General features: G+C 42.8%; 2 protein-coding genes and 1 pseudogene across 3 annotated transcripts; 2 read left to right on the forward strand and 1 right to left on the reverse strand.

The window, feature by feature from the left end:
• Positions 1–45,929: 45,929 nt before the first annotated feature.
• On the forward strand, positions 45,930–79,701 carry Elf5 (E74 like ETS transcription factor 5). Of its 2 annotated transcripts, XM_070032611.1 has the most exons (8): positions 45,930–46,061; positions 48,499–48,645; positions 56,853–56,977; positions 67,105–67,338; positions 71,624–71,674; positions 76,109–76,177; positions 77,496–77,691; positions 78,349–79,701. In XM_070032611.1, exons 3-8 carry the CDS (start codon positions 56,857–56,859, stop codon positions 78,443–78,445), a joined length of 768 nt encoding a protein of 255 aa, XP_069888712.1. In that variant the 5' UTR covers positions 45,930–46,061; positions 48,499–48,645; positions 56,853–56,856; the 3' UTR covers positions 78,446–79,701. The 2 variants fall into 2 exon arrangements, with proteins under 2 accessions (XP_069888712.1, XP_069888713.1); XM_070032612.1 differs by lacking the exon at positions 48,499–48,645.
• A 3,510-nt stretch (positions 79,702–83,211) lies between these two features.
• Cat (catalase) lies at positions 83,212–120,721 on the reverse strand. The gene is made up of 13 exons (XM_070032613.1): positions 120,582–120,721; positions 108,355–108,526; positions 106,253–106,363; positions 104,922–105,052; positions 104,033–104,137; positions 103,296–103,421; positions 101,739–101,930; positions 100,128–100,280; positions 96,566–96,704; positions 92,714–92,844; positions 86,696–86,803; positions 84,742–84,825; positions 83,212–83,893 (listed from the first exon to the last, which is right to left on the reverse strand). The coding sequence occupies exons 1-13, from the start codon at positions 120,645–120,647 to the stop codon at positions 83,828–83,830; spliced, it is 1,584 nt and encodes a 527-aa protein (XP_069888714.1). The 5' UTR covers positions 120,648–120,721; the 3' UTR covers positions 83,212–83,827.
• LOC138834100 (transmembrane protein 205 pseudogene) lies at positions 101,091–101,669 on the forward strand (annotated as a pseudogene).
• Positions 120,722–124,382: the final 3,661 nt, after the last annotated feature.

Genomic DNA, 124,382 nt, shown 5'->3' on the forward strand with positions numbered 1-124,382 from the left:
AGACCATGTGTCCAACTGATGCTCAGAACCGGGAAGTGCCTGTCACATGCTCACCGAATGTAAGATTGTGAAAGACATGCTTGAAATGAAATCTAATGATTGGTATTCACTCTTATGTCCTGGTTTATAAAATGCACCGACCTCATAAAGAGCACCCATGGGCCAACCTGTTAAGTACCTAGAGCTTGTGTTTCAGTGCAAACAATCTTTGTTCCTCACATCTCTCCACTAATGATGCCCTGCATGACCTCGAGCCCCTGGGTTAAACTTCTTGTGCCTTATTTTCTCCATCTGTAAAAGGGAGATAATAATACTAGCCACTGGACTGTGCTGGCAACGTGCTTGGGGATTCTCAGATCAAAGATACCCTGCCTGGACCAAGCAGGATGACGGGGGTGTTTTAGCATCATTAGTGTTGTTATTATTGTTGTTGTTGTTGTTGTTTTCTGGCTGCTATGTTGCAGCCAGAAAAATAGGCATGATCTCCAGGGCTGAATCAGCACCAAGGAAGAGGAGCAACACAAATGAAGAGGCATTTTTTTTCCTTGTAGTCAGAGGCTATTGAAATAGAGACCACTCCTTTCACTGACATCATAAACTGGCACATTCCTGGTCTCCCATTTAGCATTGGACCATGCCTCAAGCATCTCTAAGATGTAAAGAGTAGTCTTAGGGAGAAGGAGGCCAGGAGGAAGACCCCCCATCATTTTCCTTGCTATGCCCCTCCTCCCAACATCACACAGCCAAGTAATAAGCCCTGGGATCATAGCCAGGAAGCTTCAGATTCAAGTCCCAGCTCCACAACCTTGTGACCTCTGAGCAATCATTGCTCAAGATCAACATTTCCTGGTTATAAAATAAAGATGCTGTTTTCATGATCACCAAATAATGATCACTAAGGTGATCTCGGCTGTCCTCCTGGTGATAATTATAGCTACCCTAAAAGTTCCATGTGTCTGGATGTGGTAGTGCATGCCTGTAATCACAGCACTCAGAAGCCTGAGGTTGGAGGATTGTTAGTTTCAGGCCAGCTGAGGCTACACAGGAAGGCTTTGCCTAAAAAAAAGAAAAGAAAGAAAAGAACAGAAAGAAAGCCACTCACAGGGATTCTGTGCATCCCTGGTCTTGCCTGATCCATTCTCCACAGTCGAATGGCAATGCCTGCCACTCCTCTCCCACATTTAAGCAACAATGTCCTCAGTCTGGGACAAGGGAACATACTGAACTTGTTTTGGAATTTATCAGCAAACTGGGCACTCAAAATAGAAAGCCAGAAGATTCCATGTACTGGTAACACTTACTGTGGTTCCCAAGTGTGCTCATGCATGGCCATCACCTGCCTTTATATGACCTATATACAAAAGGTCATCCATGCAGGTAGATGAATTTGAATGAAGCCGTGGCTACTCAGTGGCTTGAAAGCAGACTGTACTGGTCCTCTGCCAGAGCCCGAGTCTTGATAAGTGGAACCTGGGCTGGATTTCAACATCCAAGGGGGTCCTTGGCCCACAGTGTGCAATTGTATGCACAGTGTGCACATTACACAACCACGCATGGCAACCTGGATCTTCTAATTCCTAGGGGTTCCTTGAATCCCCCTTGTTTACCCCTGCACTCCCACTAACTGGTTTTCACTTGTTTAACATAATATTGGCTATTCTTTAAATTGTTTGCTTGAATAGAATGGGACTTTATTTATTAACCGCCCTGCATATGTATAGCATACAATTAAATGAAAGGTACATATGTGGGGAAAGGTGTAAAATTTCAAATCTGGAAAACCTATTTTCCTAGGTACAATTAATCTTTCAAGTGGAGTAAGTCAACATCTTTGCTTTTCAGTCACAGTTTCTGGAGAGAGAGACAGAGACAGAGACAAAGACAGAGAGACAGAGAATTAGAGAGAGAGAGAGAGACAGACAGACAGACAGATACACAGATCCAGACTGAGAAGGAGAGAAGAGAGTGTGGACAGGTATTCATGTACAATGGAAGAATTTCTTCCTCTGATTTGGTCAGAAGCCTACTGGCCTCTGTAACACAACCTCCCTAGTCTTTCTCTGTGACCTGTTCAGGCAGGTTGGGATGTTCGTCTTCTTCAGACACCTGAAGTGTGGTCCATTACCCTATATCCTACCTTGTCATCCAGCCTCTTGCAGGCCTTCCTGAGCTGGGTTTCCTTCTTCCCCGACGTCTTCTCCTTTCCTACTCATCAGATCCATGCTACAGGACATCCAGATGTCTATGGCTAAGCATTTGGAGGCCTTAGGAAGCCTGGAAGGCTGTCTCAGTGCCTTTTCCTCCTACAACACACCACATCCCATTTTTACTCCAGGGGAACTTCCATGATGTGTTGAGAACTTACCCATCTTCACCCTGGCAAGCCAGGCCTGGCTTTTCTAACTGAAGGCAGATCCTACTGTGGCTCCCTGGCCAAGTTGCATCACAGGGTTAGGGCAGGGTGAGGGGGAAGGTCACTTATGTGACCCTCTTCCTCATGATTGACCTCTCATGTTTGACCCTCTTCCTTTATACATCTCCAGCTCTCTTCTTCTTCAGGTCAGAGGTCACTGGAATGAAAGAACCTGCCTGACCACAACTGCCTCCTAAACAGTGCTTCACATCAAGGCCTTGGGAGCACTGAACTTAAAACAAAACACTCGCCACCTATGTTTAGAAGTTACACTGAGTCATGAATGGATGGATGGGAGCAAATGAAATATGCCCATTCAAATGTCAAGTGTCATCCTGCCACAAGCCAGCAGGAATGGACAGAGGAGCAGAGAGCAGAGGGAAGAGTAGAGGTGGGACACTATTGGTGATCTATGAATGGGATCACTTTGGAGCCAAACGAGTGCTACACATTGGAACTAGGGTTAAAAGCAGAATGGGAAGTAAAAATATGTATCAAAGGTTCTTTTTTCAAAAAATGCATGTCCCCTACAGCCTAGCTATTCCACTGCTAACAGGTTATCTTAAGATAATCAGTCAAGTGCGCAATGGATATCTACAAAGAAGTTGTTCTGTTCAGAATTGCTTACAGTGGAAATAATTGGAAATAATCTCCATTTTCTACAAGAAGGAAGAGAGATGTAAATAGCTCAACTCTTCCCATGGAATTTTATGTAACCATTAAAGAGAGATCACCTAAAACTCTATTTCTTGGAATGGAATGATATTAAGGTATCCAGTTAAGATAAAAGCATGTCACCAAACTGAAAATCAAGCATAATCACATTTTTATTATATAAATGTAGGAAATACCATGTTTGCATGTGATTGTATGGAGAGTCATCCCTCATTATCTGTAGGATATTGGTCCCAGGCCTTTCCATACCAAAATCTATGGCTGCTCAAGTCCCTTATATAATTTGACAGCCTTTGTATATCATCTTATACAATATAAATATTAAGTAAATAGCTGTTTAACCGTGTTGTTTAGAAAGCGACATAGGGGAAAAGTCTGCACATTTGTTTCAAATATCTTAAACCTATGATAAGTTAAATCCACAGATATGGAACCTTCAGGTAATAAGAAACAGTTGTAGATGATATACTATTCATACATATACATTTGTACATTATGTGTGCATTATATGGGATGTATACTGTATATATATACATATATGAATGTATATATGTATATGTATATATATATATATATATATATACATTATACAGGATTGTGTGCACATTATATGGGATCCTCTCTGTTTTCTTTATCTGTGTGCAATACATATACTGCAAAGAACAACTATTGCTTTTGTGGCTTAAAAAGGTAATGAGAGCCAGGTAATGAAAACTGATGGCTCATTCCTGTAATCCTAGCTACTCAGAAGACTCATATATAAGGATCACAGTTCAAAGGCAGCCCAGGCAGGAAAGTTTGTGAAACTCTTATGTCTGATAAAACTACCAAAAAGCCAGAAATGAAACTGTGGCTCAAGTGGTAGAGCACTAACCTTGAGCAAAAGAAGCTCAGGGACAGTGCCTAGGCCCTGAGTTCAAGATCAGTCCAAAAAACAGTAAAGAGAAACATTTTGGTTGTATTCAGAAGATACACTGTGTAGTTTGGAGAAAGTAGAAGGAAATTATTTCTACCCAAAGCAGAGAACTATCATTTTTGGGAATTTTTGGACAAGTCCAGCTTCTGAACACAGCTCTTCTCTGACTCTGTGCTTCAAAAAAGGGATGTGGTGGGAATTGATCTTCTTTGTTGTATTCAATAGTTTCAGCAGAGAAGGATCTTAAAGATACCAGTACTTTAGCTCTTGGGAAGATTTGAGTAGATGAACTTCTTTGCTATCTCTCCCAGTAAGTACATCAAAACCCCACAGGCATTAAGTACAATACAATCATATGATTGTAAGCTTAGCTACTTGGGAAGTGGAGCCAAGAGATCATGGTTCAAAGCCAGTATGGGGGAAAAAGACTATTTCAAAGAAAAGGACAGGGAAGGTGGTCCAAGTTGTAATTCCAACTACAGACAGGAGTCCCTTCCTCTCTCTCTCTTTCTTCTCCTGTATACCAAATCCATGCTACCGGGCAGTCAAATTCCTATGGCTGGGCATTCAGTATTCTTAGGAAGTCTGGAAGGCTTGGTCCTTGACCAGTCTACACAAAACAAGTGTTAGATCCTATCTGAAAAAAAATAACTGAAGCAAAAGGGGAGGACTTGGAAGAGGGGTCTTAGGGACATGGATCATGAATACTTACTTAGCAAGTAGAAGGCACCAAATTCAAATCTCAATTAAAAAATAAAAAGTGAATTGGCTCAACAGAAGATTTCAAGGGAAGAAAGTATCAACAGACTTGAATACATAAATATATAAATGACCCAGCCTGAATAATCAGAGATAATAGGCTAGATTTTAAAAATCACAAAACTTCAAGAACCTGAGGAAAGAAGTATAACAACAACAAAAACCCTGACATTTGTCTCACTAGAGTTCCAGAAGAGGAGAAAGAGCGAAGGTCTGAAAAAATATGTAAATAATTAATGTCTGAAAAATTCTCAAACTTGCAAAAGACAAGTAGCTTAGCTGGGTGCCAGTGGATCACACCTGTAAACCTAATGACTCAAGAGGCTGAGATCTGAGGATCAAGGTTCAAAGCAAGGTCAGGCAAAAAAAAAAAACTCCAAGACTCCTCTCTCCAATTAATCAATCAGCAGCAAAATGATGGAAGTGGAGGTGTGGTTCTAATGGTAGAGCACCAGCTTTGAGTACACAGAGAGAGAAAGAGAGAGAGAGAGAGACAGAGAGAGAGAGAGAGAGACAGAGAGAGAGAGAGAGAGAAGAGAGAGAGAGAGAGAGAGAAGAGAGAGAGAGAGAGAGCTGAGCAGCAAACCTCTAACAAGATAAACCCAAAGAAAGTAATGCCAAGGCATATAAGAGTCACTTTCATAAGAAGACAAAAAGTTTTTCATGCAACCCTGGAGAAACAACAGTGTAACCTGAAAGCAATTTGAGTGACAGTAGATTTCTCATTAGAAACTATGAAGGCCAAAGAAAGTAGCACAAGAATTGTTAAAAAAAAAAAAAAATCTGTCAATTCAGACTCCAATATCGACAAAGTGGCCTTCAGAACTAAATGGGAAATCATGACATTCTGATATGACAATAACTAAGAGAATTTATCACCAGCAAACCTGCGCTAAGGCTGAATAAAGAAAGTTCTCTAAACAGAAAGAAAATAACAAAAGAAGGAATCTTAGAGCATTAGGAAATAATAATAACACAGCAAGAGAAAAACTGAGTAAAAATAATAGTCTCTTTCTCATGCTAAGGTTTCTAAATTGTGTTTGACAGTTGAAGCAAATATTTTAACATTGGTACAATTCTTGATCTTAGTCAGAAAACCAGGAAGTGATATGATTTTAATGTATTTGGATGGTATATTAAAAGTAATTGTACATGTACAGGTACATTAACAAGGGAAGCTTCACTGGGCACTGGGGGCTCATACCTGTAATCCTAGCCACTCAGGAGATTCAGATCTGAGAATCATGGCTCAAAGCCAGCCCAGGCAGGAAAGTCTGTAAGACTCTTTTCTCCAATTAACCACCAGAAAACCAGAAGTGGCACTATGGTTCAAAGTGTTAGAGCTCTAGCCTTGAGCAAAAGTGCTCAGGGACAGTGCCCAGGCCCCAAGGTCAACCCTCCCAAACAACACACAAAAAAGGAAGCTTCTATACTTGAACTGGTAGGTCAATACTACTATACTGTGACAAGATTTGAACAGAGGTAATATACACAGCAACCAGGAAAAGAGCCATCAGAGATTCAGGCAAAACAAGATAACTCAAATCATGAAAAAAAATTCTAATAACTCCTAAGAAGTCAGATAAATAAACAGAAGCCCAAGCACAAAACTGAGAATGAATAAAAATAAAATAAAATGGCATATGTAAGTTGTGTTGCCATGCAGAGATGAAGTCAAAAGATGCCAGAACAGATGTAAAAATATAACTCCTCTGCACACTGTCATCTTAAGCCTGTTGACATGGGTAGTCTGGAAGTTAAAAAAAAAAAAAAGGATAGAATAGATGTGTCCCACATACTTGAAAAGAAAGTAATGTAGCAAAATGACTATCAGACAAAGTAAATTGCACAGCAGAGACAAATAACAGAGGCAAGAAGAGTATTGTGTAATGATTAAAATTAGTCAACCCACATAGAAAACATAGCAATCTCGAACAAGTATGCACCAAGCAATGGAGCTTCAACATAAGTGAGAAGCAAAAACCAATAGAACTGGAAAGCAGGAACAGAGAAAGCCATAATTAAGGTTGGAGATGATGCTCCCCCTCCTCCAACAAATTATGTAACACTCAACAGAATATGAATAGGAACATAGAAGAACTTGACAATCTTCACCCAACACAATTTCACTAGCATTTAATCAACTCCTCCCAGCTCAGAACAGTGTCCAAGCATTGATAGAACAATCCCAAGATGGACTAGGCCATTGAGCAAACCTCGACAAATTTAAAACCTACTGGATAACTCACAAATCTCCATGAGGTCAGTGAGTGGGACATAGAAAATTCACCACTGCTATGGCTTGGATGTGGTCTGTCCCCAAGAGTTCCTGTGATGAAAACCTGGTCCTCAGTAAGGTTGTACAGAGGTGGTGGGGCCTACTGAAGGATGGTTGACTTATTGGGAGTACTGCTCTAAGAAGATATTAATGTAGTTCTCCTGGGATTCTGGTCGCTTTTATCAAGAGGGTCATTATCAAATAACATGATCCCATCCACTATGATTTGATGTAGATAGAGAACCCTCACCAGAGCCAGTATCATGGTGTTTAGACTATCTGCCTCCAAAACTGTGAGGTCTGAGCTTCTTTATAGGTTTCTTTATAGGTTTCTCAGTTGAAGGCATTTCATTATAGCAACAGATTGCTACTACAGCCACCAAGAATACTATCTAGTCCCCATCTGCTTTTCAAAGAGGCAATGGCCACCACCACTAAAAAGCCACAAGACCTTGACTATGTCACTTCGGGAAATTAATCCCTTGCAGGGCCAGCTACTTCATAATGTTCCCTTCACAACCAAAGTTAGCATTAAGGTATCTAATTGGAAAAACCTTACTCTTACAACGTCATTTAGCTGTAAAGGGGGCTGAGAGTCTGTCTCTTCCGCTTGTAAAGCAAAACCCAGAACAGATTATTTGTTCTTTGGATGTTTCGTTTCTCAAGTTCTTCATATATTCTTTGGGTGTTTAATTTCCTGAGTTCTTCATGAATTCTGGATCTTAAACAATTGAATAAATATTGACAAAGATTTCTTTTTGTTCTGTAGGCTGTGTCTCCACTGCCAGTGGAGTCCTATTCAGAAAGTTGTTGCCTTTGCCTGTATCTTGAGGTATTTTCCTTGTTTTCTTCTAGTAGTTTCAAAGTCTTTGATTCAATTTGAATTGATAAGAATCCAATAGAAGAAGCAATACAAATGGCCAATAATATATGTCAAAAAGGCCAACATTTTAGCCATTGGGAAATAAAAATTAAAACTACACTGAGATTAGCCAGGTGTCAGTGGCTCATGCTTGTAATCCTAGCTACTCAGGAAACTAAGATCTCAGGATTGCAGTGTGAAGCCAGCCTGAATAGTAAAATCTGGGAGACTCTTATCTCCAATTAACCATCCAAAACCTAGAAGTGAAACGGTGGCTCAAGTAGTAAAGTACTAACCTTGAGAACAAAAGCTCAGGGACAGCATCCAGGCCCTGAGTTCAAGCCCCAGGACAAGCACCAAAAAAAAAAATCTGGAGTCAGATTAAATCTGACCTCAGCCAGAATGGTTATCATCAAGAAAACAACAAATGCTGGTAAAGGAGGGAGATGCACATTTAAACAGGGTTGGTCAGAATGTAAATTAGTTAAATCACTATGAAAACCAATATAGAAGTTTCTCAAACCAGGGCTGGGAAGTTGGCTCAGTGGTAGAGCGCTTGCCTTGCATGCCTGAGGCCCTGGGTTCGATTCCTCAGCACCACATAAGCAAAAAGAAAAAAGCCGGAAGTGGCACTGTGGCTCAAGTGGTAGAGTGCTAGCCTTGAGCTGAAGAGCTGAGGGACAGCGCCCAAGCCCAGAGTTCAGGCCCCACGACCGGACCCAAAAAAAAAAAAAAAAAGAAGTTTCTCAAACCAATAAAAATAGGACTATGCATGATCCTACTGGATACACACCATCAATATACACCAGGAGGAATCCAAGTCATCATGCCACAGAGACACCTGTACACCCATGTCTACAGCAGCATTATTCACATTGCCGAATCAGAGAATCAACCTAGGTGCCAATCAATGGATGAATAAATTAAGAAACCATGAATTTATGTACACACACACACACATATATTACCCAGCCATAAAGAAAAGCAAAATCATGTCATTTGCAAGAATGGTTGGAACTGGAGATCATCACGTTAAATGAAATAAACCACACTCTGAAAGACAAACACAACTTGATTTCTCTCATATGCAGAATTTAGTTTTTTTTTAAATGACATGGGACTGGAAGGGGAACTAGTTGGGAAAAGACAGAGGGCCAGTGGGAGACAGAACAAGTGAGAGTAATTGGGGGGTTAGGGGTGAATAGAATTGAAATATATTATACATGTGTATGAAAATATCATAATGAAATCTATTATTGTGTGCAACTAATACATGTTGAGTTTCTTAAGACTTAGAATTCAGAAATAACCCTAAGAAGGGCATCCTGAAGCAGCATGGGCATTCACTACAGAATTAATGGCCCTGGAGCATGTACTAGCAGTCCCTACTCTTCCACCCTCTGCAAGTGGCTCAGCCACTAGGCTCATCAACATTTGCAGTAAGGAGACCGAGGCTCCCCCTAAAAACTTCAGCTGTTTTCTCAGCTTCCCCTGTGGCCCACCCCAGCCTGGGACTTACTTCTCACACCTGAGAACCCTTGGGTAGAATAAGTCACCAGTTAACATGAACTGGTTGAAGGCTCTGTATTATCTCACCCTCCAATCTTGCAGGAGTGAATTCTTATCTTCACGTTGGGGTGTTTTTTTTACTAGAAATAAATCAAAGTCAGGCACAGGACCAGCTATCTCTCAGGAGGAACAAGTAAGGCAGATGGAACACACGTGTACATGCACACTCACCATGGTCCAGTCATGCTGGGAGAAGATGAATCACTTATTTACATTCTGCCCCAAATCATTGTGCAAGATCCCCCATGGTCTCAGACTTAAGGGATGGCAGGGCACCCTCTGTTTGGGCACAGAGAAAGTAGGCACTAGAATAGCTGCCCTTCTCAACCAAATGGCTCAAGTCCCTCCCACCTACAAGACACTGGGCCTCAGGATGAAAGGAAAGAAAAGTAGAATGTGACACGGGAAAATGGTTGCAAATTTTGGTCTCAGACCAGTCTGGCTCTTACTCCTAGCTTGGCCACTTGTTATTGTGAACCTTTGTTCGAGTGCTCTCTCCATGGGGTGTGTTCAACCATAAAAATGGGATAACAAAGCCTGAGGCTCCAGAGGGTTCTACAGTCACCCACTCCAGGGTTGGATTCGGCCCTCAGACCCAAAACCCATGGCCTCAGGGTCAGCCAGCGGGGCTGGCATCAGAACCAGACCAAGAAACAGAGGACTACTTTATAGAAGGGAATCCCCTTATTAAAGGAGAATGAGACTTCTATCCTGGGCTCTCAGAGGATGGGGAAGGCCTCCTGGATAGACCTCATAGCCTAGCTGAGTGAGCAGTCAGAGCCAGGTGAGAGCCAAGTTAAACAGCCATCAAGTCCACAGACACCTAAGGTCTTCTCAGATTCACTCTGAGACCCACACACACCAGAAAGAAGCACTGGAAAGGAGACCATTCTCTGCCAACGCCCTTCCCCCAACCCCTCACTGGAGCTCCTCTCATGGTAGCCACCACCAACATGATGACAGGTGAGGACACACAAACATCCCAGCCTCTGCTTCCTGCAAGCTCCACCAGCTTACAGCCTGGGTCACATCTCAGCTTCACTATGATGAGCGTTGTGGCCTTAGGCAAGTTGCTGAATGGATCTGGGTTACACTGTTCCCCTGTGCAGACTCGGGGTCAGTAACAATCTCAACTGAAAAGCAGCACTGTGGGAATAAATGAGGTAAAAAGCTTTCGAGTTCTTACAACAATGCCCTGAACACAGCATTCAGAACATGGGGTTCACTCAATGTTGGCTATAATTATTGTTGTATTAGTAACATTAATATCAGTACCATTCCACTCCGAACCTGGCTGCCAAGGAGAAAATCGACAATGTGCCCTGTGTGATTTGTCTACACTTGGACAGTAGGGATGAAACCATCAGAAAGTGAAGAATTGAATGGAAACATCTAAGTGATTTCATTCCTCAAGGAAAAGCCCAAGTCAAAAGGCAGGTGCTCCTTATACCAAACAAACCGAGGTTCAAATCCCAGCTTCAACACCACTCCAGAATACTTCCCTGAGTGTCTACACCACAGTTTCCAGCACAGGGAATGAAACTTTACTGGCAAATTTATTCCTCAGGATTAAAATAATACATGGAAAAGAGGATTTTCAACTGCCTAGCACACAGTTAACCCTGATTATTCATTTCATCCCTACACCCACTAGAAAAATTCATTTCTTACTTAAATATTCTCTTTCTAAGCCAAGCACACTGATGGCTCATACCTATAATCCTAGCTACTCAGGAGGCTGAGATCTGAGGATCCAGTTTTGAAGCCAGCTCAGGCAGAAAACTCTGAGTTTCTTATCCCCAATTAACTAACTAAAAGTAGGAAATAGGGGTGTGGTTCAAGTGGTAGATTACCAACCTTGAGCATAAAAATGCTAAGCAAGAGCATGAGGCCCTGAGTTCAAGTCCCAGTACCGACACAAAATATCCATATATCTCCCGGTTCTGTATGCCTCAAAAGTAGTGAAACCTGTGGTTTGTACCCCATGCCACCTTTTCCCCCTTCTCACAATGCCTGACCAATTACGATCACGAGCACAGAGTTGACTTCTCACCTTGGAAAGCCTGGGCTAGAAGTCCTGCTTCTAACACTGTGGATGCATTATGTCTGTATCTGCCCTTCAATAGCCTCACGTACAAGGCATCCCAATCTCGTTTGGTTAAATTACAGCTTATATATAAAAACAGCCTTACCTTAGTACTTGGTATATAAGGTGTAGTCTGTGTTTGCATACATTATGTCACTTAAGCCTTCTAATCCTACATTCCCCAGTCTTTCTGGTTGAAACTAGAGCTCAGAGAGGTTACTCCATCAGCGCAGTGCCTCCCAGCTAATGGTGGCATTCTGAGCTTTGGCAGAGGTCAGCCACTCAGAGCAGAGGCTCTGGCGGGGCCAATGGATGGAGAGTAACTCCTTAAAGCTCTGGACAGAGTGAGGGCCTTAGGTAAGCTCTACCTCTGCCGGTGTCCCAGGGGCCTTTGGCTTTCAGGGAGCCCCACACAGTGTGGGGCTGATGTTGCTCCAGGTGTCAGTGCCCATAGTTCACTTTCAGAGCCCAGAGCATGGCAGTTTCACAAGGAGATTGTTGGCAGGCCCGTGGTCTCTGTTACTAGAGACTGACTAGCCAATGAAAGAGGCCCATTGTGTACCTCTGAATGAAGAATACTCACTGGAAAAAGAATTCACCTGTTTCTCACAGAGAAAGACAGCTGCAGAGAAGAGAGAACAAAGCAGATCATTCAGGGGAGTTTTTCTTCATATCAAAGACTGGTGACCAACCAGGTGAAGGGTCACAGGGCACAGAGTAGTTACAGAAAGAGGAACTTTGCCTGAGGAGTCCAGACAGAGTCTCCAGAACCATCCTCTCCACAATCCACCTAAACCAACTTCATTCAGTCCCTCCATAGTCTAGCTCAACTCACTTAAGTTCTGGGCCCTCTCTAAAAAAATAAGGAGAGGTTTAAGATTCAACCATTTGGAATCAATTGAAATCATCTGCACTCGTTTGTTTGTTGGCATTACTAAGTTTGAACCCAGGGTCTTTAGCTACCACTTGAGCCACACTTCTAACCCCTTGTTTGTTGCTTTCAATTTTTTTCCCCCAGAAAACCATGATCCTCCTATCTATGCCTCGTATGTGGCTAGGATTATAAGATGAGCTACCATGAAGGACTTGTTTGTGGAGTTGGAGTCTCTCTGTTTACCCAAGTTGATGACCTCGAATTACAACCTTACCCTTCTCAAACTCACAACCCTCTGCAAGTATCTGGGATGGCAGATGTGAGCCATTGAAGCCAACCCAAGCTTTTTTTTTTTTTTTCAAATAAAGCAGCACACAAATTGGCTGAGCAGTTGGGAGAAACGTTGATACTTGGGGGTCTTGCTGACAGCAACTGTGACATCATGCCTATGGCCTGCAGCCTAGATACTGGCGGGGGGGGGGGGGCGGGGGGAGGTTTTACAAAGCTATCAGGTGATTTCAAGCTACAGCCAAGATTGAAAGTCATTGAACCCAGGGGCAAAGATTGTGTTTTGTTCATAGCTCCATCCAGAGCTGGGCACAGGGTTTCGTATGTATTTGGTGCCAATAAATGTTTGAAATGAGGAAGAGAACATGGCCTACTCCAAAGAGATTACAAGAACCCACAGTCACAGCTGTTGCGAAGGTAGCCCTGTGTTTAGCACTGTTACCTATTGAAATTGGACATGAGGCTTAGGATGGGTTTTCTTTTTTAAAGAGTTGTCTCCTTTAAACACTTTTTTTTTAGGGGGGGGGTCTGGTCGTGGGGCCTGAACTCTGGGCCTGGGCGCTGTCCTTCAGTTCTTCAGCTCAAGGCTAGCATCTACCACCTGAGCCACAGCACCACTTCCAGCTTTTTTTTTCTGCTTAGGTGGTGCTGAGGAATCAAACCTAGGACCTCATGCATGCAAGGCAAGCGCTCTACCACTGAGCCAACTTCCCAGCCCTAAACACTTTTTTTTAATCCACCAAACCATACAATCTCTAAGATTCTTTCCAACTCAGCACACTGATTCCAAGGCCTTCTTGCCCTTTGAGAGCAGTAATGTTTTCCAGATAAACTGTCAGGGCGGATGAATCCTGGGAAGGAGGCCTCTGAAGCACTCAAAGTCTTATCTGGTCAACCAAGGCTTTCCTCAAAGAAAGGTGGTGGCCTGAACCTCCTCCTGTCTCCTGCAGACCCCTTCCTGGACCTACCCATGCTCCTTTCATGGCCCCTTCTCCTGACACTTGGCATGGTGTTTTCTGAGCCAGCGTTGCACTTGGCTACCTGGGTCATCCACTACCTGCTGTCTCTTCACCTCGTGTCCCTAGGGCACTTCACTTTGAACCAGTCCCAGTCCCAGAACCATTACCTCTCCCCACCCAAACCTGCTCCTGCTCCTTCCGCCTTCTCTATCTTGATGAATGTATCCCATCCACCCAGTTGCCCAAGTGAGGAAACTCTAGAATCATCTTTGACCTCTCCCTCGCAGCGCCTGCTACCCCACCCTCAGAGATTTCTCTGGAAAGCAGCTGTTGAGTTCTTCTTTCTCTCTTCCTCTGATTCCTCCACAGAGCTGCCAGAGAATCTTCTCAAAGATGCTGAAAAAATGCCACAAGGAAGCAAGGCAGACAAGATAAACAGTCCATTCTGTAGCACTACCCGCTTCTCCCCGTTTCCTGTCACCATTCTTGCCCTTCATTCTCACCAGATTGGTAGCAAGGGACATGTGTGTGCCGTGTCTCCTGTAGCTATCATATGCTAGCTCCTGTCCAGGTGTCTGTACATATGGATCTTTTACCCTCTTCACTTTCCAAGTAGAACATCGGGTTTCTCACTATCTACTGAGCACCTGTTATTTCTTCTGAATTCAGACAGACCAGTTTCTAAGTCATGACCTCAATCCTGCAGGCCATGCTTGATGGAGCAACTTCTCAGATAATAAATTCTACTTTTCTAGCCAGACACTGGTGGCTCACACCTGCAATACTAGTTACTCAGGAGATCTGAGGATCAAGGTTCAAAGCTAGCCTGGGAAGGAAAGTCTGTGAGGCTTTTATCTGCAGTTTACCAGCTAAAATCTGGAAATGGAAGTGTCGCTCGAGTGGTAGAGAACCAGCCATTAGTAAAAAGCTTTAAGAGAGTGCAAGGCTCTGAGTAGAAGCTCCACTACTAGCACTAAAAGAAAAAAAATGGTTGAGGTATAGTTCCTGCTTCTAGGAATTATGCTTACAAAGATAACTACACCTAAATAATAATGCCAATAATGATATCACTGTGGTTACAAACTTTATGACAGTTGAAGCTACAAGGCCCAGGTAAATCCTTAACACATAAAATCCTTAACACATAAAACTTAGCAGTCAAGTGCAGAGGGAGGGAGCAGGAGAAAACCCATTGAGTCTGGGAGCTCCAAAAAGCTTAGGCTGAGGATGAGGGGGTGGAAGGGACTTAGAGATGACAGCTAAATCTAAAAAGAAAGCTGGATAAATTGCCCAAAATATTTGAAGAAAAGATCATGTAAAATTTCCAGTGTAGTTTAATAATTAACCTTATCACACACATGGATAGTCAATGAGCCAAGGCAACCTGCTGCAGAAGGGGGGGAAAGCAAAAGAAATAATTAGGATTATGTAATTTCCATTTGCCAAGCTCTGCTGTCAACACTCATGTAGGTCGTCTCACTTAATGATCCTGAAAGCCCTCCAAGCTGGGAACAGGTGTAACTTTGCTGAGAATCACAGTAAGAATGTGGCAGACTAAGTCCAGAGGCAAGGGGACCTTACACTGGTGACAGCGTGAAGAAGCTAAGGAGATGGGAGGAGGTAAGACGGAGCAGGGTCAATGAGAGAGAGGAAGAGAAAAGTGCAGGGGTAGAAATCACAAAGCAAAGACAGTGCGTGCCCTTGCTTTTGTAGGTGATGCCCTCTCCTGAAATCTAAGGGTGGAGGCCTCACCACCCAGACAAGCCTGTGGCCTAGCCAAAGGAGAGTGACCAAGCCCAGGATTCCCATGAGCAGAAAGGACAAACCACATAAATGAGGGAGGAAGGGGAACCAACCACCCAAAGATAGCCTGGGACCAAGACAAGTACAGGGGCAAGCTATCCATCTCTGCGCTCAGAGACACAAAGGAAATGAGACCACACAGCTCTAGGATGGAAGAGCTCCAGACAGCAATCACCCCAGACTCCTGATCTTATGGACGATGTAACTGAGAGATACTACATGATTGTCCACAGGCACCCAACATCAGTGTTAGTGTTTTCTCACCTGGCTTGAAATGGAATCATTGGTGTAAGAAAAAGTAAGCTTAAATAATCTAGCTACTCAGGAGGAGATAGGAGGATCCCAAGGATGCCTGGGAAAAAAACTCAAGGCTCCAAAGGAGGGGAGGGACTAAAAGACAAAAGGACTGGGAGCATGAATCAAGTGGTACAAGTACAAAGCCATGAGTTCAATCCCAGTACCACAATAAACAAATAAATAAGATGGGGGGGGGTGAGCTGTTCTGATTGGCTGCAATCCAAATATGAGTCTTTCTCTCTTCCTTCCCATAGGGCAACTGCTCAGCCAAGGTCTAGAGCCTAGAAGTCTAGAGACTCACTGGAAAAGCCACTCATCAAAAGACCAAGGGAAGCCGGGTGCCATAGTTATAATCCTAGCTTCTCAGGAGGCTGATATCTGAGGATCACAGTTCAAAGCCAGCCCAGGCAGGCTGGCTTATCTCTTATCTCAAATTAACCACCAGAAAACCTGAAGTGGCTCTATGGATCAAGTGGTAGAGCACTTGCCTTGAGCTGAAGAGCTCAGGGACAGTGCCCAGGCCCAGAGTTCAAGCCCCACCACTAACCAAAACAAACAAACAAAAAAAGACCAAAGGATCAAGTGTAGGATGGATCAGGGTTCTGTTTAGCAGTAAACTTCCACAAGTTCCTAGGAAACCAACAGGTGGTTACTCTCCATAAAGTGAAAAATGTACCCTAATTCTTTCTGGTCTGTTTCTTAAATCATTTGACTTCTATTGATTGAGCAAGGGGAAGAGAGTTTTAAAAAATGGCAAAAGGTTAGAAGCCAGAAGAGAACTGATTGTAAAGAAATCCTTTGAGGGGCTCCCGAATCCTGCACTCCGAAGAATAAATACTTTAATACTCAGACACTTGGTCTACTATTGCCTTGCTGGCTCTTAAAAGTTTTGTTTTGAAAGAAATTCTGTTCCTCACTGATCCTTCCCTCCCTGATACCCATCTCTGGAGCCCTGGGACTGCCACACCAGCTAGCAATTAAAGGTTGCTGATCTAGCAGAGAAACTTCCAGAATCACCAGGGCAAGTTCTGATGGATTAATACCTATGCAAGTGCAATTTTGTTAAATTTCACACTTGCTTAGGAAAAATTCAGTTGTCCAGTTTGACAACATTATGTGAAATTAATGCTATAATTACTATATAGTCTTTCTAACAACTCTGAAAATATCCATTGAGAATTCAAAGTCTTATCTCAAAGTATGGCTCTTTTCAGGGTTCTACGCTCATCTCTATACCATCCCTTGGTCAAACAAGGAGACCTACTAGAGAAAGTATTCACCATGGCTCTTGACTAGACATGCAGCAGTTCCTCTCTGGGGGTTCTGGAAGTGGGAGAAGAATCTTAAGTTGTGGTGCTCATTAGAGAACGGGACTGGGTTTTAGCAGGAATGCAATGGACTGTCTCATGAAGAGAAGAAGCATTCTCCTCAATTCAATAACAATAATTGGACAAAATGTTCTGCATATTCAACCACTACCTGGCAGAGTTTTATATGATGTTTGCCATGGGACAATTGGACAGTACGTAGGTGTTGGGGGAGGAGATCTAAGAATGGAAAAGGCAAAAGAGAATTTGACAGGGGAAAGTCTGTTCACAGAATCTTACCTCCTAGTCAAAGTGGGGCACATCACCAGGTGCTTATCCAAGTACTATTTGTTAAATATTTTTAGTTTCACACCTGCTTATGGAAAATTTTATAGTCCAGTTTGACAACATTATGTGAAATTAATAATATAATTACTGCATAGGGATGTGTGTGTGTGTGTGTGTGTGTGTGTGTGTGTGTGTGTGTGTGTGTGTGTGTGTGTGTGTGCCAGTCCTGGGGCTTGAACTCAAGACCTGGGCACTGTCCTTTAGCTTTCTTGCTTAGAGTTAGTACTCTACCACTTGGGTTCTACCATTTCCAGCTTTTTGCTGTTTAATTGGAGATAGATTCTCAAAGACTTTCCTGCCCAGACTGGCTTTGAACTGTAATCCTTGGGCTTCAGTTTCTGAGTAGCTAGGATTACAGAAGTGAACCACCCATACCCAGCCTATATTGTTTTCTGGCAATGCAGTGGAAATGTCTATTGAGAATCCATAAGGGTCAAGTCGTGTCCTAAAGTATGGGTCTCCTGGGTCTTCCTGTCTCCCCTACCTATGGACAGAAAAAGGGCTCTACATCCTGAACACAGTTATCTGTGGATGCATCCCTTCCCCACATAAAAACCTGCTTCCCGCCCACCATAGTAATGCTAGCCTCAGACTAGAGACTGTGAATACTGAACTCCAGTCCAGTCCATAAGGAGTTAATTCCAGTTACGTGCTCCTGTTTTTGTTGTTGTGTGTTTTTAAAATGTGCAATGCACCCCCTCTAATCCTTGTAGTTTCATTCCTTACCAGGCAGAAAGTATTGTCTGAACCCTTAGACTTCTCTCTTAAGTTTCCTTTACATTTCCCCCTGGTTCAGAAATAGCAGAGCCAGGAGTATTATGCTCACCTTTCACATTCTCTTGAAGAGAAGCAAATGATCTCTTGTACCAGACCACAGGACTGGGAGCTGGCAAAGTAAATTTGAGTGAACAACAACAACAACAAAAAAAACAGTCTAGAAGGGTAATCCATCCTTCAGCCAAAAACCATAAAGTATTTTCTCAGCGTTAATCCAGATTCCCACAACAGGACTGGGGAGCTTAAGAATTGTTGGCATAGAGTAAACAGGTACTGGGTATCTGAAGTAAATGCCTATGACAATGAAGCAATGTCTGCTGGAGAGAGGTAAGGATTGGAGGCTGTCTCCAGTGGCCAAGAGATAAAGTCCAGTAAGGCTCAGAGGTAAAACACTAAAACTCTGCCTCTATGTCTCCAACTAAAAGTTCAATAGCCTGGGAGAGAATGAGGAAAGGGGTAACAGTGTCCAAAAATAAATGTACTCTTAACCTGACTTATGTAACTGTAGACCCTCTATATATTACCTTTATAATAAGTTTTTTTAATTAAAAAAAGTTTAATAGCTTTGACCAGTTCATAATAACAATTGCTACTAATTGCTGGTGCATTGCACTCTCTCTCTCTCTCTCTCTCTCTCTCTCTCTCTCTCTCTCTCTCTCTCTCTCTCTCTCTCTCTCTCTCTCTCTCTCTCTCTCTCTCTCTCTGTATGCCTGCATACACTCTGGCTTTTTCACTTAAGATTGGTGCTCTGCCACTTGAGCCACACCTCCACTTCTGGACTTCTTGTTGGTTAATTGAAGATAAGAGTATTAGAGATTTTTCTGCCAGACTGGCTTCAAACCTCAATCCTCAGATCTTAGACTCCTCAGCAGCTAGGATGACAAACGTGAGCCACCAGTACCCTGGTTTGGTGAATTGTTCTTATGGGCCAGTACTTTATATCATGCAAACCAGTAGAAGTCATCTTCAGTCTCGTTGTACATATAAGGAAACTGAAGTAAGAAAAAGTTGAACTACCTGGCCCACATCACATACCTGAAAAAGTGATGGAACAGGTTTCCAGTCCTTATTGCTTATCTCCAGAGGTGAGCCCTCTGCCCTCCAGGTGAGTTCCAGACTCCTCACTAGCTAGAACCCACAAGATTCCAATGTCCCATTCACCAGCCTTAGGAGCTGTCCCAGAGTTCTGGGAACTGAAGCTGCTTCGGAATCCAGAAGCATCACCACCAGGACTTTGGGAGCGTTGTGCCAGACATTGTGTTCCAAACTCATCCACCAAAGGAAAAATAGACTCTCAGAAACTCCAAGGTTATAAGTACCACAAGAGTCTGAATGGAGCCAGTGATAGGTTCCAGAAGAAAGTGGCCTTTGGTAGCTCTAAGAGGAAAATGCATTTTGAAGTGAGGAGAAGCACATAAGAAAGAGCATTCCAGATAGAGAGAGGAAGGGTGGGCCAATATAGTCAAAATATTCAATGTACACATGTAAAAATGGAACCAGGTAACCTAAAGGAATGGGTGGGGTTGGGAGAAGTTGGGGAGAATGATGGAAGAAGTAACATTAATCAAGATGCACTGTACACATAAACTGACATGTTAAACTGAAATCCCTTTGTACAACCACCTAAAGATAATGGAAAGAAGGAAGGAAGGAAGGAAGGAAGGAAAGAAGGAGGGAAGGAAGGAAGGAAGGAAGGAAGGAAGGAAGGAGGAAGGAAGGCAGGGAAGGAGGGAGGGAGGAAAGAAGAAAGAAAGAGAAAGAAAGAGAGAAAGAAAGAATGAAAGAAAGAAAGAAAAAAAGAAAGAAAGAAAGGAAGGAAGGAAGGAAAGAGGGAGGGAAGGAGGAAGGAAGAAGGAAGGAAGGCAGGCAAGAAGGGAGGAAGGAAAGAAGAAAGAGAAAGAAAGAAAGAAAGAAAGAAAGAAAGAAAGAAAGAAAGAAAGAAAGAAAGAAAGAAAGAGAGAGAGAGAGAGAGAGAGAGAGAGAAAGAAAGAAAGAAAGAAAGAAAGAAAGAAAGAAAGAAAGAAAGAAAGAAAGAAAGAAAGAAAGAAAGAAAGAAAGGGAAAAGAAAGGAGGGAGGGAGGAAGGAAGGAAGGAAGGAAGGAAGGAAGGAAGGAAGGAAGGAAGGAAGGAAGGAAGGAAGGAAGGAAGGGAGAGAAAGAGAGAGGAAGGGAGGGAAGGAGGAAGGAAGGAAAGGAAGGAGAGAAAGGGAGGGAGGAAGAGAGGGAGGGAGGACAAAAAAGGGAGTGACAAAGGAAGGGAAGAAAGAATAAAGGAAAGAATTCCTTTGTACTAGTACTTTAAGATAATTTTTTTAATTAAAAAAAGAACATTCCAGTAAGCATGTTCTAAAGCCTAGCCTCCAACATGTCTACCTCCTGCTAAAACAAAGGCAAGGAAAGAATCACCTAGAAGGCAGAAATTCATTCCTCTGCCCCTTCACACTTCCTCCTAAGGCCCAGAGGCTCAGTACATTAAGATTGACCAACACCACACCAAACCACCAGAGGAATTTTTACAAAGGCATTTCCAGAGTGCTAGGAAAGAGCCTGGGGCAGGCCACCGAGGTGTGAGGACTTCAGATCATTCTAGAAACCCAAGGGCCCAGAGCAGTGTTCACAGGTGCCCCATCAAGCCAGCCTCCCTCCCTCTTGCTCCTTTGGATTTAGTCAGAAGCGTACACATCTCTTGAGAGGTTCAGCTTTCACGAGAGCCTTTAATCACCCCAAGTTGGCACTGAGTCCCAATTATTTTATTCAGGCAAATTCTAGAGTTTCTCACACAATAGCTCCCCCAAAGTCCTTCAGGGAAACCTAGGGCTCTGTTTTGAGATGAGTCACTAAAAACCCCTGGGTTGGGCCAGGCCAAGGGATGCTGGGAGCAGTATGGGATGATGCAGTCAGGAAACCTTAAGGGTCAAAGAGGGAAGAGGGCGGAAGTGCCTTGCAGGGCGCTGGGAGCATCAAAAGGCTGGCGCACTGGATATGCTCATTAGTAGTAATTGGTAGACAAGGCTCCTCAAGGATATTGTTAATGAAGTCGGATCCTTGTTTCTTTTTTTTTGGGGGGGGGAGGAGGGAGTCGGTCGTGGGGCCTGAACGGGGCCTGGGTGCTGTCCCTCAGCAATTCAGCTCAAGGCTAGTGCCCTACCACTTGAGACACAGCACCACTTCCGGTTTTTTCTGCTTATATGGTGCTGAGGAATCGAACCCAGGGCCTCACTGAGCCAACTTCCCAGCCACAAGTTCCTTGTTTCTTTGTAGAGCTGAAGTGTTTCAGAAAGGAAGTTTATAGACACAACTGTCAAGGTGGCGATCCATTATCTCGTTCATGACTTTTCTGATACAAGTCATCAAGATCCAATTCAAACTACCCTGCCGCCCCCACAAAAAAGATGGTTGGAAGAAGGATTACTGACTCAACTAACTGAAGTCTTTAAGAAGAATTCAGGCATGACTGGTTCAAGGGTCTCTCAGTTACCTGCTTCCCTGAATGTAGGTCTCACTTTTGAATGCTTTTCTATCAGATGATGCATCTCCAGCAGCTCTGGGTTTATACACAGAGCTTCAAATCCAACAGAAAAGCAAATTCTTGCCCATCACTTCATTGCTCCGAGAAAGGTCCTCAAATCAAGTGCCTTGAGAGCCTGGTAAACTGAAATCCAAAATCAAACAATGTCATTTCCACATCAATCACCATTTCCTACTCAGATTCAATCAGAGTCAGAGAAGACAGATTCCAGATCCTGATGGGGGCCATGTCACCATTACATTATAAAAGAGTCCCCCCTGGGTCCACACAAGCTGTTACTTCCTTATTTGGGAAACAGGATGTGCAGGTGGCTCACACTAAGTCAAGTTTGAGAAGCCCTGACCTGCTTGTTGGGTAAGTTGCTTTCCAAAAGCCCTAATATGTCTAAGCAAACACACAGAGAAGACACAGAGAATTTCTATGGCTAGTGCTTCCTCTGGGAGTAGAAAGGGACATGAGGGTCCCAGGATTTGGGAAGGTTTAGCCTAACATGGCAGACCATTTCCGTGGAGTAACTGCCACTATAATGAACACAATGACCAAGAAAAGGAAGGGGCTGTGGAATCAAAAAACAAGGTCTCTCACCCAGTCCACTGGTTCAGGAAGGGTCTGAAGGTTAGGGGGTACCAGCTGATCTCATTTGAATTTGCAACACCAGGCTCTACCCACCAACATACCCTTTCCACCCACCCCACCCCCTTCCTGGTTTTATTTTTCTCTATTGCTCTTTTCTTCATCTGATATGACATATATTTTACACACAAATTTCTTCATTATCTGTCTGCCCCTACAAGGCAGTTAGCTCCTTGGGGCTGAAATTTGTCTCCATCACCTATGCAAGTGCCTCACACATAATTAGCACTCTATAAATGTTTGTTAGATAGATACAGGGTGTGCTGGGGAGGAAATTCACATGTGCAAAGAACCTGAGGAAAAAGAGTTATGGAGAATTTCAGGAACTAAATGAAGTCTATGAAAGCTGGAATACTAACGGAGAAGAACAATAGAGCCCACTAGAAATCATATTACCCAACTATTACTCCCCAACTATTGAGTGTCCATGATGTGATAGACACGATTTTAGGAGTAAATAGCTTCCATTTTGAGAACTCAGTAAAAGGAGAGAGTGCATCAGAAGTTCTCAATCAGTAACTACATTTTGCATGCTCATAGTCAAAACCAATCTGTACAGATACTATTCTAGTTATTGCTATAAATGTACAAATACTCAGTATGTAACCACTAGATTTAACTTGTGCACCCCATTGTGAAAGTATTCAGACTTGGGATTTGAAGTATTAGGTTTAGAGGAGATGGTATGGATGGGGCCTTCACAATAGGATTAGTGCTCTTGTAAATACAGACCAGAGAGAGAACATTTTGCATACATACTCCTTCTCACTTTATATTCATCTCTAGCACTTCGCACATTAGTCTTTTTCCTTCACCCCATAGATGGTTTCTTCCATGTAATCAGGCAAACTGTCCCTAAAATGATCAGTCAGTACCCTGACTATTTCTTATTCCAGAAAAAGAGGGAACCTCCTGTTCTCAAGATTCATAGCTATACCAGCACAACTATGTTTATTGCAGCATTATTTACCATAGCTAAGATATGGAACCAACCCAGATGCCCCTCAGTAGATGAATGGATCAAGAAAATGTGGTATATATACACAATGGAATTCTATGCCTCCATCAGAAAGAATGGCATTGCCCCATTTGTTAGGAAATGGAAAGGCTTGGAAAAAGTTATATTAAGTGAAGTAAGCCAGGCCCAAAGAAACATAGGTCCCATGGTTTCCCTTATTTGCAATAACTAGTATATGCCTGAGTCAAGCAGAAAAGGTCAAAAGCTACATATGACCAAATAAGATGATGTTAAGCAAAATGAATCCCAAGATAGGGGCACAAGTAGTTTTTTTTTTCTTTCTTGCTGTTGTTCCTAACCTATTTGTAATGCACCATGTGATTTTTTTTTGTTTCTTTGTATGTTCCTAGCCCACGGTATAACTCCTGCATCTTGTATATACACTTCTCTAGCTTGGGGAGGGGAAGGGAAAAAACAAAATGCTTAAATAGGGATACAGGTTGACCCATTGCAACAATGAGATGTACAAGACACTATGCTGAAAAACAAACTTTACAATTTAGGCTGGGGGGGGGGCGGAGTTTAGTTGTGGAGGTGGGAGGGAAGGGATGGTAGGGCAAAAACAAAGGAAGAGGTAACAATGCTTGATAAGAAATGTACTCATTACCTTGCTTATGTAACTGTAACCCCTCTGTACAGTATTTTTACAATAAAAATTATATTTAAAAAAAGAAAAAAAAAGATTCATAGCTATACCCCACTGAAAAGTTGGGTTGCCATATTTGAGACATATCTCCCCCGCTCCCGTGAACCCATCAAGGGGACCACAGGCTGCAAAACTCCCAAAGCAAGGGGAAACTCATCCATAAAGAAAAAGTGAATGGCTGTTTCTGGAAGCTAAAAGGAATACTAGCCATCAAAAATAGCAAGGATCTCATGTTCCTTATTTTTTAATAAAATTCATAGTGTTAAAAAAAAAGTGGTATCTTGAGCAGAAAAAGCCAAACGAGAGTGAGATGTCCTGAGTTCAAGCCCCAGTATTAGTACACAGAGAGAGAGAGAGAGAGAGAGAGAGAGAGAGAGAGAGAGAGAGAGAGAGAAATAGAGAGAGAGAGATTCGATCATGGATTTGCTTTAAGATACAACAAGGAAGAGACAGAAAAGGGGATCATGAAGAAGCTCATCTAGATAACTGATGGAAGAAAGAGTGAGAGGAACAATGCACAGGCTTAGGAACAATTTTTTTAAGTGATCTCCCACATTACCAATGACCATCTGCCTTGAGCCAAAAGGGACTAAGTTCCAGTCCATGGTGTCAGTCAAATGACACTGCCATAAGTTCCTATTCCTCTGCCTTATTCCAAATCCACCCCTTCCCCCAACCTTCAAACTCCAATACAAATGCTACCACTTCTGCAAGACCCTGTTGATTCCCTCCGCCCAAGAATGGTCAACCTGCTTGCCATTATTAAGCATTTACTGTAGGCTGAGAACAGAACTATTATGGCTTCTAACTCCTTGGTTAGTTTTCTAAGGCAATTCTAAAGTCTGAAGTTCAAGGTCAAGGACCAAGATGTCAGCCTGGTTGGTTCCTTCTGAAAGCTGCAAAGGAGAATCTAATCCATGCCAAAGCTTCTGGCAGCTATAGGTATCCTTGGCTTATATGTAGACTGCTATCTTCTACCTGTCTTCAGATCATTTATCTCTATGAATGCCTTCTGAGTTCAAGTCTCTATTTTTAATAAGGACACCTTATTGGATTAGGACCTATCTTATTAATCGCATCTTACCTTGATCATCTGCAATGACCTTGTTTTCAAATAGTCCCACATTCATAGGTAGAGCAGGTAAGAATTTCAGCATCTCAATCTATAACATCTCCACTTATTTTCCTCACAGGAAGAGATTGAATTGTAGGGACTTTTTGTAACCTGCCAAGACCACACAGCCATTGAGCAGCCTAGATGCTCAGGCTTGGGGGTCTTAACACCTCTACTCAGTTTCTGTCCTTGTGCTTCTCCAGAAAATTCCTCTCTCTCTCAACACAAGATAAGATCTTGTTCATGGGATTTGTATCATTTTGGGGAGGGGGGAGTCCGGTCGTAGGGCCTGAACTCTAGGCCTAGGCGCTGTCCCTCAGCTCTTCAGCTCAAGGCTAGCGCTCTACCACTTGAGCTACAGCACCACTTCCGGGTTTTTTCTTTTTGCTTATGTGGCGCTGAGGAATTGAACCCAGGGCCTCAGGCATGCAAGGCAAGTGCTCTACCACTGAGCCACCTTCCCAGCCCCTTGTATGTCATTTTGTATCACCCTTCTAAACCATTATCTCCTCAAAAGCAAAGTTGATTGTACTTATTTGTTTCTCCAGCAAAAGCACAGCCCAAAGTTCTCAAATGAATAGATACAAACATCAAAGTCAGGAGAAAAACTAATCCAGTGTTCTTCAGGGATAATCTAATTTATGCACCCTGAAGAGTTAATAGAAACCTTACCTCTGCGTCTTTAGTTTATTCATACATTCTTAGAATGAATACGTAATGTGTCCTTTCTATGAGTTGAACACCGTGCTAGGCACTGAGGATACAAAGATAAATAGGATCCATACGCTCCTGTCTTGTAACCTGGTAGCCAAAACAGGATAGTCAATAAAGCATTGTGCTGCAGTATCTCAGTGAACACACTTCTTGGGTGAAATTGATTGAGTGTCCGGAGGTCTCCAAATATAATGAAGATAGACATTATACAACTTGACAAGCTTAAGACATCAGGAAAGACACTTCCACAAGCCATGAGCTATCTTAAAACAGTGACTATAAACATAATATATAGATACCCTAAATAACACCAGGAAAAGTCTCTTTTCCTGATGCTGCTGAGAGTCAGAGTGAAAATGAATATACTTGAGATATCTTGAGTTCCTAGCCACAGCACCTTACATAGGTTTTAAGTCCAAGCAAACCTGAGTTCAAGGTCCACCACCCATTCACTGTGAGTAAATCTCTTAACCTCTAAGTCTTTGTTTCTTTGTCTGTCAAATGGGATAACGACCATTGGAAGCCACTGTTGTGTGGCCTGGTAGATACAATTAGGCAAAACCCATTCTGTAGTAGAAGAGACCCTGGAAATATAATCAAAGCACTCTAGACACATCTAACCTATGTCTGGATTTCAGTTTGGCTTAGAAGCCACCTTATGAAGCTGCTTCACCTCACTAAATTTAGTTTCCTCCTTGTAATGTGGGCAAACTAATCTCAGAGTTGTTGTGAGATTGATAAAGGTATGTATTAAAGCATTGAGCATAGTCCTGGTACCTAAATGTGAATAGTTGCTCTATTCTTCCTACCTACAGGGCCCTCTACGCTTCACTTTGATCCCCTATTCCTTTCCCATCTTCTTACCCTAGATGAATTCCTAGATGAGCAATAACCAGTTCTTTGCCTTTTTACTTTGGTAAGATATATGGAAAATAAAACTTCTGACCAGGCACAGGTAGCTCATGCCTATTATCCTAGCTACTCAGGAAGCTCAGATCTGAAGATAATGGTTCAAAATCAGTTTGGACAGAAAAGTTTGTGAGATTCCTATTTCCAACTAACCAGCAAAGAGCCAGAAGTGGAGATCAAGTGGTAGATCACCAGCTTTGAATGAAAAAGCCAAGTGAGAGATGAAGACCTTGAATTCAAGCCCTAGAAGCAGCACACACAAAAAAATTAAACATAAAAACATATCACTGTTACCACTTTTAGGCATATAGTTCAGCAATATTAATATATTCAAATTGCTATACAACTGTCATCCACCATGTACCTCTCTGAAATTTTTCATCTTCCCAAAAGAAACTCAGTGCTTATTAAAGTCCCCAACACCTTTGCCCTAAACCTTAGCAATTCTGCCTCTGTTTCTACAAGTATGACCATCTGGGGTATCTCAAAAAAGTGGAATCATGCAACATTTGTCCCTTTGTGACTGCCTTATTTCATTCAGCATTCTGTTTTCAAGGTTGTAGCATGTGTTAAAATTTCAACAACTGACCATTGAAGTTTAAGTTCATTTTCTTGTTCCTTCCTCCAAAGGTGGGTCACCTTTTCCCACCAAATAGAAGTATGGTGACATGGTAACACACAATGAATATATACAATCCCCTGGACAAAGCAAACTGGCTTTTTCCTGGTTGCGAAAGTAGATGCTGGAAATGCACTCAAAGCACTTTGGGCACATTTGGCCTATGTCTGGATTTCAGTTCAGCCTAGAAGTCAACTTATGAAGGGACATTTGGTGTCAGCTCACTCTTCCTCTGCAAAGCCACATAGCCACCCAGGGTCCCTAGAAGAGGGTTGTGTTTCAAACAAAAAATGTCCACATTTGCAGCCCATAGGATGGGGCAGGCAGGGCTGAGACAATGACTACCTGACAACTGGGAGCTTATAACCAGTGATGTTATGGCACAGCCATGAATCTACATTTCCAGTGTCTCCTGCCTTTCTCTGGACTCAAACTTGAAAACACCCTACTCTTCTCAGCTAGGACATAAATCTTTCTCTAATCTCCTTCATTAATAAAAACAACAACAATACCAACACAAGTGTTGTGGGTTTTGAAGCTACTCCCTCATGCTAACAAGCTTGGCCTGGCCTGCCCTCCTCCTACCCTCCCTCAGGGACTCATCATGGTGCACTGGCTTGGCTTTGGGAAGCTCACTCTGTGCTCTGGGCACAATGCCCACCCCAGGAGCTACCAGCCAAAAAATCATGCGATGTTGTTTGTAAAACTAGAAAGAACCAAAACATCCAGCATAAAGAAAATAGTCAAATAAATCACAGCACATGAATAAGACAAGATAGAGTCTTTTATAATTGTAGAAAGGAACAAATAGGCGATGAAAAGTGTTCGGATAATCAAATGCCAAATGAGAAAGGTGACTTTCCTTCCTTGGACTTATCTGCCTTCTCTACAAAGATGTATTTATGTATGTGTGAGATTCCTAGGCTACTATAACAAATTGTCACAAATGTGTTGGCTTGCAACAGAAGCTTGTTGTCTCATAGGAAGCCAATGGTTGTAAATCAAGAGCTCAGATAGCCAAGCTCCCTTCCAAAGATTGGAAGCTTTGTCCTGGCCTCTTCCAGGTTCCAGTAGCCGCCATCAATCTTTGACTTGTGTGCACAGCTCTCCACTCCACACACCTTTTCCTGACCTTCTCTTCTGTGTGTCTGTCTCTCTAGCCCTTCTGCCTATCTTATAAAGATGCATGTCACAGTGTTTAGGGGCCACCTAGACAATCCAGAGTAAAGTCTGTCTTAAGATCCTTTCTTAGATACATGTGGTGGTGTATGCTTCTAATCCCAACTATGGAGGAGGTGGAGATAGGAAAATCATGGTTTGGAACTGGCCTGGGCAAAGTTACTGGAAGACCCTATCTGAAAAGCAAACTGAAAACATAAAGACCACAGGCAAATTGAGTCTATCTGATGTGATATTCAGAGCCTCTCTGAAATTGGTACTTGGACCTATCTTTGGAGGAGCTACCTTTCAGCCTACTACACATGGTAATGAACTACAAAAAGTCCTGCATTTCCCTTTCAAGTACTCACAATTGTGAATGTTATTGTAACCTTAGTGCCCAGTAGTGCATGGATCGTGATGAACTTAAAGTAAATATTTGTTGATGGGATGAATAACTTATTCAAAGAAGACACTGTGCTCACAGTAGAAAATAGTTGACTTCTTAACTTTTTATCTGTTTTCTTTGTTTTATTACTTCTTATTTCAGGTGCTATTCAAAGGCTTTTTATTTTTATTTATTTTAAAATCAATGCTCAAATATTTGCCCCTGAAAATAAGAAAGCAAAAACCTTCCCCTAGTCCACTGTTACAGGAAAGAAGCAGTTGAAAGGCTTCCTGGCTTGGTCTCCATCCTAGGAAGCTGGCCGAGTGAACAATTTCTACTCTCTGTGCTCCTGGCCAGTCTTTCCTGCAATCCCTTCCCCCTCCCTCATCCTCAACCCACACAAAGCATTGAGAAATGTTAGACATTAAGAAAGGCTTGCAAAACAAGCCAGACCCAAAGAAACAGGCTGCATGATTCCCCTCATTTGTAATAACTAGAATATGTCTATGATATTCTTAGCTGAGGATCACAATAGCTCAATAACTGCATGCATATGACCATATAAAATGAAGCTTATTGAAATGAACTCCAAGAAATGGAAACAAGAGGTTTTGATAATGTACAATTTGCAGTTACTCTTTTGGTATATGCCGTATTGTCACTGTTGTTTATTTCTGTACCTTTGTCTTGTATATTAGTTTAGCTGATTGGCAGAAGGGAAGAGGGATCACAGAAACAGCAGGAGAAGGGGTGAACCAATGCAACAGTGATACTCACTAGACATTATGAAAATGAACTTTACAATTTAGAGCAGCCGGGAGTGGGGGAGGGGGTAGGAGAAAATGAGGGAGAGGATAACACTGTTCAAAGAGAAATATACTAGTTACCTTACTTAGGTAACCGTAACCCCTCTGTACATTAACTTTACAACAAAAAATGTCTTGTTTTGTTTTTCTGGGTTTTTTGGGGGGGGTGGGGGGTCTGGTCGTGGGGCCTGAACTTTGGGCCTGGGCGCTGTCCCTCAGCTCTTCAGCTCAAGGCTAGCACTCTACCACTTGAGCTACAGCACCACTTCCGGCTTTTTTCTTTTTGCTTATGTGGTGCTGAGGAATCGAACCCAGGGCCTCAGGCATACAAGGCAAGCGTTCTACCACTGAGCCACCTTCTCTGCCATTCTGTCCTCTCTCTTCTAGCACCAGGAACATAGATAAGAACCACACCCAGGGGCTGGGCCCCTGCTACATTACCTTGTTTCCTACTTGAAACTCTTTTTCCTCCACACACCACTTGATCCCATTTAAGTGAATAACATTTTAACCTCCCTCTCTCTCTCTCCAAGGTCTAGCTTATGAACAGCAAATACATGTCCCTGGGCTCTGCCTGCCACACGTACTAACACAGAAACATTGCTAATGGGTTGTGGCACTGTGACCACACACAGCTCTTCTGGCAGCTATGGCCATTAGACAATGTTGGCACATAAGATAAAAGCCATTTAACACTCCTCATCCAACTAGTGAAGGATCCATCTTTATCAGGAATGACAGAAATGGATGGGCTCCTAATGTACACAGGGGTTTAGAGTGGTGGGCTCCACAAAGGTTTAAGACACAAGGCCACACCAGACAAAAAAAAAAACCCCAGAATCAGTTGTGTGTTCGAGGAGTATAGATGTTAGCAGAGAAGCAGAACTCCAAGAAAACTCCCTGAGGAATTCAGACTAAAGCAGATCCCTGAAGGAAAAAAGGAGTCCTTTTCAGTGAGGGTCTCTTCGTAACTTGGCACAGGCCAGCCCCAAACCATGATCGCACTATCTCTAACTTCTCTAGAGCTGGGATTACAGGCAGACATCACCACTCAGGATTTGTGTGTGTATGTGTGTGCCAGTACTGGGGCTTGAACTCAGCAACTCAAGCTCTTGCTTAGCTTTTTCACTCATCCTGCATCACAATAAGCTGTTCATGTATCCTAAAGATGATCGATAAGCAAATAACTATGTAAGAAAAATATGCTGTCACATAGTGGAAAGTACAATGACGAAAATTCAAGAGAAGTAAGAGGACTGGGAGGCCCAGAGGCAGCCATATTGCACGGTTCTAAGAAGCACCGTTTGCATTGTGGTCTACAGAAGGGCTGCCCCTGGGGCTGGGCAGCAGGGTCTCTCTCCCAGGAGAGGTTATTTTTAGAGAAGGTGGTAAGGAAAGGTCTCTCTGTGGAGATGGTAGGTCACGTTGACATGATAATAACAAAAGATGGATCCAGAACATCTTCAAGCTGCCCTGGGAGAGGAGGGGGTAGGGGGAAAAAAAAGACATGGCTAAACATGAGAGAACCATCACAGAAGATGGCAGAAGTCACTATGACACATGGCTGTCTTCATGCAAGAGCTCTAGAGGACGGAGTATGAAAGATGATGTGCAGCTGCTCACCTGAGACACGAAGGAAACTGAAGAGCGAGGTTCTTGGTGCTGCCCACATACACAGCCTGCTGTGAACATAGTGGGGACAGAAGCATCATTCCTGACCTTGGGGACATGACCTTCCTATCAGCAGGAACCTGCAGGAGTCTACTAAGAGCCCTAGCTGGAATGGTATTTCAAGGGGGGTTACTAGAAAAAGCAGTCCAAAGAAGTATAGGAACGGTGGGATGACACAAAATTAGATTTCTTCACTGGAGGACTTCTTAGACTTTCAATAATCGAATATGCTTGGAATGCCAAGCTGCCTAAGGAAAGTTTTCTTTGCAGAGGATCTCAGACTGCTGCTCTCTGGGAGCACTGTACCCTAGACAAACGCTAAAGGGCCAGAGGAGAAAACAGAGGCAGATAAGGGCTGGAAGGGGACAGAGCCAGTGGAGCAAAGAGAGAAGCCATGGAGTCTCTTGTGCAGCCTCAAGGAGAGCAAGGACTTCCACAGAGCCGCCATAGAGCAGACCTGCCTGTGGCTGTTCCCAAAGGCCTGGCTTCACCCAAGCTCCAGTGGTAATCTCTGAGTCAGCCACCCTCAGGGCTAAGTTTAGCCTCTGACTGTCTGGCTAAAGTGGTTGTCGGACCTCCCTGGGCCTCCACTTACCCTTCCATAAAATGGGGGGTAAAAATATTGCCCTCCCTCTCCTGGGTGGCACGAGGCTTTGATAATTACTATTTGGCAGGGCCCTGAGTTGCTGACAAGCTCTGTCTGACACATTTCTCCTCGGCTCCTCAGGACGCGGAGGCTCGCCTCCCTAGGAGACCACAGGCCTGTGGTGGTTAGCAGCACAGTCAGGCCTCAGCAACGTGCGCCCAGGGAGCAGGCACCTGTCTTGAGGGCCTCGCCTGTCTCTCTGTCTTGCTCTCTTATGAAGCTCCCATCTACGTTAGAGACTCGTCTGACCTTCTGTTGACACCTGGCCATTGTGGAGGTGGACGAGCCAGCTGCAGGCTGCCATTCCAGAAGCCTGCTGCACCTGGAAGGCTGCTGGGGGCTGGGACAACCAGAGGAGGTGTCACCTACCTGCGCTCAGCCATGTGGTATCTTGCTTGCTGATGGAGAGACGCCCATCCAGCCAGGGCTATCCCAGGATAGGGTGATGACAACATCAGAGAACTTGAGTCCAGGTCAGCCTGGTGGGACAAATGAACTGAGGTGAGTGGTGTGTGTGTGTGTGTGTGTGTGTGTGTGTGTGTGTGTGTGTGTGTGTGTGTGTGTGTGTGTGTGTGTGTGTGTGTGTGTGTGTGTGTGTGTGTGTGTGTGTGTGTGTGTAGAACAGTGTCAGCCTGACTGGGAGATTCATTTCCACCCTGTCCCATCCAGAGAAAGGGATGTCGGGGAGTCAGCAAGGCTGCACATAGCATCCTTGAGCTTGGCCTGAGTCCCTTGAAAATAGATCTCCAAGGGGCTCAGCGTATGCCTGGCCCTGGCTGGAAGGATAGAAAGGGAGTAGCTTGCTGGGTGTCCTCGTGTGTTGGAAATGCTGATGCAGCCATCTGCAGAGTAGTCCAGGAGGTCTAGCTCGGTTTGGGGGCTGTTATCAGGACTCAGTTCCACCTCTTTGGTGTTTTACTATGATTTCATTGTTACTATGATTGCGCACCTTGCTTCTTTGTACAGACATGCTTTCCACTTGGCTCCAAAGCATCCTCTTAGATAGTGGGCTTTTGTTTGCTCCCCTGGCTAAATTCAGCTGCTATAAAATGGGTAAGATAGAGCTGAAACCCAAGAGGATGTTGATCTGACCTCGAATGTGGTTTTAAAAATAAAGATTCCTTAATTCCTGGAAACTTGGGAACAGAGGGGAGGAACTCGATTCCAGAATGATAGGAGGCCTGTCTAGCTCAGTTTCTAGTGCCTGCTTTGTTGAAAAGCAGTGGCTGTCCTTAGCCCTAGCGTGTCACTGAGTGACTTGTCAATGTCAGAGGAGCCAGGTAAAGAATGTCTGGCATGTGGTTAACCTCGTTCCAACATGTAATTAGCTCCAAAGGCCTCCTCGCTACCTCCATTCAGCGTTACATCATAAAGAATCAGATCTTTTACTATTCGGACACCATGAAGACTTGAAAGAGTTAATTATGGCTCATTGGAGTCTGTCCCCAAGAGCCCAAGAGCCAGGAATTAAACTGTTTATTTTCATGACAGTATTGGAGGCACCTTTTGCCACAGACTCTAAGATTAACATTTGTCTGAAATTAGACCCACCGGGGTCCACAAAGGTGGGCTTAGAGAAGGAAACATGATTTGGGACCCTGCTCCTGTCTGGGGCCATGTTATTTCTAGAAATCTTATCTGTATGGTGGTGGAGAGGAAAGCAAAGCCAGCAGAGCTGGAATTCTTACCCTCTTGTTCTATGGGATGAATCTACCTAGAGCCATTTATAATCTCTGAGCTGGAGAGGCCTGCAGTGTGGCCGGAGTTCAAAGCAAGTTCAGCTCTAATCTAGATGTGACAATCTGAGCTAATCTAACCATGCAGGCTCTGGGGAGGTTATTATCAGTCAAGTGTAATTATAGATAAAATAGTTTTATTAATCGGCTTCCTAAGGGGGCTGTGGTTATCTGATGGCTGTGTGTATGATGTGTGGATGGAGAAGAGGAAAGGGATCTTTGCTGTGTGTGATCAGTCTAAGGGCTGGTGGACAGGCTATTTGGGGAGATGGATACAGGAGAAGTGTGTCTATATGCAGGGTAGGTTTTGGCGGGGAAGGAGTAGGACCATTCATGACAACATCAGTGGTGTGTGTGTGTGTGTGTGTGTGTGTGTGTGTGTGTGTGTGTGTGTGTGTGTGTGTGTTTACTCAGGTTTACATGGCTGGACTTGAAATCATGTCTGTTTCTCTACTGTGCCCTGGCTTTCTCATTGCTACTCCCACTCCTCCTAAAAATAGTAAAATAATAATAATAATAATAATAATAATAATAGTAATAATAATAAACCTTTTCCATCTCAATCTCCTACTTTTCAAATCTACCTGCTGGTGACCTCTTTCTTTGGCTACTATTGGCCCAAGTTTCAAATCTTATCTTCAGGCCCATCTTGGCTTGTCTTAATTGTCCATCATCCTAAACCAGTTTGCCAGTTCTGAGGGATCGTGAAAGGGCAGAGCTCCACCTCAATGTTGTTTGGCTTGATCCGAAATCAACCCCACTCCACTCTGGGTAGGAGAAAGGTGGACCCTGGATGCTAAAAGCTAACTTTGAAAGTCTGCAGCTCCATCTTAGACTATCTTCAACATGGATTCAGAATCCATGGAGAGAGAGAGCTTGGGAACACTCTAAGGCTAAGTTGCACCTAACAGGAGAATTAGCATGATACAGCTTCCCAAAGATGACTGTGGAGCAGGGACAGAGCCAACTTCCCTGCCAGTCCACTCAAAGCATTAAGAGTATGGGCTACGACTTCTCAAAACAAGGCCTGTGTCTGCTGGCTGTTTGTCTAACTTGTCATCACTGTAGCTGAAGACATTTGACTGGAACTTACACACACACACACACACACACACACACACACCCCTCAGATTCTCTTTTGCAGATCTTCGCTTTGAAGCTTTGAATCTGGCTCAAATAAACAGCATCCTGAATGCACAGGATCAGAAAACCCAAGTGCTTGTTTTCTTCCTATGAGCTTGGCAAACTGCCACCCATAGGGCCCAGGCATAAAGCTGGAGGAGGGGCCAGCAAAGATGGTTAGGGCCACGTGGCAGATCTGCTGGCTACTCTGTAATGATGCATTGGAACTCCTCAGCCTTCTTTGCCCCTCCAAAAGGCACATTGTTATCCAGAAACAAAAAACAAACAAAAAAGGTTGAGTGAGGGAATAATGAACATTTTATGAAAGTCCTGTTCCATTTAATTTAATTAATTAAATTAACTGAGCTGGGCACTGGTAGCTTACGCCTATAACCCTAGCTACTGAGAAGGCTGAGATCTAAGGACTATGTTTTAAAGCCAGTCTGGGCAGGAAAGTCCATGAAACTCTTAACTCCAATTAACTACCATAGACAAGCTGGAAGTGGAACTCTGGTTCAAGTAAGTAGTAGATCACTAGCCTTAAACAAAAAAGCTCAGGGACAGTTCCCAGGCCCTGAGTTCAAGCCCCAAGACCAGTATCAAAGAAATAAATAAAGATAACTGGCCACATACAGGGGTCATCTAACTCCCAGATTTATACACCTTTAATGAGTGAGACCAGAAGCTGAAAATTAACAAATAGATAAATTGGTTGGACATGAACTGTATGCCAGATGCATGCATGTACATTATTGCAAATGATCTAGGGAGAAGCTAATATTATCCTCATTTCACTGATTTGAAAACTGAAACTTTCATACCTGTAATCCTAGCAATTCAGGAGGCTGAGATATGAGGATCATGGTTCAAAGCCAGCCCAGGCAGGCACATCCATGAGACTTTGACTTCTAATTAACTATCAAAAAGCCAGATGTAGACGTGTACCCCAATATCAGCACAAATAAAAAAGGAAACTGAGACTTGAGCATGTTTAGTAGTATTAAGTACTGTGTTAATATGTGCAAGGCACTGGCGTAAATACATGTTTGTTTTTGTTTGAGACAAGGTTTCTCCATTCTTCTGCTATTTTCCTTTCATTTTCTTTTTTTCTTCCTTTTACTATTTTTTAAAAATTGAAGTAATGGGGATTAAACCCAGGCCTGTACATGCTAAACAAATACACTACTATGCCCTAACCCCAAGAGCTAAGTATTTCTTTATACTATTTTATCTTATCTAATTGTCTCCGAAGCCCTACAAAACAATAATTTAGTTTTAGATGAAGAAACAGGTTCAAGGAGATACTAGGTAGTTCCACTGGCTAGCAAGTGATAGAGCTGAGATTTGCACCAACGTCTCTGATCCCACACTCAATCATCTTCCTATTACTAGATTTCCCTTAACCACCTTCTCATCAGGTCTTTGCTCTTAGTAGCACCGTGGCTCTGTGTTTGAAAACTGTACCATCGCAAAGTGTGGTGCTCAACCTCACATCCCACTAGTTCTTGGAACCACAGGGATAGGGGTTCCCTCAGAGGGGAATGGAATCCCATCCATCTGCCTTCTTGTGTTGAAAAGAAATTAAAACATAGTTTCAAGGCCAAACACCAGAGGCTCATTTCTTAGCTATTTGGGAGGCTGATATATGAGGATCTCAGTTCAAAGCCAGCCAGGGCAGGAAAGTCCATGAGATTCTTATCTCTAATAAACTGCCAAAAAAGCCAGAAGTGAAGTGGAGCTGTGCCTCAAGTGGTAGAGTATGACCCTTGAGCAAAAGGACAACACCCAGGACCAGCAAGGAAGGGAGGGAGGGAGGGAGGGAGAGAGGGAGAGAGGGAGAGAGGGAGAGAGAGAGAAAGAGAAGAAAAGAAAAAGAAAGAAAGAAAGATAGAAAGAAAGAAAGAAAGAAAGAAAGAAAGGAAGGAAGGAAGGAAGAAAGAAAGAAAGAAAGAAAGAAAGAAAGAAAGAAAGAAAGAAAGAAAGAAAGAAAGAAAGAAAGAAAGAAAGAAAGGAGGAAGGAAAGAAAGAAAGAAGTAAGAATAGTTTCATTAGAAGGAATATGGGTGGGGCTGGGAAGGTGGCTCAGTGGTAGAGTGCTTGCCTTGCATGCATGAGGCCCTGGGTTCGATTCCTCAGCACCACATAAGCAAAAAAAAGAAAAAAGCTGGAAGTGGCGCTGTGGTTCAAGTGGTAGAGCGCTAGCCTTGAGCTGAAGAGCTGAGGGACAGCACCCAGGCCCAGAGTTCAGGCCCCATGACCGGACCCCTCCCCGCCCCCCAAAAAAGGAATATGGGTGACAATGGTGTCTAGAATTTGGGGGACATTTGGCTTCCCATGAATGCTACTTGCTCAGAGATAACATTTGAAAGTGTGTGGACCCTGGGTATTTACCTGGGGACAATCAAGTCAGATGGCAGAGTACAGAGAAGTCTGCATCGAGATGAGTCCGATGACCCCCACAGTGTCAAAGCTTCTGGGCCAAGATTCACTAGTCATGAGGATCTTCTCTTGCTGTGGGGATGTGAAGACAAACTGTGATAAAGTATAAAATTAGGAAATCTCACAATACATTTGCAAACATCAAAATACCAACATTCTTGCCCCATAGTGTATTCATAGCAGAGACTGACTAGACAGAATCCATCTGAGAGCATGATCAGTATGAGATTGAAGACCTTCAGGCATTTTTAGTGTGTGTGCTGGTATTGGGGCTTGAATTCTGGACCTTGACCTCTTGCTTGGCTGAGTTTTTTTGTTTATCTGTTTGTTCTCTCAAGTCTGGTTCTTCTACCACTTTGCTACAAACATTTTTCTGGTTAAGAGTCTCACAGACTTTTCTGCCCAGGCTTGCTTCAAACTGTGATCCTCAGATCTCAGCCTCCTGAGTAGTTAGAATTACAGGCATGAGCCACCTAAGCCCAGCTAGACCTTTGACCTTTTTAGTGGCAAACAGAGTCCATAGGATAATAGCAGGAGGTTGCAAAGACATGGTAAAGAAAGCATTGTTTCTGAGTTGATAGAAGAAAACCAAGTAGCAGTGTCCCTAAGAATCACCAGTGTGGCAAAAGAATAAGAGCAGAGCCAAAATTTGCTATCTGTTCTGCCCTGTGTGAGTTTGCCCTGAAGAGTGACACCATCAGATGTTTCTTTACTATTGAGGTCTCAATTCACTGGACAGGGACAGGCCTGTCAACCAGTAGTGCCAAATGCCCCTTGGATTCATAGAGCCACCACACAATTCAATACTTCCCCGGATGGGGGGAAGGGGGGCTGACATATCTAAGGGTAGTTCACTCCCTCCTTCCTCCTTTGTACCTCCAGATTCCCACCCACCCCTCTGTCACCAGATACCAAGAGCACAGTGATCAGTGACCTGGGTCCTGAGTCAAGTGATCTTTAAATGGAATCCTAGCCCTGCTGCTTAGTGTATCACCTTGGGCAAGTCACTAAAGCCATATGAGCCTCAGTTTCCTCTTCTGTAAAATGGGGATAATAATAGCCCCACCTCCCACAGTGGTTGATCTTGGATCATAATAAGCACCTGTTTTTATCAGGTCACTCCAATTCTTCAGCTGGGATACCAAATCCCATGAGAAGCTTTTTGTAACCACGCCAGCTCTTACTGACCACCTCTCTTCTATAATCCTACAACTCAAAATGCAACTGGAAGGGTCTAAGAACCATAAGTAGGTACTCTTTTTTTTAACATTCCTCTTAATCATATGTACAGTGCTGTCTTCTTATATTTGTTGGGTTTTTATTATTATATCTACTTAACACAGTTATTAATATATCTTCATATTTAACATAGTGTCCCCAACCCTGAAGACCACTAGGCCATATTTAAACCAGTCGAGTTAGTAAAAATTATCGTCAACAACATCTTAGAAATAATATTTAGCTAATTGATGAGAGCAGTTCCACAGGATTCCAATTATAAATTCTTCCACTACTACCACCCCTTTCTGCTATAGTTATTTTTCAGATAATCTTTCTTGCAGTTTTCTGTGGGGCCAGCCTCGAACCACAGTTTTCCTACAACCTCCTTCCAAGTAGCTAGGAACTGTCACCTTCTTCTCTCTACCTCCCAAGTAGCTGAGATTGCAGGCATGAGCTATTGCATTTGGCCTCCCTCATCTCTTGACCAAGAACATACCTTTGGATGACCACTGTTAGGACCAAAGAGTTCAGTCTGGCGATATAGAAGCAAGTGTGGTTGTACCCATCAACAGACTGCATGTGTGAGCATCACCACTTGACAAGTGAGGAAACGGGTTTAAAAATCATTAAGGCCACCTGGCAAGTTCAATGTTAACTTGCCAATAGGAAAATTCCACCTTTCAAGAATTGTATGATCAGTTAGTTATTGATCACCTTCACAAGGTGGTAGTTCTTAAGTTCAAAGTTCATCAGCTCTGGCTGGAGGGACAAGCCCATGCACCACCAGACATTCTGATATCAGTACTATGAGCACCAACAGGCTCCACCAACCTGGAAGTCAAGGTTATCCATTCTGCATACAGTCACACCCAACTTCTCTCCCAGAAAGTAAGCCTCATGCCTGATAGGAGACTTCAATGTAATAGGGAAAGAATGAGGGAAAATCCTTTCTTCAATAATTCTTCCCTCAGGTGACATTGTCCAAAAAGAACTGTACTCATTACCTGACTTATATAACTGAAACCCTTCTGTACATCACCTTTATAAGAATTTTTAAAAGGAAAAAAAAAAGAATTCTTCCCTCAAGAAACTTTCCTCTGACTGAAACTCTCAGATCTGTGTTTCCGTCCAACCGTATTGCTTCTGATTCTCTAGTCTGAGCTCAGACATAGACTGACTTCCAGGGTCTCTACTGGAAGGAAAGCAGAAGAAAAATATAATATTACAATTGTATCTGCTATGTCACACACACACACACACACACACACACACACACACACACACACACACACACACACACACACACACACAGAGAGAGAGAGATAACTCATGCCTAAAATCCTAACTACCAAGGAGCTGAGATCTGAGAACATAGATTCCAAGCCAGCCCAGGGAAGAAAGCCCTATCTCTGATTAACTAGAAATGTGCCAGACTGGAATTATGTATTAGAAAGTTAGAGAGCCAATCATGAGTTGCGGGAGGAGAGAAGTCATACTAAGAGCACAGGTCATAAGTTCAAGTCCCAATACCAGCATAAAACCCCCAAACTTTTAGCTACGGAATCAGTAGTTTTTCATTACTGCTTGTAATAACATCAAATTCTTCAATTATTTTTTGTCAGTTGTGGGCCCTGAACTCTGGGCCTGGGCGCTGTTCCTGAGCTCTTCAGCTCAAGACTACTCTACCACTTGAGCCACAGCACCACTTCTGGCTCTTTCTGCTTATGTGGCATGCAAGATGAGCACTCTACCACTGAACCACCTTCCCAGCCCAAATTCTTCAATTTTTTGTGACATTTTCCATATTCATGATGCTGTTGTCAACCACTGATTTCCATTTTCTGAACTCTATGATGGTTTCAATATGGAAATCCACAGACCCATCACTTCATAAAGCTAAGAGACAAAGAAGGGGGAGATGGCACTTTGCTGGCTCTTTCAACTTAATTAGGGCTCCCGGCCAGGAGCTTGGATAATAGGAATAGTTAAAGGGCCCATTGACTATAGAAGGGTGAAGGGAGATGCCCAAAGAGGAGAGAAATTAAAAACAGAAAAAGATAATGCAAAAGAAATGTTAATACACAATCAACCAACTAGAATTGCTTAAGTATGTATCTGGGTTCAAGTCCATGCTGGGTATTACAGAGAACAAATGATTTACAGCTCTTACTGGGTGGAGTGGTTCAAGCCTATAATCTTAGCCACTTGAGAGGTAGAGATTGGGAAACTTTATTTAGGGCCAGACTGAGCATAAAAATGTTATCAAGACTTCATCTCAACCAATAGCTGGGCTTGGTGGTACATACCTCTTACCCCAGCTACCAGAGAAGCACAATGGCTGGAAACAGTAGCATGTGTCATCCCTATTGACATGGGAAACACAAGTGGGAGCATGAAAATCCAGGCCAGCTCTGGCACAAAGCAAGATCCTACCTCAAAATTAACCAATATAAGAAGGGACTGGAAGTAGGACTCAAGTAGTAGAGTAAGCCCTGTTTTCAATCTCCGGTACCACTAAAAAGAAAGAGACAAAATGATGATGTACAGCTCTCATTTTCCAACATCCTTCCAGCAACCTGAGATAGCTCAGAGAATCATGTCTCTCTCGTGTCATCTGCCTGCCTATGACGTACCAAATGATATCAGAAGTTGGTGGTTGTGGCCATGCATCCCATGTTCAAATCCTGCTTTCTGTTCTTCCAGCTGTGGTGACACTGAGCAAGTTACTCAAGCGCTCTCTGCCTGTATTTCCCTATGGGTAAATTTTAGGTGGTGATCATGCCACCTACCTCAGAGTTGCGATATAAGAATTAAATGATTTAATACATGAGCATGCCTAGACAGTTCCTGGCATCCAGGAGATGCCCAGCAAAGCAAAGAAAGCTGTTAAGTTTATTCACTGAAGAAGGACAGTATCATTCCACCTGCTAGGGTGATGCTCAAAGATTGGAATGGGTGGAGTCTAATAAAATCCCTGTGTCTCCCTCCTTTCCCCATCCAAAAGCTGTCATTTGTTAAAATGTACCATGAATCTGGATGCCAGTGGATCACACCTATAATCCTAGCTACTCAGGAGGCCGATATCTGAGAAGGTCTAGGCTGGGTAGTTCCCTGAGATTCTTATCTCCGCATAAATACCAAAAAGCTAGGAGTAAAGCTGTGGTTCAAGTGGTAGGGTGCTAGCCTTGAGTACAAAAGCTCAGGGGACAGTGCCCAGGTCTAGAGTTCAGGCTCTAGGACTGGTATTTTTAAAAAAGGACCATGAGTCAGAAACCATAGCTGCTGCCTCACAAGTGAGGAGACTGAATCCTGAGAAGCCTCACCCAGTGTCTCTCAGGAGCCAGGTGTCAGGTGTCAGGTGTGAGTTTGTGATCATGCCCATCCACTGGTAGAAAACTTTGTGTCCTTAAGTAGTTGAGCCAGTAGAACATAGAAAACATGTGATCTCTCCATGAATGATTGTCTAAGGAGACTGAATGCCCCACATCCAGCAGATCACTCCTGATGGCATCATCTAGGATTCACTAAAACTTTTCCTTTTACCTCACTTTTCTCTTCCATTTATGCTGCATCTTGAACTAGTGGCAATGGTGGCAAGTTGGAGCGGGGAGGTGTGTTCACCTAGAGGGCAGTCCTAGGAAAAGCAGGAGAGATCTCAGCCTGTTTTATCTTGTAAAGAATTAGGTGGGTTCCTCCAGCCACACTAGAAGACATATCCTTCTGGTTATATGATTCCATAACATATGTACATATTGAGTGTCTTAGTGTCTTCTCTTTGTTTATTTGTTTGGTTGTTGGTTTTTGGTGCCAGTACTAGAACTCAAGATCTCTCCCTCTCGCTTGGCTTTTTGTACTCAAGGCTGGTACCCAATTGCTTTAGCCACAGCTCTACTTTCCAGATCTTTGGTGGTTAACTGGAGTTAATGGACTTTCTTGCCGGGGCTGGCTTCAAATCATGATTTTCAGATCTCAGACTCTTAAGTAGCAAGGATTAAAGATGTGAGCTACCTGTCCCCAGCTTTGAGCACCTATCCTAAGAACCACAGCAGGTACTGATTCAACAAGATGTCAGGATTTTGCCATCAATGACAAGAGACAGATACCTTGAACCATAGAAAGAGGGGTCCAGAGGGGCCAAAACTAAGGCCAACAAGGTAGAGAGGCCAAATGGGGCCTCCAGCTTCTACAGTGTAGTTTTAACACTAAGCAGGCTTCAGTTCAGCCCTGGGCTGGCCCCTGACCTGCTAGCTAGCTGAACCCCAGGTAAGGTGGTACATCTCAAAAATAGCTCACTTTTCCAATGATTCCTCCTGGAAACATTGTGGAAAACAACCAAGGTCGATAGGTAAACACAATCCTTGTTACATTAAGATGTGGCATGCATACATTATTCCTTCCTTCCTTCCCCTGCCCTGCTCCCAGAAGCACCTAAAACCAGTTAGCACAGAAAAGAGGATGGTCTCTAGAGGCAGGCACTTGGCCTATGTAATACTTGCTCTAGTTATCGCTGTTAGCAAGTTACTTAACTTCTCTGTGTCTCGCTTGAGTTCTTAATCTGAAAAATGAATGCAATAAGTAACAAGCAACTCCCTTGTTAAAGGTTTGTGGGGCTTTTATGTAAGAGGTCCAGACATAATTAAGATAGTTGTAGGGTTCTTCAAACACCCTGGGTTTTGGCTCATTAATTCACACAACCATCCTGCAAGAGCTCGGTTCTTTTTGTTTTCCCCCATTTGTAGAAAGGTCATGTAGGTTTTGAAGCGCCATCCCTCCCTACAGCCAGGCAGAGCGGGAATTCAAAGCCAGGGAGTTCCCTCTTAGCCGCTCACTTCCTGTGAGAAGCCTGATGATAGCCCCCATGTGCCACTTGAAGACAGCAGAAGGAGAATGGGGTTCTAGAACATTCCAACCCTTCCTTCCATCTGCAGCCCTTTTTCCTTCCTCTTCCACACCATCTCTTGTCTCCAGGCAATGTTCATCATGTAGTGTTTAGAAGCTTATTGTTTGACATCACCCAAAATCTCCATTCCAATCAAATTTAGATTAAATGGGATGGTTAACCTTAATTAGAGTCAAACTCCCCTTTTATCTTGCTTTTTATCTTAACCTTTTTTCATTGTCCAAGAAGCCTGTAATCTCCCACACTCGTCACCCAGAGATGCCTCACGGCACACTCAGGACCATGAGACCGACATAGACAGACGGACTGTCAGATACTGGTTGACAGAAAATGTCCTATTCCTGAATAATTCAAGTCAAGAGAGCATGGGGGTAGGGGAGTCCTGTCTGCAAAAGACTCTTTTCTAAGAATTCTAGCAGAAGAATACATTTTCCTGGAATGTACCTGTGCAGGAGTCGGGAGCATAGGAGAGGTACTCAACAGCAGAGAACACAGCAATGTGAGGGAGTCAGAGAGACTTGGGAGGAAAGTCAAGGCTCCAAAAGCCAGAGCTTGAACGAATCCACAAACCCTCTCAACCACTTCTGTGTAAACTCTTCCAGTGTGGATTATTTCTTTTTTTTTTAATGAAAACTTACGTGGATGATTTAAAGAGAAGCTGAGGAACTGGACACTGCTGGCTCAACTAGGGTGTAATCCTCGCTACTTAGGAGGCTGAAATCTGAGGATTGCGATGGGAAGCTAGCCTGGGAAGAAAAAGTCCATGAGACTCTTATCTTCACTTAACCAGCAAAAAGCTGGACCCAGAGAGCTGTGGCTCATAAGGTACCGCACCAGCACTGGGTAGAAAAGCCACACCAGAGAGAGTGGCTCTGAGTTCAAGAACAGAGAGGACAGAAGGAGGGAAGGAAGGAAAGAGGGGAGGGAAGGAATGAGGGAGGGAGGGAAAGAAAACAAAGAAAGGCTGAGGCGCTCATATTGAACCCTGGTGGGGGGAGTACCCAGAACCTCACTCCAGTCCCCTCCCATTCCCATCCTCTCACCCAACAGTTTTCTAGATATCTCTGGGGGAACCCTTAGCGATCCTGCAGGCACACTTTGAAAATCACTATCCTAATTTCAGCCTCTCCTTTTACCACTAGGGTAAAACCCAGAGAAGCTAGTTGCCTGACTTGCCTGAGGTTAATGCAGCCAAGTCAGTGGCCTGAGCAAGTCCTCTTATCTTTCCCCAACTATTTTTCCATGATGACACCTGACTCATCAAATGAACAGCCTTTTGTTTCCCCAGATTCTTACGTGTATTTGGATTTATGTGTTCCTGCGCCTGCCCAGTACTCCCAAGAAAACCCTCACAAACCCATGCCTGCTTCTACCTTAAAGCTTGGAGTCTACACTTTGGACACAGCATCTTGGTTACTAAGATTGCTGGACACCCAGTGTGAGAGGCAGTGGGTGTCAGTGACCTGGGGCCCTGTATTTCACCCTCTCTATGAGGCTGAGTTCTGCTCTCCGGGGGAAGCTCAAAAAAGTGGGGCGTTCTCAGTTGAGACACATGGGGAACTGGCAGCCTGGGAATCCCCCTCCCCGTTCTCCCTCCCCCCCCGACCCTGCCCCAGCCTTTGAGCTCTGGATATCTATCACCAGGCACCTTTATGTCTCCTCTGTAATGCAGCCAGAAGAGGAAGGGAGAAAGCCACCGGCACCATTGCTCAGAACCTCCGAACCGTGTAGGCTTCTTATGCCCAAAGCCCTGTCTAGCTCTGAGAGAGAAAAGTCTCAGAGATCATCCTGCAAGCCCACTATTCTGTCCACCTAGGAGGGAGGTAAAAGTGAGAAGGGACATTCTAACTAAGGTGCACTATGAAGGAGACCCTGTTCAGGTACCAGCTAAGGAAGGGCTTATGGGGTGCTCCATCATCTCAGTTAACCCTTCCAGACATCAAGTGCCATTGTCGAATTATACAGAGAAATCCAGATCAGCTTATTAACTTACTCCAAGTCACATAGTCCATTAAAAAAAAATGATGGACCCAGAACTTGAATCCAAAGGCACCTCACTACAAACCTGCTGTCCTTAACCACTACGCCACCCTGCCTTTCCTTCCTCTCATACAGACACAAAGGGGAAATGACATGACACCCAAAGCCCAGGACTTGGCCAAGCCAGGAAGGAGGCCACATGTCCAGACACCAGAGCTGGGTTTCTAGTTTCTCCTGCAAGCATGCTCAAAGGAGAATTCTTCAGCAGAGCCTGGATCCCACAGATCTCCTAGGGGCAAGAAATTTCTGCTTATTTACTGTCCTGGGCTAAGGGGTAGTGAACTAGGTACAAAAGCAGGATAAAGGTAAACTTTCTGCATGTAAGAACCATCCCCCCCCCCCAAGGAGCCGTGTCACACTGTATGTCACCGTCATCAAAGGGGCTGTGCATAAACCTGAAAAACCAAACGGACCTGTCTGTAGGTGTCACTTATATCACAAGGCTACAGGTGCCTTTATTTCTACGGTCTGCTGGTGCCGGGAGCGCCTCCTTCTCTTGCCCTGAAAACCTTCTCTCTGGACCTAGCCACAGCTGCCCTCACGTAAGCTGTTTTTTCTTTTGCTCTTTTGGATGAATTGCTATAGGGGTATCAGGGTGCAGAGGCTCAGCCTGGGGACCTGGGTCTGTTTGTCTGTCTATAGCCCCAGCAGCAGCCCCTCCAAAAGGCAGTCACTGGGCCTCCCAGGAGCTGTTTGACTCTGTCTGGTTTAACGGCTTGCATGAGAGAGATTTTTGCCTCCTCAGGCTACCCTGTTCTCTCCAGCCCCAGAGATCTCTCTGGATCACTTGATTAGACCAAGGGGAAGGAAGAGAGAAGAAAGTGTCCACGTGTTCAATGCTCTTCCCCTCCCAGAGCTGTCTTTAAAAGAAAAATCTGGATTTTACATAGAAAAATATCCGTTTTCCTGCCCACCACCTCCCCCAATGCTGACTGCAGTCCTGATTCCCATTGGTCCTTGGTACACAGAACAGCCTTATGACAGTTTGGAGATGTTTTTTAAGGAACTTGTCTGTATAGCGTAGTTGAAAAGAATGTCATTTTGCCTTCTCACAGCCCCTGAGAATAAGATGCTTCCAGAAAAGCAATGATTAGGGTTTTTCTTACTGAATTCTCTCAAAGACCGCCTGCTGCATGTGGAGGCTCTGTGGGTTCTCCCCCTGCTGGCAGCAACTGGTAGTACATGCTCCCTCCCCAAACTGGAGCTAGGGTGGGCTGAGAATTTCTTAAACTGTAAACTGAGTCACAGATCATTGGGCAGAACTTCTTCCTTTTGAAGAAATGAGGGAACTGGGACCTGCGAAGGTTCGTGGTTTATGTTTCAGACAGCCTTATGTTCTAGTCTAAAGATCCAGGGTAAAAGGTTTTGTGTTCTCTGTAAAAAGGTTCTTTTTATGATTCAAGACATTTGTGACAGGATTTCTCACCATTGTGTTGTCTTCTTTTCTCAGAAGTTGGCAAAAGAGCAACTTTTTAGATTTTAGATATATTAGATTGTGTTGCTTTTTCTTGATGAACATAAGTATATGCCAAGTTTTCTGCATATATTAAAAACTACTCTGTAGAGCATTCTGGGGATTGCGTGTTACAATTCCCATTTTCTTTTAGTTTGTGCTGGTACTGGAGCTTCAACTCAGGGTCTGGGCTCAGTCCTTCAGCTTTTTCACTCAAGACTGGTAATTTACCATTTGAGGGACAGCTCTACTTGCAGATTTTTGGTGGTTAATTGGAGATAAAAGTCTCACAAGTGGGGCTGGGAAGTTGGCTCAGTGGTAGAGCGCTTGCCTTGCATGCCTGAGGCCCTGGGTTCGATTCCTCAGCACCACATAAGCAAAAAGAAAAAAGCTGGAAGTGGCACTGTGGCTCAAGTGGTAGGGCACTAGCCTTGAGCTGAAGAGCTGAGGGACAGTGCTCAGGCCCAGAGTTCAGGCCCCATAACCAGACCAAAAAAAAAAAAAAGTCTCACAAGTATGATCCTCAGATCTGAACCTCCTGAACAGCTAGGATTATAAGCATGAGCCACAGAAGCCTGGTTAAAATCCCCATTTTAAGGTGAGGAAACAGAAGTTCCGAGCAGGTCATGAATGTTTACATAGTATGACAGAACAAAAAATAAAATCAAGAATTTTAGCAAAAATTCTGCAAAAAAAAAAAAATGCAGAATCCCAGTCGGGTTGTTAGAAATGTATCCCATGTTCCTTGCCTTGAGTCGCAAAGGCAGGATGTAACTCCTGACCCTATGTAGTTAACCCAAAGCCTGTGAGCTCGGCCTGAAGCCCACAGAAATTATATGATGTTCCTTTTATGAGTCTTTTGGGCACCTTTGATTTAAAAATAAAAAAAAACAGCTAGAAACAAACATGATAGGTCTCTAAACTACTTAAAGAAAAATAAAGACTCACATGACCAGCCATCAACAAGGTGGTGCTCACAGCTGCCGTGGTTTCTTCCAGAACAAACACTCAAGCACCCAACCCACAATCTTTTCACAGCCAGTGTTGAAATGCTGCCCTGAGTGTTCCTGAGTCTGCCCTTCTTGGGGAAATCTCCAGAGTGGGAAATTAACCCTACTTTATTCCGGGGCTCAGGACACAGTGGACGTTCAAGTGTCACTGGAGATTTAGGGCAGGAAAAATGTCTTTTCTTTCCAATGGCACTGCCCATATGGGATTAGGGAAAGTACTTCCCAACCTCCCCCATCCCCACCCCCGACCCCTTTCCCATGCATGGCCTTGTTCTGCATGGCGATATTTTGACATATAAACAATCCATTTCTAGGTGTTTAATTGGGTAGATATTTGGTCACATGCCCAGAGCAAAGTTGATGATTCCAGTCAGGGTCAGGAAGGAATTTTCCTCCTCTGGCAAACTGGCCAAGGCTGAGTGGCTTGCCCCTTCTCTCTCTGGAAGGCTGAGCAATGTTGCCTGATGGCTCAGGCCATGGGTACCCACCTGTTACTGTAATCTCTGGTTCATGCAGGAGCAAGGAGCCCACAGGCCTGTCCTTCTGACTGGGTGGACCCTGGGTGTGCATTTGGTGTGTGAGCCAGCTCCGAGAGGGGATAGAAAGACGCTGGAGGTGTCCAGGGACCTCAACCTACAGGCCAGCCTGGTCTCAAGCCCAAAGGTACCTACTGCCTTTCTCTCTCAAGCAGAAGGGAGCTCACTGGATTTTGCCACCTTCTGTTAATAGTGTTAGATTCTTCCTTACGTAGAAACTAATGTTAGAGAAGTTGATTCCAATCACCATGTCAGTGGGAGGTGGGTGAGTGTTTAAAGAGCCAGGGTATCTTGTGGGAATGCTGTTCAACTATCCTGAGGCTCCCGCACTGGGCTAAGGTAGAAGGCAGAGGGCATAAGAAGGAAGAGGAAGAGAGAAATGAGCCACAAACTTAATCAATGGTGACATGGGTTGGATGTGTCTTTAGTTTGGTGAGTTTTGGTGAACACAGTTTGTAAATGCAAGCATGTATCTGAATATGCCTTTGTATGTGTGCACGTTTGAATGTGTTGGCCCAATCAGTTGGGTATCTGGAGAAAATTGCAAAATCAGGGCCAACCTTGACTCCATTTCCTCAGCCTTCAGCAACAGGGATGGGAACCTTTTTTTCGGCCAATAGCCATTTGGATATTTATAACATGATTCTCAAACTGGGCATCGATGGTTCATGCCTATAATCCTAGCTACTCAGGAGGCTGAGATCTGAGGATATGATTCAAAACCAGCCCAAGCAGGAAAGTGTGTAAGACTTTTATCTCCAATTAACCCTCAAAAAGCTGGAAGTGGAGCTGTGGTTCAAGTCATAGAACTCCAGCCTTGAGCAAGTCCAGACCCTGATTTCAAATCCCAGCACTGGCACAAAAAATAAATAAATAAGTAAATAAATCCTCCTCATGCCATACAAAATTTATCAATACAGACCAGTGGGCAGAGGAAGACCAACAGGAAGCATTACCTACCTGTCCCTTTGTGTATCATAGAACATCTCCAGCTTTCTATAGCTCTCAGGATGGATGTTCTCCACACCTGATAGTAGCTGAAGCTGAGGTTGGTTGAAGAGACAGAGTTGTGACTCCAAGTTCAGGGCTCTTCATGATGACAAGCCAATACCTCAAATGGAAAGTGTGGCTGAACCATCAGCCCAAAGAAGTTCTAGAATCCCCTTATTGTCTTGTACAGACGCAACCTAACTAGAAGGATCTCCCTTGTGGAGGCTTTTTTCTACCATCACCCTTGTTGCGAATGGCTGGTGGAACCAAAGGCACAGACTTTTGAATCGCTGAGCCTCGATGCTCTTACTGAGAAATGGGCCCCACACTTCTGTTCCTTCCCACCCACCCTATTCCGCCTACATGAAAGAAAAGCTGTAAGAGCAGAAGTGTTCGATTAGTACAACGGCCTAAAGAAGAGAGGTTGCGGAACACAAAGCAACTATTATTCCTGAACTCACACACCTAGGGCATGCTGGCTAAGTGGCCCAGGCCTTTTGTGACAAGCCCAGAGTTAAAAACACTTCCTCCTACTTCAATCGCCTAATACAAAGAATGAAAGAAACTTTCATTGCTTTCATAAAAGGCATTTTCCCCCAAAAAAAGCAAGCAACAATTATGAAAGTGAAATAACATGTTGTATACCCAGGAGAGCCCTTTAAGGAAAACTAATGGGTATAATTTCCCAGAGAAGGGAATCAGATCCAGCATGGTGTGTGTGGCCCAGCAGAGATTGCTAGATGAAGAGAGCAGGCTGGAGGAAAGAGATCAGAATCCTGAAAGGTAAATTGATCAAAATCAGTCCTGATTTTGACATGATTAAACTCAATTGACCAAATGAAGTTCTTTCAAAATACCAAGTGATTTTTGAAAACTATTAGTCAGGAACATCTCACTTGAAGTAAGGCTGGCTTTGGTATTTCAAGGACTGACTCCCTACTGACATGGAAGGCCTGTAATCTCTGTTCTGTCTTCTTTCTTTGGGGCATCTACCTCTTCTTTCTCCGAACTCAAAAGTGGTCAGGCCATGATAAATTATACAGGACTCTAGGCATTCACACACAAACAGTGAGGCTAAAGGAGGATATTCTTAGGGGAGAAACCCAAAGGCCTAACACCTGTAAACATTTAAAATAGTATTTATCAAAATAAATGCCAGGAAATGGAAACATTGGTGGTGGTGGTGGTGGTGTTTATTTTCCTTTGTGGGGGGGATGGTTTGTTTTGTTCTTTTTTCTGTCTTTCGAAGGGACAAGGAGGGAGCTGAAATGGAGGGAGGAAGGATGAACAAATGCAAGTATGTATTCAAGTGGACACCATGTAGAAAATGACCTATGCAATTGTGCACAGGGACAGGAGAAAACTGGGGGATGGGGAACTGAGGAAGGGGTGATATTGTCCAAAAGAGAAATGCACTCATTACCTGACTTATGAAACAGTAACCCCTCTGTACATCACATTAATAAAAACAGGAAGATGGTATATTTTAAAAAGCAGTCATGCCAGTAGGCTGCCATCCTGTTCTTCAATTCTCTAGGCCAGAAGGGAAGAAGAATATTTTCCTTCTTAGCCTTCACTGAGAATTACTTTACTAGCATCCCATCCAGAAAGCAGAAATAGCTTTGTGTTTCAGAGACCTTTCCCTCCTTTATAACCTTCCACTCCATTCATCCTAGCCCTCCAAATGCCCATCTCCATTCAGGATATAAAATCAGCCAATCAGTGGGAAAATCAGAGCTCAGACTCAGGCAGCCTTGGCTTGGGATTGATAGATCGATGGCTGTGATAACTGCCAGACCCTGTTAACCCTATCCTGGCATCAAGATGACTTTGGAGAAGAGATGGGGATTTTTTTGACTGGCCCAAAAATGGTGTCCCAGAGTGAGAATCAAACTGCTTTATATTGATGTGAGTGAGAATCAAACTGTTTTATATTTATGTCTAGTTCTCACCCACACTGGATGTGGATTAAGATGATAAATTTGCCAACAGACCCAAAGAATTCATCCTTGCTTCCAGAATCATGAAATTTCTTGATCTTTTAGGATCACCATATGTTTGTGCCTGAGATGTAGCTGTTTCATTTTTTTTTGTAATTCTGTGTTTTCCTCTTGTTAGCATATATAAATTGTACAAAGGTGTTCCATTGTTATATGTATATATGTATATAATATGTTTTATATACATATATACATTATATAATATATTACATTAAATTATATAGATAATTTTTATAATAAATATATAATATATATATATATATTACTTTGATCTAATTCACCTCCTTTAGAAAAAGAAGGCCAAGCACTGGGGAACTTAGGGCTTCACTCCAAGTTAACTCTGTGGCCTGGGATTCCACTCCCTTTCCCAGACAAAGGTAGGGTAAGAGCAAAGATGGCAACATTCCACTATTTTCCAGTACTGGTTTCTCAAAGCACAGGTCAGGGGCAAGTTGATTCTGCCCAGAGGTTGACAAACCCTTCTCAAACTTTTTTGCATTTTGCAGGCCAAAATGCAAAATCAACAACATTATGCAATTGTGTATTTTTCAGTGGGAAAAAAAAGTTTTTGGTTACAGGACATAAAAAAATTAGGTGTAGGCTGCATTGGGCCTGTATATTGTATCTTGTTAAACCCTGGTTTAGGGTGGGGCATGAATGAACATCTTTTTAAAATATTTTTTTATTATAAAGATGAGGTACAGAGAGGTTACAGTTACATAAGTCAGGTAATGAGTACGTTTCCTTTTGAACAGTGTGACCCTCTCCCTCATTTTCCCCCAGTTTTATCCTTCCCTCCCCCCCCCCCCACAGTTATATAGTTCATTTCCAACACGGATGAACAATTTCTGTTTATCTGTGTGTGTGTGTTTATACTCTTTTTTGGCAGTACTAAGAATTGAACCCAGGTCTTTGCACATGCTAGGCAAACAGCCTTCCATGGAGCCATATCTCCTAGCCCTTTTGTTTATATTTTCTTTTCTTTCTTTATTTATTTTCTGTGCTGGTACTAGGGCTTGAACTCAAAGGCTGACCACTGTCCCTTAGGTTTTTTGCTCAGGGCTAGTACTTTACTACTTGAACAACACGTCTACGTTCGACATTTTGTTGATTAATTGGAAATTGTCTCATGGACTTTCCTGCCTGGGACTAGCTTTGAATTAGGATCTTCAGATCTCAGCCTCTTGAGTAGCTAGGATTACAGATATAAGCCACTGATGCCTAGCTTGTATTTTGTTTTGTTTTCAGATAGGATCATATTGGCTCTGCTCAGGCTGGTCTTGATTTCATTATCGTTCTGCTTCTACCTCCTGAATAATTGGTCAACAATTGCATATTTATTTTTATGTTCACTAAAAGAATACTAAGTTTTCATTTAAAGCGGCAAAGTTTTCTTTTTAAAGAGACACATTTGAATTATTTTAAATATTTTAAGTAAGTAATAGTGCCCAGAAAAGTGTATGCATTGAATAAAGTAATTGTGGTAATAGGCAAATGATCATTGTTTTGGGAACACTAGACTACATAATGGATAAAATCCTGATGTGTATATGTATGTGTGTGTGTGTGTGTGCGTGCACGCATGTGCACATATGCACATATGCCTGTGACTTGAACTCAGAGCCTGAGTGGTGTCTCTAAGCTTTCATGCTAAAGGATAATGCTCTCCCACTTAAGCCACAGATCCACTTATGGCTTTTTGCTGGTTAATTGGAGATATGTCTTAAGGATGTTCCTGCTCCAGGCTGGTTTCAAACCACATTCTTCATATCTCAGCCTCCTGAGTAGCTAGGATTACAGGCCATAGAGCCCAGCAAATCCTGACCATTTTAAGATACTCTCTTTTAATATGCCAGAATTTGGATTCTGGTCTTTGTGCTGATATTTGCCAGTGGTGTAACTTTTAGCTACCCTGTCCTTCATTTAGATTGGGTCAAAACAGCCTAGTTCATTAACATTATGTCAAGAATCAAAGTTCAGCATTGTTGGCTTATGCCTGTAATCCCACTTACTCAGGAGGTTCGGATCTGTAGATCATGTTTCAAAACTAGCCCAAGCAGGAAAGTCTAAAATGTTTATCTCTAATTAATCAGCCAAAAGACAAAAGTGGAGCTGTGGCTCAAGTAGTAGCTTTGAGCAAGAAAAGCCAAGCCCTGAGTTCAAACCCCAGTACTGGCAGGCATCACCTGTGTATACACACACACACACACACACACACACACACACACACACACACACACACACACACACACAGCACAAGCACTCAGAAAACAGAAATTGTATAAACCAATTTTTTCCTTTTTTTTCCTTTTTTTTGGTCAGTTGTAGGGCCTGAACTCAGGTCTTGGGCACTGTCCCTCAGCTCTTCAGCTCGAGGCTAGCACTCTACCACTTGAGCCACAACACTACTTCTGGCTTTTTCTGTTTATGTGGTGCTAAGGAATCAAACCCAGGGTCTTATGCATGCAAGGCAAGCTCTCTACCACTGAGCCACCTTCCCAGCCCATGAATCAATTTTTTAATCTACCAAATACAGATCTTTTTTTCAAACTGTGGGAATATGGGAAGCGGCAAAGACAAGACTGGCATGGACAAGAGTCTGAATGGAGCCACAGGGGAGATGTTTTCTGCTCTCTTTCCAAGCTCAAACACACACTGTTTCTGGAACATCCCTAAGCAGTGTGCCTGGGAAGCAAAGCTCAGTATTTGCGATTATGAGCCCCCCTCACCCACCCCAGTTATACTGGGTTTTGAACTCAGGGCCTCACACTCTCTAGACAAGTACTCATCTCCATTCCAGATCATGAGCTTTTTAAACAGGCCATCCTGAGCTCCCATCCGGCCATTGTCACCTGCCAGCTAGGTAGATTTTGCGCTTGCTACCTGGAATCTCAGAGCCCCTACCTCTCATCTACACAATGAACTCCACTGCCATACCTTCCTCAGAAGGTTCTCCTAAGACCATGAATGAATCATAAAGATGCAACACTAGGGTACATTGCATGGAGCACAGATGTCACTTCTTGACATGCTCCTCTTTAAAACCCTGGAACAGGATGTGCTGCAGCCTTCAGAATTCTTCACATGTTAAGAAGGTGAGGCACTGTATGAACATACATCAGCCTCTAGCATCGCTCCAACACATTAATATCTTAGCAGCACATCACGTGAATATTCCCTAAGTACAATAAATAGAGCTATAATAGTAGCCGTAAAGCTATTTAACATAGGGGCTGGAAAGGTGGCCCAGTGGTAGAGTGCTTGCCTTGCATGCATGAGGCCCTGGGTTCGATTCCTCAGCACCACATAAGCAAAAAGAAAAAATCCAGAAGTGGCACTGTGGCTCAAGTGGTAGAGCACTAGCCTTGAGCTGAAGAGTTGAGGGACAGCGCCCAGGCCCAGAGTTCAGGCCCCATGACTGGACCCAAAAAAAAAAAGCTATTTAACATAGCTAGGTTGTCGTTTTGTTGTGTTGTGTTATGTTGCATTTTGTACCAGTGCTAAGGCTTGAACTTAGAGGCCAAGTTCCTCTCCCCTAGTTTTTTGCCCAAGACTGTCACTCTACCACTTAAGCCACACCCCCCACTTCTAGTGTTTTGTTGGTTAATTGGAGATTAAGATTCTCACAGACTTTTCTGCCTGGACTGGCTTTGAATCATGATAGTCAAGTCCCAGCCTCCTAAGATATTAGAGTTACAGGCATGAGCCATATTTAACACAAGTAATTTTATATGTATGTGTACATAGATATAAACCCACAAATGTATAGAAAACTACAGCTCAGGACTGTTCTACTGGAAAATAAGATGGCACCAAATACATATGCACATGCACACATACACACACACACACACACACACACACACACACACACACACACACATATCTTGTTTTCAGAGCTTACAAGTTTTCGCAGTGTACATACAGCCAATCTTGTTCCATTTTGAGAAGTGTACTGACAAATATTATATGTCAAAGTTCTGAAGGTCAAATGTGAGGTGATGGGACAAGTACATAGAGAGGCAGCCGAGCCTAATGAGGCCTCCATCTTCAAATCCCAGCTTGTCGCGTTCTCGTTGTTACTTAGGTACTTAGCTCAGCCCTACCTCAGTTTTCCCATCTATATAATGGGTTCAAACAATATGGTGAGGCTTAAAGAATCCAACAGAGGGAAGACATAGTGCCCGGCTGCTATATTTATTGTTGTTTGTTGTTTTGCAGCTACTCAGTGATTTCTTTAACCAGATTCTAGAAGACTTAGTTGGTTTTTTAATCATAATCTCTTCCTTCAACCTCTACACCACTTTCCTAGTTTCTTTTTTATATATATGAATACGTAACACTGGGACATGATAGGTTATATGGGACCCTAATCATTAACATACAAAAGCCAAAGGAGTCTAAGCACAGGAGTCATAGACAAAGACTCAATATCTGTGCACAGATGACCATATAAAATAATATTCTATGAAATGGACTCCAAGAAAAGGAAGCAAGAGACATTCTTTAGTTGTCATTGTTGCTGATTTTGTTTTCCTTTCCTTTTGCTTATTTGCTTGTATTTGGGAGGCTAGGGAAGGGCATAAAGAAGTTAGCAAGGATGAGCAGCTACAGCAATGATACTCACTAGGCAATATGTGGAAAGTGAACTGGATAACTTACAGGTGGGGATGGGAGGGAAAACGAACCACATAAGGAGAGACATGGTACAATAAGAATTGTACTTATTACTCACTACCTGATTCATCTAACTGTAACCCCTCTGTATATCAACTCTACAGTAACAATAAAAATATATATAGCTTTTATTTAGAAAAAAAACTATAAAGCCATATGCTGGTGGCTCATACCTGTAATCCTGAGAGCTGAGGATCGCTGTTTGAAGCCAGCGCTGGCAAGAACATCCATGAGAGTCTTACCTTCAATTAACCACCAGAAAACCAGAAGTGGTGCTGTGGCTCAAGTGATAGAGTGCTTGCCTTGGGCTGAAGAGCTGAGGGATAGCACCCAGACCCAGAGTTCAAGCCCCATGACCGACAAAAGGGCTAGGAAGGTGGCTCAGTGGTAGAGTGCTTGCCTTGCATGCATGAGGCCCTGGGTTCGATTCCTCAGCACCACATAAGCAGAAAAAGCCAGAAGTGGCACTGTGGCTCAAGTGGTAGAGCGCTAGCCTTGAGGTGAAGAGCTGAGGGACAGCGTTCAGGCCTACAACCATCAATAACAAAAACAAAACAAAACAACAACAACAACAAACCTATAAGGACCACTCTGCTAGAGACTTCCACATGCATGGCTTTTGGGAGCCCACCCACTGGCCCTTCTCACAGGCTCTCCTCTCTTCCAGGGTGATGTTGGACTCGGTGACACACAGCACCTTTCTTCCCAACACGTCCTTCTGCGACCCTCTCATGTCGTGGACCGACCTGTTCGGCAATGAAGAGTATTACCCTGCCTTTGAGCATCAGACAGGTGCGTACATTCGCAGAAGCCCATCTGAGGGCAGCTGGGCCGGGCTGGAAAGGTTGGGGATGGCTTAGGTGTATGACAGGCTGTATAGGGGCCTGGAAACATCTGTGATCCAGACAGAGGCTGTGGAGAAGCCAATGAGGAGGGAAAGCAGCCTCTCACAGAAGGAAAGGCATGGAACCCTTGCCTCCACCTCCTCCTAGTGTCATGTGGACTACACAGCCTGGCCCAAAGCAACACTCAGTAAACCCTTACTGTCCCCACACCTCCCTCCCTTCCTTCCTCCTCCCTCTCAGCCCAGTTTTCTCCAGCTGAGAAGGAAGCTTGGGGCCTAATGCTGCAAATCTTATGCCAGAGGGAAGCCAGCTAAGCTTTGTCCCAGAAATCCTCTGAGGCCTCTGTGCCTGAGTCAGTGTCTGAGTGACTGCACATGGCAGCAAACCCTGGCTGGCTGCTGGTGTAGCGAGTGCACACCCCGCAAGGGGAAGCAAACACCAACCAAGCTGTCAGTCCTTGCTGAGATTAACTCTTTGTATCCTGGCCTGCCAGAGTCCAAACTTAGATTCCCAAGGCAAGAAGTGCCATGAGGAACCACCCAGCTTCTGAGGTGAAGGCCCAGCCTCTAGAACCAGAGGCCAGGGCTGCACTGCCAGATTCGGGGTCTCCAATCTTCCACATGTGCCCCACCTTGGGAAAGCCTGACTCCCATCCTTCTATCCACCCAGGCATCAGGCCTTCCACATTTATTCCAGATCTATCCTGGCACGAGCCCCTTCCTGCATGCTCTGTTGAGTAGCAGTTGGAAAGACAATGGGAGGATGAACTCACCTCCCAGGCAGGTGCCCACCCAGGCAGTGCTCAAGTGTTGAAATATGTTTCTGTAGTTGTCAAGAATTCACCCTCCAGCTGGGCACTGGTAGCTCAAGCCCATAATCCTAAACTGTACAGGAGGATAAGATCTGAAGATCTTAGTTGGAAGCCAACACAGCAGGAATGTGTATGAGAGACTCTTAATCTCCAATTAGCCAGCAAAACGCTGGAAGTGGAGCTGTGACTCAAGTGGTAGAGCATCAGCCTTAAGAGAAAAAGCTAAGGGACAGAGCCCAGGCTCTGAGTGCGCACACACACACACACACACACACACACACACACACACACACACACACACACACACACACACACCCCTCATCCTAAACATGAAGTACTGCATTGACATTTGCTCTCTAGGCCACTCAGCCTCTCCTAGGACAATCTTCTGCTGTGTATTTGGGCAGGGGGTGAAGACAATAATAATGCCAACCTTGTAGAGTTGTAATGAAACTAAAATTAGTAAATAATTTGTGAAGGGTTTGAGACATGATGTAACCCAGGACCAGCACAGGCAGGTGCTTATAAAAGCTGTGGATTCGTGCCTTGGGATTGATGAGAAAGTTCCAGAGCTAGATGGAATAAACTTAATGTCCCTGGACTATACACTTAAAGGGGTTAAAAAAGTAAGTGTGTTGTGAAGTAGATTAGACCACATTAAAACAAATTTCAAGAGCATTAACTCCAGCTTCACTCTGTGGCTTCACTGTCCAAGTCTTAGATTTTCAGACACAGCTTTTTCCCTCTGAAGCTTCTGTATTTTCATCAATGCATGAGAAGAAGAACCGAGTCAGTGTGAGGATTTTTCCCCCAGAAGTTTCTCTGAATCCTGCATCAAGCAACATTGCAAGCATAGCCTTTCCCTTCTATCATTTTGAGAGGACTGATGTTTCCACCAGAGTGTGAGACCAGTGAAAATAAAACATCCTTCAGGAGCAGTCAGAATTTCTAACATTCCCTGAGAGATGACAGGGCTTGGGATTTCAGAAGCAGCTGAATATCTCTGACCTCCTAAAGGTCAAAGTTTACTATGAAGTTAGTCCTTGTAAGTGAGCATCTCTCTGGACAAAGACATCACCACCAGAGAGCTGACACAGTGGTCCACGTTTCTTCTGGGGGGAGGGAACCCTCCCAATCAAGGATGTGTCAAGAGCATCCAGGATTTGGCGAATATTCAGTGCTTAGTGGCCAGAGACATCAGAAGTGTCTCTATCTCATGAGAATCTCCATCTTGGATGGCAAGTGCTAGGAATTATCCTAAGGGCAGCTTCCTGTTGGAGTCTGGCTTCAAATGCTGGCTTACTGCCAACAAGTTTGGGTTGCTTGATTAGTTTGGATGGTTTTTGGTGTGTGTGGGTGTATGTGTGTGTGTGCACACCAACACTGGAGTTTGAACTCAGGGCTTAGATGCTATCCCTAAACTTTTTTTTCCCTCAAGTCTCTCTACCACACTAGCCACAGCTCCACTTCTGGAGTGTGTGTGTGTGTGAGAGAGAGAGAGAGAGAGAAGAGAGAGAGAGAGAGAGAGAGAGAGAGAGAGAGAGAGAGAGAGAGAGAGAGAGAGAGAGAGAGAGAGAGAGAGAGAGAGGAGACAGACAGAATGACAGACAGACAGACAGACAGACAGACAGACAGACAGACAGACAGAAGACAGACAGACAGATGAGAGAGATGGCTATATGGCTTGAACTTAGAGCCTGGACGCTGTCCCTAGCTGTCTTTTCCACTCAAGGCTACCGCTCTACCACTTGAGCCACAGCTTCACTTCCAGCTTTATCCTCAGATCTCTAGCCTCTTGAGTAGCTAGGATTCTAGGCATAAAACACAGGCACCCAGCTGCCTTGGTTTGTTGTTATAGCCGTGGGGATGGAACAAAGGTTTTTGTTTATGCTGGCTAAGCTCTCTACCACTGAGTTATAACCCTAGTCCAGGAAGCTTTGTTTTTAAGCTTCAATTTTTTAATTAATTTTATTTATTTATTTTTTGTGTATGTGGTCCCAAGGAATCAAACCCAGAGCCTCATGCATGGGAGGCAAACACTCCACCACTAAGCCACATTCTCGCCCTCCAGCAAGCTTTATGAGATACCTGTTTCTTCTCTTAGCAATGTATCCTTCCTCAAGTTGGAAGGGTGGGTTGAAACATAGTCTGCGAAGTATTTAGCAAGTCCCTGGTACTTGGTAAGGGTACATGTAGCCAGGAACACTTAGCAATGACTGGAGAGGTAGGAAGCCCCCCTCAGCTCTTCTGGCTTCTTTCTTCAGCTGAACAAAAGCGACACAGCTCTCAATCACAACTTGCCTCTTCCAACATTGCCAGTGTAGGTGCTCTGAGGCCAAGAGAAGGGAGGTGAGAAGCAGGGATGGGCCCTCAAGACAGGTGGCCAAAAAGGAAGGCTCAGCTGGTACAGTCAATCCAGCCATTTGCAAACCTTTTCAGAAGGCTGCAGCAGAAAGCAACAGAACCTATGCTTTCAATATGCTCACCCCAAGGGACTCTGGCCTGCTCCACTTTTAAAAGTGGTACTTCTGCTTGGCTGCACTGATGGCTAGAAAGCAAATTGCCACTGCTTACAAAATACTGGAGAATTTCATCTGTTCAACCCTGCTTTTGACTTCAGCTTTTTCAAAATAAAGCATTATCACTATGTCCCAGTGCCTGTGACTCACACCTTTCATCCTAGATACTCAGGATGCTGAGACCTGAGGATCTTAGTTCAGAGATAGCCCAGGGAAGACAAATCGTGAAATTCTTCTTTCCACTTTACCAGCAAAAAGCTTAAAGTGAAGGCATGGTACAAGTGGCAAAACATCAATCTTGAGCAAAAGTGCCAAGCAAGAGTACAAGGCCCTGAGTTCAAACTCTCTCTCTCTTTCTCTTTCCCTTTTTCTCTTTCTCTTTCTCTCTCTCACACACACACAGAATGAAACACACACGTGTTCATACTGATAGATACAATGCACTCAATGAATATATCAGCTTTTAATATCCAAAGTGAGATTTAATTTTAAGAGATTTTTCTTTAAAAATTAATGGTGTCCCTTTGTAGAACTAATATGTGCCAATAAAAATATTTTTAAGCTGGGTATATATATAATTCTAGCTACACAAGAGGCTGAGATCTTTGGATCATGGTTCAAAGCCAGCTTGGGCAGGAAAGTCCCTGAGACTCATATATCCAATTAACTACTACCACCAAAAAAAAATAATAATCCAGAAGTGGAGCTGTGGTTCAATCAGCACTAACCTTGAGTAAAAAACTCAAGGATTGTGTCCACACACTGAGTTCAAGCCCCAGGACCAGCATACCCACATGAAAAATTTAAATGGAAAAACACTGATCAAAGTATTAATATTCAGAAAATCAGGTAGAAAGGTTTTTGGATCCCACAAGAGCTTTTCAAAGCAAGACTGATACGCTGGTTCTAGAAATCTGAGAGGAGACTTAGCGGTACACATCTGGGAATGATTTATCAAACTTCAATGAACAGATGCAACATAATTTACCAGTCTGAGATGAGCTCCATGGTGACAGTCACATCCCAGGGGATTCTGTCTCTGGTTTGTCCTCACGTGTCCACCTTTGGGAAAGCTACAGTTCCGAAACACTCAGGGCTGGGTTCCCAAAGCAGAGGCCCCTTGCCATCCTTTCTCCTCTTTTCTCCAGCCAATTTCTTACACTGCTCCTGGGTTTTATTTTCCCATCTCAGAGTCTAAGGCCCTCAAGAGGCTTGAACAGAAAGCCAAGAAAGGCTGTTGGAGCAGGCTGAGAAGGAAACCTGGAAACAATTTATCCGGTTTATCCTCACAGGTTTCCCCTCATAAAGTCTTTCCTTTGGGTGACAAAGCTTCCATTGATGGCCCAGTTCACTCACCACCTCTCTTCAGCGCAGCCCCAGGCAAAACACTTTCCCAACTCCCTATGCTAATAAACCGAGCTAATTATGGCCTGCAGTTGTCTCACTCTGGGCCTCCGAGGCAGACTGTCCCCCCTCACCAACCCCTGAGCTTGCTTTGCTCTGTTTGGTCCCCACCCAGCTACCCACTAAGCAAGTCCCTGTTCCTCTCAGCACAATTGGAACTAAGCAGTGAACTCTCATTTTGTATGAACTTTCCAACACACATGTCCCCACCAAGGGCCATAGGAGTGTGGACAAGACCTGCTGACTTTAGAAACAGAAGCACATCAGCCCCCCTGCTCTGAACGCTACACACCTACTGCCCTTAAGTAAATACTAGCAGATAGATAGCATCCTTATGAAAATTAGCCCTTGTTGGAGCTCCTCACCAACTCATCTTTCCCAATGGAACCAGCCCTCAAACGAAAGTGCCCTGACCCACTTCAGACTTCAAAAGAGCTAGCAAAGCCTGCTGCTTAATAGTGGCCTGTGGACATTTGGATTAAGCTTACTGATACAGGATACCAGCCAGGTTCAACTAGTAACGTGGGCAGAGAGGCCACATAGCTCAGCCTCTCTGATAATAGGTACATTAAGGAAAATGCTTTGCAGAGAGTATAATGAATCTTTCAGAGATGGCAGTATATCCTCTTTTGACTTGTGTAACCCTCTTTTAATTTGTTCTAAGTTCATCTCCTGCAAATAGCAGGAGAAAGGTCCTTTTTTTTTTTGGAGGCAGGATTTTACTGTGGAGCCTAGACTAGGCTCAAACTCTAGGATCTGCCTGCCTCAGCCTCTTAAATACTGAGGTTACAGCTATATGACACCTTACCCAGCCTAAAAGATTGTTTTTCCTGGGATTTGGAAATACTAGAATTATCCACCTTTGCTTTGATCTTTCAAAATTGGGCTATGCCTGGACTACTTGATATGCTTGCTCTCTCGCTCTCTCGCTCTCTCGCTCTCTCTCTCTCTCTCTCTCTCTCTTTCTCTCTCTCGCTCTTGTGCTATCTCTCTGTCTCTCTGTCTCTCTCTCTGTGTATCTTCTAAATCCTGTTTTAATCTTTCTTCAAGACCTGAGCCCAGCCTTCCTCAGGAGAGGTGTGATAACGATACGTATTACCCACATCCAAAGCTAGAGGAGTTAGAGAGAACCCAACTCCCTTTCTGACTACCTCTGTGCCCTTAGAAGGCTGTGTAACTCCACAGAGCCTCTGTGTCCTCACCAATAAAAATCACTGGAGATTACATGATGATGCCTATTAAGCACCAACTGTGAGCTGGGCCAGGCTCCTCTGTTTCTCGGGAGCTCAAGGGCTGCCATGGAGGTTCTGTGAATCCTCCCAAAACTTTCCAAGCAGGCCACCTGAGAGAAAGCTCTGTGAGAGGGCAAGTGAGTGGCCATGTTGGGGATGAGCAGAATTGCTCAGGAGAGGAATGGGGCCTCAGAGGAGGGGAGGAGCCTATGGAGGAGAACAGGGAACGACTGGGAAAGGAAGGTGGCCTTGAGCCATGAGTTGCACGTTCTCACCTCCTCAGCCTCCCCCAAAGGCCGTCTTCATCCTGAGGACAGGAGTACAAGAACACCACAACCAAAAAGCCCCCTTGCATGCTGGTTCCCATGTACCCCCTCCATGTCCCTGAGAACAGCTGTTTTCCTGTCAGCTCTAGGGGCTGCTGGATGAGAACTGCCCTGGCTCCCCTCCAGGCCCAGAGACTCACACAAAGCCTGCTCAGTGGGTGAGCTCCACAGGCGAGCTGAAAGTTGCAGCCTAGCCAGCAACACCTTCCTGATGTCAAGTCAAACCCCCACTCAGCACTTCCCAGAATCCTTCAGGCCCTCTTGACTTCCAGAAACAATATGGTCTCCTTCAAGTGCCAAGGAAAATAAGAAGGCATTGGAAGTAGAGAGGGGCAGGGAACAGAGACTCAGAGAAATGTTTCCATGAAGAGAAATCTGTTCTGGTCTGCCTTCCCACAGCAGTCCACTGATAGCCATCTTGTACAGGGCCCAGCACAGGACCAGTAGCTGAAGAATGTCAAGGCTCATAAACATCTCCCATCAGAAAGCCAGGAATGGCCAAAGGCCAGAAATCAGTAGATGAACACATGGACTGGACTCATGGACTGGACGCAGGAAGGGGTTATGTTTTCCCATGAGGCCCTTCCTGCCTCAAAGTACCTGGCTTTGATTTGGGAAACTGGCTTTAACTAGAAACCAGGAGCAAGAACAGGATGGTTGGGTCCTGCCCACCCCATCATTCTTCCATCCACCAGCCTGGCAGAGATATTGTCTCATCTACATTCATGTAAAATTCTAAGGAGCTAAGGATATATATATAGTTCTGTGGTAAAATATATGTGAGGCAATTCCCAGGGCAGAAAAAGAAGGAAGGAAGGAAGGAAGGAAGGAAGGAAGGAAGGAAGGAAGGAAGGAAGGAAGGAAGGAAGGAAGGAAGGAAAGAAGGAAGGAAGGAAGGAAGGAAGGAAGGAAGGAAGGAAGGAAGGAAGGAAGGAAGGAAGGAAGGAAGGAAGGAGAAAAAAACTTTTAATTTTAATTTTAAAATCAGGCAACAATCCTTGATAAGAAATGTACTCATCACCTTGCTCATGTAACTGTGACCCCTCTGTACAGTATTTTCACAATAAAAAAAACTTATCAAAAATTTTAAAATCAAAGCCAAATGCTGGTAGCTTATCCCAGTAATCCTTTCTATTCAGATGGCTGAGATAGGAGAATCCCAGTTCAAAGCCAGCCAGAAAGGTCCATGAGATTCTTATCTCCAATTAGCCACCAAAAAGCTAGAAGTGGCTCAGTGGTAGAGTGCCAGCCTTGGAGGTAAGGGAGTAAGGGCATGAGGCCCTGAGTTCAAGCCCTAGTACTGGCACAAAAAATAAATAAAATTCAGCCAATCTATTGCTTAGACTTGACTACCCTTCAATCCACTTCCCAGTAGAAAAGAGATTTCTAGAAGGGTCCTGAGTTTTTAGGAGAAGCCTTAGTTTCCACTTTCCAGTCACACCTATTTGGTGGGCTTGTTGGTAAGGGCATGAGGCCCTGAGTTCAAGCCCTAGTACTGGCACAAAAAATAAATAAAATTCAGCCAATCTATTGCTTGGACTTGACTACCCTTCAATCCACTTCCCAGTAGAAAAGAGATTTCTAGAAGGGTCCTGAGTTTTTAGGAGAAGCCTTAGTTTCCACTTTCCAGTCACACCTATTTGGTGGGCTTGTTGGGGAGATTTGACAACCTTATAATGATGTTGACAAGGACACATAGCACCTTGATGACTTACAAAAGGTACTTAGAGAACAATAGCCTCCAGCAGGGTAGAGCGCCATCTCCTGGCGGAGTTCAGAAGCACCACAGCTCTGTTAAGGACAGAGACAGCATAGGCAGCATTTAAATGGAGTATAGCAATGGCACCACTGCCACTAGCTGTGAAGTCTAATGAGGATGACCCTTCCTTCCTTTCATCCCTGAGTCCTGAGCTTACCTCTCTGCCCCGCCCCTCAGACCTTCTCATTCTCTCCAGCACTCAGCCTATCTCCATGCTCACTCCCTTCCTCTGAAGACAAGCCTGATGACTTTAGAAAATGGAGTTCAAATCCCAGCTCTGCCTTATACTGGTCATGAGATCTCCTATGATTTACTCGCCCTAACCCAACCCCCAGTTCCCTATCTGTGACCATCCAGGGGACAGAAACTAAATGTGTCTTATCTATCATGAATTTCTTTCTTTCTCTCTCCATCTCTCTCTCTTTCTTTCTTTCTTTCTTTCTTTCTTTCTTTCTTTCTTTCTTTATTTATTTATTTATTTTTGTCGGTTGTAGGGCTTGAACTCAGGGCCTGGGTGCTGTCTCTGAGCTCTTTGGGCTCAAGGTTAGTGCACTACCACTTGGAGCCACAACACCAATTCTGGGTTTTGAATGGTTAATTGGAGATAAGAGACTCAAGGGGATTTTTCTGCCCAGGGCTGGCTTCAAACACTGATCATCAGATCTCAGCTTCCTGAGTAGCTAGGGTTACAGGCTTCAGCCACTGGCACCCAGCTTCTATCATGAATTTTTAATGTGCAATTACTTATGCTACATGAAATAGATGCAAAATTATAATGATAATAGGAGCATTAAATTACCAGGCCCTGTTCTAAGAACTTGGACATAATATTAGGTCATTTAATCTGTAGAACAACTCTGTGATATTGGTACTACAATTATCCCCATTTTTCCAATGGGGAAACTGGATCTCTCATTTATTGGATGATGGTTGGATGGATGGATAGATGATGGATAGATAAATGGATAGATGGATGGATGTAAATAATGAATGGTGAATGTCAATGATGTAAATAGTGAATGGATGGATTCCATGGTGGTTGTAAGAATTATTTGCATTAAAGTGTTTGACTAACTGCTGGTACCTTATCTCTTCCAAGTTCTAAATCTACCCATACCCTCTCAGTTTCCCCTTGAAACAGGGCTGTTCAGATCCAAATCTCTGTCCTTGGACCATATATAGCCACTTCCCAGCTTTCCAGACAGGGTGGTAGCCACATCTGTTTGGATGTGTACACACACATCTCCTTGTACAAATTCTCAAAACAACACAAAAAAAAAAACAAAAAACACAGGACACTGATACAACCAACTCTGCCATGACTGACCCCTCACTACACAGGCATCTGTCGCGTTGATCCAAGGCCTGGCAGACTCTGAGCAACATCTAACCCTCTCCAGGCTGTGGCCCAGGAAGGCCTGTGAAAGCAGGTGGCTAACCAGAGTAGAAGGAATCAAACCAGTTTCATATGGAGAATGGAAAATTGAACACTTAAGAACCATTGAATAGACTGGTTATTTTCCATGCATCCGTCTATGTACATTAACCCTAAAGTCCATAAGAACCCTGTAAGTTAGTCATGTTATCCTCCTTTTACAGATGAGGAAATGAAGGCTCAAATATGTATGAGTCTTGCCCAAATGGAAACTAGCGAAGTAAGGATTTGAACCCAGGCCTGTCAGTTTATGTTCTTGAATTTCCTGTTGTCCAAAACCAAATGACTGAGAAATGCTCTTTGCTTTTCTCCTCTACCAACCACCCCCAACCCCACCCCTTTCTTAGCACCAAGACATGATCTGATCATTCCTCACCTTCTCTTTCCTTGCTGACCCCAAAGTCCATCTGCAGGATGCCTTTCTCATGGTCTATGCAAAAAAAGAGGTGGTCTGAACCCCTAAAAATAAAAACAATAAGCACCCATAGCCCTTTCTACTTGGTAAGTTATGAAGGTATGAGCATACCTGGGTCTCCTGAGGTCACCCATGGGGACCATCATCCCTCCCTTGTCTCTCCTCTGGTGCAGCCTGTGACTCTTACTGGACATCAGTCCACCCCGAGTACTGGACTAAGCGCCACGTGTGGGAATGGCTACAGTTCTGCTGTGACCAGTACAAGCTGGACGCCAACTGCATCTCCTTCTGCCACTTCAACATCAGCGGCCCGCAACTGTGCAGCATGACGCAGGAGGAGTTCATCGAGGCGGCTGGCATCTGCGGCGAGTACCTGTACTTCATCCTCCAGAACATCCGAACGCAAGGTCAGTGCCAGAGGACCCAGCGTGCCTGGGGTGCACACCGGACACCACAAAGGGACCCTTCCTTCCCTACGACTAGCACAGCAAAATTCTACTCTGGTATGGAGTTTTTAAGGAGCAAGCACTGAGAGAGAGAGAGAGAGAGAGAGAGAGAGAGAGAGAGAGAGAGAGAGAGAGAGAGAGAGAGAGAGAGAGAGAGAGAGAGAGAGTGTTAAATGTGTTTTATTTTTTTGTCAGTTGTGGGGCTTGAACCCTGGGCCTAGGCACTGTCCCTCAGCTCTTCAGCTCAAGGCTAGCACTCTACCACTTGAGCCATAGTGCCACTTCTGATTTTCTGGTAGTTAATTGAAGATAAGAGTCTCACAGACTTTTCCTGCCCCACTGGCTTTGAACCACGATCCTCAGATCTCAGCCTCCTGAGTAGCTAGGATTACAGGAGTGAGCCACTAGCACCCAGCTCTCCCTCTTCCTTTCTGTCTGCCTTCCTTCTTTTCTTCCTTCCTTTCTCTCTCTCCTCCTTCCTTCCTTCCTTCTTCCTTCTTTCTTCCTTTCTCTCTCTCTCTCTTTCTCTTTCTTTTCTTTCTTCCTTCCTTTGCCAGCAGTGATGTCTGAACCCAGGGCCTCATGCTGTCATTTAGCTTTTTGGTTTAAGGCTGGCACTCTACCACTTGAGCCACACCTCCATTTCCAGCTTTTTGGTGGCTAATTGGAAATAAGAGTCTCACAGACTTTTATGTCCAGTTTAGCTTCAAACCTTGATCCGCATATCTCAGCCTCATAAATAACTAGGATGCATCCAGCATCTTATTTTTTGTTTTTAATTTTATTGAGACAGGATCTTACTATGTAGGCCAAGGTGGCCTTGAACTCAAGATTCTCCTTGCTCACTCTCTCCCAAGTGCTGGGATTACAGGAATCTGCTACTCTGTCCACTCTAAATTGAGTACATTCTTTTAAAAAAAATAAAAAAAATAAAAAAAGAAAAGACAGACTTAAAATTACATTCAGGATTGACCAGGAAATAGACTGACAACCACAAAATAATGCCATATGAAAGCATAAAGGGTGGAGCTTTCTCCTTTGCTGTCATTTTCACAGGTCTCTCTCCATAACCAATAGGCAGAAGGGAAAATATTAAATAGACCTTCCCTTTCATGTTTCATGAGAAATTGAAATAACTGGCATTTTATTTCCTCCCATTCCTAATAGTCCAGCCTCAAATGGCCAGATGACACCAGTGGTTCTATAGAATGCTTCACTACCCTGAAGATGATGCAGATGGGCATGAAAAGGTTTTAGAGAATATCTAAGTCTGTGTCTCAGCATTACAAGCACAGGAACCAACTTGTGAAGTGACTTTCCCAAGGCCAACCAGCCCACTGTACTGATTCATAGATGCTCAGGGCAAAGACAGAATGGGAGCCACAAAGACCCACGTGATGTCTCTGGCCCCAGCATTTGGAAGCCATAAGGCTCAGGGGAAAATTAATGAGTCTAAGTCCCCACTGGCTCATGTGTCCACTGGGATAATAATGATCCATACTTCCCCAGGCTTCTGCAGAAGATTTAATAGAAGATTATCAGGGCCAGGACAGAAGGAGGTAACTGCAGTCAACCGCAGCCATTTTCATTATCATCTATATCACCAAGAGGCAGAAAGTTTTAAAACTTAAGGAAACACGGCTCAGCTTGATTTTAAGGAAGATCTCTCTGAAACTTAAGATACAAGAGTCAGGAAGCTTCCTGCCACTGGAGGTAACCAAGCAGTCTAGGGCTCCCCTGAATGAAGGGCCTGCTGTGGGGGTAGGAACACCACCAAGAACATTTCAGCTCTGTGAGTCTTTGGCCTCCATTGGCTCCTTCCAGGTCACAAGTGCCTGAGGGCAGGAAAGCCAAGCCTGGCAGCCCTGAACACTGCTTGCCCTGTCCCCTAAGCCAGAGGCAGTGCCTGTACCTGAAAGGAGACAGGACTGAGGGTCTCCCAGCAGCTCCCGGGAAAGAAGCATGAACCCCTACTTAAGACCCCGCCCCGGCCATTCCCAAGGAACAGTCTTGCATAAGAATTCAGAGCAGTAGGGGCTGGGAAGGTGGCTCAGTGGTAGAGCACTTGCCTTGCATGCCTGAGGCCCTGCGTTCCATTCCTGAGTACCACATAAGCAAAAAGAAAAAAGCCGGAAGTGGCGCTGTGGCTCAAGAGCTAGAGCGCTAGCCTTGGGCTGAAGAGCTGAGGGACAGTGCGCAGGCCCAGAGTTCAGGCCTCATGACCAGACCCAAAAAAAAAAAAAAAAAAAAAATTCAGAGCAGTAGAGAAGGACATATTCCATCCAGAAAGAGAAGGCAGATAAGGCAAATGTCAAGTCAACCAAGTTTGTCTCCAGGCCCCAAACAGCTCCATCTGCTTAGATTTCCCACCATGGTTACTTTCTTTGCCTGGAAATTGTTAAAGAAAAGAAAAAAAATAGCTGGGTGCCAGTGGCTACACCTAGCTTTTGGGGAGGCTGAGATCTGAGGATCACAGTTCAAAGCCAGCCTGGACAGGAAAGTCCATGAGACTCTTATCTTTAATTAATGAAGAAAAAGCTGGAAGTAGTGATGTGGCTTAAGTGGTAGAGTGCTATCCTTGAGCAAAAATGAGCTCAAAGACAGTACCCTACAGTCCTAGTTACTTAGGAGGCTGAGATCTAAGGATCACAGTTCAAAACCAACCTGGGCATAAAAGTTTGTAACTCTATGAGTCTCATAAGACCAACATAAAAATCAGAAGTAGAACTGTGGTTCAAGTAGTAGAGCACCAACCTTGAGTGAAAAAGATAAAGGAGAGTACCCTGGACCTGAGTTCAAGTCCCAGTATAGACATTAAAAGAAAAAAAAAAGCCTGTCACTGGTCAGCTTAGAGCTCCATGCACTATGAGTAAGCCAAAGGCTGAGTACTTTCTAACAGGCTACAGCTGCTGCTTCTAATTCTAAGAACCCTCTGGAGTCATAGAACCACAGCCAATGATAGCACTTAAGGTACTCTCCAGGCCAGGAGAACTTCGTGCTGCACAAGAAAAGGATCTACTCACCAGCCTATTTCTTCTGAATTTCTTTCTTTTGTTTCATCAGACAGGCATGTGTACGTATATATTGTGACCAAAGTTTACATGGTCCTAATTTTCCCATAACACATCTGTCATCCAGGAATAGTTAGCAATAGTTAGTTAGCATGGCTTGTCATTTTCAAGAGTATCTCCATTTGGATAGGTAATTAGAGTTCTGGCAGAATAGGATGAAGAACAAGGAAGTTTTGACCAGGAGAGGAGCCATAGGGATTCAAGAACCATCTGGCTTGGTAGGTATTACAGGAGGATTTAAAGGCCCAAAATTGTGAAGCATCGGTCATTAGAGGGAGAGGTTAGAGGGAAAAATTGAGGGCAGAGGTGGCTTTCATAGTGTAGGAGAGGAACAAGCCTCCTCTGTTCTTTTCCTGATCTTATTAGCCTTTTTTTATAGTCAGCTGAGGTGACATGACCAACCAAAACTAATGAAAACATGGCACCAGAAACAAACACTCACAGATGGACCTGCTTCTTATCTTCTCAGTAAACAAGAGTCAGTTCTCATGTTGGAAAAACGTGCCCTTTGTCCTCTCTTGCACTGTGTGTGTGTGTGTGTGTGTGTGTGTGTGTGTGTGTGTGTGTGTGTGTGTGTTGCACCAGGGTTTGAACTTAGGGCCTTGTATTCTTGCTTGTCTTTTTTTACTCAAGGCTGCTGCCTACCACTTGAGCCACCACCCCATTTCTAGCTTTCTGCTGGTTAATTGGAGGCAGGAGTCTCACGGATTTGTCTGCCCGCTGTCTCATCTCCAGGCATTCTAGTTTCCAGGGTTTATAATCAGAGTAATAGACTCACAGAGTCAAGTGGGTGTTCTGCCTCGTGTCCCACTGAGAAGGACCAATAAGCTTACAGACCAAGTGACTGGCAAGACTGCACAGGAGCCAGTGATCCAGCCCAGCTCAAAGCCCCACCCTCTTGGCCCCCAGCCAGGGTTCAAACCCCACTTCTCACAAAAAAAGTTCCTCAGGGGCTCTTTCCAAGTGTTCTTAGAGAACAGGGAGATTAGCCCCTCTTGGGGATGGCTTACAAGTGGTCCTATAAGAGCTACATGACCTCCAACTTTCCTTTTGACATAAACCCACCCCTCCCAGGGGACAATTCCTCCTCTTCCCCCAAAATGCCCTCTCCTGCCTTGGCCAGTGAAAACCAGAACTGCATGCAATAGTTTGTGGATTTTCTTTTCCTTTCCCAGGTTATTCCTTTTTCAATGACACTGAAGAGACCAAAGCCACCATCAAAGACTGTAAGTAATCAAGATGGAACTGCCCAAAGCTATACCCAGGCTATTGTTGGGCTTAATCGTGGGCTTCCTAATGCTTTCACAACCACATTAGAAAGCTAATGAACCCCAACAATGAAAGACCTAGAGAAGAGAGTGGGAAGAAGTAAAATAGCAAGAGCACTATCAAGGTCTGTGCGGCCACTGCTGGGATCTGTAGAATCCCTCCCCTCCCCAAGACTCCATTTCGCAGTCTGTAAAATGAGAGGACTCTGATGAGTTGGAGAAACAATCAAAGTACCACTTAGAGTGAATGTCAGCAGGACAGATGCTCTAAATGCCCGTGTCATTAGGATATGCTGATTACTCACCATTGCAGACCTCAGATTCATCTGGGCTCACTCCATAAGTGAAGATAATAATTGTAAGATGACAGAGGATCTCACAGGCTTTGTGACCCTGAAGACTAACTTTCCCAGGAAGTTTGCCCTTGCCGGTGGAGAAGGTTTAGGAAAGAGGACTTTGCAGCTTCTATGTTCTTAAAGATGATACTGAGTCACGCACCAGTGACCCATGCCTGTTATCCTGCTACTTGGGAGGCTGAGATCTGAGGATCAAGATTCAGAGCCGGCCTAGGCAGGAAAGTCTATGAGACTCTTATCTCCAATTAACGCAAAAACCCAGAAGTGGAACTGTGTCTCAAGTGGTAGAGCACTAGCCTTGAATGAACAGCACAGGGACAACATTCAGGCCCTGAGTTCAACCCCTAAGACAATCTCAAAGAAGAGAAAGAAAAGATGATGATGGTTATTACTGTTGCTATTAATACTGAGCCCTATACAAAGACCCTGTCCCAGAGGATATGAAGCAATGTGGTCCAGAGCAGGCCCTTCCCCATGGACCAGAGGAGCTGGTGATTTCCAGGGCTCTGAGAGCTGCCAGCTCTAGAGACAGACACCAAAGGACTCTCTTTCTTTAAGTCTCATTACAGTCAATTGAGGATTTAGATTATTTGACCCTTGGGGTATTTCATTTGTTGTTCGGTTTGGGGGCTTTATTATAAGAACAACCAAACCCATAACCCCTCTTGTGGAGCAGGCCCTACTTCTTTCCCCATGGACCCTAGCCATTCTCACAAGAGAGAGGAAAGGGAAGGTTACAGGGTGACTGTCAAGTGCAAAGTTCCTGAGGCTAGCACAAGTTTGAACATTTAGCCATAGACCACAGCCCAGAAGAAAAGACAAGGTGGTATACTGGGACTCCTACAGTATTACTGTTTGATCTTGAGTAAAAATTAATAGCCGTTGGTTTATGAAACATGTACCATGTGCTAAGTGTGGAGCTGTGCTAAGCAGCCTTCATACCAGAACCCAGGCAATCCTCATCCTGATTCTAGCAGGTCACATTGTTAGCTCCCTTCACATCTTAGGAATCCCAAGGTTCAGAAATGCAGAGTTGTGGTTCCAACTTAACAAGTTAGAGCCTCTGCTGTACATAAATATGCATGTGCACATGTGTAAGTGTACAACACACATATGCATACCTACCCGGGCCCTTCTATTCACTCTGCTCCTCAATCAGCAGAGACTAAAGATTCAGGGTCCTCTCTAAGTCTGGGCAGAGCTTGACAATAATTCATCATAGAATGACCTTCAACTCAGCCCCTCTTAAGAGCACCAAGACCCAGCAAGCTATGAAATCATCAGAACTATGAAAGGCACAACCAGGTCCCTCTCCACTCTGTTCTTACTCTATACCTGCCTGTATCCCCACCCCCACTGCAGAAATGAGATGAAAGAGAAGCTACATCACACCCAGGAATAAAGACTGCCATGATAGGTGTGTTGCTGGCAGCTCCGTGCTCTTGAGCCTTATAGCATCCCGACACCATCCTGGCACGAGGTGGGGTCAGGTGACTGAGCTGCTAGTATCCTGAAGCTGTGATGAGTTTGACTGGTAAACCATGTGCCCCAGATCCCAATCTCAACTTCTGGAGGACCCTTGACCAATAAATCAGAAGAAATCCTTTGGCCACATTTTAAGTTTCCAATCTCAAGGCCAATTAAGTGTCCAGATCACACAGACAGCAGAGAGTAGGCCAGGCCTCCTCTTATACTCTAGGCAGCCCCAGCTGCAAGGCCATGGCTGAGATGTTGTGGGGCAGGGAGAACCACAGCTAGAAACATCACCAGCATTGGCAAATTAGAAACCAAGTAGCTTCAGGATGCTGCTGAAGACCCAATAGCTGATCTTGGTAGTGGTTTGGGTGCCTGCTTAAACCTTGACATTGAGGTAGCAACTTCATCTCCACTGTTACTACCAGGCAAATAAGGCTTTTAATCTAGTCCAACCCATGAGGACCTTCAAGGCCAGCACCACAGACCTGGAACAGATAGTACAGACAGAATCACCATCCCCAAAATTCCCACCATTGTTGTGATAGGAACAGATATCCATAGCATGAGTGGTTAAGATCCAATGTCTGGTTGATTGCAAATGCTCCACACACCTGAGCTGCTAAGTGGTCATTAAATGCCTATTGAGCACTTCCTTCAAAAAACACACTGAAGTAGAAATTGTAAGCATCAATTTAGGAATGGGAGCTCTCTGGGTTTAAATCCTGGCTTCACTATCTGGATAAAAGTCTTTAAGCTCTCTGGGATTCAAATTCCTCCTCCCAACAATGAAAATCACAACAATATCATACAAGACTGAGATGTCATATGTGGATCACTTACTTAATAAATACTCCATAGAAACCAGCTTTTAATAAGAGGGATCTTTTCAGTCGTGTGAGAGCAATGCTGTGGTTTATACAAAGGAGCACACAGGTGCCATGGGACTCAGAAGGGATCTAACCCAGAGAGTGGTGCTAGGAAGGCTTCTGAAGAGGGGTATGTGACAGCACAAATCAACTGAGTATGAGTGATAAAGAGGAGCCTGTAGGGAAGTCCTGAAAGAGCAAACCATAGCCCATGGGGACTAAGAGGAGACGCTGAGGAGCAGAGAAGAATAAGGTGGGAGATCTTGATGGATCCAGGCTAATGACCTGGATACAACAGGGCAGCACTGTAGAGTGGTTAGCTGGGGAGCAACACTACCCAGTGGCACTGAGAGAGGGCAGCTAAGGCAAGGGTTGTGTGCTTAAAACACAGTTTCCTCCCTTGATGACATAGCTCTTCCTGGGTTTCATGTCACATACATATTAGACTACACAGTAGGTGTGGTTCATGTGGGACAGTGGTTGTTCAATAACCGTTATCAAGTACCTTCTCTATGCCTGGCACTGTGCTAGAATGTTTGAAGGAATACCCATAGGAAATGCATCTTCAAAAGTGCTAGACAGAGAAGTCAATGTGTGATTATGACTGGTTCTCTGAGAGAGGATTTTTGGAGCCAAGGTTGAAAGGAACACACAGACATCTAATGACAGAGCATTCTGGGCCAAAGGAAGAGCAAATGTGAAGGTGCTAGGTAGAATGAAATGCTTCCTTGAGATGCTGGAGGATGGAATGGCTGGGGCAAAGCCAGGAAGGGTCTGAGAGAGGACAGTGAGATTTAATGCAGAGCTGGAGGGACAGCTACTGTACTGCCATTAAGGAACAAAACAAAACAAAACACACACACTCACACACACACAAAATACTCAACTTGGGGATATACATGGATATTTCAGATTGTCAAATTATAGCGTGAGTTATGTACAATTCAACCAAGTTAATGTCTTACTTCCTACCTTTTATAAGCTTCATCGTGCCCTTTTTTTTTTTAATCTGTATGTCACACCAAAGCCACAGAGATCTAAAACTGTGAATATTAAAATGGGGACTTCTGCATTCCAGTTGGCTAGGGAGTCCTAAGTCCTCATCTGGCCCACAAGGAAGTCCCTATATGGCTGGCCAGCCATCCCCAGAATCGCCACCTCCCAAATTCCTGGCATGGGGGCCTGCCCTGTGGGTGCTTTCTCCAGGCCAGCCTTTAACATTTCTCCATTATCTGGGACTTCTTCTTCACTTCCTGTTTACCTTTGAGCATAGCCATCCTCTTGGTGAGGCCTTTCTGGAAGTAGGTACTTCTCCTCCTCATTTCCTGTCTGATGTTTTGCCCCTTCATGTCATTGAAAGCAATGGGCAACCTGTCCTTTATGCATGGGGGTTTGCCTGGTCCATTTGTCTTTCAAGTCCATGTGAACACATCATGCACCTATGTATTTGTTCCTGTATCCCCGTATAAGCCCACATCCCAGACTGCAGCAAGTCCCCAGGTTTGAACACACACGTTCCTTCTGAATGACACACAATGGCCTCTTTGTCCCTTCCCTCCACTGATCATGCACAGAATGCCTTAACACAGTCTCTTTTACCATAGAGGTCATCAATTAACGTATCAGTTTGGTACAGTTTGGGGTTCCAAGTGGCCTCTATATCCTTTCCACTGCTACAAGTCATTCTGTTTCAGATGCTGATTCCAACTGCTTGAAAACAAATGGCATCAAAAGTCAAGACTGCCACGGTCATAGTCGAACAAGTAAGTGCAGAGACATTCATCCGTCATTCCAAAGGCAACACAACCTACCTGAATATGCTTTGAAAGAAGATTTAAGCCCCACCAGTTACTTCCCCAGGGAGCTAGTAAGGGAAACCATGATTGCTTTTTCATACTTGTCATCAATATCAGGGTTATTTCTTTTCATTTGAAAATGGAATTTCAACAATTAAAGGGAGGAAGTAAACCAATGTTCTAGTGTTTGTAAAGGAGGGTTTTATTTTTCCTAGTCTATTGTAGGCCCTTCTCATTGAAGTACTCAAGGGAGAATAGTGAAGAAAACACTAGGAGATGGCAGTTCGGTGAGCCCTAACCAGCATTAAGACATCTCCCGGGGCAAGGTGAAACTTCATCCCACAGATGAGGGTGTAGAAAGCCATCCTTTCCAAGCTCTAATCACTTGCTAACAATTAAATCACGAAACCCCCTAATCTATCCCGTAGCACTGGGACTCATCAGATAAAGAAACTAGAGAGATTTGCCTTTAGGGAGCTACAGAGGCAAATGCAAGACCCAAACCTAGGTAGTTGAACCCCGAACGAGTCTCAACTATTTTATCATGGAATAAGAGAAATGCTAGCTTTTTGTGAAAAATGAAATATCAGGATAGTTGTGGGTTGTAAGATCCTAGTATATCAGTACTACCTGTCAGAAGAACGAAAAGATCATTTCCTTCATTCTATAAAAATTAATCCACAGAAGCCAGGCACTAGCTCACACCTATAATCCCAGAACCTCAGGAAGCTGACATCTGAGTATCACAGTTTGAAGCCAATTTGAAAAGAAAAAAAAAAAAAAACAAGAAACCCTGCTTTACTAGCAGGGTTTACTAGCAAACCTGCTTTACTAGCAAAAAAGCTGGAAGAAGAGGTGTGGCTCAATTGGTAGCACTATGGCCTTGTTTGAAAAAGCAAAGCAAGAGCAAGGGGCTCTGAGTTCAAGCCCCAGAACCAGCACACACACACACACACACACACACACACACACACACACACACACACACACACACACATACACACACACACACACACAATCATTAATCCATAGTTTCGATGAACAAAAACAACAGAACATCTGTGAGCCACAGTGTTGTTACTGTAAATTTACAATAAACTCTGTATGTGAGTTTATCTACTGCTTTGTCAAGGAGGGACATTTCAAAGCTGAAGAACACACAATCACACTGAGAAATAACCCTGTAGAGCTTCTATTCTCCTGGGTAATGAGAAATTATATAACTTGTTTTTACTTAAAATTTAAAAAATTTGAGTAGCTAATGTTTCCCCTTTCTTTCCAAAAGGCCTCCAAAGTTCTCATCTATGGGAATTTGTGCGAGACTTGCTTCTGTCTCCTGAAGAAAACTGTGGCATCTTGGAATGGGAAGATAGGGAACAAGGTATTTTTCGGGTGGTTAAATCAGAAGCCCTGGCAAAGATGTGGGGACAAAGGAAGAAAAACGACAGGATGACGTATGAAAAGTTGAGCAGGGCTCTGAGGTAAGTTAATAGCATAAAAATACCATGAGCCTTCAAAGACAAGTTACATAAAATGGCCAACCATAGAAAATTACCCCATTTTGCTGCTTTTTACTTGATATTGGAAAGGCCATGAGACAAAACATTGGTTCTTAGTTACAGGTGGGATTATGGCTTGTAAATTGACACACCATCATTTTTGTTCTCATTGGCAGTGTTCCCTAGGGATCACTCTAAATCCAGACCCATCCCCCCTCTCCTCTCTCTGTCTCTCTGTCTCTCTGTCTCTCTGTCTCTCTGTCTCTCTCTCTTTCTCTCTCTCTCTCTCTCTCTCCCTACTTTGTCTCTTTCTCCTTCTCTCCCTCTCTCCCTCTCTCCTCTCTCTCTCTCTCTCTCTCTCTCTCTCTCTCTCTCTCTCTCTCTCTCTCTCTCTCTCTCTCTCTCTCTCTCTCTCTCTCACACACACACACACACACACACACACACACACACACACACATATTCTAAATGGAACATGGTAATGTTCAGTCTTCTTGATATCTGGGACATGTTTAAATGTAAGTTGATAATACAGTGTAAAAATGCAAGGAGAGCCAAAGCCCAGCTTTGTCATCTGAGAGGAGTAAAGAGAATGTATTTGTGAATGTATTTGCAAAGTTCTCTTCTATTTGTTTTCAGATACTACTATAAAACAGGAATCCTGGAGCGGGTTGACCGAAGGTTAGTGTATAAATTTGGAAAAAATGCACATGGTTGGCAAGAAGACAAGCTGTGATCTGTTCTGGGCACCGAGAGCATTTTATGGATTATTGTCTTTTCATAAATTGGAATGCAATCGACATTGGAAAGTCTTTATAAAAAAAAAAGCCTGCAAATGTGCTGATAAAATTTCTCCACATCTCATCTCAGCATACATTTCGATTCAGTCATCTACTTGGGGGAGATTTTAGGAACTCATGAAATCTTCTTCACTCCAAAGGGAGGAAGGGTTCTCTTATGGTAACTTGATTATTTTTCCCTAATGACGTGTTCATAGCCACAGTAGCTACTATCTGGTGCTGTCCAAAGGATAGGATCTAATTCTCATTAGAGGCATGTCCAGTCCTCTGATTTCCAAGGTTCAAAGGTTTTTCAGGTAATAACTGAGGCAGCTCATACAAGAAAAACAGAAATCATGATTAGTTTGTAGTTTATAGTAAAAGAGGGTAAGATGTAAGATATGTGTACTTTAGATTTTTTAAATCATCACAGTTAAATTCTATAGAAGAGTTTCTTAATAAGAGCTAAGCCATTAAATTGGGATCAAATTGAATTTAGCCTAGGTTAATATTAAGTTTCTTAACCAGAACGTCTTTTGGACCACTTAGCAAAACTCCTATTGCTTCTCAAGTTCCACTCTTACAATTAGTCCCATTATGAATTATTACTGATATTTCCCTCCCCTATTCCTCCTAACTGGTGGCTGGCATTGAACATGCAAAGAGCTGGTCAACAGACACTTGCCTCAATTTCCAAATCACTTCTGTTTCTTTGATTCAAGCCATCAAAACTATAAAAATCAAAACCCATTGATTCTGTCTGGGGTCAAGATGTTAAATCTTTCTAAAGCTGGAAATGCCGCAACACCTTGTGATGGCCAATTAAATGTGAGTCTCTTGTTTTGTCTTTTTGCCTGGTATATACTCAAGCTCAAAAACCTATTTCCTTTACCAAAATGGCAACAGTGAATTATACCAATAAATATTCACACGTTAGAGTCTGCACTGATACTTTCTCATCGGTTGCCGGTATGTTACAACCTGATGGACTGGCCCTGGAACTTGGACTTCACCAGAGCTGGGATTGTCCAGTGATGAGACACTGAGCCACAATCCCAAGCTGCAGACCTCCATGCTTAGAGCTTAACTTCTAAAGTGACTTGTTTTTTTAAAAAAAAATGTGAATTACTGTAAAATAATCTATTTTTGGATTCATGTGTTTTCCAGGTGGATATAGTTTGTAAAACAATGTGAATAAAATATTTAACATATACGTGTGTCTCTGTGTTGTTCCACTCAGAGTGGCAGGCTCAGCTAAGTATTATCAACCTTTGATAACTCATTTCCTAGAAAGTAGGAAACGGAAGTTTTTTTCCCGAACCTCAGATCATGTAAGAAATGCATGGAACTGTCTTATCCACCACTTTTGATATCATAAAACAGGGTTTCCATCATCAAATGGAGCCCAGGGGCTGCTGTAACTGGCATGTGTTTCTGTTAGATGCACATAGCAGGTGTTTATTTATTTGCCTGTTGTTTTGAGGTTGTATTTTATTTCTTACTTGGGAATTAAATTTTACTATTTAGACATCAGGTTTACATTTTTTTAACATGTCTGAGGACTTTGTGATTCATGCTTATAATCCTAACTACTCAGAAGGCTGAGATGTGAAGATTGCAGTCTGAAGCCAACCTGCGCAGACAAATCCAAGACTCATATTTCCAGTTAACTAACAAAAAGTTCGAAGTGGAGCTGTGGCTCAAGTGGTTGAATGCTAACCTTGAGTGAAAAAGCTAAAGGGCAGTGCCTAGGCTATAAGTTCATGCTCTAATACTAGAGAGAGAGGGAAAAAGTATTTTCTCAGCACTGGAGGCTAGAGGTCTGAAGTCAAAGTATTGCCAGAGCCCCACTTCCACCTGAGGCTCTGAGAAAGCACCTTTGCTTCTTCCAGCCTTTGGAGCCAGGTGTTCCTTGGCCTGTGGCTGCAAAAGGCCAATCTCAGCAGCCATCATCACAGCTTGCTCTTCCTTCTCCCATTCAATCTCTTAAGACACTTCTTTCTGCACCTGGAGGAACAGGGTGATCTTATCTTGAGCTGCCAAATTCTCCCAAAAAGATTACATTCACAAATTTCAGGATTTGGGACGTGGGAGTAGGGACTATCATACGTCAGTCTGCCCTCACACTCTTTAAAGCAGTTAAGCATATAGCTCTATAATACAATTCATTAAAGGACTGACATACTAGGGCTTATTCAAACTGTTACATTTTAGGAAATAATACTGAACCAAAATAACAAAAAGTAAAAACAACAGACATATGCAAACCTCACTGATCTAAAAGTTAAATAAGGCAAGTTAAATACTTCTCTGTAGTAAGTATTTGCAATACACTTTCCCTAGCAAACTTACTATGTCTTCATAGGTCATTGTTCTGAGTTTTTCATAACTTCAGAGATTTAGAGATCTTTCTGAGTTCATTCACATTAACCTTTCACATCTTTCAAAGCTCTAAAAGGGGTTTAAAAGCCTTCGATTGTCTTATCAAAGAGTTTAAGGTAGAATTTGGCCTTTTGCCCTGTAGACAAGCCAGGAACCAAGAGGTGAAGAAATGGCCCAAGCAGCCTTTTGAGGTTTTTCTCCCAAAATGTTCTAACAAGTCCCTAAAAGTTCATTTCTTCTGACACATTACAAAGCAGCAATGCTCTTTGTCACAGAAAGAAGAGATAAATGTGTCTATTTTTTGCTCGTTTTTCAATGTCAAGCATTAACCCAATGCCTCACACTTACTAGACTAGTACTCTATTATTAAGCTACATGCTCAACCCCAAAGTAAACCATTTTAACCAAAATCCTGACCTTTACTCTGAAACTAGTCTGGTGATACTTTGCAGTGTTTCTCAAAGCCCATATGGTGTGCACCTTTTAGAAGAACAAGTTATAAGTGAGGGGGGGGGGTGTTTGTTTCTTTCTTTTTTTTTCTTTTTTTTTTCAGTCATGGAGCCTGAACTCTGGGCCTGGGCGCTGTCCCTCAACTCCTCAGCTCAAGGCTAGCACTCTACCACTTTAGCCACAGCACCACATCCAGCTTTTTCTGCTTATGTGGTGCTAAGGAATCAAACCCAGGGCCTTATGCATGCAAGGCAAGCACTCTACCACTGAGCTACCTTCCCAGCCTAAGTATAGATTTTTAAACATCAGAAGTATAGCTGGATCCTAGTGTCTCATGCCTATAATCAGGAGGCTGAGATTTGTGGATCCTGATTTGAAGCCAGCCTGGTCACACAAATCTTACAGATTCTCACCTCCAATTAACCACCACCACCACCACCACCAACAACAACAACAACAACAAAAACAGAAATGGAGGTGTGGCTCAAGTGATAGAGAGCAATTCTTGAGGAAAAAAATCAAATGAGATTGTGAAGCCCTGAGTTCAAGTCCCAGTACCAAAAAAAAAAAAGTCAATTTTTAGAATGATATGCTATTCATTCACAATTGGGAATTCACTATTGAGCACAAGTACATAAATTTAATTCCTATGTCTGAAAACACAACAGTCACAACGTCCTGAAATGCAGGAAGAATTTAGGTAGGATAGTTTGACAGGAGAGTCAAGAAGTTGGCAGTAAAAAAATAAGAATTTTTATCTATCTGCTAGTGGCCTAGTAGTTTTGTAAAGGTCACACACATCTCAGGAAGTTGAGAGTTAGCACAAATCATGTTTATCTTTATTGTTCTGTAGTACTGGGCCTTGTGTGTGCTAGGCAAATGCCCTACCACTGAACTACATCCCCAGCCACTGATTAGTTGGGGTTTATTTTTGTTGTTGTTTTGAGACAGAGTCTCACTATGTTACTCAAGCTGGTCTTGAACTTGCTATGTAATCCAGGATGGCCTCAAATTTGAGAACCTCATGCCTCTGCCTCCCAAGTGCTGGGATTATGAGTGAATTCAAACTAATTTTGGAAATGAAGGTAGGAAGAGGATTTGCAACCAAAAGGTGTTTTCATTTAGAGTTCAGAATTCACCCTTAAAGTCTTCCATGTAATTTTCAAGAACAAGAGGCAAATAGGATTTTTTTTTTAAATAAGAAAGTAACTGAGCCTGGTGCCAGTGGCTCACATCTGTAATCCTAGCTACTCAGGAGGCTGAGATCTGAGGATCGAAGCTCAATGTCAGCCTGCGCAGGAAAGTCCTTGAGACTCTTATCTCTAATTAACCACCAGGAAACTGGCATAGCACTGTGGCTCAAGTGGTAGAGCACTCGCCTTGAGCTGAAGAGCTCAGGGACAGCACCTAGGCCCAGAATTCCAGCCACATGACCTAAAAAACAAAAGGAGGAGGGAGGAGGAGGAAGAAGTAGGAGGAGGGGAAGAAGAAGAAAAGGAGAAAGAGGAGGAAGAGGAGGAGGAGGAAGAGGAGGAAGTGGAAGAAGAAGAGGAAGAAGAGGAAGAGTAGGAGGAGGGGAAGAAGAAAAGGAGGAAGAGGAGGAGGGGGAGAAGAACAAGGAGGAGGAGGAGGAGGTGGAGAAAGTAACTGGGGTTATGAAGGGTTATTTTTAAACTCCCAAGAAGTAATTTAGCTTACAGATAAGAAATATAAGTGGTGTTCAAAGTTAGGACATGTGCTATTTCCTAAGTGTTCCAGAAGGCTGTTTGGAAGACTACTTAACACAGTAACTGGTTACATCAGCCCTTTCATATTTAAGGGTAAACAACTAACACAGACAATCACATTCCAAAGTATATATGAAGCCAAAAGAAATCAAACACCATTCTTCTCTTCTTACATACAGATTATTTTATTGTAAAAATGTAAGCAATCATATCGAAAAGGATGCTGTGTTAGCATAAATGCAAGTTCAAGTGAGAAAAAAAATCTGATCATTACAAATAGGAATAAACATCAAACTATCATGGTCTAAGTTTGTTTTCTTTTCCTGCAGACACTGACAGATACATTGTGTTTTTCCTATAAGGACCTTAGAAAAATAAAAATTTTTGAATGGATCATTTTTATATTTTCTCAGAGAATTATAGTCATTTTTATATAATAGGCCATGAGTGATAGGCAGACTTACTGATTTCACCAAGTTATTTTTTAATCAAACAAAATCATATCTCTGACTAGAAACTTTCCTACTAGTCATTTTAAATGAATAATCCAACCAACTTCCATGTGCAACTAGTTAAATGATCTGTAAGCCCTAACCTTTAATTTCCCCTAGGGAAACAGCATTAAAAGTATTGCTAGAGAAATCTGGATTATCATTTTAAAGACATTAGCTTTCAGGTGTGCATCTTAGCACTGAAGAACCTTCCAACCAGTGGTGATCAGATGACAGATGAAAGTTGTGCTTTTCCCAGGTGAGGCTCTGCCAGGAGGAGGCCCAGAGCTCACAAGTTAGATTTCTCCTTTGCAGCCAAGTGAGACCCCACCTGTGTATAGGTGTGAATGGCGTTCTGTGTAAAGATAAAACAGAAAACAAAAAACAAACAAGCTAGCAGCAGGTCAATGAACTCATGGGCAGTAACTTACTATTGATCTTCACTTAAATTTGAACACAAATAAAAATAATAATTCAAAATTCATTCACTGTAAGCAGTTTTACATTGTCCAGAGCAAAAATTTTGTAAAGATGTTCTTCATATCTCAAATGAATTTCTCAATGGCTGTTTAAAAAAAAAATCTATTAGGGGCTGGGAAGGTGGCTCAGTGGTAGAGCGCTTGCCTTGCATGCATGAGGCCCTGGGTTCGATTCCTCACACCACATAAGAAAAAAGAAAAAAGCTGGAAAGTGGCGCTGTGGCTCAAGTGGAAGAGCATTAGCCTTGAGCTGAAGAGCTGAGCGACAGTGCCCAGGCCCAGAGTACAGGCCCCACTACCAGATCCCCCCCACCAAAAAAATCTATTAGGCTGGCATCAGTAGCTCACACTTATGATCCTGACTACTCAAAAGGCTCATATCTAAGGATCTCTATTTGAAGCCAGACCAGGCAGGAAAATCCCTGTGACTCTTGTCTCCAGTTAACCACCGAAAAGCTAGAAATGGAAATGTGGCTCAAGTGGTAGAGTACCATCCTTGAGTGAAAAAAGCTAAGGGATAGTACCTGGGCCCTGAATTCAAACCCCAGTGAAGGAAGGAAAAGGAAGGGAAGGGGCAGGGAGGGGAAGGGAAGGGAAGGGAGGGGAAGAGGGGAAGGGAAAAGTTATAAGGAATGATCCCTGAAGAGAACATGCTAAAGGGAAACCAAAGTACATCTTTTCCATCTACACATCCCCTGCCACAGCTGAGCCGGGCTGGGCTCACCTTAGACTTCTCAGTATTGTACTTGTCCAAAAGAACCTGGATTCGGGCCCCATAGTCAGGGTGGACATCAGTGAAGTTCTTCACCTGGAACATTAGAAGCACAAAGTAAGTGTGGCCTAGCCCTTATGAACTCCCAGTGTCTCTGTCCCTGTGTTTCCTCCATAGGAGGCTGTCCCACTTGGTAGTTATCAAGCACATTTTGAAGAAAGACTTACGGATCTGGAGATAAAAATCTACCATGAGTGGCTGAGCGACCTTGGGTAAGTCACTTAACTTACCTGAGCTATAGTGTCTCTCCCCCTAAGTGAGCAAAACAATGTGCCTATGTGTCTATCATATAAAGAGTAAATATTTGGTCTTTGTCCTAGGAGGCCCTCAAAACTTCCTGTCTTCTTGTGCTACTGAGATGACTCATGGAGGACCTAGAGCTGGTGCCAAAAAGAGCAAGTGTGTGTCTAAAAGGTTGGAGCCTCCAGTCTCACTGGTGGGTTTCCAGGGAAGACAGAGGAACTGGAGACTGGGTTGAATCAGCTATGGCCAATGATATGATCAGCCATCCTATGTGATGAGACCTCCATAAGACCCCATACCACAAGGATCAGGGCACTTCCTGGTGTGAGAAGCCCTTCCTACTCACCTCTCTTCTATTCTGTTCCTTCAACTCATTCCATTCCATTGATTCAACTAATTTCCTGAGTTGTATTCTTTATAACAAATGGGCAGTTCCAAATAAAGTGATCTCCATGAGTCATTCTAATCCACTATGAAATCTGGGAGCACAAGGACTCCTGAATCTGAGTCCACACTTGGGTAGCTGGAATATCTCATCTGGCATCTAAAGTGGGAGCAATCTTATAAAGTTGCTGAATCCTCTATCTGGGGGTTCTGACACTAATTCCAGGGATTACTGTCAGAGCTGAACGAACTGCAAAACACCCAGTTATTGTCAGAGAATCAGAGAATTGCTTGTTGGGGAAGGGAGGGGTCAAATGCAACACTGGCAATCAACTTCATAGAATATTAATGAGAAAAGCACACGTGGGAGGAGTTGCAGTTACTTGTGAAGAGCTGACACTGGTAGTGCTGGGCCACACCACTGATGTCAGGCTGGAATCCCTGACATTGGCTGAGGCCCAGCAGCAGGAGACGGCATCACCAGCCTACAGGAAGCCCATGCAAGAGAACCCTTCCAAGGCCCTGAGCCCAGTTCTGCCACTTATAAGCTGTTTTAACCATTCTTCTAGTTACAACCTACTCTGCATATGTCACTGAGCACCATCAGGCTGCCCGCACACCCTTCACTCATGCCCTTGATATGCCCAGGATATGAAAGGATTCCTAGCTTTACCAAATGTGTATGCCTATTGCACGCCAGAAAACCAGAATCAAAGGGTTTCGCATACCTCAGTGAGAGGCCATCAGAATCACCCTACGCCTCTATGGAAAATGTTCATCTCACCTTGTTAGAGCAGCTCAGTTCAGTTCTCCCCTACCCTCCTGCCCCCAGAAAATAGGCAAAGTTGTGTCTGAATGAAGGTCAAGGTGTCATAATATTAAGACTGTAGGCAGTCTTCAAGTCACAAATTTCCAATTACTATTTTATATCATCGAAACCTTAAGCACAACTGTAGCAGAGCCATATTTTCATATCACACACTTACGATCTTGCACAGAAATGGAATTAGATAACACAGGAGAGAATCTACCCTGAACCCAACTAAATTATTACACATTGGAAAATGGTTAAGATCAGCAAATATACTATACCAGACAAAACATGAAGAGGAGGGGAATAGAGGAGAAGGAAGGGGTAGGGAGGGGAGGGGAGATTCTTTTAGCTCAAGTAAAATAGCAATGACAACTCACTTTGTAAGTTTTCTCCCTTGCAAGATAGTTCTGCATTATTTTCTTGTGCCAGCAGGTGTCACCCTTCAGTACACCAAGACCAACTCACCGCTTTCTTCTGGATGAAAAGTTGTGCATCTTTCAGATGACCAGCAATGTTCTCACACAGGCGCTTCCTCTCCTCCTCACTTAGCACTTTCGTGTAGAAATCCCTCACCTGCTCAGCAATAGGAGAGGGTAAAGAATCAAATAACCCATTTATCACAAGCAGAACTGACCCCAAATGTTACTTTTGAAATGATGAGTCATCATTTTTTTAATTGAAGAATTTAAACTCACATATGTTGAGTGTTTCACTTTTTGTCTTGCATTCACTTTTGGAAATAGCTCCTAACTGCTTTCAAATAATATTCTTTGCAGTCAGTGTTTATAAATTTCTTATAAGCAGAATTAAATACCTTACCACATTCTTAATACTGACAAGTCCAGAATGAGCAGACTCCTTTCGATGTAAATTTAGCATAATCCAACCTTTGATGAATTCACCCAGAAATAGGGAATTTTAATTAATTCATTTATATTAATTTCGATCTTTAATTATTCAGAAGCCAAGATTTGTTAAACAAGACCGATATTAATAGTGATAAACTGCTTAGATTATTGGGATTACCTCCAAAATGCATGCCAATAACAATAGATAGGACCTTACTGCCAGGTATATGAGGGCTAGTGGCCTCTGCTAAATTCAGAAACCTGAGTTGTAGAAATGATTTTACTCTAACATTTCATTTATTCATTTCAAAAATGTTTACGGAGGGGCTGGGAAGGTGGTTCAGCGGTAGAGCGCTTGCATGCATGAGGCCCTGGGTTCGATTCTTCAGCACCACATAAGCAGAAAAAAAAGCCAAAAGTGGTGCTGTGGCTCAACTGATACAGTGTTAGCCTTTAGCTGAAGAGCTGAGGGACAGCGCCCAGGACCAGAGTTCAGGCCCCATGACCGGACCCCAAAAAAAAATGTTTACGGAGTCAACTACCTATAATATATCAAGTTCTCTTCTACATACTATTCTATTCATGTATTTATAAGGTCCAATAATATCTTGTTATCCCAGGATAAATCCATAAAGTATTGCAATAAGCATCACTTTTCTAAGTTATCAGGGTGCAATTACATTTTTTTAAATTTGAAGCAAAGTTTAAATCTGATGGCAAAGTTTTAAAAATCAGACTTTGAATAGTATTTGAAAACTTCCTCACATCTAGCTCCAACTCACTAGTTGTCTCTTCAGCTGTATTTAACATTAAGCAACCATTGAGTATATCTGTTGAATTTTTATCCAAGACTACATTTTTTTTCTTTCTAGATTTGGTTGTGTTCCAAATCTACCTTATTTTTTCCTCTCATATTCTATTTTTGTCTTATACATAATACTCATTTTTGTCCTCCTTCAAATTGTACCCATGTTTATTTCAGATTATCACATGTATAATGCATCTCTCTATCTATGACATGTCTCAGAGCACTGGATTTGCTTGTACATATTGTAATGTGTCCCTCTGATATGTCTTCAAAGGAATTTTCTTACACAGGACACAAGATGTGCCCTATTTGAAATAACATCTTCATGTGGTGATTATCTCATCATCTCTACCAAGGCCTAGGAAGGTCCACTGCTTTATGTGTACCTTGGATCAGAACCTTTTGGGCGGAAGAAGAGTGCAGATTCTCAGCACTGATGGCTTCCATCACACTGGATTCAAAGCTGAATTCTCATACTAGTCTCTGCATTGGGGTGGCCTTTCCTGGCCCTCACCACTTTGTCAAGAGATGGGTGGCATATGCATATAATCCTAGCTACTCAAGAGACTGGGATCTGAAGTTCAAGATTTGAAGCCAGCTAGGGCAAGAAAGTCTGTGAGACTCTTAACTCCAACTAACCAGTAAAAAGCCGAAAGTAGAGCTGTGGCTCAAGTGATAGAACATGAGTGTTGAGCAAAAGAGGTAAGAGACAACACTGAGACCCTGAGTTCCAACAGTGAGAGAGAGAAATAGAGAGACAGAGAGACAGAGAGAGACAGAGATAGAGAAACAGAGAGTCCAGTGCTATAACACATGGATCCAAAGATTTAACTCTTAAACCTCCTGAGGCATTAAATCACCCGATGGGGCAAAACAGTTCTCTTCACCCCCAGTGGAAACTGTGACTCCATTTTCTTTCTGGAACTTGGAGGTAATGTAACTTTTATCTGCACTGTATCATCTTTTTCAAAATATTTTTTGTTAGTAGTGGGGCTCTAACTCAGGGTCTAGGTACTGTCCCTGAGCTCTTCTGCTCAAGGCCAGTTCTCTACCACTTTGAGCCACAGCACCACTTCTTTTTCAAAATATTTAATCAAGTATATTGATGTAGGGAATTTAAAAAAAAGTATCTGTGTCACCTATCTTCCATTCTGGACTAAAAGGGATTTTTAAAAAAAATATCTCCAGTGTTGCACTATGACAGGCTTGTCATGAGAACCAGCTACCAATTGCCAGGAACTTTCTTTTCCTGTGGTGCTGGGAATTGAACCCAGGGCTTGTATATGCTAGGTGCACACTCTACCTCTGAACTACATCCTCAGCTTTTGTGAACAAATTATTAAATGTGGTCTTTATAACAATTAAAGTAATAAGCTTTCAATGAAATAGCAGTACAAAGGGACACAGTTAAGTACTCAAAACATGATTCCTCAGTAGACACAACCCTGTTTCAACCACTCAATCAACAGGTAACAACACTCTCACCTCAGAAGTTCCCCTTACCAGGCCCCCCCCCCCCCCGCCTCAGTCACTGTGTACGCTCTTCTCCTCAGAGAAAATGTTTTAGACCTCTAAACCATAAATGTATTTTGGTTATCATACAGTCTATAATTTTTCTGTCTGGCCTTTTTGATTGCTGTCATGTTTGTAAGATTCATCCATAAAATAGCTTTATTGCAGCTGGGCACTGGTGGCTCATGCCTGTAATCCTAGCTACTCAGGAGGCTGAGATCTGAGGATCATGGTTCAAAGCCAGCCCGGGCTGGCTTTACATATGAAATATGTAAATTTACATATGAAATAGTTTACATGTAATCTTAGGTTCTCTTTTCTACCAAAGACAATTTGTGTTTGCTTCTGGCAGGTAGTTAGCATGGAGAGAGATCATTTATGAAATTATGACATTTTGTTGTTGTTTCATCCACACCCTGCTTAAAACACCCCCCTCAAGACAGACCGCAGAAACTAGAATTCCTCTTCCTTGACACAGGTCATAGGAACTCTAATCTTTATCACCTTTTCTGTCTGCTAGCCTGTCATAAAGAAATTCTGGGTTCTCTCCTTGTGGGAGAGTAGATGGTAATACCCTCCTCATTCCATAGGGGTCCTGCCCACACCCTGGAGGGTGGGACGCCCCACAGAAAGGCTCACTAGCAAGAATTCTGGACTGATAGGCTGGACTTGGTTTCTCCAAGCCTGTTTGCATTGCCTATACAATAAAGTCTTAATATTTTTTTTAAAAAAACCAAAGGAAGGTTTACAGATCTTTCAGATAGCCAAACACAGGAAGATTCCTGAAGTATGGCACTCCCAGAGAAGGCCTAGGAACTCTGCTCCCCTTCTTCCAAACCTTGTCCTATGCAAGGATTCACTTGTATCCTTTGTACACTGGTGAGCATGATGCCCTGACTTCTGTCAGTAAATTAACCAAACAAGCCTGCAGAAGGGGTTATGGATACCCCAATTTGTAATCCATCCGATAGAAGCAAGGATTCCACTGGAACATTGGCAGTAACTAGAGGCCACTTCTTTGGCACACTCTGCACTCCAAGTTTGTCCTTCCAGCTCATGAAATGGCTAGAAACTCTGCTCAGCTTCTTGAAAAGTGCTTGCTTAATAATAAATGAGTCTGACAGCATAACCAGTGTCAGGCTTGCCTTGCCACGTGTGTGTGTGTGTGTGTGTGTGTGTGTGTGTGTGTGTGTGTGTGTGTGTGTGTGTGTGTGTGTGTGTGTGTGTGTGTGTGTGTGTGTGTGTGTGTGTGTGTGTGTGTGTGTGTGTAATTTCTTTTGGTCTCTTAAATCCATACTTCGTTAGTTCTCCAAAGACTTCAACAACCAAATGTTTCCTGTGTTTTATCTCGATTTCCAGTGTTCTCCACTACAGGACAGGTGTGTATCGAGCAAGTCTTCCACAGACAGATGTGCAAGTCCAGGTAAATCATCACTAAGGAAATAAACCTGAGCCTTCTTATGTATTTTGCATTGGCTCTTATAATACACAATTATGCTGTGAACCCACAACAGGCTCATGATGAGGACTCCTATGTAGGGATTTAAAAAAAAAACTCGACAAAATAAGGATCCTACAGTAACTTTTAATGTGGAAGTATACCCTCATTATCTATTCATGTTATAGGAGTTACATGAACTGATTTAGTACCTAACTTGACCTCACAACAAAATTCTTTGGTAGACAAGGAGACTGCTTTAATTCACAGTGCCACCTGCATCACTACAACCAAGGCAGTTACTATAAACAGCCTGTAGGATCTATTTTAACTTCATCTAATTATGGCTAATATCCTACAATACAATACTATACATGAACACACACACACACACACACACACACACACACACACACACTCATACACATACACACATAAATTTTTCCAAAGATACCATCATGGTAAATTAATTCATGTATTCAAGTATAGTTACATGGAATCCACACTTGTAACTTGAGACACTAGAAGTAGGTTGTAATCTACCATAAATACTAAATTCAGCATAGACTACCACACAGAATCTGCAGAGGTGAGGAAGCCTTTTTCTTCAAAGGCCACTGGTATATGATGTAACTGGTATGGATGCTTATCCTGCTATGAAAAAAGCAACCTGTAGTTGTCTTGGCTGAGCCAGATCCTATGTTTGCTTGGGATTTACATGGGTTGAAAGCCAAACCCTCCTCATCCTTGTGTGTGACTACACTTCTAACTTGATTCTGCTATTGCAGGTGGTATACGTTACACAGGACATATCAATGCTCGTGGTGCCTGCCAAATGGATGAGCACTTGACCTGGGTTAACTGTAGGTGGACCAAAGTCCCAGCCTGCAACCTGCAAAGATCAGCCAGTTCACATCTGAGACAGAAAAACGAAGAGAAGAGTGAAAGGCCACTAAAACAGGAAAGGGTAATAATAAGCCATAAAGGAGAGTTAGGCCATGGGCATGGCCTGAGAGAAGGCAGGCAGAGGGAAGAACAACGAGGAGCCTCCGTGGGAATGATGGATTAGCATTGGGAAGTAGAATCAACAGATGGAATGCAGCTGGGTCACCTGCAGCAAGAGCTAAGAGGTAGGACCACGCACACGCTTGCTGCTGAGGAGCCTACACTTATTTTGTTTTCTTTCGTTTTTGATTTTTACAATGCAGCAATTGAACCTAAGACCTACATGCCAGGCAAGCAATCTACTGTTGAGCTACATCCCCACTCTCTCCACTGATATCCTGGGATCAGGGCTACTTTGCCCAGATGCTTAGATGTGCCTGTACGGATGGAGAACTTCCCAGTTTCTCAGATCAAATTCCCCAACAACCCCCACAGTATCCATTCAATAAAAGTCAGAGGAACTCAGAGGAATCTCCACATTCTTTTTTCTTTTTGCCAATCCTGGGGTTTGAATTCAGGGCCTGGGCACTGTCCCTTAGGTTTTTCACTCAAGGCTGATGATGCCCTACCACTTGAGCCACAGCTACACTTCCAATTTTTGTTTGTTTGGTTGAGGTTTAGGGGGCGGGTGTTATTGACTGGAGTTAAGAGTGTCCTAGACTTTGCTGCCTGAGCTGGCTTTGAATCTCCATCTTCAGATCTCAAGCTCTTGAGTAGCTAGGATATAGGCCTGAGCCGCAGGCAACTAAAAGCTCCACATCTTGAAAGGAAAGGATAGGATGACACAATTCTTTGAGTTCATCCAATAAGAGGCCTGATTTACTCATGGAGGTAGGTCTTTTCAAAGACACTTTAAAGGAAGGGAAGAGGAGAACAAGAACTGACAAAAGGAATTATCCAGCAACCTCCACCGCAGTCCAGGAAGCCATTACCTGAGTGACATTATCTTCATTGGCACTGTTGAAGCGCTTCACGTCCATAGAGCACTGGGTGTTGTGCTCCAGAGCCGAGCCCTGCTCCTGAGGAGCACTGAAGCTGTTGGGGTAGTAGTTTGGAGCACCACCTTCAAAGAAAACCACAGAGTCACTTAGGAAGACAGAGGAGCAAATTATCAATGTGGAGAGAAGCAAATTCAAAGGATACACAGGTAGATAGCATTACACATGCCACACACTGGCACATTTTCACTTTCTAGGTTTAGACACAGTAATGGAAAAGTCTCAGCTCAGGCTGCCATCTTTAAATGCTCCCATGGGCTGTGTCACTCTGCGGCTACATGAGGCCCTCTCAAAGGCCTCTCAACATGTCCCAGGTCACCAAGTCACTTGATGCCACTGAACAGGGTGAAGAGGGTTCGTTGTTTGTGTGTGCTGGTAATGAGGCTTGAACTTGGGGGCTGACCTATTTTGCTCAAGACTGGCACTCTAACTAACACTTGAGACACCCCTCTCCTTGCAGATTTTGCTGGTTAATCAGAGATAAGAGTTTCTCATATTTGTCTGCCTAAACTGGCTTCAAACCTCAATCCTCAGATCTCAGCCTCCTGAATAGCTAGGATTACAGGCGTGAGCCATCAGCTGTCAAGACAGTTTTAAAAGGTTTCCTCTTCATTTGTCTGTTCTGAATGAAGAGAGGGAGGGGAAGGGAGAATTCAGTCATAGTATTCAATATGAAGTTAAGAAAAATGAGGGGAAGGGCTAAATTGGGAGAGATAGAGAAGAATGATGAGAGAGGTAACATGGATCAAGATTCATTATATTCATAAACTGATCCATTGAATGGTAACTCCTTCGCACAACTACTTAAATTAAGATAATAATTTTTAGAAAGGTTTGATCTTCTGCCATTGAGATCAGATCCAACCACATACTTCATCTGAGAGTTTCATTTCAATGGGTTCCATTCAAACACTGAGTTTCAGAACTGTTGGGGGCAACTGAGGCGTTTGGGCCCCATCCTTCCATTACAGAACAAATCTCAATCTGCCGTCAGCTCTCCCAGAAATAGCACTGGTATGAGACAGAAACTCGGCTGTCTGTCTTCATCCAAGGCTCGTTTCATGTTCCTAAGATTCCAGGTATCTGACTTCACTGTAATGACACAACTCTAGTAAATTCTAACTTCACATTCTTCTACAAACTGGTAAAAGGGAGTGTTTTTTTAATATATTTTATTTGTAATATGTCAGCACTCATTTATCTAGACTTATAGAAGTGGGGACAGATATAACCCAAGTATTTTTATGACTTCTGGAATAAATTATGAGGCTTTCTCTTTAGTTTACAAACTATACTCCACTTTGGCCCCTACAAGTGTGGCCACGAAATAGAGTGGATTGTATGCAACCTGGCTCCCTGCAGAACAGAGTGCCCACATTGGACAATCAGGAGATGCTATCCAGCACACCAGCTAGGGGTAAGGGGGCAGCAAGTGGGGTTGTAGAGGGAAGACCCCAGACCACTGTGGAACACTGTGATTAGCTCAAGAAATTTGTCTTGGGTCAATCACGTCTACATAAAAAGTGTTTTCTACACTAAGAATTTGCTCTTTGGCATGTAGCTATTTGAGTAATTTAAAAATTGTATTTCCAAATAAGCTGACCTTTACTCATGGTGGGAGCTGTCTTCAAGGCACTGACTACTAGGAACAATCATACTCTTTCATTGAGCTGCAGGAACACAGCCCAAAGGCTCTACTTCCAATACTAGGTAGAGTATGTCAAAAGCATCCTTAACTAGACTGTTCTTAAGTATGTCACTGTAACAGTAAACACAAAGTAATTACTTATTAAGGAAGCTCAAAATAGACAAGAATCTCAATAACAAAAGAATCAAGGAATATAAATAAAAATAAGAAATGGCAGAAGACAGACTCAGTGAATATCAACTACTTTAGGCAGTAATACAACACAATAAAATATACAATAACAATTCAAGTCTTTATAAATCTAAAAGTGCAGAAACACTGCAACCACCTAATACAATGAGTTTAGAAATCACATAAGTCAGGTACCAGTAGCTCATGCCTGTAATCCTAAATATCCAGGAGGCTGAGATCTGAAGATATTGGTTCAAAGTAGCCTGGGCAGGAACATCCATGAGTTTTATCTCCATTTAGCCAACAGAAAGCTGGAAGTGGAGTTGTGCCTCAAGTAAAAGCCAGCATTGAGTGAAAAAGCTCAAGCCCCAGTACCAACACAGAAAAAGGAAGGAAGGAAGGAACGAACGAACGAACGAACGAAGGAAGGAACGAAGGAGGGAAGGAAGGAAGGAAGGAAGGAAGGAAGGAAGGAAGGAAGGAAGGAAGGAAGGAAGTGAGGGAGGGAGGGAGGGAGGGAGGGAGGGAGGGAGGGAGGGAAAGAAAGAGGGAAGTATGGAGGGGGAGGAACGAGGGAGAGAGGGAGGGAATGGAGGGAGGAGGGGAGGAAAGAGAGAGGGAAGGAAGGAGGGAGGAGGGAGAGAGATATGGAGGGAAGGAAGGAAGGAGGGAAGGGAGGGAGGGAAGAAAAGAGAAAGGAAGGAAGGAAGGAAGGGAGGGAGGAAGGGAGGGAGGGAGGGAGGGAGAGAGGGAAAGAAAGAAAGAAAGAAAGAAAGAAAGAAAGAAAGAAAGAAAGAAAGAAAGAAAGAAAGAAAGAAAGGGAAAGAAGCCACATAAACTTGTTAAATATATTAAAAGGCTTAGCAGTTATGGTAACAAGAGTAATGCACAAAAGTATGTAGCCAAAATTGTAGTAAAAAATATAAAAATATTCACAGAAAAGAATGGCAAGAAATAGAACAAAATGTAAGTTGTGTCTTTGGGTATTAGGCCTGAGGAGTTCCTTCTCTCTTCTCATCTATTTTCCAGATTCTATTTAGGGTATAAGTATTATTTTTACCATAGAAAAATAAACTTTGGAATTATAACCCCTCTGTACAACTTCTTAATAACAACAAAGTTATATTTTTTAAAAAGATAAATAAATTTTGTTTTAATGCAGGCATCAATAAAAACTTCATAAGGGATCTATACAAGTAGCCTATTAATGAAATGTGGGTCTTATCTAGGATATTAAAAAAATAAGAACCATATTAAATTGTGGAATATTAAAAAAAAATTAATCAAACATTCTGCTCAGTAGCTTAGAATAAGAAATCAAATCCAGAGCTATATTTGTACAGAGCATCCAAAAAGCAACTAAAAGGAAAAAAACTTCATAAATTTGACAAATGAGTTGTAAAAGAAAATCAAAATGCAGGAGTGCCATCTCACCAGCTGATATATATAAGTAAATTAGGTTCTGCTCTAGCTCCCTTCTCCCCTCCTACCAGCTCATTCTGTTCCTTCCCAATTTTAGCTGGACCTGCTTTTCCATGGCCTCAACAGCAAGCCAAAAAGAAAGAGAAGACATGAGCTCTTGGCCTTGGCCTTGCCAAGGGAATACATCCTGCTGACTGGAGAAGTACTTTAAGGAATTGGATGCTGTGTAATTCCCAAGTTAGATCCGCGACTCCAGCTAACATGCAAGGTCTTTCTGCCTGCCTTTAACTAGGGGATAGACAGCACATGGAAGCTGAGATGGGAACTTTCTAAATAGACTACCTAAAATAGATGCAAACAAGAGGGGTTCCCAGGCAGTTGAAACCTTAACTGATACACCAGACATCCTTGGCTGTTCACCTGCAGCCTCAGTAGAGCACTGTCCCTATACAGGAGGCTCCACGGGGCCAGTTTGTAAACCAGTGACTGGGTACCTCTCCCCCACCACACCCTCCATGCCCTCTGCCCAATGTCTCCAGACCTACCCTGATTGTCATACATGCACATGGGGCCATCACGCTGGTAATTGGCAACTCGAGCACGGTAGGGGCAGTTCACAGGTATCTGAAGATAGTTGGGTCCCAGGCGGTGACGGTGAGTGTCAGGATAGGAAAAAAGGCGACCCTATAGTAGTAAACGCACAGGCATTGACTGTGAGTTACCCATGAAGTAGGAGGTGGCTCATCGATATTATCCTAAACTTTAAAGCACATAGTCACTACGAAACCCTGGCCAGCCTCCTTGAACAAAAACAAGGCTCTTCTCATTTATGAGTTCTTCCTAATTGAACATCTTTAATGAAGGTGAGCAACCATAAACTTCACATGTCACCACAATACCTCTTAGGCCAAAAATCACAAGGCAGTCCTATTCTAAAGGAAGTATTAAATTACAACATAGATTTGCTAGAATCTAACTGAGATGTTAGATTCCATCTCTATCACAAAGACAGACATACCAACAAGCCGTGAACAGCTCCTGGCAGGAGTCTCTATCCTTTCCTTCCAGTTTTGTGTATTTCTTGAGCAACCTACCCTGTTTATGTGTGAAGATCCACAGGTTGGGAAATGGGCACAGTGAGGCCAGTCCCAGACTCTAACTTGAAGCTAGGCATTACTCAGGCCTTGTCCCATCCCTCCTTGCTGGGCCTTAAGGACAAAGCCACCTCCTTACCATGTGAGCAAATGACCCAACTCCTCTAACTGCAGACTATGGGAATAAGGAAAGGCCATCCCAGCACTGTCAAGTACTCCAGAGACATTCCCCTTGTGACTTGAATTATTTTTCCCATTTCGTAATGGTCTTGCTTGACACTTTGAGTAAAGTCTCAAAACATAGTAATATGACTTTGTTAGAACGTAAAAGAAAGCCAGGTGTCAGTGGCTCACGCTTGTAATCCTAACTACTCAGGAGGCAGAGATCTGAGAAACACAGTTCAAAGCCAGCCCAGGCAGAAAAAAATCCCCATAAGACTCTAATTAGCCACTCAAAAACTGGAAATGGAGCTGTGGCTCAAACTGGTAGAGCACTTGCCTTGAGCAAAAGATCTCAGGGAGAGTGTTCAGGCCCTGAGTCCAAGCACCATGACCAACAACAACAAAAAAAAGTAAGTGAAAATTCTATCTACTAAGACACCAATTGCTACCGCCCAAGCAACAGGCTCATTAGCTGTTTTCAGGAGTTACTTCAGTCCTCCCCACAGGCTCCCCACATCAAATCCCACTTGAATAATGCATCCTACTGTGTGGCTATACAGAACAGCTGGCACTGATAGCTTACATCTATAACCCTAGCTACTCAGGAGGCAGAGATCTAAGGACCATGGTTCAAAGCCAGCCCAGGCAGGGAGTACATGAGACCTTGTATTTCCAAGAAACTATGAAAAAGCTGGGAGCAGAACTGTGGCCTAAGTGGTAGGTCAGTAGCTTTGAGTAAAAGAAAAAAAAAACTCAAGGATAGCACCTAGGCTCAGAGTTCAAGCTCCAGATAGCATATGAAATAAATCTATACAGAACAATTGGGAATGGCGGCTCATGTCTGTTGAGCTCCCCACTATATAGGAGACAGAAAGTTTTGTGAGACAATATCTCAACCAATAATAATAATTTTTTTAAAAAAACCTTGTTTCTTTGAGGATTTGTTTTTGGGGGCGTTTAACTTTTGGGGCTCTAAGTTTAACTTTTGGGGCTGCGAAGAATGTATATTCTGATGCTGAATGTATAGTCTGTAGATGTCTGTCAGGCTAGGTGGTCAATGTAGTTATTTAGGTCTGCAGTTTCTTGATTGAGTTTTTCCTGGATGACCTATCCATGGATGAGAATGATGTGTTGAGATGTGTTTTTAGGTCAAGTAGTATTTGGTTGATGAAGTGGGATGCTTCAGGATTCAGGGCATTGTTATATCTTCCTAGTGGAGAGTTGCCTTTATCAATAAGGAATGTCTCTTCCTAGTAATTTCAATTTGAATTCTATTTTATCTTATGTTAGTAATTTTACTGTGGCCTGTTCATGGTGTCCATTTGCTGGAAAATTTTCCTTCCAGCCTTTCAGGTTGAGTATGTGTTTGTTTTTGTCAATAAAATGTGTCTCTGGTAAAAAATAAAATAAATAAATAAATAAATAAAAACCCTGAGTGCCCTTGTACCTCTTTCAATCCTAGCTATATAGGGGTAGGGGATATAAATAGGAGGATCACAGTCCAGCCTAGCCCAGGCATAAATGTGAGACCCTATTTGAAGAATAACAAAAGTAAAAAGGACTGGAAGTATAGGTCAAGTAGTAGAGCACATGCTTGCCAAGTACAAGGCACTGAGCTCAAACTCTGCTACCACCATTAGAAAAAATTAACACCTACCAGGACACTGGTAGCTCACACCTGTAATCCTAGCTACTCAGGGGAGGCTGAGATCTGAAAGCCAACCTGAGCAAGAAAGTCCATGAGACTCTTATCTCCAATGAACCACAAAAGGACAGAAATAGAGCTGTAGCTCAAGTGGTAGAGCACCATCCTTGAAGAAAAAAGCTAAGGTCAGTGTTTACACCCTGAGTTCAAGCCCTAGTACCAGCACACATACACACACTAGCTTACCCTCCATAAAGATTAAAGTCTGCCCAGGAGTCAGAACTTACATAAGCAGGAACCTTCAGTCCCTGTGGTCTGATTGAAGGCATAATCTGTAACCTCTGTTTCATGTTCATAGTCCAAAAACACAAAAGATTGATCTTCACAGTAATTATTAAGCCAATTCCTTGCCTATTGAGTCTAGGTCCAAAGTAGAATTTCTACTCTTTGTACTCTTGGCAGAGAATATTTGAAAGTGATTTAAAACATATTGAAAGCCTAGCAACACTGACAAGATAGATGACTAATTCACTGCAGTATAAATGTGGTTCATAAAAAAATCATCTATGGATGCTGGACACATGATACATACCTATAGTTCCAGCACTTACAAGACAAAGAAGCAAGAGAACAAAGACTATGAGGCTACCCTGGGTTGAAAAGCAAGTTCTAGACCAGCCTGATTCTCTTAAGGGGAAAAAAAAAAAAAAATATATATATATATATATATATATATATATATATATATATATATATATATATATATATTATCCATAGATCTGCTTTCATAGACAGAAAAAATGTAAGCATCCCCACAGAACAGAAAATGGATAAAGTATGCTGACCAAGGTGCCATAATCACATAGCACTATTCCGTCAATTATACACTGAACAAACCATGCTTTTACCTAAGAATACCTCAGACATTTCTATTGTATTATTAAAATTTGTTAGAATCAGGAGAGTAAATATTCATGCATTCACATGTGTAAGGATTTTACTGCAGAACTTGGTTTGCCACTGGTTAATGCAAGGAACAATCCATCTAAGGATGGCTCATCCAAGTGAGTCCTACAGGAACTAAGTTCCCAGGTGCAAAGGAATGTTCTAGTTAATTCCTTGCATAGATTATTACACACTGTAATTGTGTGTGTGTGTGTGTGTGTGTGTGTTCAGTATAAGACCATTGCAGCCCACCACACTTACCTGCAGCATTTTGTCAGGGCTGGGCTCAATACCAGGTGGCATGTTGCTTGGGTCAAATGCTATCTGCTCCACCTCAGCAAAGTAATTAACTGGATTTCGGTTTAAGACCAGTTTTCCAACTGGGATAAGAGGGTAGTCATGGTGAGGCCAAATCTAAAAATAATGCCATAGTTACTGAGGGACATTAAAGGGACCCATAAAACACCAGCTTTCAAATATAATCAGGCCAGTGCAAATAACTGTTAGCCTCCAAAACATGCTAAGAACATCAAGCAAAATCATCAGCTGAATCTTTCACAACAGTAAGTAGTAAATATTGGCACTCCCCCAGAGCAAAAAATTCATCAGCTTTTCAAAATTCATTCCCTTCGGGCCAGGTAGGAGACAGAGATTAGGAGGATCATGGTTCAAAAAACCCATCCTAACCACAAGAAAAAAACAGTGTGGTAGCATACATCTGTCATCTCAGATACTCCATAGATGTGTAGGTGGAAGGATATTGAGCCAGGCGAACAAGGGCAAAAAATGCAAGACACTTTCTGAAAAATAACTAACGCAAAGAGAGCTGGGAGCATCACTCAAGTGGTAAAGCACCTGTCTAGCAAGTATGAGATCCTAATTTCAATTCCCCAGTATCGTCTTTCCAAAGAAGAAAATGAACTCTGTGCCATTAGCAATAAATAAAGCCACTGACATGATTCCAGTGAGCTTTCTGACTAGAAGCATGGGAACAAGATACTGGAGGCCGCTCATTCAGAAGCTACCAGAAACAACCACTTATCTATGAGCGCCTCACCACTGTGGACACTTAAGTGGAATTATTTTTTAATTAGTCCAGATAAGACTTTAAGAATGAAATAATTGTGGTTCTCGGGGAAGCACGGCCCTGAGCTACTGAACCATTCCCGGTGGTCCTGGTGATCTGGTCCCCTGCGACCCAGATCGGCTCCGCCTTAGGACTCCAGGGCTGCAAGATGGAAGATGGCGGGGACCCAGGAGGTCTGATTAAGGTGATCCATGTACTGGTCTTGCAAGGTGCCCGGGGCATGCAAATGTGGGTGACCTTCACCTCAGGCTTCCTGCTCTCCCAAAACCTTCCTTGACATACCTTCAAGTCTTGGGCAAAGCAAGCTCTTCCCTTTCTATTTTTACATCTCCATGGGCTGTGCCTTCACCAATCTTCACATCTTGGCTCCTCAGCGTGCCTGGGTTGAGCTTACATTCTGGGAGGCCAGGCAGCTCTGCCTGATACTCCTAAGCCTCACGCTGGCCACCATCAATGCCCGCTGGCTGGCGCCCCACACCATGACTGCCATGTGGGCCCTGCAGGCCATGGAAAAGGAGTGGGGCCTGGGCAGGGAGGTACTCGGCAGCCAGCAGGGCCCCAACCCCTACCGCCAGCCGCAAGAGAAAGACCCCAAGTACAGTGCCCTCCGCCAGTAATTCTTCCACTATCATGGCCTGTCTACTTTCTGCAACCTGGGCTGTCTAGTGAGCAACGGGCTGTGCCTCAGGAGCCTGCAGCATGGGCCCTGTGAGTAAATAAATGCTTCTTTGAAAATGAAAAAAACAAAAACACAAACAAGAAGAATATAGTTGTTTCGAACTTACCTTGGTGAGATCAAATGGATTAAATGGAAAAGTTTCTGCCTGCTTGAAGGTCATGACCTGGATGTAGAAAGTCCAGGAGGGATAGTTGCCTTTAGCAATGGCATTGAAAAGATCTCGAAGGCCATAGTCAGGATCTTCCTGGGAAAGTCTTGCTGCATCCTCAACAGAGAGGTTTTTAATGCCCTGGTCAGTCTACAGAATGAAAAGAAAGAAGCTCAAATTGAAACTTATTGGCCAAGTGATAAAAAAAAATTTTTTTCCAGTCCTGGGGCTTGAACTCTTAACCAAAAGTTATTGAAGTATTATAAGTAATACTACCCAGAGAATGAACTTGTCTTATGACAATATTTCTGTTGTTCAAACTAATAGCAATAAATTTATTAATAAGAAGTCCTACTTCCTTATCCTGATTCTTTTGAACATCAAGCAAATTCTATCTACACATTTCATGCTTAAAGTAGACATCTCTTACCCTTAGTATGTTCAATATCTCAAGTTTTATAGTCATCACTCTTTGAATCAGGAAATCAAATACTTTAAAAATAATCAAAAGATTGATAAACCTAAAGGACTTTCCTTTGCTTCATGAAGTAATTTTTAATTAAATTTATTTTTAACAGACATAGAAAAACAGAAAATTTTCTGCAAATTAATTGGGTAACGTGATAGTTGTATGTATGTATCCATTATATAAACAACTTAAACATATTTAGCTCAATATTTGTCACTTCTCTATGGTGAAATATTCAAAATCCTTTCTTCTAGCTTGAGATATCTATTATACAGTGGTAACCTACAGGTTATCACTTACACTGTGCCATGAGCACACTACAACTTCTGGCTCCTTTTGTCTAACTGTAACTTATCTTTCCCATCCTTTCCTCCACTCTTCTCTCCACAGCCTCTTATTACCAGTCTACTGCTAACTTTTGTGAGATCAATCTTCATATTCCACATAAGAGAGATCATGCAGTGTGTGTCCTTCTGTACCTGGCTTAGTTCCCTAACACTAGTTCAGCCATGTTAACATAATGATAAGACTCTTTTTTTCCTGTAGCTAAATTTTATTGTGTTGTATATGAACCACATTCTCAAACTACTCAGTAGCTGGATAGACAGTTACATCACTTCCAGTTCTCAGCTGTTGTAAATGTGTTTATTGTGTGTCCATTGAGTACACACGTCTCTTAAACATACTGATTTCATTTGCTTGAGATATACACTGGAATGCTGAAACTATTTTTTAAATTCTGTTTCATAACTGATCAAATGAACTGCTGAAATTGTGCTCAGCTAATATCTCTCCACCCCTGCACTCTGCCTTTTGTTATGCCTTTTGTTTTTGCCTAAAAGAACTATGGCATAGGAAGAGATGGGGGAGGGAACAAATAATACATTCATGGTGCTGATCAAGTCTATCTACATTATACATCCTTACCAGTGGATATAAGAGAAAGGTGGGAAAAAAAATCTTCATCTCTATTCAGTTCTTCAAAAAAAGTAAGGGGAAGTGAGTAGTAGGAGCCTTGTGCCCTCTGCCCCATAGGCAATATATACCTTGTAATGGAATTTGCAGTAAACTGCCTCTCTATTGGCATTAACCAGCTTGAAAGTATGTGATCCATATCCATTCATGTGCCGATGCCCATCTGGAATCCCTCGGTCACTGAACAAGAAAGAAACCTAAGGAACAGAGATACAAAGCCTGAACTCTTTTCCATCTAAATCAAAACATCCTATGTTTTTAAAACATTCCTCCATTTCTAGAAAATCCCTTAAAGACCAGGAACAATATACCAGGAATTTCCCTGGGAAGAGTTACCATGATTATTGCATCTACAACAAGCAATACACAAAAGAATTTTAAAGCATGATGAAACATAAATCATTAACATCATGACTCAAAATTCTAAGAAAGAAAGCTGAAACTAATCCGAAAAACAGCCTAACTTGTTATTCAAATTGTATTTTAGTACCCAACCAGTTTGGTACTACTTTTCCCTCATTTCCTAATATATAACTTTACTGAGACTAGAAATTTTAATCTTTAATATGGCTAAATATTCCAGCAATGTTTCCAGGTTTCTAGTATCCTCATTTAAGGCTTATGAATGAAAAACATCAGTCATTATAAAACACTTCATAATCAGAAATCTGAGGAAGTATCCCCAAAGGAAAGTCAGAAACCAATTCAAATATAACAGCCTAAACTGGAAAGCACATCATAAGGCCTACTAACAATCACATCCCAGTGGATATTTTATAATAAATTGAAAGCTGGAAGTGTTCCTCACCTGATGCAAAGACTCAGGGCGTAGGCTCCAGAAATCCCAGACCATGTCAGGATCCTTCAGGTGTGTCTGAGGATTTCTCTTCTGACTATGAATGAAGGATGGAAACTAAATAGAGAGAGAGAATCCAAAATCTAAGTTTAGAGGAATTATTTAGTACAGTGTCTTATAGGATACATTGTCTATTGTTACTTTATGAATTATAATTCTGAATAACATAGCCCTAGGATTTGAACTCAAGAACCTGTATGCTATCCTTTAGCTGTTTTGCCTAAGGCTTGCACTCTAACATTGGAGACACCTCTCCACTTCAGGCTATTCAGTGGTTAATTAGAGATAAGAGTCTCATGGCTTGTTGTACCCTAGATGGCTTTGAACCTCCATCTTCAGATCTCAGCCTCCTGAGTAACCAAGAATACAAGTATGAGCCACCAGTGTTCAGCTAGTCCTAGTGTTTTAAGCTAACAAGGTCTACTCAATATATTTACTCAATATATAAAAGTAGTACCTCAGATATCCTAAAGTATTTCAAATACATTCAAAGTATCCCTTTAAAGAAAATCATTCTTTCTCTCTCTCTCTCTCTCTCTCTCTCTCTCTCTCTCTCTCTCTCTCTCTCTCTCTCTCTCTCTCTCTCTCTCTCTCTCTCTCTCTCTCTCTCTCTCTCTTTCTCTCTCTCTCTCTCTCTGCCTTTCTGTCTCCAGGGCAAATCTGTGATAATTGTGATAACTATTAATTTATTTTATGAAAAGATATTAAGTTCAGACAAATAGATTTAAAAGGGCAGTCCAAACAACCCAAATTCTCTTCATTCTACTTTTCCCTCAGTTTATCCTCAAACTTTAGATCAATTCAAATCAACTTGTAGAGCACAAAGTCTTCTATCACCTACCAAGATGGCATCCCTGATGAAGAAAATGGGGGTGTTATTTCCAACAAGATCCCAGTTTCCATCCTCCGTATAAAACTTCACTGCAAAGCCACGAGGGTCACGAACTGTATCAGCTGAGCCAGACTCTCCAGCTGGAAGATTCAAGCAGGAACATGAAGCACAAGCCACTGGACTTTGCATCCAAGAATCAAAGTCATTCATTATAACTATCCAGTCCAATCTATTTTATAGAAGTAAATTAGGTATTTAAATGCCTAGGGCAACTTTTCCACAAGCTACCAGCTAATTTTGGTCTTTACATCAAACAAAATAACTAATTTAGAGTAATAACAGGGAATATCTCACAACTGTTAAAAAGATTATCTATTCGACATAAAATAACTTGGTAACATTATCTTATCATTAAAATAGGGAAGAGAATAATTATAAGATTAAGGCAGTGAATTATCTTGAAAGCGAATTGTCAAAACTATGAAGGTAATATTAAGAAAATTAGTTAAAATACAGGCTCATTCTTATCTTATATGCATTTGCTTACTTGTTTATTTATTTTTACATCAGTATGGGGCTGGAGTGCAGGAGCCGGGTGCTATCCCTTAGCTTTTTCACTCAAGGCTGTGATCTATCACTTAAGCCATACTTCCACTTCTGGCTTTTCTGCCCAGGGCTGACTTTGCACCACAGTCCTCAGATCTCAGCCTCCTGAGTAGCTAGGATTTTAAGCATGAGCCACTGGTGCCCGGCTAAGCTCATTTATTTTTACATTCCACAGTACTTTTAAATGCACAGAACATGACACAGAAACCTAATTACTCAGAAACTGTGACATGTTGAGCTATAGTATGATAGATTCAAAAACTTACTAGCTCTGTAACATGAAAGAAATCACTTAAGCCTTCTGAGATGCAATGATCCCAGCTATCAAAGTAGACATAAATGTTTTACATATGTATTTACATATGTATTTATATATAAATATATATTTATTTATAAATATATATGTACAATGTCTCAGTAAAAGCAACTGTTACATGGTGATTGAATACTATATCTCCACTCCATGCTCCCCTTTAAGGCAACCACTTCTGGAAAGTTCTTGTAAATGTCACCGAATTGCAGGAATAGCCTCTGCTTAAGGGTGATTTCCTAAAACTTTAACAAACAGGCAATTTCTTCTCTATCTCCAAATATTTTTTCCTACCTGCTAAAATTTGGAGGAGTTCTTAATTTCCCATTTCCTACAAAGTTATTCTTGAAACTAAGTTACAAATGCCCGAAATAAAGCACAGAGTGAGTTCAGCAGCACCATTTATGTAAACCAACCTACTTACCAACAGTTGAGAATCGGACAGCAATGGGAGTCCTCTTCCCAATATGCTCAAACACCTTGGCCTTGCAGTATCTGGTGATGTCATGTGTGACCTCAAAGTAGCCAAAGGCACCTGATGAGAAAAACAGAGAAACTCTCACTGAGACTATTACTCAGGCCATCAGGCCATCAGGCCCTCAACAGACATTAGGTAACAGGACTGATGGATTAGTACTAGCCTCTGGGAACATCTAATATGATAAAAAGATGTACAAACACAAAAGCAAAATGCAAAATTCAACCATCATTTTGTGCTCAAAGAGAACAGCACATATGGACTGCTTCAGTCTGCCAGATTTCTGAGTGACAGTGTGCCTGGTTCCAGTTTTCTCTGGTGAAAAACAAAACAAAACAAAAGAGTACTACAACTCTTGACCTAAGGACATAGATATCGGAGGGACTTGAAGTACAGGGAGGGACTGGGAGAGAAGAAAACAGAGAGGAAAGAAGAAAATGTAGGTAAAGAAGAAGAAGAAGCGAAACTTTACCAAACCATACCATGAACAGTATCTCAAGTCATGATGGAAGACACACAGGAAGGTTGGGAAGAATAAAATTCATCATCTAGGGAGAAAATTAGAAAGTCCAAGGCACACTAAAAAAATTAAATTAAATAAAAACACTTTTCTTCCTTTTGACAAAGCTTTTTCCTACTGAATTTTTAGCTTTCTTCTTTCTTTCCCTTTTATTTTTCATGTGTGTATATATGATAGTATGTAAGCACAGACTAAGAAAAACTTTTTCTTCCTTTTAACAAAACTTTTTCATATTTTTTAGCTTTCTTTCTTCCTTTCTTTCGTTTGTGTGTGCGTCTGTGTGTGTATGTGTGTGCGTCTGTGTGTGTATGTGTGTGTGTGTGTGTGTGTGTGAGAGAGAGAGAGAGAGATGGTGTGTGCATGTATGACAGTTCTAGGGCTTGACCTCAGGGCCTGGTACTATTCCTTAGCTTTTTAGCTCAAGGCTGACACTCTACTACTTGAGCCACAATTCCACTTCCAACTTTTTGCTGGTTAGTTGAGGAGTCTTACTGACTTTCCTGCCAAGACTGGCTTTCAACAAGGATCCTCACATCTCAGCTTCCTGAGTAGCTAGGATCATATCATTTCCCAGCTATGAATTTTTAGATTTCTTTTAAATACTATTCTTGTCTTCTGTCTCCATCACAGACTCATGATCAACTTTTAGACAGAAGAGAAGGAAAAAGTCACCACAAACCCACAAGTGTAACCCAACTATGCTCCAATTTTCCCTCATTTAAATCCAGTTGTAATTACAGCCTATGCATCGTTATCTTTATGTACTTTTATATGATAGAAGAAATGGAAGGCTACGGGGATCTTTTTTTTTTTTTTTTTGGTCTGTCGTGGGGCTTAAACTCTAGGCTTGGGTGCTGACCCTGAGCTCTTCAGCTCAAGGCTAGCACTCTACCACTTGAGCCACAGTGCCACTTTTGGTTTTCTGGTGGTTAATTGGAGATAAGAGTCTCACAGACTTTCCTGCCCGGGCTGGCTTTGAACTGTGATTCTCAGATCTCAGCTTCCTGAGTAGCTAGGATTACAGATGTGAGCCACCAGCACCCAGCTTTTTTTCTTTCTTTCTTTCTTTCTTTTTTTAAGAGGAGGAGAAGGAGATGCTGGGAATCAAACCCGGGATCTTGCACCTGCTCAGCAAGCATTCTATCAGTGACCTAAGTCCCCCTCTTGTGCAGCTCAGGATAGCCTCAACTCTCAATCACCCTGCTTTTGCCTCCTGAGCACTAGAATTGCAGATATGCACCTCCATGCCTGGCTGAAAGGTAGGGGTGTGTGTGTGTGTGTGGTGTGTGTGTGTGTGTGTGTGTGTGTGTGTGGTGTGTGTGTGTGTGTATGTGTGTGTGTGTGTGTGTGTGTGTGTATCAAACCCAGAAAAATCCTTGTCATTTAGTTTTTTATTCCTCTATCTATTCCTTTTTCCCAAGAATGGAGATTTAGCACTTCCACTATATATCATATAATCCTTTCGGAAATAGTTTTAGCCCAAATGTTCTGACAACGTTCTTTTGTGATTGAAGGACAAAGCTCTCACCTGCTCCTTTGGCATGCACGACTCTCTCAGGAATTCTCTCTCTATCGAAATGCGCCATTTCATCAGTGAAAATCACATCCTGAACCAGAAGGGGCCCTCGAGGCCCTGCAGTCATAATATTAAGTTTGTCTCCAATTGGATTGCCACTTCCAGTGGTCAGGACTTCGGGTTTCTACAGGAACACACAAGGAAGAGTGTGCAGGACCGTCAGTACAATCCAGAATTAACTTACATCATCACAGAGCGCATCTCTATGTAGTTGTTACATCTTCTTTCTAACTCTCTTAATTTCCTGTGCTCCAAGTACTGAAACCTATAAAACATGCTCTCAGAAGTGCTTGACAAATGTCAACAGTAACCTGCTAAGACATGGAGTCTAGGAGCAAAAAGATGGCATAATTGCCTTCTGCCTAGCACAAACCTACTCTAAAGGGTCACATGAACCCCTGGACAGATAGCACCTCCCAAAAGGGCCATATGCACTTAGCACTGAAGGTCTGAACTAACAGTGAGAAGACAAATCACCAGCGGTTTGCTGGCAGAGACTTCACTCTGCATTTACATGGACATTGTCACACCGCGCACGTCTAGGCCCTGTGCATTTATTGCTCTCAAGCATGGACCTGCTATTTGAAGTTTCTCTTTTCAATGAAAGCAAAAGCCCATGGCTTTCATTATCACTACTTATGACTTGTTTCTGGAAAACGGATTATAACACTTATGTTCTAGAGGAACTGAATGTCTCTAAGATGAGACATTTTATTTTACTAATAAAGACTTCATTTTCAATTGCCCAGTTTCCATTTTCAGTTACCCCTGGGATCGATATATAACTTCCCTTCTCCATCCATATTTGGCTCACATATTAGCACAAAGTTAATGCTTGCCTCTCCTCTAGAAGATGATAGAATGAGGAACAGATACTTAAAAAACTATAAACTCCTCAGCTAGAAGATGTAGCTCAGTGGCAGAATGCCCTTGAAGCATGAAAGAGGCTCTATGTTCTTTATCTAGCACATTGTAACAACAACAATAAAGCTATAAAAGTCCAAGACAATGAATAAAAAAAAATCTTAGAATAAATCCTCCTTGCCCAGTAAAGGTATTTTCATATCAAAGTGGGAAGAGGCCAGACTTGGGTGTGGTGATACATGCCAGTAATCCCAGAAGCTCAGGAGAGAGAGGTAGGAGGATTATGATCTGATGCAAACTCCAGGAAAAAGAATGAGACCCTATCTCTAGGCAAAAGGACTAGGAGATATGGCTCAAATGGCGGAGCACCTGCATAGTGAGCAGGAGACTCTGAGTTCAATTCCCATCATCCAAAGTTGGGGCGGAGGAGAGGGGCAGTATCAGGGTAGAGGCCAACCAGAACCAGGAGAAACCGTAAGTGCTGGGATCAAATACTAGATTCAAGTTCCAGCTCTGCACACTCTCCACTATGCAGCCCTCACAGGCTATTTATTTCTCAGTCTCAAATTTTCACCATCAAAACAGACAGAACTATCCCTCAGAGTTAAGATATAAATTAGAAGAGTTTAATATAGGTAATGCAGGCCACAGGCTCAGCACACGCTCGTCATCACTTTAGTAGGTATAAGAAGACAACTTGATAAAGGCGGATATTCTTAGGAGAGGATCACATAGGTTCAATAGTTATGGATATATGATCATATAAAATGATAGTTAGGGAAAGGCAAAGGAGGAGGTAACAATGCTTGATAGGAAATGTACTCATTACCTTACTCATGTAACTGTAACCCCTCTGTACAGTACTTTTTTTTTTTTTTTTTTGGTCCGGTCGTGGGGCCTGAACTCTGGGCCTGGGCGCTGTCCCTCGGCTCTTCAGCTCAAGGCTAGCACTCTACCACTTGAGCCACAGTGCCACTTCTGGCTTTTTTCTTTTTGCTTATGTGGTGCTGAGGAATCGAACCCAGGGCCTCAGGCATGCAAGGCAAGCACTCTACCACTGAGCCACCTTCCCAGCCCTCTGTACAGTATTTTTATAATAAAAAAAATATATAAAATGAAAATTCACAAAATGAACTCCACTAAATGGAAACAAGAGGTTTTATGTTATTTTGCTTTCTGGCTTTTGGGGTCTCTTTTTCTTCTTTATTGCCTTTTTTAAATTTTTTTTGTGCTGTATGTAAGTTTCTCTACTTGGGGGAGGGTAAGGGAGAGCACAGAAATGGTGGTATCTAGTGATACTCACTAGATACTATGTTGAAAATGAACTATACAACTTGTCGGGGAGGGGGCCAGAGAAAAAAACTGGGAGAAAATGAGGGATGAGGTAACACTGTTCAAAAAGAAATGTACTCATGACCTGACTTATGTAACTGTAACACTTCTGTACATCACCTTTACAATAACAATATATATTTTTTAAGGTGAAAGGGATGGGAGAGAAGAGATAGTAGGGGAAAAACAAAGGAGGGGGGTAGCAATGCTGGATAGGAAATGTACTCATTACCTTACTCATGTAATTGTAACCCCTCTGTACAGTATCTTTACAATAAAAAATTAAAATGAAATAAAAAAGGGAAAGGGGAAAAAAAGCAACTTCATAGCAAAAACAGCAAAAGCACCCTGCCACCCAGATCCCTGGGCCAGTAGGGTAGCAACTTTTCCAAGTTCAAAAGTGAAAGAAGACAATTAGCACAATTACATCATTCTCCTCTAAAGATATGTATGTTGTTAATACATGTGACTCTATATACTTTCATTTTTCCATCTCATGTAAAAAAAAAAATCAGACAAATAAAGACCAAAACCACCTACATTCCCCTTTACTTCAAACCTAAAACCTGGTTTTCAACTTTCACTGTACATAGAAATCATCCAGGAGGCTTTTTAAGCACCAGATGGTTGGGTCAGCCCTATGGAAATTTCTGATATAATGCAGTTTGGGTGAAGGCCAGGATATTCTCAAGCTTCTGGGTGGTTCCAAAGTGAAGCTGGAATTGAGAATTACTGGCCTATGGGATGAGTCAAACTTCAATAAATGAAGCGGGACAAGTTGAACCTGTCTACTCTCCAGATGCTTTGTCACCACACAGAGACATCTCTCCATATATCTATTCTCATCCTCTCTCTCTCTCTCTTTCTCTCTCTCTCTCTTTCTCTCTCTCTCTCTCTTTCTCTCTCTCTCTCTCTTTCTCTCTCTCTCTTTCTCTCTCTCTCTCTCTCTCTTTCTCACACACAGACACACACACACACACACACATGCACGCACGCGCATTAAAATTATAAGAGTATGAAAGCAGATACCAAGATGCGTGCAAAAATAGCTAATGAGGTTGAGGTATCATTTACACAATGGATCATCCCACAGCTCCAAGTCAGCGGTTCCCAATTCCAGTTTCACTTTGCAATCACCCAGGTACTTGAGAATATCTTGGCCTTCTTCAGACTGCTTGTAATGCAAGGAAGGAGCTGCCACTAGGAAACATATCATGTTCCCTTGTGACTGAAGGGCCAGGGTGGCATGGTCAAGAATATAACCACATGTTCAAAGCAGGCTGAAGCAGAGTAGGTTAAAAGAATGAATAAACAGGTAAATAAAGTACAATATAGCTGGTCATTCCCAATGACAGCAAACATGGGATCCTAGAGTGGGAATGCTGGATGTGCAGCCATTGGTCCTCTGACCTCAGTCTTGTTAGAAAATGAAAACTTGTGCTTTTTGATTCAAGGGAGCACTCAGAATCTCATCACTTCCCTACCCTAATAAGCCAATTGTCCTAAATTATAATCGCTTTCCTCATATATGCTCATGCATATGGAATTTGCCTTCAGAACAAGTATGGCAGGAAAGCTTTAGAAGTCAGCAGCACAGAAAAGACGACAGTGGATAAAGACTGGAAAGGCAAAAATGCCTTGACTCAGGAATGTTTAAGGTGGCATCAGGTAAAAGTAACTAGCCTAAACCAAAAGAAGGAGTATTCATTAGCAGGTAGGAGAAAGATGGTACATTTGTTGAGATTAAAACATTGTAACAGCCAGGTGCTGGTTGTTGGCTCACACCTGTATTCCTAGCTACTCCGAAGGCTGACATCTGAAGATTACACTTCAAAACCAGCCCAGGCAGAAAAGTCTGTGAGACTGTTACCTCTAATTAACCAGCAAAAAGCAGGAAGTGGAGGTGTAGCTCAAGTGGTAGCATGCCAGCCAAGTGAGAACAAGAGATCTTGAGTTCAAGCCTCAGTACAGGTGCTTGAAGAAAGAAAAGGAAGGAAGAGAGAAGAAAGCTGGAAAAGAGGAAAGGAGAAAGAGAGGGAAGGTGGGAGGGAGGGACAGAGGATGGAAGGAAGGAGAGACAGGGAGGGATGGAGGGAGGGGAAAGAATGCAACACAGGAAGCTATTGTTCAGCCTTAGAACACTTGCCCGTAGGTGTGAGGTCCTAGTTTCAACCCCCAGCACTGCAATAATAATAATCATCATCATCATAATATCATCAGGCAATAAAGTTTACTAAAATAAATGGGTGGGTTCTCTCACTTAAGCCTTCCAATAATCTTGTGAGATAAATATTATTAATCCCATTTAAATAGTGAGGGCTATTCACTGAATATGGTAAGTACACAGAGGTTGAACTGGCTAAGAAATTCTCTTCAATTTTGATCTTTTTGTTTCTTTAATTCAGTAAAAGATCACTAGCTTTTTTTTTAAGAAATAAAATATTTTAAAGATAGAACAAGACTAGATCTCCTTAAGAGCTCTCTCCAGAAAAGTAGCATCTGTACGTTACCAGGCTGACCTGTTGACATCTTCTTGGCTACTAGCTGTGCCTGATGTCCACTCAGGCTCACCTGAACCATGTCCTACTCCGTCTCAGGAGAGCAAGTGCTCAGTATAAAGCCCACCTCATTGGCAAGGTTCACACCAGCTGCTCAGGTCTTTCTGGGGATCAGTGTAGACCTGCAACGGTCATCTTCCTCACAGAGACAATCGGGAAACTGAGATGTTTTTAGGTGTGACAGTGGTATTATGAAGTATTTCTCATCCTTTGGTGATACACAAGGTTAGCATGAGACGATGCCCTATCTTGAATCTGCTTCAGAAAAATGGAAGGAGACTGTGGAACAGGAAAAAAAACAAGATTGTTACTGAGGCTGAGGGACAGGCACTTGGAAGTGCTAGCCTTTCTCCTTCAATACTGGATTGGCATTTTCCATAATAAAGAGTTTTTGTAATGAATAGGCAAAGGAAAATGTTTAATTGGAGAAGTATGAGAATGACTGAAGCAAGAGAGAGAAAATAATAGCAGAATGTTTCAACAATGCTAATAATACCTACATATGAAATCGACCAGGCTCTATTCTACTATTCTTACACAAACATGTTTCATCAAGAGTAAGAGTTTAGCACTATATGAAACATGTATTAGTCAACTGTGGAGGTAAGATTAATGCTAGGCCCTGTCCAGAGAGCTTATCAGCAGATAATAGGATAGATCATAGCTTCCGTGTCAGCCATGTAATTCCCAATTCTGGATCACTTGGTGTGCCTCTTTCTTTTTCTCTCTTCTGCTCTCTTTCTTCCTTCCTTCCTTTCTTTCTTGCTTTTTGCTTTCTTCTTCTATCTTAACACATTCTACAGAGAATGCAATAGAGGGTTTCTCAAATACAAAATAAATAAATGAATTCCACAAGCTGAGACTTTGCTTTGATTCTCTTCAAGATTGAGAGCTGGGTTGGGGTGTGGTGGTAAATGCCTGTAATCACAGCACTCAGTTGTCTCAGGCAAAAGGATTGTAAAGTGTGAGGACAACTTGGACATTTCTTAAAAAAAAAAAAAAAAAAAAAAAAAAAGGAAAAAACGAGAGTGATAGAGCAGGGCAGGATTAAGTGGAATACACTGTATATACATGCATGAAAATGTCACAATGAGATCCTTTCTTGAATAGCTAATTTTTAAAAAAAGAAGAGGGGGCTGGAGGGGAAGGAAGGAGTCTATGCCTTCAAGGTCATAAGTCAAGACTTTCTCACTAGCATAGTCTTACATCACTTAGATATCTCATAAATTGACCTTGTCTTGGTAAACAGATGCCTTGTTTATAAATCAATATGTTAGGAACTCTAAATAGGCAAAAATAAGCTTTCATTCTATTTTACTCATTGCCTATATTGGTCTATATAGACCACCACAGGCACTTAATAAATAAGATATTCAATAAAATGCTAAACAATATATCTTAGACAAAATTAAAATCTAAAAGGATAAGAAAAAAATGAAGCTATGTTCTTGATAAAGAATATAAATGGCAATACTTCAGACAAATCAAGGCACTGAAAGCTATCTCCAAAGCATGCTATCTGCTACTGGCCTGTCAAACTGGGTTGGGGGGGGGGGTAAGGAAGGGGCTCATCCATGAACACTCCCATCTATTTGGAAATAAGCCAGGAGCACCACAACAAGGCACAGGCATGTCATAGGAACCATGGATGTTTTCCAAGGGGACAGGGGCAAGGGAAAGTTACAGAGGCAAAGTGAGGGGTACTGCATGAATTATTTTGAGTAATAATTCTGATTACTAGCAAGGTGTTCAAGGGCAACTATCAAGGGTGGCGCTGACCAAGGTTATGCAGACAATTGTAGAATTAAGTAGTTTCGTGTAAGGCCACAAGGCCCCTTGTTTAAAAAAAAAAAAAAAAAACACAGCTCTAAAAACAAAATCTTTTGTACATAGCTCTTGTTAGCAGGCACACATTTCTGAGATCCCCTCCTTCAGTACCTTGTGATCACATTATTATTCTTACTCTTATTAAGGTTTGACACAAGATTCTGACAACTTTCACAGGTCTCAAGCTAATAATAAAGTAAAAAGTATTGCCTATCCTTCGTGTCTAACTGCATAGTGATGAAAATAAAAGACAGAAGAAAATTAAAAGTGATTCCAAGGAGTCCCAGGAAGATCAATAGTGGATCACTTTATTACAAAATAATAAGTAAAATAATACTTTCTAAGGAAAATAATAAGTGTCAGACTCCTTGCTCATAGAGCTGTTATAAGCCCAGATTAAATCTACCTCTCTCTCTTTCTCTCTCTTTTTCCTTCTCCCTCTCCCTTTCTTTCACTCTCTCTCAACTTCAAAGTTTCCAGCCAGAAATCACCAAAACATTGTTATGGTTTTCAATAATTAGAAGTATTTGGAATAGCCCTATAGCTTATAACACATAATGCCTTTCAACTGCACAAAATAATAGCTATTGCAAAAGAGAATTTTCTCTGTCTTGCAACTGTCATAAGTAAGTCTGTCAGCCCAAAGACTTGGCTTAGTCTTGCAATCTTTCCAAAAGACAAGAAATAAGAGTTTGGAAAGAAAGATTAAAAAAAATGAAGGACAAATTGAATGCCGATGGCTCACACTTGTAATCTAGCTGTTCAGGAGGTTGAGATCTAATTCAAAGCCAGCCCAGGCACAAAAGTCCCTAAGAGTCTTATCTCCAATTAACCAACAAAAAAAAAGCTGAAAGTAGAAGTATGGCTCAAATGATAGAGCACATGCTGGGCTGGGTGGGCGGGGCAGGCGGGAGGAACACACAGCTAAGGGAAAACAACCTGGCCCTAAATTCAAGCCCCAGTGTTGGCACCAAAAAATAGAAAATAAAAAAGGGTAAGTGATCCACAAATGAAAAAGACCCCTTTACTCTCTTTATGTAAGCAAATACAAAAGCAAACATAAATTTATATTTGGTTATTTTACATCTCAAAGTCAGTCTCTCCTTTCTCACCTAGAAAAAATGTATAGCATGATCTAGGAAGGCATTGGCTAAGGAGTAGAAGAATTAAGAGCCTGGAAGGACTCCTTCCCTCTCAGTGTCTGGCTATGGCTGTGCAAATCCCACTCGTAGGTATTTCCCATGAGAAATGCATGCCTGTGAATAAGAAGAGTGAATTCCCTCTCCATCCTCAACACTGGCAGTGTAACCCCAACATGCTTCTTTTCAGAGTTACCCTGAGAAGCACAGACCCTCATATAGATAACTTGCTCACAAGATGGACAGGCTAAGACCCAATTTCTCCCAGGGAGTAAGGGTTAGACTTGAAAAGTTCAGATTCTCCAGTGTGACCAAAGAGGATCAGAGGCTGCTTATGAAATGAATGGACCCCAGTGAATAGTTCACCCCCTCTAAGCAGTAAGCAAGGGTTTAGGTTCCATTCAAAGTGAATGAGGATGTCTGGAGTACTGTTCCTCTCCTGCCAATGTATCTTGAGAAAAAGAGAGAGATTTTTAAGTGGATACCAAGTCATGTCCATGAACTGGACTCGATGCCCAATAATTAAAGCTACAAAGATTTAATTGTTCAATTCACTTGTCATCAACACTATCTGTCCACAGGAGATACCCAATGAGTTGCACTCATACTGACTGATGCTCTGGGTCCAAAGGACGATCCATCCAGCCTAACACTCAGCATCTGCTTCTTTTTTGTTTTAAGACTCGAACTCAGTTACCTGTTGCTTTCGCCCATTGGCTGGCACTCTACCAACTGAGCCACTCCTCCAAGCCCAGCATCTGCTTCTTAAAGGAAGAGGTAACAAAATAGCCTCCCACAGTTCCAAATTTTGAAGTACTCACAGTCCAGTGAAAGAGCAACAGAAATATTTTAATGTTGGGAAGTAAAAAGGGTATTTTTTAAAAAGAGGTGATGCCAGCCCATCGCTATATCACAAGAAAATGGTTCAATCAATTCCAGTGAATATGGAATATATATTTTAGACAATATAGGATAAATGGCTTCCTAGACAAGGATAGACTAAATTCTGCAATCTCCCTATATTGGGCCACCACGAAACAGAGAAATAAATTTCTAAAACATCTACACTACTGCATATACTGGGAGCTATTACTACAGTACTTTGCCCACACACAATTTAGTTTAAAATGCAGACTCTAAATTAACAATTGAAAGGTAAACAATCTGATTTTTGAAAGGGAAAAAGATTTATTAGCAGATACTACAAAGGAACAGCATCTACAGCATCTATAAGCATGTCAACAGATGCTCATTATCTTTCATCCCCAATATAGTGCAAGTTAAATCTCTGGGGAAAGATGACTTCCTAATCACCTGGCTGAGGAAAATAAAATCTAACACACATCTAGAAGTCTCCTACTGCTGGTATGAGTATGAAAAGATACAAACACATTGGAAAAGAGGTGAGCAGTTTCTCCTAAAACAGTCACTTGCCCTATACCAAATAACTCCACTCCTAAGGAATTTTCTGTTTATTTCAGTTTTTGTTTTGGATTTTGAGACAGGATCCTCCAATGTAGCAGCTGGCTTAAACTTGTGATCTTCCTGCCTCTATCCCTAGAGCTGGGGATCACATACATGTGTCATCAGCCAGACATTTCGTTAGAAGAATAAAAGCATAAGTAGATAAAATGACTGATGTAATCATTTCTATATAAACTCCACTTAGAATGGCCAAAAGCTGAAAATAGCTCAGGTGTTCAGCAATAGGCTAAATATATATAAAGAAACACACACACGCACACACACACACACATATATATGCTAAACATATACAATTAACATACATATGATCAACTCATATAAGGAAATACTACTCAGCACAAAAAGGACAAGCTTGTGATATATATACCACAACATGAATGGACCTTCCAACATTTTTGCTGTCTGAAAGAAGCCTTATACAAAATAGTACATAAATCAGTGGTTTCCTAGGATAACTGTGTGTGAGGGTCGGGGGAATAACCAGGAAAGAACATGAAGAAACTATAACAGTTAGGGCTATGACTATCTTTGGTGTATTCATAAGGGCTTAAGACTCACTGGTATATATGGTTATTGAACTCTGTGGAATAATTTGTGTATTTCATTCTGTAAATACCACCTTACAAGCTAAATTGCATTTTGGATTCTTAATTGTATGCTCAGGGTTTAGAGGTAAAGTACACTGATGTCTTCAACTTACTCTGAGATACATTAAAAAATTAATAACTACTGGATTATTAGAACATATATAGAACAACCTGTTATAAAAAGATAAATTGCAGCAAGGTGCTGTTGGCTCACATCTGTAATCCTAACTATTCAAGAGGCTGAGATCTGGGGATCATGGTTCAGAGACAGCCAGGGCAGGAAAGTTCTTGAAACTATTATCTCTAATTGACTAGTAAAAAAAAATGGGAAGTGGTGTTGTGGCTCAAGGAATAGAGAGCTAGCCTTGAGAAAAAAGCTCAGAGACAGTGCTCAGGTTCTGAGTTGAAGCCTAAGGACTAACGCGCATGCACATATGCGCACACACACACACACACACACACACACACACACACACACACACACACACACACACACACACACACACACACACACACACACACGATATGTAGTAAAATGATACCAGGCACCACTGGCTCACACATGCAATCCTAGCTGAGATCCAGAGGATAGTAATTCAGGACTAGACAGGAAAGAAAAGTCCTCTAGACTCCATCTCTTAAATAACCAACCAAAAGCCAAGCTGCAGGCATGGCTGAAGTGGTAAAGCACCAGCCAAGTAAGTAAAGCAAGCATGAAGCCCTGAGTTCAAAACCTAGTACCACAAAAAGATATATAGGAAAATATATGGGTAAACTCTGAAGTTCTTTCCATTTTCTGAATTAAAATTTTTCAGAATAAAGTGTTTGAAGCTATATGGCAAAAGTAGAATTCCTTTTGGAGGTAGAGGTCACTCCTAAGTAAACAATTTAAAGGAACACAAATTGAGAACCAAGACAGCAGTGTAAGTGTCAATCAGGGTAATAAACAAGGCAATGGGAAACCATGAGCAAAGACAAAAATTATATATGTGCTTTGTGAGCCAGCTGTTTCCTACACAGACAAACTGTGTCAGCAAAATCAGTAAGGATTTCATGATTCAACAACAGTTAATCATTCTCCCAAACAAGAATGAGGCAAGTCAGTTTTAGAACAAAAGAGAGTGGCTTTAAAATGAATATGTTCGGTTTTATAAAAAAAAAAATCTCACTGCCTGGCCCCATAATCTGTTTAGTTCACCAAGTATTCAATAAAACTTCAGTGTGAACCAGGATTTAGCAACCCTTGGGGTACACTGCCAGTCCTGGCAGTTCTAATCTTAACCCTGTCGCTAGCCAGCTGCATGTGCTAGTTACAGACTTCTAAGTTTGTCTGGTTCACTTTAAGAAATCATGCCAAACTGGACTGAATATAGCAAAAGACAAAGGAGGGCTAGGAGAATGGCAGCTTCTCACAAACAGCACCATGAATGCCACCCATGAGCATGAGGCATCAAGCCCCCAGTCCATGAACATTAACCTGGTTTTGAGAAAGTGTTGTGTGCACTGAGGGAAAAGCCCAGCTCTAGTCCTTTCTGCCAGATTAACCAGCAGCACAATACTGGTCCAAAATCTAATCCAGCCTCTTCAACGTGCCCTTTTGAGACTCCGCACCCCAGGGCACAGAACAGGATTGCCTGCTTCATCTACATTGGGCTAAAATCCTCTGTTCTTTAAACATAAGCAGGTGTCACCTGCTTTGGGAAAGCTTGCAGCCACAGTCAGCCTACCGTCTACACAGTCTGTACTGGGGCTGGATGGCGAGATGTTTCTGAGTCCAGTCTCCCAGTCTCCACACTGAACTCCTCAAGGGTGTGGTTCTAGCCTCAAGGGGATTTGAATACTTTGGCCCCAACAAGGATCAGCACTCAGCAAGCACTCAGTTCTACAAAGCAGCACCTATTAGTAGGGCTCGATCTGAAGTGCCCCGTCGGGTGTTTTTACCTGGAATAACGGAAGGGCTAATTCTTTTATTTGGTGGCTTCACACGGGGCACACTTGGATTACAAAACACGGTCCCTCAGGGCTCCCACCCGCGTGGACGTCTGCAGCTGTAATTTCAGGAGCCTGCTCTGCTTCCTGCAGCTCCCACAAGAGCTGTGACCTCTGTCCCAGCTGGCCCAAATGCAAACTCCAGAGCCCCGTGCCCGGTCGCCACCCACAAACCCTGCAGGCCCAGGCCCTGCGCCCCAGAACCCAGCCCCCTGGCACAGCTGGATGTAGTCAGTAGTCTTTCCGCACACCACCCCCATGCCCGGAATGGGGGGGAGGGAGGGGGGCTCCCCGCCCAGTGCCACCCCGGAAAAGCAGAGGCGCCCAGGCCCCGTTACTCGTGGGCGCCCCTGCTTCCTGCACCGGTCCGCAAGACACCCCGAGAGCATGTGGTCTACCTGCGCGCCCCGCTGCTCCTTCCACTGCTTCATCTGGTCGCTGGCTGGGTCCCGGCTGTCCGCCATGGCTTCCAACTCTCCAGGCAGAGCTCAGCCTGCAGTGTCGGGAGATCTCCACCCAAGGCTGAGGACAGATCTACCGCCCCAGCGCCCGAAGTAGATGACTTCAGCCTCCGCCAATCAGCACCGCCCCCGCCCGAGGGCCCCTTCTGATTGGTCACTGGAGGGATAAGTGGGATGGGATTGGAAGTCCAGTGCTCCTTGTGGGAGGCGGGTGTAGAGGAACGGGGGAGGGGCGGGGGGGGGGGGACTGGGTGTGATAAGTGGAAAGTCAGAGTGACTCTACAAGTGGAGGACTTGGAACTGTGTTCTTCAGAGAGTCAGATGTCCAATGTGGATTTCCTCTGTGCAAAATGAAGTTGCTGCTGAAGGATGGGTTGGATGCTTTCTTAATTCTTTATTCGTGAATTTTTATTTATTAGAAAACTATATTATTTCATAGAAAAGCACTCTGAAACTTTGTATCACCAATCTCTATTAAAAACAAACTATAAACAATCTACGTTGGGAAGTAAATGCTTGGTAATATTTATAATATACAGTAAGTTACTGACAAGTTTGTCATCTTATTTATTTATTTATTTATTTATTGGGGCTTGAACTCAAGACCTTACCTTTTTCACTCAAAAGCTGGCATTCTATCAGTTGAATCATGGCTCTATTTCTGGTATTTTCTGGTTAGTTGGATATAAGAGTCTTACATATTTTCCTGTCCAGACTGGCTTTAAACGTCAATCATCAGGTCTCAGCCTTCTAAGTAGCTAGGATTACAGGCATGAGCCACTGGCACCCACTTTAACCAAGCAGATTGAATGTGTTCTCTCAGGTTCTGAGACATACCTTGAAATGTCTTGAGATATATAACTATACCATCATCTTCAAATTAAGAGGGCTCAGCTTTTACCTTTGATTTTTTTCAACAGAATTACATGCATGAGTGGGTGTACAATCATGGAAATTTGACATTGTTCTTGATTTTAGAAAGACCTTTGTAATACAAGTCTAATGTGATTTGCTTGATAGCTTTTACTATCCACCATTCATATTGCCAAAGCCCATATGGGCAGTGACTGTCACAGCTGTAATTCGTTGTGCATTACAGACAGGAACTTGTTCGATCACTTTTGGGGGAGAAGGGGGAGTTGTTTGTTTTTTGCGCCAGCACTTAGAGCTTGAACTCAGGGCATAGGCACTGCTCTTAGCTTTTGCACTCAAAGGCTAGTGCTCTACTACTTGAGTTACAGCTCCACTTTTGGAGCTGTAACTGGGGGTAAGAGTCTCATGGACTTTCCTGTCCTAGCTGGCTTTGAATGTTGATCCTCAGCTCTCAGCCTCCTGAATAGCTAGGATTACAGATATGAGGTAACAGTAGCTGGTTCTACAAGCTTTTTTGTGTCTATTTGCTTTGTTAACCCTCCCAACACTATGAGTTAGAAACTAATATTCATCATTTTACAGATTGAGAGAGTGAGGACTAGAGATTTTAAATAAGTGTAAGCATAGCCGGGCGCTGGTGGCTCACGCCTGTAATCCTAGCTACTCAGGAGGCTGAGATCTGAGGATCGCGGTTCAAAGCCAGCCCGGGCAGGAGAGACCGTGAGACTCCTATCTCCAATAAACCACCAGAAAACCGGAAGTGGCGCTGTAGCTCAAGTGGTAGAGCGCTCGCCTTGAGCTGAAGAGCTGAGGGACAGCGCCCAGGCCCAGAGTTCAAGCCCCACGACCGACAAAAAATAAATAAATAAATAAAAATAAGTGTAAGCATAGTCACACAATTATTAAGCGATAGGATCAAGACCCTAGCCATGTAAATTCATCTCCAGAATCTATGGCTTATTGAATAAGTGAATGTCAAAAGAATCAAGTAAGTCTTTTGCTTCCAGCTAGTATAAACACCAAAAAATAAACAGAAAGAGCTGAGTCCCATTTTAACCTTTGTTCTTTATGACATTGTGGGAGTTTTCACCTCTGTTTCTGTTATGGTTGGTTTGGTTATTACCAAAGCATGATTTCCAGAGAAAGAGAAATGTAGAAATAAGGCTTGTTTCTGATCTTGTCAAATTATATATTTTAAAGTAAAAATGTGTGTGTTCCAGAAAATGGAAACAAGAAGTTTTTTCTTTGCTGTTGTTTTTCTTTTCTTTTTGTCTTGTTAGTTCATTTGTCAGCCTGTAGGAGGGTAAGGGGACACAGAAATTGAAGGACAAAGGGTGAACAAATACAGCAGGGGTGCTCACTAGACACTATGTTGAAAATGAACTATATAATCTGTGGGTAGGAACGGGAGAGAAGAACTGGCAGACAGTGAGGGAAGAGCTGACATTGTCCAGAAAGAAATGTATCATTACCTGACTTATATAACTGTAACCCCTCTGTATATCATCTTTATAGTAACAATAAAAATAAAAAATATATAAAATGAAGTTTGTGTTTCGAAGTAGTGACTGTGAATTTACATTTGGTACAAAGGTAAAATTTCTGTTCATTTGGCTTTGTAATTATAATTCAATTGTAGTTTAAGTGAAAATACCTCCAAAACTCAGCCCTCATTAAATAGTTTAAATCTTATCTGTTTGACTACAAAAGGTAATTCTAAGTCAGCAAACAAATTGGGACTACATTTTAATATATTCATACATATGCATGAGCGTTTCTTTAGTAATTGTGTTTTGGATTCCCCTACTCTCTGAGAAACTAAGATTCTTTTATATATTTTATTGTAATGTTCTTCACTGTGGCCTAATGAGCTAGACAGAAAGAGTAGTAGAGGCAAGAGAAAAAAAGAACACAGAAAAAGAGAGGGCACTGGTGACTCAAGCCTGCAATCCTAGCTACTAAAGAGGCTGAGATGTCATACACTTCATTTATGTTTATATTACATTCACTTGGACAGAATTACATGGCCATGCCTAGCTACACAGGACATTGGGAAATGTAGTCTCTGGCTTGGCAGCCATGTGCTTGACAAAACTCAGGTATTCTATTAGAAAAGGAAGGAAGAATAAGTATTAGTGGTTAGCTAGCAGCATCTGCCACACGGTCTTCTGGACTGCTGAGATGATTAAGGGAGATGATATACACAGTTAGCTATTAGTATTACCCAGTTATTAGAATTGCCATTTGCTCAAGAGCCTATGTGACTTTTTTATGGAATACTTCAATATAAGGATAAGGATCCCCAAAGACCACCAAGAAGCAGACTCCGACAAGCAAGTAAGCACATGAGAGTCGTTTATTACAAACTGGAGCCTGGACTCACAACCATCACCTACACAGTGGGTCAGAGTTGAGAGCCATGACCCTTCCTTCAGCAGGGTTTTTATAGGGTTTCAGGGGCATTCTATACAGCACAGCATCACTTAGCAAATCATATCACACCGCGGGTAATTCATAAAATAATTCTAAAAAGATGATTATTTTAACCAGTGGTAGGAACGGACCAGGGACTGGGGGTTGGCTGGTTCATGGGGCTGATGCTCTTTGAAATGACTGGCTAAAGCAGATGATCTGAGTTGTGACCAAGTGGTCTTTATCTTGTGTGAACATTTGGAACTTAGCTGTAGTTAGTGGAATTTACCATAAGGGAGTTGTTCCTGGAATTTGGGCTCAAGGGGAGTTGCTGATACAGTTCCTGACGTTTCAGTTATAGTGCCTTAACAGGATGGAGTCTAAACCTAAACTGTCTATATTATATTTTGTTCGGGCTTCACAGGACAAACTTTGTATTGGGTTTTTGTAGTG

Source organism: Dipodomys merriami, unplaced genomic scaffold, assembly GCF_024711535.1.
Source record: "Dipodomys merriami isolate MVZ:Mamm:240054 unplaced genomic scaffold, mDipMer1.0.p SCAF_21, whole genome shotgun sequence".
Classification (NCBI taxonomy): domain Eukaryota; kingdom Metazoa; phylum Chordata; class Mammalia; order Rodentia; family Heteromyidae; genus Dipodomys; species Dipodomys merriami.

What these genes read in the sequence shown, in the direction of transcription:
- Elf5 (XM_070032611.1), top strand. Translation starts at nt 56,857, where the DNA reads ATGTTGGACTCGGTGACACACAGCACCTTTCTTCCCAACACGTCCTTC. An exon ending in CCAGAACATCCGAACGCAAG is followed by an intron (nt 67,339 to 71,623) that starts GTCAGTGCCAGA and finishes TTCCTTTCCCAG; the next exon opens with GTTATTCCTTTTTCAATGAC. An exon ending in CCACGGTCATAGTCGAACAA is followed by an intron (nt 76,178 to 77,495) that starts GTAAGTGCAGAG and finishes TCTTTCCAAAAG; the next exon opens with GCCTCCAAAGTTCTCATCTA.
- Cat (XM_070032613.1), bottom strand. Translation starts at nt 120,647, where the DNA reads ATGGCGGACAGCCGGGACCCAGCCAGCGACCAGATGAAGCAGTGGAAG. An exon ending in AGGAGCAGCGGGGCGCGCAG is followed by an intron (nt 108,527 to 120,581) that starts GTAGACCACATG and finishes GTGTTCCTGTAG; the next exon opens with AAACCCGAAGTCCTGACCAC. An exon ending in TGTCCGATTCTCAACTGTTG is followed by an intron (nt 105,053 to 106,252) that starts GTAAGTAGGTTG and finishes TGAATCTTCCAG; the next exon opens with CTGGAGAGTCTGGCTCAGCT.